Genomic DNA, 121,896 nt, shown 5'->3' on the forward strand with positions numbered 1-121,896 from the left:
GTGACTTTCCCCTTCAGTTTAGACGCGCTGAGATCTGACTCTGGCTCCCAAGTCCCTGACACCCTGTCCTGTATGCACAGCCCTCACTCGGAGGACGCAGCTCTTGGCCTCAAGTGAATGCCATGAATGGCTTGTCCTGGACACGGGCTATGGTCCTCGCAGCTCAGCTCCCATGGGAGTCAGGCAGTGGAACCTGATGTCTGCTGAGGCCTCCAGCACATCAGCTTCCAAGAAGAGGAAAGCCCCTATTCCCATCCCTCCCCACCTCACCCTCCTGCTCCCATTAGTCTTATTGACGTGAACGTGACAGCTTTAACTGCTATCCTAATAAGTATAAAACTGTGAACTGTGGCTTCCAAAAGCTATTATAAAAGCCTGACAGGCCAAGGGTGTGCTTTCTACCATCAGTATCTCTGAAATACATCCTGCATCCGCAGTGACAACCTTGGGTGGTGATGACTTTGAGCAGCCACCTCCCCACTCTCTTGGGTCCCTGCTAAGGGAAGGGTTGGTTTGTCTTTTGCAGGTCTGATTCTGGTCCAGCCGAGTCCAATTTACTTTGTCCCGATAGCCCATCCCAGAGCTCTCAGGCACCACACTGAAAACACGGCAGTTGTCCCTGGATGGCTCCCAGGCCATGAAGACTAAAAAGCCAGAAGTCACGGCAGCAAGGTGCCTCTCCCTCTCGCTTGTTCTCGTCTGTTCATCTGCAGATTCAGTACAAGGACACGGTAGATCTTTCTCCTGAAACGTGTGTGTGTTTACACAGACACAATAGCATTATTCACCCCAGAGGATTTAGAGTAAATACCTAGTGCCCCAAAGAGCAAGAGGAAGGGCTGCAGGGGTGACTCTGCCTAAATCCTGGTGTAGAAATACAGTAAAGTTTCTCATCCAACTTCTTTGCTGTTTGGTCAAAACACACCTGAACATGCAACATAAGGCTTTTGCAAATCCCACAAAAAGACCTCGGTGGGCTGGTATGGCCGCTTGAACCAGATGCATGCCCTGCCACCGTGGTTGTGGAGCAGAAGGAGGATGCAAGGAACCCAGTTAGGAGTCTTGAACTCCTGCTAGCTAGGTTCATTGCGGTTTGGGTGACTGATTTGGGTGTTGGTTTGGATCTTGGTTTGTTAATTATTGAAGGAGCATTCATGTGGTGGTTTTTTTGGAGATGGATACAATTTGATTTTCAGATTTAGGGTTCTTCTCCGTCCCGGGCTGAAAAAAAAAATTATTAGCATAACAAGAAGCTTTCAGTGAAAATCTCATCCTATAACTCAGCTTTGTGTACAGTTTCTAATATTTACTGGGATCCTTTCATATTTTAACTTTATTATTAGAGGTGATTTACAGTGTTGTGCCAGATTCTACCGTAGAGCAAAGTGAGTCAGTCACACATGTGTACACATTCTGTGGGATCCTTTCCAACCTAATCTTTTAGCATGTGGAAGCACACTTGGGGCGGAGTGTTTAAGCAATGTTTATGCACCGTAGGTGGCAGCGACTAAAGCCTGCACGGAAAAGAAAGCTCTCATCAGGGCTATTTCCCCAAGACCTGGTTGGGAGGCACGAGTGAGCCATAAGGTCAGGAGGCCAGGTGATGGGGAGGAATGTGAAACAGGGTGGAGATGGCGCCAGCCCGTGGGCAGACGCGTCTGACCACCTGCAGAGAATGAGCAATTGAAGGAGCCTCACAGGAGCCAGCAGGGACTCCAGGCACAAAATCCTCACACACACCAAGATGGGGGTGTGGGGAATGGCTAGGGGTAGCGGGCCATCAGCCCACTTCACAGATGGAAACCGAGGCTTGAGGGGCCCTGGGCTGAGCTGTGCCCTGCAGGGGCAGATGGTGATTCAAATCCAAGCCTGCCTGACTCCAGGGTCTGTGGCTCTTTAAATTTGGTACAAATAACACACAGCCAGGCCTGCCGCTTGAGGAATGTTCACATGAGTGTCCGCCCCTAAAACCGCCACCCAGACTGAGGCAGGAGGGTCCTCAGAGCCTCAGAAGCTGGCCACACCCTTCCCAGAGGTGGTGGCCCTTCTGACCTGGTCACCGCAGTGCATGTCCCCAGCAGACCCTCCCGAAGTGTGTGTGGGCCACTCGGGTTCACTGCCAGGCAGTGTCCTGCTCTGTTCTGCTGTCGAAGGACACGGGGTCGTGTCAAGAGATTGGTCTTATAAACAAGACTAGAAACACACCCCAGGGACACACACAGTTTCCGGGGAGTATATCACGGGTGGTGTCGCGGGCCAGGGCTCCGTGGGCTCAGCGACAGGACCTGTCAGATGCTCCCCAAAGTGCCTGCCGTTTACGCTCTCACCAGGATTGTGTGGGGGTTGTGCTTACTCCACAGCCGACACTTCGGCTTGTCAGCCTTTCCAGATTCTGGCTGGACCCTGGATGTGTCTGCAGGGCCACTCAAACCTTCCACCCGCTGAAAAATAGAATTTTAGCCTTGGCATGTTGATGCGTAGAGGTCTTCACATCCTCGGTGTCGGCAGCATTTCCCTGCGTCTGTGGCCTCTCACTTTCTGAGTGGCGTCGTTCAGTGAACAAAGCTTTTTCATTTTAACAAAATCGCACCAGATCAATCTTTTGTTTGTTAGGATTTTCTGTGTCCTAGTCAGGAAATCCTGTTCTTTCCCCTTGAAGCCCATTCTGCACAGTCCAGGTTGAGGTCTAGAACCATCTGGGGCTGCGCTCAGTCCACTTTGGCAATGACCAAAGTGAAGGGAAAAGGGACACAAGGATGGCTGAGGGCTTCCATTGCCTCCAACCTCATCCCCTGGGCCTGAGGCCAGCTTTCAGGTCAGCCCCTTGTCTGCCCCCTGGGGAGTGACCTGAGAGCCCAGCTTAGGAAGCGGCCAACTCACCAGGGACATGGGTGACCCCACCGCTGCCACCCACAGCAGAGCGGCCACAGGAGACCTGCAATGCCAGCTGGGAAGGGGCCCAAGCACAGCCTGGGGGTGCCAGCCCAAGGCCTCAGCCCTCCTTCCACAGCTTTGGCCAGGCCCAGCCAGGCATTCACAGGGCAGGGGTGCTGGCTCAGGTGAGGACGCGCCCTGCACACCTGCCTGTGGGAGGAGAGGTGGCGCCTGGGCTTTAGCCGAGACATGAAGGCCGCCGGGAGCCCCAGATGCCATGGGCAGGGGCCACTGGCTTGGGTCCCTTCCTCTACCTCTTCTCAGACAGCAGGCTGCCTAGGGTGGGGGCCAGCCCCCAGGAGGCATAGCTGGACATAGGCAGACTCCACACGGATCCGTTTTGCTATGTTTTCATCCTAACTTTGATTTTCCTTCTGGTTTTAAAAGTAATATGATCCATTGGAGATAGTTTGGAAAATGCAGTTTAAAAATGAACACTTTCAAGGGCAGCCGAGCTCTGCTGTGACACTGAGTCGCTCCTGGTCTCTGGCCACAACAAAGGGGACCTCCAGGTGCCTCCAGAGGAGTGAGCCAGGCCGCCCTGGGGTCAGCAGACCTGGGCAAAGCTGGTGTCCAGCTGCGGGAGGCAATCAGGCCAGTGCAGATGGAGCCCCCACGTGAGTTTGGCCAGGCTGCTTGCAAACTGCAGGTCACAGCCCATCAGCTGGTTGTGCAGTCGGTTTTGTGGCTCCTAAAGCGCTGAGAGATGCCCAATAGCATCCATTTATACCTTTGTAACACAGACTGATTTCTCTCAGGGAGCCACTCACCGCAGTGAGGCTGGTCTCTCTCCTGCCTGTACCACGTGCTCTGCTGTGATGCAAGGGCCACTTACTATGGCAGGACTGGGTCTTGGTTAAAAAGGGTTGGGAAGCCCTGGCTTACAGGGGAGTGTTCAGAGGCTGCCTGTGTCAGGCTGTCAGGTGAGCCTTCGTAGGAGGAGGGATGGGCGGATGGAATGAGCAGAAAGCAAAGGCTTTTGTGAGATGAGGGCAGCTGGAACGCGGGAGGTGCTACAGGACCTGTTCAGACCCCAGACTAAGCCCTCTCCTCCTCAGGGGTCCGCCCCCTGCCCCAACAGGACCCAGCCGTTATCTTGCCTAAGCACCATCTGCCACCTTCCCGGAGGGACTTTTGCATTGGAGATCAGAGGGTCAGCCGGAAGCCTTGGCTGTGCTCTCTGGCCCTTGAAAGTGATGTGAAGGTCAGCAGGGACTCTTCTTAGCTTTTCTGTGGAACTAAATTTGCATCCGCAGCTGTCGGATGGCCCCACCCTTAGCTCATCCTGTGTGCTTTCCATCCCCACACTCATGATGTTACAGCAGCCGCGGGGACCTTGCCATGCAGGACTCTGTCCAGGTGTCTGTGTGCCCCTGGCCACCCAGGAGGATGTGCGGCAGGTCCCTGCTAGGGTACTGTGTGGGTATCAGACTCTGGGGCAGTTTGTGCCCTTGGTGGGGCCTCAGGCCTGGGTGTGATCAAGCCTAGGGCCCTGCCTCCCACTCGAATGCTCTGCTGTGTCTGCACTGGTCTTGGGAGGCTGGGGTGACCAGCGCATCAGGGCTGCCCATGATGCTGATGGGGTCTGTGAGAACCCAGCCAGCCCCTCACCCGGGGATGGAGAGAAGAAACGTCTTCAGTTGGTTAGGTGCAATCACTTCTTGGAGTCTTATCTGAAAATAGATCCTCAATTTCACAGCTAATTAGGAACCTCCTGCTAAACACCATTAAGCATCTCGGCGCCCCACACCCAGGAGCTCTGGGCTGCTCTGTTTAGTTGTCTCACGGGCTCCATCTCAAGCGGCCTGGATGTCTGGTTCCCAGCAGTGAGAAATGGCGGCCCCTGGGCCTCGGGGACCGCCCACAGATGGGTGCTGCAGTGCTGGGAATTGAACCTGTCTCTCCCCGCCCCTCCCAGGGAGCGTCTCCAGTGTTCAGCCTGGCCTGGAGTCTGCCCTGCGTTGCAGGGCTCCTGGCTGGGTGGGAGACAGAGAGCAGGAGGCAGGAGGGGGAGTGCAGCGGGCAGGCAACGTCTGGACAGAGTGATCTGTTGACAGTCAGAGGTGGAAAACAGCAACTGGGATAGGATGGGGAGAGGTGTTGCCCTGGGCTCAGAGGGGCTGGCGCTCCCTTCAACTACAATGAGGAGACAGCAGGCAGGCGGAAGGGAAAGACGGGGCGGGAGCCCCTGTGCCCATGCGTAGCCCCCAGCCCACCTCCTCCAGACCTGTAGACACCGGCCCCCCTCATTGCACTGTCCCCAGCAAACCTTGCTGAGCTGTGTACCTGGGGCCAGAAGGGAACCAAGACCAGTGACTCCACCCTTTCGGTTTCACTGCAAGCCCAGGGCACCTGGCTCCACAGAGCAAGAGGCCCCTACAGGACCTGGGACTCTGGGGGGAGGGTTCCCCTGGGGAGAGCGGCCGCCCTGACCCACCTCCTTGTGATCCGGTCCCTCCCCAGATGCCCTCCTTCCAGAGCCTGAGGGCATACACAGCCAGAGCAGCGTCAAGCCTAGGCAGGTGGGCTGGGGTAGAGTTGGGGAGGGAGGACAAGGAAGACAGACAGAGAGCTGGGCCTGGCTCTTGTCCTGCCGCTATTTTGACAAGGAAAATCAAGTACTCCAAGTTTAGAGCTGGGCTTCCACGTGGTTATGAATGTGTGTTTGGCAACTTAGTGGAAAGACATATTTATACGATGTGTTAGGCTGACAACACTGTTCAATACTTGGGCGTAGGATGTGTGGGCCCTTGCAAAGCTGGGGGCGGGGGCACTTCTCTGCCCAACCGTCCCAACCACCAGCTACGAGCCAGGGTCAGCAGCCAAGGAAATACTAGGCTGCTACCACCCAATGTGGGAACAGGCTGCACGGTCACCTGGGTGGGAAGAGGCGAGGCATCCCTGTCTAGGGCCTCAGGGTGGCAGAACGGCCGGTGAAGACGGCTGTGAGTCAATGAGTGAGCTGGTGCCCATCTGCGAGGCTGTCTTGCCCAGGGTTCTGGAACACTCCAGAGGGGAGGGCCCAGCCAGCCCAGCTGGCATGCACCTGGTCTCCAAACCACCCTGCCCTCTGATAGCGCTCTGCCCACCGAGTATCTCTGCCCCATGAGGTGCCTTGTCCTGGTGCCTGCTGTCCACCCCCATGGCTGACACTGGAGTTAGGCTGCCTTGCAGCTATGCCCGAAGCCAGGACCCACTGCTGATTCTCTGTCTCTCCCACAGCCCTACTGCCCTGCCAGATGCCAAGCAGGTGCTCAAGAAGAATTTGCTGACTGACTAGCTCTTTAAGCCCCTGGTTCTTCAGAGAAGCAAAGAAGAGGCAACACACAAACCAGGGCTGAGAGGAGCATGGAGGGAGCCACATGGCTCAGATGTCGGTTAGGGAACATCGCCTACAGAGAACTGTTAGAGAAGCAATTGGGGGCCTAAGCCCGGTGATCAGAGGGGCCTGGAGAAACAGCTTCCTTGGTGAAGGCTCTGGGAAGTCACTTGGGGTGACAAACGGGCTTGAAGAAGGAAGCAGTTCCCGTCAGCTGGCAGCACATGGAACCCACCAGGCAGGTGTCTGATGACAACAGAGTTCACGCTGACTGGCTTTATTGGGAGGGAAACCCTGGCAGGTCAGTGTCCAGGGAATTCAGTGCTGCTGGGGCCAATATGGCTGAAACAAGGGCCAGTACAGAAGGGACTGTGGGACAAGGATGAGCAGATGCCAGCAGGAGGGGGACGGAGGGGCTGCTGATTGGCACAGGGGACATGGGCCGGTGGAGGAGTGCGAGGTGGGAGGGAAGGATGTGCAGGGCAGCTGGAGCGCCTACCAGGGCAGCAGGCTCTGCCCATGGGAGGAGAGATCCACAGAGCTCAGACTAGCAATGGGGTGGGGCTGGGGTGCAAGGCTCAGTTAGAGCCAGACTGGGCTGGAAATAGGGAGGCAACAGGGGTCTTATGAGGCTTTCTCCCAAAATGAGGATTGGAATCCTTGAGAGGCAGGGGAGAAGGAGGCTGGGATGAGCAGAGATGATAGAAGTGCTGGGTAGAGAAGAGGGGACTCTCCTGTTGGGTCTGTACTGCAGCACCTCATGGAGCAGGGCCAGGCTTGGGGGGTCTGGAAGCTGGTGGTCTGGACTCATGACACAGGTGTTTGGGGTGAGGACCACAAGACTCCCCCTTGAACCTGGACTCCCCCTGACTCACTGGTCACTCAGCCATGGCTCCCTGAAGGGGCCTCGCCATGGTCTGTACCTGGAGCTCCTGCTGCTGCCCAGGCTTCCCTGAATCCACAGGGATGTGCCTGGGAGCCCTCAGCCTGACCGCAGCCTAAGCACCCTGCCTGGCGGAACTGCGAGCCAGAGGCAGGGCTCTGCCTTTGTTGAGCGAGCAGCCCCGATACATTGCACGTGCCTTTTCAGAAGGCCTCGCTGTGGGGTGGCTGGCCCACTAACATGGCTGGGCAGCCTCTGAGGTCCCTCTCCCTGATGTTCACAGCCCCCCGCCCCCCCTCCCCGCAGTGGTCTGGGCTCAGTAACTTCCTGAAGGACTAGGACACATCAAAGTGGCAAATGTCCCTGCAGAGACTAAGTGGGACAAGGCATAGCACTGTCTCGGGGCGTCCTCTCTTGCTCTCCAGCTTGAGGGAAGCTGGTGGCCTCCTGGGGAGACATAGATGGCAAGAAGCCAAGGTCTCCTTTCAACAGCAGCAGGGACATGAGCCTGCAAGAGGAGGCCTACTGGATTGAGCCTTGAGCACACCCCACCTGCAGTCCGTGAGGACCCAAGAGCCAGGTGGCCCTTATCTCCAGAACCAGGGAGATTAAGCTGATAAAGCAAGAAGACCATTCCTTGGTGACAGTCAGCTAACCAACACGTTAAGGACCTTGCTCTGGTCCCCCTCCTGTTCCACACCCGCCATGGGTTCACATTCCTCAAGAACCACCTTCCAAAGCCTGTCCTGTGCTCTGCTTTGGAGGAGGAACCCAGGCTATGATCCCTAGCAGTCAGAGAAGGAAGCATTTTTTGGCTTTTGCTTTTGTCTACTTACTAAGAAGGACAATGGTTACACTTTCAAAAAGGGTTTTAAATAAGATCTAAAAGAAAAAAAGACTCTCCAGTCAATTACAAATAGCCAGAAAATCCAGTTAAACAACATCCATTTGATTCAGGGTTATGTTCTATTTCCTATGCACTTTCAGATTCTCTGGATGATTTTAGCCAACATCTCGGGGAGCTCCATTTCCATGTGAAACAGAGTCTCTAGGTTATTAAAAGTGCCTCTGTGAAGAAGTGCAGGAGACATGGCTTTTCTATCAAGGAAGAAACGACAGCAGCACAACCTGACTCTGACTGTCCAAGCTAGGAAGTCAGGCTGCAGAGAGAAGGGAATGAATGCCGAGGTCAGTCAAGGGTGAGAGGGAGAGCCTGTCAGCCCCACAGGCAGCAGGAAGAGCTGTGGCGTCCAGCCCTGACCAGGCAGAGAAAAGGCAGGTCTGGTTCCAGTAGTCACTCGACAGAGCCTTCAGGATCTGGCGTCTCTGAGCATCCTGCTCCAGGTGTCCTCTTGGCTTCGGGAGCCAGGCAACCCCTTTTCATGGCTGGCTGCCGGCGGTCACCACTCATGGGCACCCAGATTGTTGGGAATTATCCTTTACAGGCGTGGAGGATGCCTGGTCAGCTCCGCCTGCGGGACTTCCCAGGCCCCATCTCAGGCCCGCAGGGAGCTGGCCAGTCAGCATCCCTCAGCACTTCTCCCCACCCTCCCCCCACCCCCAATTAGTGCTGCCTCGGGGTGAGGAGGCCTCACCCTGGAAGCCTCAGAGCTGCCCTGGCCAGGGAGATCCCGAGCCAGGCCCTGTTGGTCGGAAACCCACTTCTGCCTGCAGATCCACCTCGTGGCTCCCCAAGGCCACTCCCTGAGCCAGGCGGGGAGGTTCTTCAAGGAGGCAGCACACCCTCCCCCAGCACACACCCGAGACTGGGCTGGGCCAGATCTCAGGCCAACAGGAGCCTCCCAGTCCAGGCCTCTGGGCCTCTGCCCACTTCTCTCTCCAGCCACCAGGCCTCCCAAGCCTCGGACCAAGTGGAAACAATGCAGCTCTTTTGGCAGCAAAAAAGAAGGGGAAAAGGGGGAGGAGGGGGGAGGGCGAGCAGACATCATTTGCCCCTGGGTGGCGGGGCTCCAATGTGGAAGCCCCCGTCTGATCCCATCTCCTGGCAACTTCAAAAGAACTGTCAATTCAGGAGCTGGGAATAAATCAAGAAATGGCTCTGTGTTTGCAGGAACAGCAAGTGTTCTGAAACGTGCTTTCCACCCGCCACTTAGCATTTAGGAAGATAAACAAGGTGTGGTTTAAACAGCAGTTTTAATACTCCTGGGTCCCTCAAAGTATTTCACAGAGGATTCAGTTAGATGCCCTGGGGCAGTAACTTTTCAGAGAGGGGTGGGCTTGGTCCAGGGACTGCCTCGGCCTTCTGAAGTTAACCCGTCGCCTTCCAAAGGGCCATGAAGGTGAAATGTCCACCTGGCCGGGCAGGGACTCGCAGTTAAACGGGACCCTGCACTGCCTTTGGACTTGGGTAGCCCCTTGGTTTTCAAGCCAAACTGTCAGACACATGAAACTACTGAGCAAACGTGGGGAAGCGGCCTTGCTCTGCTTTTGGCTGCCGCTGCCATGCTCACGGCCTGTTTTCCACTCCAAGCGTGGAGGCCACAGTGCCAGACACTCAAGTACGGGGAGGGATTGTAACCCGGAGAGTCATCCACTTCAACCCACACATTAAAGTGAAACTGGAATTTCCCAGGGTCCTCAAAGGCAAAGTAAGCTCTCTCGGATGCCATCGTTTTCAAGGAGGTGAGGACGGTAGGATGTTCAACCCTGAGGCTTGAAATCCCACCATCAGCATCTTCCAGCCCTTAGCGAAAGGCAGAAAGGCAGAGGCCTCACCTCATGTGTCTTAACGTGATTGACTGGCAGTGGTTCCTAGAGCGCCAGGTTCACGATTGTCTGGGCTCAGTGGGAAAGGATGCTGGGATCAATTAGTGATGTCTGCCGTGGGTACAGAGGAGAAGGGGGTAGGCAGCATGCGGTGGAAACCCAGCTGTTCTTGGGAGCAGCAGGCCTTGGGAAGCTGCCAGCCACTGTGCTCCACACTGTCTGAATGGTTTGACAGAGTGAGGACAGCACTGGGAGGCCACAGGGCACCCGAAGGAACAGAAGGGACAGGAGGAGGCTGGGGCTATAAGCCCTAAGTGTGTTCTTGTTTTCGCCGGAGACTTGCCACAGGGTTCAGGGTGTCAACCCTCACTTGAAACAGGCATGAAACTTTACCGCAGTTAACAGGAAAACGTGGTCACGCGGCACAGGCCACGCCCCCCGGAGGAAGGGGCTGGAGCAGGGCCTCTCTCCCAACCCTGCTTTCTTCCAAATCAGTCACGGCAGCTTTTCACAGCCGCCATCCCCTTACTAGCTTGTTCATCCATGCACTCATTCAGCGATCAAAAACGGAGGACTGTCTGAACAGACACAGGGCCCTTACCGCGGAAGCCAAAGTCAAGGCAGTCAGCACCTGTGTGCTTCTGCGTCTCCGTGGGAAGATGGGTCGGGCCAGGTCGGCTTGGAAGAAGAGGGTTTCCCAGGGCTGGACAGGGTGATTCAGTGGGTCAGTGGGCGGTGCCCATGCCCCTGAGTCACGGAGCCGACGCCCCACGTGGCGCTAGTCTCAGCCGCTAAAGGTGGCTCCCGAAATGTGACTGTTGAAACTCGGCCCCAACAAATGCCGGAGGGAGGCCCAGCACTTCCTTGGCCTGATGTTAAAGTCACGAGACAAAAGTCTAAAGGGCCTTTGGCAAAATTACGGTGAATTTCCATGCCTCTTGCTCCCTCCACTCCCCAGGTGTTGCTGTTAATCCCGTGAAAGCAGCTCCTCCGCCAGCCCTGGGGAAGCAGGGCCCCTGCGCCCCGCACGGCCCCCCTTGCTCACCGCTCTCCCCCCTCTGGTGACAGACACAGCGCCGCCTGCCTGGACCCACGCACGCGCAGAGGGCTTCCAGATGCAACGCCCAGTCCAGCTCCTCCGAGCTGGCGCCAGAGAAGCCCTTTCTCCTGGTTGAGTCTCAGCGCCTCCTCAACACCTCGTGGTCTGCCACGGGGTGTGCTGGGGGCTCTGCGGGGGAGCGGCGGTACCCCACGGGGACTGACCAGGGAAACATGGTTACCTGCTATTGATCAGCTTTTCCTGTGGAGTCAGTTTGGGGTCTTTGCGGCCTCAGCCGTGGGGCTCAAGCAGCAGAAGCGGAAGCCACCCTCTGCAGACCTATCCTTCCCACGGTCAGCGAGCCCTCGGGCGGGACTTCTCCCTGGGTGGCCGGTCAGGCAGGCTTCTGGACTCTTTTGTGGCTGACATGTCTCTGGACGAGGGCAGGCAGACCTGCATGGGGCCTGGTGACCACAGACCACACCTTCCAGGGCGCAGCGCAAGAGGATTCATAACAAAAGCAAGAGGGAGCGTTCAGCTGTTGTGCTGAGCCCCAGGCAATGGGGGCCAGGTTGGCTTCTAACCCTAGAGCAAGAGCGTCCAGCTGAGTGACCAGAAGTTTCAAGGATGTCCCTGTACTTTCTAGCCCGGAAGAGCCAGTGCTCAAACACGGAACCCCCATCCCCCTCTAAACACCAGGCGCTTGCAGTGACCCTTGGGTGGGCTCAGGCCCCAGGCTGGCTGGGTGGACCTGCCTCAGGCAGCCAGCAGGGCCCAGCCCTCCTCCTGGAATTTGCAAGATAATCCTGTGCTGCAGTCCACTTTCTCTGGTAAAATGAGGATTTTAAAGGAAGACCACGAGGTAGAACATGCTTCTGTTCCATCACCTGCTGCATAAGCGGGAAGGGTTTTCTTTTGCTCCACAGGTGCAGAGTCTTGTTACCAAAGAAAGGGTCAGTCTCTTCTGTCTGGGTGCCGAGAAGGAGGGAAGGTTAGAGAGGGGCCGAGGCTGAAGCTGGTAGAACCTTGACCCAGTGAGGCTTGGGCAGAGGAGGGCCGGTGTGGAGGGAGTGAGAGGACCCAAGCAGGACACCAGCTGGCCGGTCTGACCGACTGGATGTCAGGTGAGCAAAGCCACCGGCCACCCCTAGACCTCCATCAAGGGGCGGAGGGTCACCTCCCCAGAAGCACTCGTTCAGGCCCTGCCCTGGGGCCCCGGAGGCACCCTTCTCTGTGAACAGGACTCGCTCAGAGGAGGTCATGCTGCACAGCGTGGCCCTGTGACCACAGAGACAAAGATGGAGGAGCCCTAAGACTTCAGGTGGCTACCAAACACCGGCAGAGGCCTGGACAAGAGTGTCCCACACTGCTCAGGAGGAGCAGGTCTGCCCCACCTCCACCCCCACCCACCCACACTGGGCCTGTAGACTGAACATCAGAGTTGTCTGAGCTGTGCAGGGTGGGGACTTGGAGATTGCTGGCGACCCCAGGAGACCAGCAGTCCCTCTTCCTGCCTTTTCACCACCCTTCAAAGCTCTGTCAGGCACCTGGGTGTGGGGCACGGTGTGCCCATGTAGTTTACAACCATGCTCATTGCAGCCATTTTGCCAGAGTTACTGGGCGGTTCCCTGCAGGAGGCGCTGCAAGGAACAAGCTGGTGAGAATGGGCAAAGTGGCACCAAAAAGAGGAGAACTGAGCCCTCAGCTTGCACCTGAAGATCCGGTCAGAGGGCAGAGGACCCAGGACGGAGAGAGCATTTTGATGCTTGGCTTAGAGGCACCAACTGTTTTAAGGCCCCCTGGGTGTGGGTGAGGCTGTGTTGGCCGGCAGAGAGGAAGCCTAAAGGGTATGACTTCTAAATACAGACAGAAACACTTGTCACATTGCAGCATGCTGTGTGGCCCATTGCATGACCCGTCGCTAGGTGTCTGCAACTTTGAAGCTTTTGGAGGCCAGCAAATGGAGGAAGAGGAATGGCGAGTGGGATCCATGCAGTGGGTGTGCAGCCCTCCCTGGCAGCCTGGGTCTATCCACTGCTGCTGAGGCTCATGAGGGTGGGGCCTTCGCGTCTTCTCTGTAATATCATGTCCAGCCCCAGCCAGTCAGTGCTCAGATCGTGCTCAGGACTCATCTGGAGTGGGAGCGGGACGTGGGGTACGCTGACTTGGTCTGCGCAGCCACTGCCTTGGGTCCTTCCAACTTCCTTGAGCAACCTTCAGGGCCTCCTCCAGGTGTTCCAGGGGCCATCCGCCAGCATGGCCATGAGGAAAAGGGATGCGTGGTCCCAGTCTGAGCAAAACCAGACTATTCTGGAGCCCAGAGAGGTCTTGGCAAACACAACTGCTTCTCAGGAGGACGCGGCCTGAGATGAAACTTCCTTGACCCAGGAGATTACCTGGAGAGGCTGACTGCTGTCCACCCCCGGGCACGTCCTGGTGTTCAAACCCCACGTCCTCTCTCACCTCTCCACCAGAGCGGCCCCTCACTGTCAGCAGCCCCCTGGCTACTCTCAAGTCCAAGCTTCTTCCTAGACCTTCCCCAGCAGATTTGTGCCCAAGCACAGGTTTGATTTTTTATTTGTTTGTTTTGTTTGTCTTTTTGTTTTTCAGGGCTGCACTGGTGGCATACGGAGGTTCCCAGGCTAGGGGTCCAATCAGGACTATAGCCGCCAGCCTACACCACAGCCACAGCAACTCGGGACTCAAGCCGCGTCTGCGACCTACACCACAGCGCATGGCAATGCCAGATCCTTAACCCACTGAGCGAGGCCAGGGATCGAACCTGTGTCCTCATGGATGCTAGCCGGGTTCATTAACCACTGAGCCACCGGAACTCCCCAAGCACAGTTCTTAACCTGCCGGTGCCTGCAGGTGGTGCTGCAGTTCTCCCGGAGAGCAGACCCCGCCCCCTCATTAAAAAAACACTGCCTGGAATTTCATCACAAGCCCTTCAAAACATCATCCAGAAATTTTTGGTTAATGGAATAATCAGGAAATAAATCATCTGGTTAATGAGTTTCCTGGCCAATGGGGTTTGAAAACTCTTTTGTTGGAGATTTCCTCAAATGTGTTGCTAACCACGGCCCCAGTGCTCACCTCCATACTGTCTCGGACCCTCCAATCCCATCAAACCTGGGGACAGAGGCGGCTGTTCACAGCTCTGGGGTAGGACACGTTGTTGTCATTCTTTGGGACAGCCTGGCATGGGTGGTGCTGGTTCTGTGGACTGCTTCCACCTCTGTGGACCATGGCGAATGTAACCCAGCTCAGCCCCGTGAGGATGTCCCTCGGAAGGTGTGGATTCCACCTGGCGTTCATGGCGGTGGCTGCAGGACGAGGCTCAGCCTGGCTTTGCTCCTCTGCAGAAATGGTGTTGATGCAGTGCTAACCCAAACCTCTCGAGGCTGGCCTCGCGGGCTGGGCAGGAGGGCAGTTCTGCCTGCCTACCCTCTTCCCTGCTCTGGGGGTGATAGCCCCAGAACAGACCCAGGCTGGGAGACCCCGGGGGTCCCGGCTCTGAGGGGAAGCAAGCAGGGCCCCCCGCCCCAGGACCTGCTCTGAGTGCATCTCACCACAGCAGGGCAGGTTCAGACACCTGCAGACAGAGCCTCTGGGTCCAGTATAACAACACAGAAAACTAGGAAACAGCCTAAGTGCCCATGGCTGTGACTCAGGGTCAAAGCTCAAGTGCTACGAATATGGGACTCTGATTCACTCAGTTCCCTTCTCAACCCCAGCACATGTGTCCCCGTCATAACAGCACCCGTGTCCCCATCACAATAGCACATGCGTCCTACACGTGCAGCTTGACAAATCACACAATACGAGCACACCCTCCCCTGATGCCTCTCCCTCTCGGGCTGCCATCCAGATGCCTGGCGGCAAAGAGGCTCCAGGCCAGGGTGGCTGGGTCAGCAGGACACACAGGTGTTGCCTCCATCTTCTGCTTTGCTCTGGCTCCAGGAGTAGTTAGGAAATCCCTGTGAGGGGAAAACCAGACCGTCCATCACCAGCATCTAGAGTTGGGGCGTCAGGGGAACGGCCTGGCTGAGGGGGCCCGATGACAGGAGCGTGGCCATGGGACATAGGGGCAGGAGGCCTGGCCGGCTGCCCCAGCCAGGATGCACATCTGCCAGGAAATTGCAACCAACAGAAACGTGGATCCAGGCAGGATGGGGGTGAGGGGGCAGCAGGCGGGGTCCCTGACCCCAGCAAAGGGGGATTGCTGAAACGGGTGGTGATGCACAGGGGGGTGGGGCAGAGAGAACTCTAGGGATTCCTGTGGCCAGGCAGCCTGTTGGATGTGGATGGGGAGGGCGGCTTCCTGAGACAACCAAAGCCTGACCTTCACCCTAGGCTGTCCTGGGTGCTTCCATCCTGGCTCAGCTCTCACTGGCCACCTGGGTGATGTGCAGTCCCCCTGAGTTTACTGTCTGTGCCTCAGGTAGGGCCCAGATTAATTTAACTAGTGAAGGTGTCAGGGCAGAACTGAGCTCCAAGGAGAGCTTCTCTTAGGGCCCACCCGGCCCAACCTGTGCACCAAGGCCTTGCTGGGCCATCACAGACTCTGCTATAACATGATGAGAAAACATTAGCATCAGCCCTGTGGTGCACTGTAAGTGAAGGAATGTGTGCAAAACATGTCAACTCAGTGGGAAGGGACAGATGGACATATGGGTGTGTGTGTGGGTGGATGGATGGATGGATGGACGGACAGATGGATGGATGAGTGGATGATGGATGAGGGATTGATGGATGATGGATGAATGAATGGATGGATAGATGGATGGACAGATGGATGAGATGATGGGTGGGAGGGTAGATGGCTAATGGATAGATGGATGAATGCATGCCTGTATGATGGATGGATGATGGATGGACAGATGGATGATGGATAGATGGATGGATGGACAGACAGATGGATGAGATGATGGATGGATGGGTGAATGGATGTCAGGTTCTCTCTCCTCAAAGCACCAGCACAGTGGGAAAGCCCTCTTGCTTCACAAGTTAAGAGATAACTTGCCTGGTGTCTCAGTAACTTCACCTATAGTTGGGGGTTTGATTTGCTTTGTCTCCCTCACAGGATGTCTTTGAGGATCAAATGACGTAGAGCACATCCAAAAAATACTTTGACTATATCCAGTCTCCTTGGATAGACCATGATGGAAAACAATATAAAAAAAAAAAAACATAACTGAGTCACTTTGCTGTACAGTCACTTTGCTGTGCCAAAAACTGGCACAACATTGTCAATCAACTATTCTTTAATAAAAAGAAAATTTTAAAAAGAAAAACTCTTTGGAGTTCCCATCATGGCTCAGTGGTTAACAAACCCAACTAGTATCCATAAGGACATGGGTTCAATCTCCTTATCCTTGCTCAGTTAAGGATCTGGCGTTGCCATGAGCTGTAATGTAGGTCACAGACGCGGCTCAGATCTGATGTCGCTGTGGCTGTGGCGTAAGCTGGTGGCAGTAGCTCTGATTCGACCCCTAGCCTGGGAACTTTCACATGCCACAGGTGCAGCCCTAAAAAGACAGAAGACAAAAAGAAAGAAAGAAAGAAAGAAAGAAAGAAAGAAAGAAAGAAAGAAAGAAAGAAAGAAAGAAAGAAAGAAAGAAAGAAAGAAAGAAAACTCTTTGAAAACTAGTGGAACCATGAACATGAGCCACTACTCTTATTATGTAGATTAAGTGGAGTGAGTAGAAATTAGAAGTTTGGAGTAGAGGGTACAGATTTAAAAATTTTACTTTATTCCTTTCAAGTATATGTACTTTCAGGAACTAATTGCTAATAGTACATTTTCAAGTCAAAGTCCTGCTGGGCCTACTACAATGAATAGGAAAAAATCTCATAATTAGTAGCCTTATTTGCATGCAAACAACGAATTTTCCTAAAGACCTTAAAGCTGCTAGCACTCTTAAGTGATTAAATTGCTCAGCCAACCCCTTTCTCACCAGAAAGTCTAAAAGTGAACTTGATCCAGCCAAATATCATTAATGTCTGATTGTCCCAAATTCCAAATTAAGGTAGGAGCCTGCACTAGGGCACTTTCCAGGTATAGCCCATGAAAACACAAAAGGGAGCAGTACCCATGAAATTTGGCCACCCCCTTTCTCCGGGTGTAAAAGTAGCCACGCCGACACCCAGCATTAGCCCTGGGTCCCGTGGTTTCAGGTGGGAGTGGTGAGGCTGGCCCTGTAAGGTCGCATGACCTGCGAGAGTTTCTGAGCCACCCTGGATATGGGCCATTATGCAGGAAGGAGCCAGGGGACAGGACCGGAGCTCCGCCCAGGCTGCCTGTCCCAGGCACAGTGGGTGCCAGGGCCGTGTGGAGCGTCAGCCACCTGGACACAGACTTGGTCTTCTCTGCTGCTTTTTGAGACACCAGGAAAACCTCTCTTCGCAGGATTCCTTTGTTCTTCCTCCAGGTAAAACGCATATTTGGCAGCTAAAGCTGTTTTTCAGCCTCTGTTTGACGCTTTCCCTTCCGATTAAAATTAAATGGGGCCCCCAGGCACACCTGGTGATCGTGAGCCATGCTCTTGGCTGGGCTGGCAGTTTTCTGTGAATAGCGTTATTGTTACCTGACATAAAATGCGGGGAAAATGGAAGAATGACTGCCTCTCTGACTAAAATTTGGCCTACCAAAGAAGCTTTGAAAAATCAAGCATCAGAACGTCTGCTTTCAGCCAAGATGGACTAACAGGGACCAGGTTTACCCTCCCACGAAAAACGTAAAAAGTGGAAAAAACATATGAAACATGTGTTAGACATTAGACAGCAGGCAGTGAAGCCTGTGGCGGCCCCAGCCTGCGGTCTGGGAAGGATTCCGGCCGTGGTGCGGTGAGGTGGACCAGGGCAGGGCCTGGCAGGGCCCAGGGCCTGGAGTTCAGAGCTAAAAGTTGCTCTGGCCCTACCTGCCCAGCTTGAAAACTTGGAAGACCCCCAAAGGGGCAAAACGTCCCAGGTGACCTCAGTGCACCCAGAGCCAAGCTGAAGCATTTCTAAGCAGGGAAAGCACACGTGGCACCCAGCAAGGGAGAGGTCACAGTATCTGACCTCTGATGGTGCAAAAAGCAGGACATAAGATCCAAAAAGAGATGAAAACTCAACCAGGGAAAATCAAGTGAAAGTTAAACCAATGATAGAATTAGCAAACAAGGGGATTAAACGTTATTAGAATTATCTTCCACATGTTCAACAAGTCAGAAGAAAGAGTGAATGTGGAAAATATTTTTAAAATACCCAAACCAAGCTTCCAGCATTAAAGGCTACAGTGTCAGAATGGAAGGCACACTGGATTAACAGCAGATTAGATGCTGCAGAAGAAGACATAGCACTGGAAACTATGTAAAATTAAATAGAGAAAAAGTCAGAAAAAGTGAGCATTCATTAATTCAGGGGGCAAACCTCACACAACTTCGCATGTGAGAAGGGGCAGAAACGTTGGAGGAGATCATGGTTAAATTGCTCACGTTTGCTGAAAACTATAAACCCTAAAAAATAAATAAATAAATAAATAAATAACTATAAACCCACAGATCCATGAAGCTCAACAAACCCTAGGCACACTCAACATGAAGAAAACTATACCAAATTACATAATCAACTTGCCTAAAACTAGTGACAAAGAGAACAATCTTGGAAAGGAGAGAAGAAACACGCATTATATATGAAAAAGCCAAGGTAAGAAAGACAGCAGGATTCTTATCAAAAGCAATGAAAACCAGAAGACAGTGAAACCACATCTTTAAAGAACCTCAAGAAAAAATAAATTTAAACATGAACTGAGAATTCAGTAGCCAGAAAAAAAATCTCTCCGGAATAAAGTGTAATCCAGCATATCTACACCTAAAGAAGAAAAAACATGTGATCCTATCAATTCATGGAAAATAGCATTTGAGAAATTCTAACACCTGTACCTAATAAAAACTCTCAGCAGAGCAGGAACAGAGAGGAACTTCCTCAGCTTGATAAAGAACATCCATGAAACCCTACTGCTCACACACCTAATGGGAAATTGAATACTTTACCCCTAAAATTGGAACACAACAAGAATGCCTGTTCTCATCACCCATATTCAACTCAGTAATGAAGTTCTCACTAGTGCAATAAAGCAAGAAAAAGAAATAAAAGCCATACATACTGGAACGGGAGAAATAAAAAAAAGTCCCTATTTACAGAGGACATGATTATCTACATAGGAAGTCCCAAGGAATTGACGACAAACTCTAGAACTAATAAATAAATTCAGCAAGGTCACAGAACAAAAGCCAACACACAAAAATGGATTACATGTCCATATACTAACTATATACCATATAGTTCTATATACTAACACATGGACATTTAGATTTAAAAGACGCAATACGATTTATAATTGAAGCCAAGAAAATTAAAAACTAAGGTAAACCTTAGAAAGTACAGTATATATGTGCTAAAAATTAAAAAAAGGCAGATAAAAAATTTTCAAGATTTTAATAAGAATAAAAAGAATTAAAAAGACCTATAAAACAAACTGTGGTTGTGGATTAGAAGATTCAACATGGTAAACACATAACATTCTTCCCAAAGTGGTCTATAGAGTCAATCCGATTCCTATCAACCACCCCAGCAAGCCTTCCTGTAAACATCAGTGTGGAACGGATCATAAGGGTGAACACAGAAATAGACCCACACTGATCTGTTCAAAACACAAGGGTGCCTTTCAGCGAATGGTGTTGGAGAACCTGGACATGCATGGGAGGAAAAAAAAAACCTAGATCCGTTTCACACCTTGTACAAAAAAGCTAACTACAAATGGACTTAAATGTAAAACACCAGCTATCAAATTTTAAGGAAAAAGGAAGGAACTCTTAAGGATCTATGGTTAGGTATGAAGTTGTTAGCTTGATCCCCAAAAACAAACCATAAAAGGAAAGATCCACAAATTGGACCTCATCAAAATTAAAGGTTTTTTTTCACCTAAAGATCCTGTTAAGGGGCTGAAAAGACAAGCTATAGTTGTGAGAAAATATTGCAAACCACACATCTGACAAAGGACTCCATCTAGAATATATAAAGAACTATTGAAACTGACAATAAAAAAAAGAGGAAAAACAATACTGCTGGAAAATGGGAAGAAGGCATAAGACATTTCACTAGAGAGGATGCACAGACACAACAACGAAGTTCATGAGACGTGTTCAACATCATTAGCCATCAGGGGAATGTAAATTCAAGCCATAAGAAAATATCATTGCATATCTATCCAAATGGCTAAGATTCAAAAACAATCATTCATACATTGCTAGTCAGAATGTAAAATGATAGAAACTCAGGAAAATGTTGTATAGTTTTTAAAAAACTAAGCATGCACTTACTATGTGATCCAGCCCTTGCCCTTTTGAGCCTTTATTCCAGAAAAGTGAAAACTTGTATTCACTTAAGCCCAAAATGATATTTATGTTTTTAGCAGTTTCATTCACAGTGGAAAAAATCTAGGGTGAAAAAAACCCCAAAAGTCTCTCAGTGGGTAACTGGTTAAACAAAGTGTGGTTTATCCATACCATGGAATACTACTCTGCAGTGAAAAGGAACAAACTATTGACAGAGTAGCAACCTGGTGACTCCAGGGAAACAGACTGAATGAAAAAAGCCCATCTCAAAAGATTACACACAACACTGTAAATCAACTGTACTTTAATTTTAAAAAAGCAAGAAAATCACAGATTGTGTGATTCCATTTTTAAGGAATAAAAACATGGTAACAGATGATGAAATGGTAGACCTGAAGAACAAATTAGTGGTTGCAGGGGGTATGGATGGGGGCCAGGAAAGGGTGTGGTCATGTCTGCAGAGGGGCAGCACGAGGTAAAGCTGGGGTGGAATAGTTTTGTCTCATTTTCAGTGACCGTCACATGAATCCACGCAAGAGAAAACACTGCCCAGAACTACACACAGGCACGCACACCCACAAATATGTGTATGTAAAACTCGTAAAATTGGAATAAATTCTCTAAATTGGACCAATGTCAATTTCCTATTCTGGGGGGAAATGAGTTAAAGTTTCAATGGGACCCTCCCTAAACATTTTTTGGCAACTTCTTGTGAATCTGTAATTATTTTAAAACAAAAAGTTTTAAAAACTGACAAAATAAAGGCTTTTTCACACAAACAAAAGCTGAAACAGCTCACTACCAGATACGCACTGTAACAGATGCCAAAGGAAGTCCTGCAGGAGGAAATGCCGATCCGTGACGAGTCACAGCCAGCGCATTATGCAGGGAAATGGGAAGCAACTCTAATTTTTTTTTTTTTATTATTTGAATCTCTTAAAAGATAATCCACTCTTTAAAGCAGAATAACCACCATGGATTGTGGAGTTTGTGGCATGCATAGGAGGGAGGTGTTTGAACACATCACACGAGGGCTGGGAGCAGAGAGGTGGGAGCACAAGGTGTTGAGGGTCTCACCTGACCTACAAGGTGGTTTCTTATCACTTGAGGAAGCATTGACATCAAAGATGTCACACGATGTCACAAGATGTCACCTTATAAAACCTAAAAAACCGCTAAAGTGATACCACGAACACTGCAGCCAGTAAGTCAACAAGGAAGGAAAGTGGGGGTAATAACAAATACTCAACCCAAAAGGAGATGAGAGGGGACAAGGGGAGTAGGAGGTTTGAACAGAAAATAAATAACAAGGTGCTCGAAAGTAAGACCACCCCATAGGCCCACAAGGACCCACTTTATATATTGTCATAAAAGGGCAAACTTTAAACAGTGAACAAAAGTATAAATGTTAATACTAATCAGATCAGGTAGGTTTGGGAGCAAAACTATTACCAGGGATCACGAGGGTACGTTCATATATGGATCGACAATTCTCAATGACGTAAACACACCTAATTAAAGAGCACTAAAATATTTGCAGCAAAAACGGATGGCACTGAAAGGACAAGTAAATCACGCCACGATTAGAGTCAGAGATGTCAAGGCTTTTCTTAGGAGCTGATCTAACAAGGAGACCATAAATGAGGAAGGATCTAGAAGCCTGAACATTAATTGGAATGACCTAATTGGAATCTATAGAAGGCTCCTCCGCCCAGCAGCCCAGAACACACATTTTACCAGAGACTCAGCAACCTTCCCCAGATAGCTCACATTCTGGGCCATAAAGCAGTGATTATAACGAATATGAAAACTAAACTCCTATGAGGGATGTTTTCTGAGTGAGAACTGGGTGGAGGTGGTCTTCCGGACCCAGCCCGAGAATTCAGGGAGAGCCATGTCCACTGCATTGAGTCTCCTGAGGTGGTCACGGAGTCCACAGCCCAGGGACGGTGAGTTCTGAGAAGAGAAGGGTCCAGAAGGGTTGGCTTGGTCCCTCTGGGCCCCCAACACCTCCACGGCCTCCTAGCTGCTTAGAACACCTGGCTTTGCCTTAAGTCATTGACCAGCTGTTGTCGTTGTTGTCTTACTAGGGGCCTCCGGCCCAGGCATTCTCGGGAGTACTGCTGGCTCGGTTGTCCCCTTCCTGTGAGGTGTCCCTGATGTGCACCCCAAGTCCAGCCCCCTCCCAGCACCCCCGGCTCTCCATGGCCCCCCACCTCCAAGGACCACAGCGCCTCCACTTGGTTCCTTGCCTGCGAGGAGGCCTTGCCTTGGGACACACCAGCCTCTGGATCCAAGGAAAACACTGACCAGCTTAAAATTGCTTTGCCTCCTTAAACAGATTGACCCCGAGTTATTTTACAGGGACTGCCCTGCGCACGTGCCTGGCAGGGACTGGCTGTGGAGTCCCTGGAGCTCTTCATGGTGGACCCTTCAGGAGGAAAATCGGTGCCAGCTGCTCAAGGAGCGTCTGTGGATGGATCCAAGACCCACCAAGCAGCTCCCGAGTTTGACGTACCCCAAATCCTGGAAAATCCACCCAAATCCTAGGTGGGGACACAGATGTGAGCCCTGCCTCTGTCTCCTTGCGGTCGTAAAGCCAGTGAAGCCTTTTGGCCTGAGCCCTTGCTGGCTGACCCCCAGAACATCCCGGCATAAAGGTAGCAAGTCTGTGGCCCATCGCTGACCCCACCATACAGAGGAATCATAATGACCTCACTTTCTCCCCAGGAGGGGACCCTCGGCCCCAGGGCATGGGGGTGGGGGAGGCTGGGGAGGGGATCCAGCCTCCCTGTGCCCAAGCATGGACGGCAAGGGGCTCGGCTGGACACTGTGGCTTTGTGGGTCTCAGGTAGGGGCAGTCCTGCTTCCTTCCTCCTGCAGAGGCTCCGAGTCACCTAGACCCCAGGAAAGCCTGTTCCCCAGAGCCTGCGGGCTTCACACCAGGCAGCCCGCTCCCTCCATCCCAAGGGCATTCACTCCAAATGGTGGATGCCGTCTGGCCCCCGAGGAAGGGCTCTAATGTTGAATCTGGGGCCCCCAGTTCTCCTGACACAGGCAGTCCAGCATCTGGGCTGCACAGGTGAGCAGGAAGCAACAGCCACAGCCCAGGGACATTCCAGCCACAGGCACTACACAATTCAACTTGCACCCTCAGAGTGGTGGTGGGGACGGCAGGCAGGTGGGGTGTCTCGGCCCAGGTCAGACTCCAGGACTGGACAGGACAGGATAGGCCATGAGTGACTACACAGGTGGCTGGGGACAGGGGCTTGCCTCACCCTAACGCCTTCCTTCCGGATGTGACATAAACTTCCCCCAAAGAGATCCTCATTAGGATTTTTCCTCCTCCTTTTCAGCATAAAGAGGACCAAAGGCCCCAGGTTATTAAGCTTGTTACCATGAGCCACAGAAAGAACTGCCGTGCGGAGGCTCCGTGCAGAGGCTGCGGTGTTGGAAAAACTGCAGTCACAGCAGGGCGGCCTCATGGAAGATCAGACAATTGGTGGCAGTCCTGTCTTTGCAAGGGCTCCGAGGCGGGATCCCACTGTCTGCAAGGCGGTTGTGGGAAGGCCAACAGCGGCCGCCTTATTTAAGAGACCTTACTTCTCGCAGCATCAGAGTATCTGAGAGGCTCTTTGCTATTTTGACTTGTACATGCGAAGTAAAAGACACGACGTAAAGTCTAGCGGAATCGGGGCTCTGGGCAGCCCCTGAAAGATGCAGCCTCACAGGCTGAGCACCCCCTCCACTTCCTGGCAGGAACCCAGGGCAAGTTGATTCCACCCAAGAAGTTGGGGGCGAGCATGGGCGAGAGCTGCTTTATGCTTTGGCACAAATGAACGTTGAGTCATCTGACGGCTAACTTAATTTTTTTGGCATAAAGAATAATAAATGTGATGTGCTTCACATATGTGATTCCAAATTAAGTTAGTGATCCAGAGACTGTCTTAGGGATGTATAATCTAAAAATTGAGCGAGGGAAAGCAGTTTTTCAAAAATTAAAACACACAATTACCATATTACTCAGGAATTCCACTCCGAGGCATGCACTCCAAGAATTGAAAACAAGGACTGAAACAAAAATTTACACACGGATGTTCACAGCAGCATTATTCATACAGTAGGAAAAGGCAGAAACAGCCCGGATGTCCATCCACCGATGAAGTGTGGTCCAGCCACACATGGGACTATACGTGTCCATATGTAACGAAGTTCTGATAAATGCTATGATGTGGATGAACCTTGGTATCACTGTGTCTGGCAAAAGAGGCCACACTGTGTGACTGTATTTCCGTGGTGCATCCAGAACACAAATCCACAGACACACAAATGCACAGCGGTCCCCAGGGGCTGGGAGAGGGGGGCGTGACTGCTGGTGGACACAGGGTCTCCTTTTGGGGTGATGAAAACGCTCTGCCACCAGATAGAGGTGGTGGTACGACAGGCATGTACAAAATGTCTATGAGTTTTATGCTTTAAAACAATTCATCTTAAATGAATTTTACCTTAATTAAAAAAACAAAACTAAGTGGAGCAAGGACTTCTCCCACACCTGGCCCTTCTTTCTCAGCTCCAACCCACTCCTGCCTGCCTTTTCCCCTCCAGACACATCAACTGAGAAACAGTTTATTTACTGCACACGGAACATATTTCTGAAGAAATGTGGAATTTGGTTGTGCAGAGACCCTCCGTCTGATACCGCTGGCTGGGACACAGCACCGGGGACGCCATAGGACTGGCAGAAGCAGCTGGTTATACGGTTCCTCCCTGAAGCAGGTGGGGGGCTGTTTGTGGGACAGTGGCGCGGGGGTGGGGGGCGGCTGTGGGAAAGTGTCCAACCAGCGGGGGACCCTAACTGCTCGGATCAGGGGATACCCCTCAGACGGCAATGATGGGTGCTCACACGTGGAGGAGAAATGTGATGTTTATCACACTTTCCTGCACACCCAAGCTCAGACTGGGAGGGGCTGGACCCTGCCCACCAGGAGGGGGAGTGAGGTGGGGTCAGCAGGACCACCCCCCACCCAGAGGCCCCTCGCTGGTCTCACATCACTGACTCTGGGGCCACCCTGTCCAGGTGCCTGCAGGGTGGTGGTCATGGAGGACAGCACAGTGCCAGAGGAGAGGGGACGTTGCCCTTGGCTTCCCAGGATGCAGTCTTAGTTCTGGTCTGTGTGCCTGAGGACAAAACATGTTACCTCCTGGCTGGATGTAAGCTGGCAGGCGCAGTTTCCTTATTATTCAAAATCAACACGGAATAAACGAAAACTAAGTAAACGGTCTTCACAGAAGCCCAGCCTCCTTTGCAGAAACCATCATTTTATAAATTTTTATTTTTATTTCTGGAATACAAAATTCTGTTGTTGGGAAGGGTGGGTTATAAAAACTCACTTTGACACCAACAGCATCCAGTAGGTTCTTCAGTGAGGTGGAGGGGAGCTCTGAGCGTCTCGGCACCTTGTGGCTCTGGGATGCCCATTGGGGCCCAGCTTTCTGGGCCTGCAATCAGTTCCCCCTGGGGACTTGAGAGGTACCCAGCGCTGATGGTCAGCTGAGGCCCCCTCTGCATGTCACCGCCAGACCCTCCTCGTATTTAAGCCCCGTGCACGTCCCTGTTGGGCACAGAGACTGGGTGGGACGCACGCTTGCTAACGACATTGATCAGATCTCTCTAGTCCTTTACCTCCATCCGTCAACCTTCTAGCCAAAGAAACAGGCCTTCTTGTGTTTTAAAAGTCCCGAAAACAAAATATTGCTTCCACAACTCAGAACACTCCGTACTGGAGAGGCCCCAGGTGTCAGTGGATTTATGAATATAGATAACCTTCCACCCAAGCTTGAAGCCAAAGACGGGGCAGGGGCTGGGGGAGCTTTAGGAAACAGAAAGAGATGGCCAAAGCCAGAGGCCACGTGCCTGGCCCTGTACCATGGCGGATGGCTGCGTGGGAGCATGGGATCCTTGTCCTGGTGATTTCTCGGAGCAGACACTCTGGCATGAGTGGAAGTTCTCCCCGGCTGAGGGGGAAAGAGGCTCCAGTGGCAGAGGCACCTCACGCCAGCGCAACCCCCTCACAGACAATGGTAGTAAAGGACGGACAGCAGAAAAGGTGCTTAAGAACAAGGATGGGTTTCCATACATGGAATGAATCACTCTCAGGCTAAGATGGTCCAGCAAAAAAATATTGCTTTATTGGACCTATTTCTAACTACAGAGATAGCTGACACAGGAGCAAACGTGTCCCTTCCATGACAGTCTACCAAGAAATGTCTCATGCAAGTCCTACAGAGCTAAACGCGGGCAGGTCTACGCACACGAAGCCATGGATCCTCGGCTCTTCACAGTAATGTGCAAATGGTTCAATATGGCTTTCAGATGTTCGCCTCTGTGACTTACAAAGTAAGACATGATTGGACAGAAGGACATTTAAGTGATTCTTTCTGTGGGAGAGCTCTCGAGTGAGGGGAACTGCTTGTCACTTCGTCGGAGGGTGTGATTCCCCCGTGCTCCATGAGGGGGCGTGAGTTCCTAAGGCACAGTTACTAGGTTAACCGTGTTCGTCACACCATGCTTTTTGGTTACGTGAGACAACGGGTCACTGCTGGCAATCATGTAATAAGCTGTTAAGTGTACGGAATGCAGCAGAAAGCTTACACTAACCTACGTATTAACAGTAACTAGTCTGGAAACACACTACAGTCGCTGCATATGAAAATGCTGTTTTTGGTAATCGTTTTCTTACATGAAGCGAGGTTATAAGGCTTCTGTGAAATAACCATCTTACAGCTGAACAAATATATTACACTCCTTCTGTAATGCTATTTACAGTTTCTTTCCAATTTTGCCATTTGGTAACAGACGGTACTGTGAACGCACCTCTCCTGGCTTCTAAAGTGCTTGGTTAACTGCAGGAGGCGACGAAACGCAGATGCGGGGGAGGAGGGGGCGGGGCTCCCCCACGGGAATGGCTAGGAAGCCAGGTTTGGGGCCATGGGTGCTCTTTCCAAAATGGACACTGGTTATTGCTAATGCGGACACCCTTGCTGGGCGAAGGCTGTATATCACCACCTCTGTTATTGTTCATACATAAATATATGCCTATATATGTACACACATGCAAATGCAAAATCTACCCTGACGCGGAGAGATTTCTTTTTTTGTCCAGTAACCTGTCTTGTGCTATTCAACTTACTTGTGCTGTGTTTGAAGCCAGATTAAAAACAAAATCTTAACATGCTACAATGAACAGCCCTATGGTTTGCGTACCACGGGGACGGGGAGAGAAGGTTATAAAAGAGCTGAGATGACACTTGGGAGCAGTTCTGAAATGCACTGAATAAGGCAACGGGATCGTATGATGCTACTGCCCAGGAAAGGTTGAAGACAGGAGGAAACGAGCACTGGGCTTCCTCCAGATGCTCTGCCCCCCAGGATTCCCTTAATTTGTACAAAGAATCAAGCCTCTTGGCCAAGCGTCTTTAGCTTCTGCTCCTACAAATACTTTCCTGGTAGCAAATTCACTGCTCCACTCTGCGACACCCTGATGGTGTGGTCGGGGTAATTAAGGCACTTCCAGCATGAAATTCAGGGGTGCCGGAAGGGTGAGGCCTGGGACCAGGCTGCCTCGGCAGTGGGGTGGCTTGAGGGGAGCCTCACGCGGGCTGTCCCGCACTCACCCCAGCCACCCACTTTCTTCTCCTTCTTGAGACACTTTCCCTCAGGAGGTGGAGCATCCCTTCCTGCCCGGAGTCACTTCTCTGTACACATGACGTCAGCCTGCAGTGGGCAGTTCTGAGAGGTACCAGGTGCCCGTGTGAGTTCAGGGTGTTTACTCAGAAGTTGTTGCCATAACGTCCATGCCGCGGAGCTTCTGAGAGTCCCACGTTGCCAACTATGAGTGGATATTGGTGCTGGAGAGGTCGTTTCGTATTATTTCGTTTACTGCAAGAAAACAAAGATGGGCATTAGAGGAACAGCACTCTGCATGCAAGGTCATGTCTATAACCCGAGATTCCATCATTAGGTTCAGCCTGCGCAAAGGTGTCCCCGCTGCTGCCCGCCAGCATCCTCACGGCGCCCTGAACTGGTAGGACACATGGGGCTGGTGACCCTGACCACAGAGCTGCTCTGGGCCAGAAACACTGTCAGCATCGGCCTCAGGTCTGATGAGGAGTCAGGCTCAAAAGTGCGGGCACCCTGAGCGTCTCCAGGCCTCGCACACGGCCCAGGCCACCAGAGCCCCGAAAAACCCTGCCCCTGGCCTCGGAGTCAGACAGGCCAGGTCTAGAGAGAGGATGGCAACACCAGGGCCCGAGCCTCCGTTTCAGGTTCTTCCTTCACTTATGTCCCGTGTCCCTGTGCACTATCAGTGTGTGATTTTTGGCAGCTGGAGAGGAAATGAGCGAACTGGCAGAGACCCCGGGGAGGGAGCTGCACGACCCCCCGCCCTCCGCCTACCGAGCGGCACCACAGAGGAGAAGTGTCACGGGAGGCTGTCACCACCGCCTGCCTTGCTAACGGGACTCGGAGGTGGGGGCTGGCGCTGGCGTCATGGAACTGCCCGGGTTTCCCTCTGCCGCCCAGATAAAGGCTGGCCTGTCCGAGGGCGCTTCCTGGAGCACTTGGCCGGGCGTGCTCCCACCCCACTCCCTTCCCTGAACTCCCTTCCAACATCCCCACCTAGTTTGCAGAATAACAATAACAAAACCAGTGGGGGAACCAGGAACTGTGTCCTGGGAACTGATAACAGAACTCACTGGCACCACTTCACAGCCGCTAACCCGCACAGTGGACCCCAGCCCTGGCTCCTCCCGCGGGGCTGTGCTGGGGCCACTGTCACCAAGGGCCGCCTGTGTGGCTGGCTCTCAGCACCACTACCATCTGCACTTGGGGTGGCGCCGGGCTGCCTGCCGGGGGGGAGGGAGGGCTGTGGGTGCTGCGGACCCCATACAGCCACCTGACACATAGCCACATGTTCTCTGAAGGCCCTGGGCTCAACCTGGCCGCCACCTCTTTGGGGTTTGGTCTGGGTAAGGAGAGGGTTGACCCGCTGTCAGAATATCTCTGTACCAGGGAAGGCGTGTGGAACGTGCTGGGAAGACATGGGCGTTCGTACAGAGACCCACGACTGTGGGGACGGCCCAGCACACTTACTCACTCCACCCCTGACATTGCACAGGACGCTTTCGTGGTCCTCAACCCCTCTGGTCCCAAAGGAACCCAAGGCCATAGGCCCAGCAGGTCTGCCTAAGCTGCTTTCAGATTAAACAACAGGTTTGGGGCCACACAGGGGCCAGCGTTCCTCCCACTGGGCGGCAGGCACTATTGGGAGGGTGGACTCGGAGCCCAGCTGCAAGCATCCAGGTGCAAAAAAGCAGCCATCAGCCTCAAAGCAGAGATTTCATGATGGGGACAGGTGTAAACAGGATCCATGTGAAGGAGAGGGACAGATCTTCAATCAATGACACAGAAATGGGGGAGCCCTTCATTCTGTTATGAGACAATTGAGGTCCTAGAAATCTGGTTCTAGTAATACCAGAAATGCTGGAAAAGGGGTCAGAGAGGAACAATGATGGACAGAAGGGGGAGGTGTGAGGGTAACAATGATGAAGAGAAGGAGGAGGTCGCAGGGTAATGATGATGGGGAGAAGGGGGCGGGCAGAGGGTGACACTGATGGAGAGAAAGTCTCTTGGAGTAAGAAGCAGTAGGCAGAGGAGCTGAGAAGCTGTAGTTACTCAGGGCCTTCAGACCACAGGAGAAGAACATCTGCTCTTCAAGATGAAAGGGGAAGAGCATCAGCAGGGGCTTCCCCTTGCTGCCCACCCGCACCTGAACTCTGGAGAGGTGTGGAGGTGGGCAGCCCTGAGTCACTCAGCGAGTCCCGGGCCCCTAGGGATCCAGGCCTGGCTCCTCAGGGAGGCGCCCGACCCTCTCTCCTTGGCACTGAGGGTCAGAGACCTCGGGAGAGGGGAGGGGGCTCCCGCCTGGCACATCAACCCAGCCACCCAAACCTGGACTGTCAGGTGGGGTCCATGCCTGTCCCTCTGGGGCTCAGGCTCCCAAACCAGCACGGCGCACTCCTTCCTCTGCCTGGGGCTTCCTGAGTCTGGGCCCCGGAGGCCAGGCAGCCGCTGATGGAGGCCTGTCCACAGCCCCGACTTCAGGCCTCAGGCTCAGTCTGGGCAGGGGCCCTACAGGGGGCGATGTGACAGACCCCCTTCCCTGAGGGCTGGGCAGCCAGGAAGGGTGGGCTGGGCAGCCTCGGCTCAGGCTGGGAACGGAAGCCTTGCGCCCCCGCCCCGCTCTCTTCCCGGCCTCGACTTCCTATCTTTCCTCCGTGAGGTCATGGGTCCGAGGCCTCGTCCGCCCCGCCCTCTGGGCCCTGGGCTGGTGGTTCGGGGGTGGCTTTTCTTTCTTTGATCCGGTTGTGCCGATGACACCTACGTTTCCCACAGTGTCTTCTCTCGACTGATAATTTCCATCTTCTTATTCAGCTTTTCCACCGACATGGAGGGTTTTTCTCTACAGAAGTATTTTGAACTGCAGGTAACATGTGACACTCAGAGGTGGCCGGGGACCTGAAAGCGGAACCTTTGCTTTGCTTACTGTCAGATGTCCCTGTGACAGGATGTGGTGAGCTGTTATACCACAATTCGATTTAATAAGAAAGGTTTTTTCCCTTATATTTAACTTTTCTCTAAAATGCTCCTAAGGTGGAAACTTTTTTTTTTTTTTTCTAGAACTCATGTGGCAGTTTGAATTGTTGTTTTAATCTGGGATATACACCCAGGATGTGTGTGTGTGTGTGTGTGTGTGTGTGTGTATCTGGATTTGAGTGAAAAGGACGTTAGCATTTTTTAAAATACAAAACCCAGCATGTACAGGCGCAGCTTTTCACCTGTACCTGCATTCCACTTGTCAGTTTTAACTCTATCCTTCCTGACACTCCATAAAGATGCCTCTGCTGTTAATAATGAGCACACAAGCCCACCAGCAAGGTGAGATGTCTCTTGCAAAGGAAAATATTTGCACTTTCACATATGGGTTTCTTCCTTGCCCACGACTTCACAAAGAGCTGACAGCAAGCCCTGGGCTGTCGTGAGACGCCCATAGCCCATCTCCAAGGCTGCACTCATGTGTCTTGCATGACCACACCGAGCACAGGGCAAACCTAAAAGGAACTGTGGTTCTGAATAGTTTTGGTATGGTTCTCCCCTCTCCATGCCTAGCTTTTCTGAATGCAACTAAGGATCTCAAATCAAATCTTAGGGAATGAGCAAACTACTTCTTTACCTAACCCGTGTGCAGCCTTCACTGTTCACTTCTAAGCACCTGCACGTATGTTATTCTTGATCCTGGCAATGACCCTACAAGAAAGTAAAGGCAGTGGCATGAAGGGGGCCCACTGCCCTTGCACCACAGGTCATGACTTGGCAACCTGAGCGGGGACTGCCCCACTCCCAACCTGGACACACTGTGGTCCTGTGAGTGTCCAGATGGCCCCCTCGTGGTCCCCCCTCCATAGGGCAGCCTGAACTAATCCTTCTTAACACTTCCTAGGAAAGCCAGCAGCAGCCTGGTTGTGGAGGTGGATGGACACTGGGGCGCTATGGTCCCAGTAGCCCAGCCAGGTGGACCTGGGTCCTTAGGTCCCCTGAGTCCTCTGTTCCCAGCCTCACCTGCTCCCCTACAGTCTCCGAGGCCAGGGGAGGCCAAGGGCACAGGTATGACTTTCCTTTTCTGTGGATGCTTCTCCTACAACAAAACAAACCAACATACCCACCCACCGCCACACATACAAACACAGTGTTCTCTTTGAGCTAAAAAGATCTTTTTTTTTTTTTTCAGTCATTTCTCCTGTACTAGCTTTTATGTGCTTTAGAAATTTTTTTTTAAAGGAGGAGATCCAGGGTCTGTGGGCCCCCACTCCTAGTGGACTGTGAAGATAGTGTCCCCCGCGCTATGGGCTGAATACCAGGGGGACCCGCTGGCCGCCATCTCAGAAGGCCCCCCCTCCCCGCCGTGGTCCAGCAGAGGCCATTAACTTGTCTCACAAGCAGGGCTGGGGGCTGTCACAGTTGCTTCTCTCTTGGGGAAGCACCATCCCCGCTCGGCCTCCTTCTAGGACTTGACCTCTGAGGGGCCCCAGGGTTCCTCCTGCCTATGGGGGCCTCCTACCCACCCCCAGCCCAGGACGGCCGCTTACCACCAGTGTCACGGCCTTTCCGCCCGAGACTTTATCACTGGCTGTCCCACTTCCTACTCTCAATGGAGAAGCGATACAGATGCTTCTGTGTTTGACTAAATAACAGGGGCTTTGAGGGTGGCAATAATAACATCAGAGGAAAAGAGGGGCCACAAAGGAAAACCCAGGGTCCTGGCATGAGCAGGTCCCTGAGACCCCAGGAAATACAGGACCATCCGTGATCAGAATCCAAATACAAAACCCTGAGGAAAGCAGCCATCAGGAGTGAAGCCGGGAAGAGAACGCGGGTGGCTCTGCTTTTAAAGGCGGCCTGACCCGTTTGCCAGGGCAGCGCCTGGGCCACTCGACTTGGCCTCCCATAGCCGTGAGCGACCTTGAAGCCTAAGGATCCTGCAATTTTCCAGTTTTCCCGAGACCAAAACTATCCCGAGTCCACGCTGCATCGGTGGCACACACGACATCAGTGGGGGGACTGGGGGCAGCCTGCAACCTTCCTATAAGTAAACACAAATGCAAGGCCAGGAAGGTGCAGCTGGAGAAAGTGCTGGATGAAGGCAGCCTCTTCCCATTCTGCCTCCGGCCTGGGCTTGCTTTGTACCTGCCTGGGGCCTGAAGGTCACGGCTGTGAAAACAGGAGGTGGGACTCGCCCTGTCTGCTCTGTGATTCGGGGAGAAGTCCCCCCAGACAGCTGTGTGCTAGGGGAGGACGGCAGCATCACCCCCAGCTCCCCGGGAGAGGGCAGGCAATGCACCGGTCCTCACACAGTGGGGCCGGCTCCTGGGGTCTGTTCCCACGCGGCAGGACAGCTGCTGAGACTGCTCCGTGGGTGGGGGGCATCGTACTGCCTTCATTAAGGGGAAGAGAAGCACTCGAGCACTTTCTGGCGAACTTTCCGTTTACTGACTGTCGGAAAAAGAGAAACCGGCCGGGGGTGCGAGTGAGATGGTCCAGGTCTGGAGCTGACGCAAAGTCTGGGCTCAACCACAAGGCACAAAATGGGACGAGGACGGGGCCACCTCTACTCTCTGTTTCCATATTTCCGACAAAGCGTGTGGACCCCTTTGTTATCAGAAGTAGAATCTGTGTGGGTTTTTCAGGCTAATGCAAATACCAGCCGTGTCCCTTCCTTTGCCACAGAGAATCGGCAGCAGCTGTGACTGGGAAAAACAACGGGAATAGTCTCTGTATGGCCCAATGCCGGGACCTGTGGTGGGCTCTGCCCCCTCTGCTGGGGGGGATTCCGCCAGTGTCGAGGCCCTGAACACCCAGCCTGGGGAAAGGAAGGACCCGAAGTGTGGGATTTTCTGGCTGGTTCTCAGATATGTTGGCTTCTCGGGGCCGTCTCTGGGCTTGGAGGAGGAACCTAGTTCCGATGTTAACTCAGCCACACTGTTTAATCGGTACTGTTAAAAAAGCTTAATTAACTCCGATAAGGTCCATACTTTGCAAATACTTTTGCATCAGTGAAAAACCAACCGTATTTGTTGACACAGCTTATCAAATTGCCCTAATTCCATAGGTTACCCACTTAACGACATATGACACACTTTAAAGTCCCCCCATTTTTTTCCAATAAGGAGACTAACTGTACTATGAGTTTTCAAAATTAACATTTATCTGCTGCGACTTGGCAACTAGCCAGCCCAGTGGGGCTACTGTCATTTTCTCCGTTCTTGGTTTTACAACGTGCTACGACATTGCTTTTCATGAAGAGACCTATTTGTTTAAAGCCATCATTGTCCTCTCGACAAAACCAATGTAGGAGACAAAGAGAGTCTTGATGAGTCCACCGTGGGGTCCCCACAGAATCCTGTTCCCACCCCAGTTCCAACACAGCACTTCATGTTGCATCACACCCCTCGGCTCTTCCATCAAGCCCATGACCAGATGAAGCACTGCACATAAATAAATACGTGGCACAAAGGCCACTGTTACTTGTTCACTCCGTTTTTCTTTGAGGGACAGAAAAATGCACGTCCTTACAGAGGACGAGTCATCAGAAACAGGTTTCTTTTTAAGGGAAAGCCCAAATAGCTCTGTGAAGAGCAAAACAAAACAGGAAGGGCTTTCTTTCCCACTCCTATAACTAAAAAATAATTTAAAAAAATATCTGTTAATTTTCCTGGAAAACTCACCTTTCACTAAAGTTAGTATTGTAAACTAAGAGGATAATAATTTAGGCAGACAGAAACGAACCAGAAATATCTCAGGCCAAATCTGTTCTTATAGAACCAACTTCTAGGAAGTCTCCAGATTATATTTGCTCTGCTAAACCTGTGAATCTAATGATTTCAGGATAAGGAAGCCCTCTGATGGTGGCTGCAAGTCACTCCTGTGACTTTCCTTGCGGGGAAAGGACCAGCCCAGGGCTCCGCAGATGTTCGTGGGTGCAAAAGGAATTGCTGGGGGTCTTGTTAAGATACTCAGGGGGGCCTGGGTGGGGCCTGAGAATCTGCATCCCAGCAGCTCCTGTGACACGTCGGTCCATGGCAGCACGAGGCCTGGGCAGTGGATGTGAGATCCCCGTTTTCTGCTGGACCCCTGCACTTTGGCTCAGCTCTCATTTAAGATATTTCAGTGGATGTGAGCTGGGCCACAGAGCTGAGACCAGGGCACAGGAGGAGGGGTGCAGCTCCCAGGGGACGTCTGCTCAGGTGCAGGTGCTGCGGCAAAGAGAAGTGGGGGCTCTTGTGTGGCTCTTAACTTCTGGAGAAGACGCCACCTCTTGAGTTGTGAGTCACTCCTCTCCAGGTACCGTGGCTTCCACACGGGAGGCACTGCATCTGTGAGACTCTGGGCTAGAAAGAGCGATGTTGCCATGAGGGCTTCGGGACCACTGTGATTCTGAAAATGCAGAGCTGCAACATCGCTGAAGTGCTTTTTTACTTTCCTGGGGTTTTTTTCAGAGATGCTTTGTGAAGCAGTGGAAAATAAGACAGTTTCTCAAGTTTCATTAAAAAGTAAGTTCTCGTGTTACCTCGGGCATCCTGGACCTATTTCAGCCTTCACTTATTTTTATCTTTTAATCATAATAAGCCACTGCCACCAGGCCTGCTATTTTTGGAAGGAGAGGATGGGACAGCAGAGGGCTGGATGACAACAAGTCAGGTTTTAATAAAACATGACCCTCCCAGCTGGATGTGGGGCTGGTGACGATGGACACTGTTGTTACGCGGGGTTGCCAGCCATTAAAACAGAATAATTGTCCTACCTCGGTGGCTGCTTCCTTATTTAGCCTGAAAACTCCCAATAATGCGAACTCTCCGGGTGGAAACTCCACGTCCGTGGGGAACAGGCCAGCCACGTGCCTGGGAGGGTCCCCGGCCAGGCCCGCGCCTCCCGCTGATGTGTGCGGGCGTGTGCTTTCCACATTACCTGGCCCATTATCTCATCTGCGCCCAACTCCTTCCCGTTACTCACTGGGCTCATTAAACCACCAACAAGCATTTTTCCAGGGCCTGCTTTGTGCCGCCAGAAAACACCCCCCACCCACCCCGCTATGAAATTCCTATTCACACAATGGTCGGAATTGGAAAAATAGAAAGTGTCAAAGCCCCCTTTATTAAAAAATAAAGGTGTGGAAGGCATGCTCTTCTGTCACTCTGCCATGGGAACACACACTCCTTCCCTGGCTGCTGGCATGTTGACGTCAGGGCGCTGAAGTCCCAAGACACCAACCAAGTGGCTGTTCCTTCTTTGGTGGCCACATTGGGGACAGGGAAGCCACACATCACTGCTCCCAGTGTGGGGCATTCGGGCCACCTGGACGGGACCCTTGACTCTGCCACCAGGTGCCAGTTTGGGTCAGAGACACTGCTCATTGAGGAAGCAGAGGAGACGCTGGGGTCGTGGCAAGTGAAGCTGCACCTCGAGGTTAAGCATGACTTGGAACTAAACCCTGGGCTGGCCAGAGCAGTAGCAGTCGTTTTGTTAGGTATGATCTTGTAGGAAACGGCTGTCGAAAAGGACGAATGTGTCTGAGGGATACAGGGTGAAGGTGTGGGTCTGGGCCTGCATTTAAACTTCCTTCTTGGCAACAACACTAAGGGCAGATGCAGTGACCCTGCTATGTCTTGGCCGCTGGGCCGGCCAGGAATCAGGGTGAGGGGACAGGGGCCTGTGTGTATTCACTCTACCTGAATACATCTGGAACTTTCACAGTTCAACACCAACACCACGAGCAGGGAGAAGCTGGTGGCCAGCTCCCCGGCACCCACTGACCCATGGCAAGGTGGACACAGGGGCTCTGCACTCTGCCTGGCCCTCCCCTTAGTCTCATGCCCACTGCCCAGGCCTCATGCCCCCGTGGACCACTGTGACACCTGAGCTGCCGGTTCTCAGGCCCCACCCAGGCAGGCCTCCTGAGCATCTTAACAAGACCTCAAGGATTTGATTCACACCCACGAATGTCTGTGGGGTCCTGAGACCTTCTCCTGGGGCTCACACAGCAGCCAGGCAACTTTGCCTCTCATAGCTGGTTCGCATCTCGCCAACCCACGTGGCGAGATGCAGACCCTGGACACCATAGCCACCACTCCTGCCCGTTCCCCTACTTCCAGGCCACAAGCCCAGGACCAGCACTGCTGCCAGCCTTAAACCACTGTCTCAGGCCCACCCCACGGCCCCACAGCCCCATGGTCAGTGTCTCCAGGGTGGAAACCTGAAGAATCAGCGTCTGTGCTGAGAGTCGGTGTGCCTCCCCCCTGCCCCTGAGGGTGTCCAGAGCACCCCTTACGCACGCAGAGCCCCAGAAAGGCCACCCATGCACCTGAGGTCTTAAGTGCTCATGTCTGCTCCCCTCCCCGCTGAACAGAGCCCACCTGAGGGCAAAACTGTACCTCTGAGGGTTGACAAAACTGACCCATAGCAGAACCATAAAGATCTGAACCAAAAAATCATGCAAGGCATGAAGAAAAAAGGGTGCAAGTTACTCTTAAAACTCCTAATTTGGAAAATAATCTGAAGGAGGGGGAGTCAGAAAATTTGGGCAAATGAAAGAGGACAGGACATATTGACCCTGGAGTAGGAAAAAAGCAAAACCAAGATTGAATTGTTGTATTGATTATCCAATTATTAATCTCTATAGAAGCTATTCCAACATTGCACATAATGAGTAATTCATCAAAGTATATTAGGTGCCATGCAAGTTGCCTTCAGTACAAAGGGCCATTAGGTTTCTTGTAATTGTACAATACTGGAGCCCTCCTTAGCTCTAAATCAAATCAACAGGACCGGCTTGTGCACACGCTAATTGACTTTGTGTAATAACAGTTTGCCCTGGTGACTGCCCACATGAACAGCCTTGCCGAATCACCCTGGGCCCCAAGACCGCCTCAGCCAGAGCAGTGCAGCAGCCCTTTCCAGCAACACCTGAAAGAACAGGCCAGGGAGCCGCTGTGTGTCCCACACATGGAAAGGATGCTTGGGGCTGTGGACCAGGGACCATGGCAGGGCCGGGAAGGGTCTCCCAGGCTGGACGGACATGGGACCTGGGGTTGGGAAAGTGTCGTCTGACAGAGGCTCGCCCCGCCCAATTACGCTGCACTTCCCACGAGAAACCGAGATGCCAGATGGCCTCTAAGACGCAGCTCCCGTCTGCTCCTTGGAGCCGACGCCGTGTCTAAGTCTCTCCAGGCCAGAAGCAGGCGCGCTGAGACTCGCCGGCCTCTGTAATTCACTCATCAGGCAGTGTTTGGAGCACTGCTTTGTCATCTTGAATTGTCGTTTAAGTTCTGAACATTGTGTGGGTGTTTAGCCTGCTCTCCGCACTCCCCCCTGCCCTGCAGACTTCCCAGGGGTCAGGGGTCCTGACAGCCCTACAAAGCCTCATTGAGCAAGGGACGTGCCAACACATCCTCTTTGAAAGTGGGTTGGTCCCTTCCAGGAGTTTCACCAAGACTTGGCGTCTGAGCAGGTTCTCCCCTGCGGGCCTCTGACCACTGGCTGCCAGCAGCAGTGAAGCCACTCCTGCAGTAATTTGCACATTGTCTTCTGCCTGTTGAATTTCTTCCTCCAGAGGATCAGAACTATCCTTTTGGAAATTCACCATCATCCCTTCTCTGTTTATCTGGATTTGATTTCTGAAGAAGCCTTGACATATGTCCTCAAAAAGAGACAGCATGGGGAAAGCAAGCTGCGTAGGGTACGTGTCCACGGTGGTTCACCCAGGCTGAGAACCGCACCCATCGCAGTGGCACCGTGGGTGCGTTCTACACCCCAGCTCTGTGGGAGCTCCGTGTGGGATTCGGACCGAGCCTGAGGATCAGTTGGGGCCCATTTCCATCATAGGAGTGACGAAGACCCCAGAAGGAGTGACAGATGGGGAAGTGGGGTCAGGGCGCAGCACCTTCCCGGCTGACCACTGTCCGTCTTCTCCAAGAGCTGCCAGACAAGCTTCCTGCACAAGAGCACAATTCGACATTTTCTCAAAACATTCTGAGTTTAGCAAGCCCTGGTCAAGTGGAGATCACTGACAAAACCAAAGTGATCAAAACTGCTTAAAAGAATCCCACCAGTGTCTGTAAACATCCCTGGTGGGCAAGGCTGCAACTGATGGGGCAGGAGTGAGTATTTCTAAATCCACAGTGACCTCTGACTACCTGGCGAGGCATAGGGCTCCACGAAGGCAAGTCCTCCAGAAGCCTGCATTTCTGTCCCCTTCTCACCTTCTCGCCTCAGAGCCCACTGCCCAGCTACTCCCCACTGTGTCCTGTGTCCCTGGTGGGGCAGGTCAGGGCCACGCCAGCGCCCGCCCACCCCAGGTGGTCTGGGTGACTCCAAAGACTTAGCAGTGGCATCCAGAGTACTGTGGCCAATTTCTGGTGCACGGTGGATAGCAGCACGTTTGCATGTCAGAGGTTGTGACCCCGCAGCCAACCTGGCCTTGAGAGCAGAGAGAAACAGGAAGCGGCAGGTGGGGGAAGGCTGCCGAGGTCAAAGCTCATCTCCAGCGAGCCCGCGGGGCTGTCCAATCTGTCCATCACCAAGTTTCCATCCACATGTTTCCCTGCCACACTTCAGTTCTGCATCATCACCGCGGGAAGCTGCACGCAGGATGGAAAGCTGGCATTCATGCCAGTGGAAACCCATTTCCATCTCAGCGAGTGAAAGAGATTGTGAAACACTGTAGTTCGAGAGGAGTCGGGCGCTGACCGGGCTGGAGGCGGGCCTGGACAGCTCTCCCCACAAGTGGACGTGTGCTTTCGGCACTGCTTTTAATCCAGCATAAACACCTAATTAACGCAAGACTTTGACAAACATTATTTGAGCCCTTTTCTTAAATTAAAATGCATTAACAAAACGCCTGCACACCGCCCCCCATCCCCCAGCACGTGCTGGGGCCGCAGCCGCCCTTGCTGACGCCAGAGCAAACACTCAGGTGACGGGCTGGCCCGGCGCTGCCACCTCACCCCACCCGTCCACCACCTCTTTTTCTCCAGCCATCTGCCAAGAGGAAATAACTCTGCTGCCCTAGAGGTCTGGGAATCCCAGAAAACAACCTTAAATCCACAGAAATAATTGAAGTTCGCTTCTACTGAGCTGCTCGGTTCCATTCTGATTTTTATTACAATGTCAACAAGAGTTTAATTTGTTTTAAAGTTTAGGTTCTTAAATCTGAGTGATATACGGTAGTTTACAGCCTGCTGGCAACAGCTACTGTGGAAAAAAAATGGAAAGTGCATATAAAGGCGACTCTAAGTTTGACATTGTGAAAGCAAGGAGCTGCGCCAAAAGCAGCAAACGGCACAGCTTTCCCCACCCGGGACGGCGGCCCCCACACGTGACCACCCGTCTGTTCCCCACCCCCCCTTGACCAATCTTGTCTGGGGACAGTAATTAAGAGGAAATGTCCTAAAATGTAATTTCTCTTGCTAAACATTTGCTGATGCTAGCCAAGTCACTCCTAAGAGCCGATTCCAGAGCAAACCCCTGAGAGAGAGGGAGGGACAGCGCCGGTGCCCACAGGCTGGACTTCTCGCTGGCCAGGCTCGGCTCTGCAAGCAGGTTGACCTGGCAGACTCGGGAGTGAGAGAGGATGTGTCTGCACAGAACAGCTCCACCTCAAGCCCCTTCTGATGCTAGATGCTGGCCTCTGAGGCCCGCCCTGGGTTTTCCAGCCTGGCCTTGCCACAGCCCGACTCAAAACTCTGCTGAAACCATCTGCAGACACACAGGAGCACACTGCAAGCCAGCCCACTCAGGGCCGGGAAGGATAGAGGAAGCCAGCGAATAGGGCTGTCCCTGAGATCTAAGGGGCCTGCCCGCAGGCTGTCCCGTCCGGGCAGGGCGGCAAAGGAGCTGTCGGGCCTCAGCCCTCACAGCCAAGCCTCACAGCGATGCCCTCCCTGCCCCCACGTCTGGGCGGCCAGACAGTGCCTCTGCTGCACCCCCTCCCCTGCAATGGCTGGGACTGGAGCCAGAGCCTGGGGAAGCACAGAGGGTCCTGGCTGCTGCGGGGGCTCCGGGTCTCCCAGGCATGCTTCCTGCCATATCTGGGTTACAGCAGCTGCCGGGGCCTGATAGGCCAGCCAGGCCAGCCGGGGAAGCCTGCACCCTGGGCCAGAGGGCGGCTAGGCGCTGATAAGGCCCACCCCCAGGCCGGCTGATGACTGCATTCTGCCTGTCTGCCCTGCTCTGGAACAAAAGAAAAGCAGCCACTGGGTTCTGGGAATGATAACTGTGTCCTCAGGGAGGGACGGACCACCGTGGCCTATTGTCCCAAGAACCAGGCTTTGATTAGCTGGGGCCCCCCAGGTCTGATAAGGGCGGATGTTTTAGAAGGGGATCGACTTTCTTGGAAGTGTCTACATTATAATCTGGAAGGAAGAACTCTGGGACAAAATTCAGACTGAAAAAGGTAAAGGGCTCAGAATTTTGTTTTGAACCCACACTGGCCTTGGTTGGAAAACATACGGGTGCTGGTCCTATGAGTAACCTGTGTTTTAGAGAGAATCCTTAATTTAGCTAAACGGTAAGTAATGGAGAAACACACGTTTCTATTCCCTGAGAGAAATTCTGTTATCAGCACTGTGTTCGTGTCATATAAAAATAAAACCCAAAGCTCCTGGAAAAGGGCTGTGCGTGCTCTGCATACACAGGAAACACGCATGACACACTCAAGCCTTTGCTTCAAAAGCACATTTCTCCTTTGGCGCTGACTGTTTTAACAAAACCGTGCTCAACACCAGTGAGGCCACACGAGAGATGAGACCTAGGAACATCCCCAGGCCAGGCCACCTGCACCCTCTGGAGAGCTGCGTTTCTGGACAGCTTCATATAAATTTTGTGTCTGGCCTTTTTTTTTTTTTTCCCCTAGTTGTCTCTGCATCATATGGAAACTCCCAGGCAGGGGACTGAATCTGAGCTGCAGCTGTGACCACACCAGATCTTTAACCTGCTGCACCACAGCAGGAACTCCCTGAGTCTGGCTTTTTGACTCAGCACAGTTTTCAAGGTTCATCCATGTCCTGCCATGAATCAGTACTTCTTCCTCCTTATGGCTGAAAAATAAACACTCCACTGTATGGATATATCACACTTTACCTTGAGATTGTTGAATATTATAAATAATGATGTTAAGAACATTTATGGAAGTTCCCGTTGTGGCTCAGCGGTAACAAACCCGACTAGTATCCATAAGAATGTGGGTTCAATCCCTGGCCTTGCCCAGTGAGTTAAGGATCCAGCATTGCCATGAGCTTCAGTGTAGGTCATAGACATGGCTTGGATCCTGCATTGCTTTTTCTGGTCTTTTTTTTACTGCACATATTCTTTATTTTCTTAGTGGTCCCTCTAGAGATTACAATGTTTAATACATGTCTAATGTAAAACATCTATTTCAGATTAATACTTATTTCTAAATCATATATAGAAACTTTGTTCTGATATAGTTTCCTTCCCTAACCCTTCCTTTGTGCTATCATTGTCACTTGAATGACATTTTTACATAAGTCCATCAGCACAGTTTTGTTATTATTGTTTCACATATTTTCTTTTTTTTTTTGTCTTTTGTCTTTTTTGTTGTTGTTGTTGCTATTTCTTGGGCCGCTCCCGCAGCATATGGAGGTTCCCAGGCTAGGGGTTGAATTGGAGCTGTAGCCACCAGCCTACGCCAGAGCCACAGCAACGAGGGATCTGAGCCACGTCTGCAACCTACACCACAGCTCACGGCAACGCCGGATCGTTAACCCACCGAGCAAGGGCAGGGACCAAACCCGCAACCTCATGGTTCCTAGTCGGATTCGTTAACCACTGCGCCACGACGGGAACCCCGACATATTTTTCTTTTAAATAAGTTAGGGATAGAAAAAAATTGTAAAAATGCTTATGCTTTTTAAAACTTATTTATGTAATTTCTTTTACCAGTGCTTTTTATTTCATGTGGACCTGAGTTGCTATCAGCCTAAAGAACTCCCTTTTGGTATCGCTTAGAGGTCAGGTCTTCTGGCAACAATGCCCTGCATCTTTTCTTATTTCTCTTTCATTTTTAAGGCTAGTCTGGCTAGATATAGACTTCTTGGTCAGCAATCTTTTTCTTTGAGCACTTCCAATATGCTATCCCCACTACCTTCTGGCTTCCATGATTGTTATTGAGAAGTCAGCTGTTCATCTTAAAATTATTGACAATTCCATACACCTTGTTTTTCTCTTGCTACTTTTAGAACTGCCTAACTTTTGACAGTTTGGCTATGATGTGAGAATCTGAATTTATTCTCCTTGGAACTGGTCTGGAATGTGCAGAATGTTTTCATCAAATTTGAGACGATTTTGACCATTACATCTTTGAATACTTTTTCTGCCCCTTTCTCTGCTCCTTCTGGATTCCCATTATGCACATATTTGTATACTTTATGGTGTCACTCTTGTTCATTCTTCTTTAATCTTTTTCTTTCTATTCCTCAGACTGGATAAACTATGGACTTTTCTTCAAGTCTGTTGATTCTTCTTCTCTGTCAGCTCCAAAATGTTATTGATATTCTCCAGTTGGTAAGACATAGTTGTCCTACTTTTATTCTTTAGGCACAGTTTCTTTAGGTTCCTTGAGCATTTCTATGGCAGTTGATTTACTTTGCTACTAAGTCTAACACCTGGGCCCTCAGGGGGACATTGTTCTCTACCTGTGGGTTGTTTTATCCCTGGCATATAGGACATACTATCATGTTTCCTAATTGTAGGGCTGAAAACTGAATGTCATAGATGATATATGGTAGCAACAGAGGAATCAGCTCCCCTTTCATTTCCCCCACCCAGGGTTGTTGACAGTGCCAGTTCTTTTCGCCCTAGTTGCATCTTATTTGATTAGTGACTCTGTATCTCTGCTGTGTGTGGCTGCTAAGTTCTCTGTTCCCCTTTTTAAAAAGTCTTGTTTCTTATTTTTAAACCTGGCTTCCTAGGGGTCATCCTCAAGTTAGTATCATTTAATAGTCAGTCAAATATCAGTCAGGTTTCCAAAATAATTCAAAAAGATACATGCACCCCTATGTTCACAGCAGCACTAGCCAAGACATGGAAACAACCTACATGTCCATTGACAGATGAATGGATAAAGAAAATGTGGTACATATATGCAATGGAATATTACTCAGCCATTAAAAAATTGAAATAACACCACGTGCAGCAACATAGACGCAAGTAGAGAGTCTCATACTAAGTGAAATAAATCAGAAAGACAAATACCATATGATATCAATTATATGTGGAATCTAAAGTATGGCACAGATAAACCTATCTACAGAACAGAAACAGACTCCCAGACATGGAGAACAGACTTGTCGTTGCCAAGGGGGAAGAGTAGGGAGGAGGATGGACAGGGATTTTGGGGTTAGTAGATACAAACTATTACATTTAGAATGGATAAGCAATGAGGTCCTACTGTATAGCACAGAGAACTATATCCAATCTCCTGGGATAGACCATGATGGAAAAGAATATTAAAAAAGAATATATATATATTCACTTAATGACTGAATCACTTTGCTGTACAGCAGAAATTGGCACAACATTGTACATTAACCATACTTTAAAAAAAGGTATTGGGTTTCTTTAAATGCCCAGAGCCATCAGGCACCTTTTGTTGAGGGGGTCTGTGTGCGAAGGCCCACCTTCAATTTGCCCGCGGTCCAGAGTCAGCTTAGGTCTCACTCCTGTTCCTACAGTGCCTTGAAGTAAAGGAGTCAGAAGTGAACGGCTGGGCCCTCTCCGTGCCTAGGGCTTCCTGAGTGTGAGCACACCCATGTGCACGCGTGCAGTCTTCCAGACCCCCAGGATCATGTCGGGGCTTTGCAAACTCCCTGTGGTCACCTAGTTTGGCCAGGCTCTTTGTCCCTGTTGTGATCACAGCCACGGGGGAGGGGGGGTTCCAGATGACAACTGCTATTTTTCATCCTACCCTGGATGTGGCTTTCCCAGGAGCGTCTAACACTAACCCTAACCCCTAACTCTAACCCAAAGGACTGACTATGCTTTGGGGGTAGGGTTTTCCAACAAAGCCCCGAAGAGGCTGGTCTCCTCCACTGTCTGTGAAGCCACTGCCTCCTCATGGCTATGTCCCATGGAGCTGGGGGAGGGACAGGGCTAGTCCCAAGTTATAATACCACAGAGCCCACTTTTCTGCAGTCAAATGCTCTACTGCTGAGCTATACCCCCAGAAGCAGGCACCCGCTTTTCTTAATAAGGTCCAGTTTCTCTTGAATAAATGCTTTTCAGTTTCTTCTGCCTCTGGTTAATTTTCAGATTCTGCAATAATTGATGTGAAAGTGCTGTCAGTATTTTTATTGCTTTTTGGGGAGTGCTGACTCACCATGTTTCTCTGCCTGTCTCCAGTCCACCTTGAGCTACTGAAAGTGCCTCATGTAGGAGTTCCCCAGTGACTAGCAGTTAAAGGATCCAGTGTTGTCACTGCAGTGGCTTAGGTTTGATCCCTGGCCCAAGAATTTCTGTATGCTGTGGGCACAGCCAAAAAAAAAAAGGGCCTCGGTTAATAACCAGAGATTCTCTGATGAAGAAAAAACACACCACCCTTCTCTCGCTTGCAACTCACACTTGCTCACACTAGACTTCTGCACAAGAATCTTTGCTCTCTGCACTTCTAGTGGGTAGAAAAGTTCAACAATCCAGCTAAGCCTTGGTAGAACAAAAAGACTGTGTTGAAATCAGAGCTGGCAGAGCTGGTGTCTGTGATTCTGTCACTCACCAGCTGTGAGTCTGAGCAAATAGAACAACATTCCTCTCTAAGCTTCAGCCTCCTTCTTTGTAAGGTGGGGTCACATTGGCAGTTTTGCCCACCCACAGGATTGCTGTAATGCTGAATATGCAGAGACTGTATGCAAAAGTCACTCGGGCCATACAGCAGACTATGATTGCTGTTTGGGTTTTCTGTTTGCTGGTAATGATGTGTCACGTCAAAAAGGGACCACTTTTTCAGCTCTGATGGGAAGACATGACTCCAATACCAATCATCCATGCTCTCCGCTGCTGGACTTGACGGACAACCATGAGCCGGTCACTCTCTTTTCCTTGGGTGTCCACACAAAGAAGATACTTTTGTGCAGGAAGAGCGCTTAGAAGAGCCACAGCACTGGCTGTCCCCTTGCACGCCAGGTGGGGCCTGGCTTGACTTACAGGGTCCTGGCCCTTTTGGGAAACACAGTCATCCAACACATGTAGACAGAGCCCTGCACTGCCCTGGCCACCACTCTCCCCTAAGAGATGCCCAGTCGATGGTCTGTCAGCTCTGGGCTTTTGAATGTGGCTCTTAGGCTTCTGAAAACCCTTCTTTCTGGCTTCCTGTTCTGGGGACAGAGCATAGCAGTGTGCAATTTGCTGGCTCATAGATCTGAAAGGATCTGTCAAGTGCCCTTGTTCTTAAGTGAAGAGGCACTTTGAATGCACAGCATCAGAGAAAGAAAATGCAGAGACCAGGCCAATGCTGTACAGTTTGGTCTGAAACAGCGATGGGGCTGAGTAATGTGCCTCCGGGAAGGCACATACCCCCCGCAGGAGGACACAGAGGGTGTTCGCACAGGCCTGACATGCGCACACAGCGCCACCTGACTATCCACAGACTCACCCTCAACATGAGGGTGCAAGCACCCCAAAAGCTCATGCTGCAGCACGCACCCACATCTGAACAACCAGTTCCCTCCTTGGTTCTCGGCCGCCGCCTGCTCGGCACTAAGTAGACGTTAGTGGCGGGACCTGTTCCAGCTCTTCCCTCTGTTTTCCCCAACGCCACCTGTTCTCTCCCTCAAATCAATATCAGAAAACTCCATTTAAAGAAGGAAATGAGCTAAGACTGGGATTAAGGGAGAAGGTTAATATTAGCTGAAAGCAAACCACCAAATTCCCAAGTGCAGAGAAAATAACTGGACTGCAGAAACCCTGATGAGAAGTTCAGAGCACCTGATGCTCATAGTCATGTCTACATGCGGCAACTGGGAGGTGCCCAGGGCCCAGACACCTAAGCTGCAGTGTCACATGAGCTGCAGGAGGATGGTGCTCAGACGTCACGGCCCAGAGAGCTGCGTCCCGGGGGGCCAAGTGCAGCGCCCTATTTATAGAGGCCCTTACTCAGCGGACATCTCAGTGCTGCTGCTGGTCCACCTCTTCCTTCACACAGGGGCGGGTCCTAACGAAAGCACACACCCTCCAGGATAGCAGAAAGGCAGTGCCTGTTGCTCCCCCGGCAGCCTAAGGCTGGTCACCAGATCCTGCCCGTTACTGGCTGACACATGGGTTCATCTAGACCAGGACTAAGATACTCGAGCCAAAGTCTGCATATTGGTTTGAGCCACTTGGAGGCACAACATCCCTGGACACTGGGCTCCGTGTCTAGGCGGACAGATGCTGGCGTCTTGGGAGGTGCACGCGGGACGGCCCTCAGGAGTTGTGTGCATGGCTACATGCCCCCTCCCCTCAGCTGTGCAGCAGCCGCGTCCCCAGCACTAAGCCCAGCGCACTCGGGCGCTCTGACTCTTTCCATCACCACTAGGAACGGGGGAGGCCTCAGCCCTGGGCCTGGGGCCAGGTTAGTAAAACTTTCCATGAGGAAAGCTCCTGTTCTCGCCCAGAGCAGCCCCGGCTCAGGAAAGGAAGGGAGACTGTGGGGGACTCACTGCCAGACTCAGCAGACGCGATCCTGGCTGCCTAGGCCCACCTGCTTGTTGTTTTAATGACATCTAGACTTCTGGAAACCTGAGAGCTTAGGGGGCGGGGGGGGGGCACTGAAAGGGCTGATTGTGGTAGGGGCCGCGGGCAGGGGCGAGGGGACCAGAGTAGAGGGACAGGGGCAGGGGCAGACATCTCGGGAGTGATTCCTTTGGTTGCAAAGCTCAAAGGGAGGGTCTCCGTTTCAGCCAAACAGGGCCCCCTTTACATAAATCCTGGAATAAACTCTGAGAGCTTCAGAGGCATTTACAGTGTGCTCTCAGCAAACGTATATGAGCCGGAGCGTGTCCCATGGCCACAAGCCACTGTGTGCATGTGCGTGCACTGCCCACATTTACATGGAAGTCAAGGACAGCTTGTCACCAGGAGGGGTGCTGCCCTGCTAGTGTGCAGGGCAGGTCAGAAAGCACGCGGGGAAGTGGCTCACAGCATAGCTTTTATGACACGTTGAATCTAAACTTGAAATAAGTGAGGACCATAAAGCTAAGTTTAAAAGAAAGGTACTCCGTGGCACTGCCACGATCAAGATGTCTTAAGCTTTATGAATACTGTTGAACCAAAGAATAAGTTATAATTATAATTTTAATTTATAATTATAATAAAGTACAATTTATTATTAAATAAGTGATAATTGAAATTTATTTATGGGCTAAATATCTTTGAAAAACACCTGAGAGTAGAAACAGCTGAGGAACAAAGAAATCCTCTGAATGAGGAGGGACTCATGTTGAGGCAAGTCCTGGGGCACCTGGATTGTTCCCTGGAGCTTGGGGGCGTGGTCACTGACACCTGAACAGAGGACCGTTTAGAGCACCGGCCACCACGGCAGCTCTCTGTGGCCCAGGCTCTTGGGCACTGGACAACATCCTGCCACTGCCTGTTTCATCCTATGTGCCTGGAAACAAAAACCCAAACGAAAAGCCTGTTCTAACTGCACACACCACCCCCCCAACTCCTCCAGGCCAGCACCATTTAGCACCGTTAGCATCGCAGACACGCCTGAAGCCCCCAGTAGCAGCTTCGAAGGGCTGTTCCCTGGAAGCAAGTAGAGAAGACCCGACACAGAAAATAAGGGCCAGACTTAACCACAGCCCAGGCTCCAGTGACCAGCTTGCTGGTTGCAGGTGAAGCATGGAGGGACAGTACCAACTTCTCACTGCTCACCAGAGTGAGAAGCAGCGGAGTGAGAATCGCAGTGCTGGGCAGGGTGCTCCTTTGCTCACGGGCAAAGCCTAGATACCCCTCAGCAGTGTGTGGTAAGGGGCCTGCTTCCCATCTAGCCCGCTCCCCGCCCCTGCACCCTTGGTCCAGGGTCTCTAGTCCAGCCCACCCCAGCTTCTTGCTTTTCCCTGGGTGCAAGTGATAAGTGTTTGCTTTTTAATGTCAAGGCTGCCGGAAATCAATGGCGTCGAGCTTTCTACCTCAGGTTTTCCTTCTGGTTTCTACTTCCTCTCATACACACCTTCCTGAGTGGGGCTGCAAATTCATAACCCAGGCCCACAGGGAAAGACAGGCCTTGGGTGAGTTCGAGACCCTTCCCTGCGGCCACGCTGCCGACGCTCCACAGAGGCTGGCTTGCCATCAGCCACGACGCACTCACGGGGCCGGCGATTCTGAAGTGTGCTCCTTCCACCCCCCCCCCCCATTCTCTTTTGAGAGACCTGGTGAAACTACACAAAATGTATACTAGAGCGAAATTCCTTCAAGCTCAGTTTAATTACGCATAAGCAGGGTGGGGGTGAGGGGAGGGGGATGGAACTGGGTGGAGAGAGCGAACTCCTGAGGGTTGAGGAAGAGCCGCTCTGAGGAGACCCCCGAGGTCCACAGCAAGTCAGGCAGAGCGGCAGAGGGGACGGCCAGACCCCCGTCCAGGCCCAGACCAGCCCCACACCCCACACACGCAGACAGGCGTTCTCCGAGCTGTCCTCTGCCCTGAACCAACAGGAGTTCTGACCTTGGCCCTCCCGACAAATTAATTCTCAAACACCCCAACCACACAGAACATTAAACGGCAGGGCTGGACCAGGATCAGATGATGCCAACTCAAGTCATCCACGATTTCAAACACCCTGCAAGACCCATGCCTTCCCCACAACACCTGCATACCCCTCCTACCATTCCTGTAAGAATGCACCCCAAGACTCCCTCAGAACTCAGGCCAGGGGCCCTGGGGGCAGGTCCCTGTGCTCACAATATGGACCTTTATTCTGTGTTACAGTCTCTCGGGGACTAGTGAGGGGCTGGCCCCCCGCAATCACAGCCCCTGGTTCTGAGCAAGTGAGATGAGCCCAAGACCCTGCCCTGAGATCCTTCCATGAGCCCCTAACGCTCGGCTGACAGTGCTGTTTACTATCTTATGAGGACAGAGGTGCTTTCTCTGGGCTCCCCTGCAAGATTGCTAGAGTCGGGCCCCTTCTACATTCCAGATGCCATGGACCTGTGCATCTTCAGCTGCTTAGACAAAGCAATGAGCATTCGGTCTGCTTTCCTGACAGGACAGACGCCTGGACCTGGTTCCTGATGGGGGGGCGGACACCTGGACCCAGCTCCTGACAGGGAACAGATGCCTGGAGCCAGGAGGTAAGCCCCACGGCCAGTTTTCAGCAGGTGCCATCCGGGCAGTTGGTCCAGCAGCCCTTGGGCCTGAGAGCCTTGTGTACGGATGCCTGGGCTGGTGTAGGGCTGCCTCCCTCACCTTAGGGTCTCCGCTCTAGGAAAGGTCATTCAGGGGGGCGCTGGGGGTCTTCGCCTGAAGCTTCACCCCCAGCTCTAGCAGGACTGACCGAGTGGAGACGGATCAGAGCAGCGCTTACTCTCTGCCGCTCACGACTTCACACTGGTGGGTTTTAACCGAGGGCGAGTTGGGCAGCAATGAAATATCATGTACGCGGGTATGTGCATGGAAATACACGCATATTCTTATAAATGCATTTAGGACTTTCCGGACCAGCCTCTGGCACGGCTGCCTTAACCATGACCCCAATCCTGATTGAATAAATGAACGCCGCTTTGATAAACCGGAAAGCTGTGTTTGCAGCTGGCCGGGGACTGGGGACCCTTGGTAGAAACAAGGGCCCACAGATCCAGCCCAGGACAGAGGCCAAGAGAACCATCTCCTAGGGGGTCCACGCTGGGCTGACTTTCAGAACCGCTGCACAAAGGGCCCCAGGACCACACATGTGACCTGAAAACAGTGGTGACGTGGATGCAGTGGCGGGAAGCTGGGTGTTTCCGCCAGAGTCGGACAGACTGCCCCAGGTGGTATGGAATAGGAAGTGACACAGTTAGCCCTGTGCCCTGGGGTAGACTGCCCAGGTGCCTGATGGATGGCTGTCTGACGCAGTACCAGTGGGAGCCACATTGGCGGTGTGGCAAGGGGGCCCATCGGTGGTGCCAGAGTGCGGCAGGGCCAGGCCACCAGGCTGAGCAATCTCACCTTGCTATCATGGCTGCCCCCAGATCAAGGAGCCTCAAGCTGGAGTGCTGACTCAGCACTGACCTCCTGGCTAAGACCCAAGGGGCCCAGAGACTCGCCGTGGCCTTGGCACCCCGCGTTCCCCTCATCTTCCAGGCCAGCACCTTCTCAAGGGCAGAACCAGCATTTGCCGACCCCTGGGTGCCCTCCCACCACACACTGGGAGAGTTTGAGCACACAAGGCTGGGTCTGACCATGCAAGGGGCCAGGGCAGTGGGATGGGGCCAGAGGGTGTCACCCGAGGGCTATTGGACAGGCAGGGCTAGACAGGACAGACGTGTGCCCTCTGACCTCTGTCTGCCTCCACCCCACAGGGCCATGCAGGGCTTCTGAGACAAGCAGAGGGTGTGTCACTGTTCAACCCTGGGTACAGGGCCTCCTTAGCTGGACAAGAGGACCGAAGGCAGATCCACTCAGTCTGCAGGTGCTAAGGGATAGGGGCCTGGCCTCCTTTTGTCCTGACAGCCACCCTGGTCCTAAGGTGGGCTGGGGGGTCTGGTCAGGAGAACCTGATTCTAGCAGAAACATCCTCAAGGTGCTGAGGGCAGTTGGGGGCCTGAAGCATGGCTCATGGGGGAGGAACTGCTGGGCTCTGGGCAGTGCCCTGGGAGGCTGCCCTTCGAGCACACCCTGGAGAGGTTGCCCAGTTTAGGGGTGCATGTTTATGAACAAGAATACTGGGAAGCCTGTAGCCTCGAGTCAGGAGCCAGTGGGAGAGCCATTTGCTGGGGCCTCGTTTCCACCCAAGCAGATGGGGTCTGTGAACCCCCGCAGTCACGAGGTGACAGTGGAGAGGGAGGCAGCCCTTGCACTAGGCTGGGGGCTAGCGCCCATATTCAGAGCCTGTGGCTAGGATTCCACCGCCACAACTGCTCACATGCTCCCCAGCCAGCCTTCATCTGCACCTCAAGTGGGACGAGGGTACTGACAGCAAGAGGGGGGCCCTGGTACCTGCTGCCCATCAGACACAGTGGCCCCACAAGTGACCTCTCCCCAAAGCATCCTTGGAACACAAGGGCCACCAGAGAGTTTGTGAAACACAAACATGGGGAAAATGTGACATTTACTGAGATGCTGTCAGGAGGAAATCACCTACGACACATGCTTGCAATTTTAGGGAAAGTGAAGGAGGCTCAGCTGCCTGAGCCATGGAGGCTGGGAGGCTGAGGTGGTGTTTCCAGGGAGTCAGGCACCCCATGCCTGGGGAAGCCACTGCAGTGGTGTGACTGGAGAGGCTGGAGGCCAAGGGCTGTCCTGCACCCAGGTCCCTGGGCACCAGCTCCATGGCACTGGTTTGTACCCGAGTCCAAGAAACAACCCACACCTAGAGAAACAGGCTGTGCCGCAACAGGAGGCTAAGCCCACGGGAGCACTGATTCAGCTCTTAATAAGCTGGTCATGGGGCCCATGGCTCTTTGTCCCAAAGGAAAGAGAATAAGCCTCTCATAGAGGTGTCCCTGCCTGTCACTCTGCATGGAGATGACCCTGGCCATCACTCTATGTGGAGGTGTCCCCAGCTATCACTCTATGTGGAGATGTCCCTGGCTGTCACTCTAGGGAGTTGTCCCCAGCTATCACTTACAGGGAGGACTCAGGTGTTCTCCCCACTCAGCCTGGCCCCTTGTTCTATGTCACCTTAAACATCATTGCAGGGAGGGGACCGGGGCTGTATGGGGCTGGGGGTAGGATCTGAGTCCCAGCCAGGGTGCCACCCGGTCCTCACTGTCTGCCCCTGAGCTCCAGCAAGACCACCACCTGCTTAGGTGTTGCACAGGATGCGAGGGTGACACGCTCTCACTTTCAGGTAACTGCCACATAAAATCTGTTCCCTCAGCTAAAGAAGCCTTTCAGATGCTAAGACACAGGACAGCCAGTGCTGAGGCCATGTCCAGGGTGGCCCCTCTCCTAACAGGACATCTGTCTGGCGCGAGGCCATACCTGTATGGCAACCGTCCACACACCTGGGCATCCTGGGTTTTCCATGGTGTCAGCATGGGGACAATGCTCCCTGAGGGTCCCCACGCCGAATGGACAGGTAGGCCATGCATCACACTGGCTGGTGGCTGACACTGCCGGCCACTGGGTGCCACCAACAGCAGCAGGTGCTTTCCACACGTGGGGTGCTGGGCACACTCCTGGCCACACGAAGCACCGGCCCGTGGGCACTTACCGTCATCCAGGTCCAGCTGGTCCAGCTCCCGCGGCTCTCTCTTGACCGTTATGGGAATGGGGGCCAGACTATGATCACTGTCCTCACGCACCTCGGGCGGTGGGGGCCGGGCGGCTGGCTCACTTCTCAGAACCTTCGAAGATTGGTGCTGCTGGTGGCCCATCCCGGGGGCGTGTGTTGGGCTGCAGGGCTGCGGACAGGTTGGCTCGTGGGTACCAGGCGGTAGTGCAGTGGAGGGGCTGTGGGGACAGAGTGCTGGCTGGCGCCCCAGGGAGCAGCCGCTGCTAGGCTGTGGACTCACCTGTGGCTGCAGCAGGGCGGGGGGTGGTGGCTGGGGGGCGCTGGGATGTGGGCCCCCAGGTCTCGGTGCCTCCTGGCCTCCAAGGACCCCTCCGGCTGGCCGCTGAAGTCCAAGGTGGCCCGGGCCGGCCATGCCTTTGCTGTAGGGGGCACAGGAGAGGTCGTGGAGCTTCGGGCTGGCGCTGGGTGGCGGAGACATCATGGCGCTTCTCTGTGGACAGGGTGGAAAGCCGGCCACAAGGCAGGAGCTGGGATCGGGTGGCAGGGCGAGTGGCGGGCCGTAGCAAGGCTTCGTGAGCGGGTTCAGGCCCTGGCTCACTGGTCCACAGGTGAGGGCAGGCTCGTAGTCATCGCTGGGCTCCGTTTTTATGACTGGAGCTGCGGGAGGAAAACAGTCAGATAAACAGGGGCTGCAGATGGACGCAAGGGGTGAGCCTGCTGCTTTGATACCCTCAGAGGCCCCTTGTGTCTCCCGCCTGGTGCTCCCACCCAATTAAAAAGAAGGCGTGAGTCATCGGCTCCAGAAAGCTGCAGCTGGTTCTGATACTGAGAGCACTATTTTCCTTGGACTCGCCCCCAGCTCTAATGTGCTGTAAAAACCCACTTGCAAACTGCAGGAGAAGCCTTGGACCCAAGGGCCCGTGGATTTGTAGTAATCAAAGCGAAAATGTTCCCTTGGACGCTCTACTGCATTTCTGCTGCTACCGACTCCCTATCTGATAAACGTCTGCACATTTAAGGAGCGCGAACACAGTGCGATGGCGGTGAGCAGGCACAGCAGTCCAGCAGGACAGATAAGCAGCCATCTGTGGAGGAGGGAAGCCCTCAGCCACCAGACAGGGAAAACACTTTTACATGAGCAAAAATGCCATTCCTCCTTCCTGCTTTGTTTCCACTGGAAACAGCACAACCCCGAGATCCGCTCTGGGCACGTTCGGAAGCTCCTGAAATGCTTTCAGAACGCTCTCCTGTCTGCCCTCGCTAGGGAGTGAGGTGCAGAGAGCCTGGCTGGGGGCGGGTGAGGGGATGGGGTCCCTTTTGACTCTCCTCCAGGCATGTCAGGATGAAGAGGAGCAGGTGCGCCTTGCGGTCTCTATAGGGCCCCAGGCTCCATGTCGACTACGTACCCTTCCTGCCCTCGCCGATGCCCTATGTGTTCTCGCTGGGTCTGCCTCCCACGCCCACTCACACGACACACCTTGGTGGTCAAATTCTGAGAGTGATAACGAGAGCACATCTAAGTTCACGACAGCGGTGCTGCTGTGAGGGACAGGGTGGGTGATGAGCTGCCCTCGGACCCTCCTGCCCACGTTTCCTCCTCTCTGTGGGTGTGTGCTGTGGACTCCTGGTGGCAGGGCTGCCATGTGGAGGGAACGCCCCTCCTCAAGCCCAGCCTGTGGGCCTTCATGTGGCCGTGGTCTCCCTCTTAGATAAATAAAGATTCTTTCAAAAGCTGCTTTGCTTTAACAAAGGTCTCATGCTGGCAAGGAGGCACATCTGTTCCCTGTTAGGGCCGGGGATGACTGCAGACAACCCACGTGGGCCCTCCTGAAGCACGCCTGCAGGCCCTGGGCCGCACGGCAGCTGGTGGTGGGGACCCAGGGACCCTCCAACTGATGCAAGAGCACGAAACCTGCTAGAACCTCCAGGTCCTGAGCTTTCAGCCTGCAGGGATTCCCAGAAGAACTGCTTTCTTTACTTCTGGGTTGTCCCTGTTCCCAATCAGTCCTCCCGCTGCTGACGTGTCCTCCTTGCTCTGAGCAGGGAGGCACCAGGATTCCCAGGCGCCATGGATGGCTGGAAGGTAGGAAGGGAAGCAGCCCTGCCTTTCGCAGACAGAGCCCCTGTCTGTCACCTGCTGAGGCTCAGCTCTGCCGCAACGTCACTGGGGCCTGCACTGGAGGACATACGCCACCTCATGGCCCAGAGCCCAGGTGTCCCCTTGTTCTTGGACAGGACGAGTCCAGCCGGGCTGGGGCCAGGCACACCTATGGAGAGTGCACAGGGTATCCTCACACCAGCTGTCCCGTGGGGGGGCAGGTTCCATCAGCTGGGCTGACTCCCCAGAGCCCCATGAACAGTCGAGGAGGTGTGTGTGCCTGGCCTGGCTGCCCTGGTGCCCACACCACATTGTGGTCCTCACCAAGGAAGGGATTTTTTCTCGAGAGCACCGCTGGCCAGGGCTCTGCCTGAGAGCTCGGGTTCTAGTGGGACTGCATTCTGGGGGAATACCAATGGCCGCAGGCAGGACACCGACACGAGCCAGGGGTCCTCAGGGTGGCATTTGATTTCTGCATGGATCACTTGTCAGGGCAACACCCATGGGCCAGGTTCCCGGCACAGCCACATGAGTTCCTGGAGGCACGTGCCTACCAGGGCAGGTGTCTGGAAGAGGCCCGCCTTCCTCCTGTGTGGGGTGTGGGGACCCCCATCCGAATGGGTCCTGTCGCAGTGACTGCAGGCCCCAGGGGAGGAGCATGCACTCAGCACAGGGAGCATGGCCAGTCTGAGCCCCCAGCAGAGAGCTTGTGCAGAAGCACTTGTGGCTCATCTGGTGGCCCCTGTGAAATTAGGGCACTCCCTCTGCGATCTGTACACCTGAGACCAGCAGTTCCTGCATCCTAGCCTGGGAGCCACCTGCACCAAGCCCACCTCCGGGAGAGGGTCCCGCCAGGCCCAAGTTCTGTGTGTAGCCCCCACATGGCCCCCAACCACAGACAGTGGCGGAGAAAATGGGCCCAGGCAGCCATGACTGAGATGGTGCCCTCGTGTGTAACAGAAAATGCGCAAAGCCCAGTGTCTGAAGGCAGCCATCGTCTTTGATGCTGAAGCTCCGTGAGCAAGACAGCCTCTCCCAGAAGCAGCCCTGCTCTCTGGGGCAGAAAGCCTGGGCCTCCAGGACGCAGCTCCCATCAGAACCATCCACAGATGACAGTGGACAAGGCAGCACCTGGAAGACCCCACCTCTGAGAGGCAGGGCTTCCTGATGGGGCACAGATGCTGGTAACAACGGCCCCGACAAACCAACATTCCCTGGTGGAACGGAAGTCCTTCCCATTTGAAAGATGCTATGCAGAATCTGGTGTCCAGAACGGCAAAGGTTAAATTCTGAATTAGCGTGCTAACACTCAGAGTTCACGATCTTAAAGAAATGTATGTGTCTGGCAGATTAAATTAAAACCCTAGTGGGATTCTCTCCACTGCACTGGGTTTCCAGCACAAGGGCCAACTCGCCTCTTTCGTAAAGGGTCCCCTGAGCTCTGTAAAAACTCTTGCCCTGTCTGCTCTGCCGACTTTAGAGGTGCAGCCGCAAGCACAGCTGCCGGGAAATGCCAGCGGGCGTGATTTACCTGCCACGCGGGGCCAGAGCGAGCGGCCCAGGCCAGGCTCAGCGGCCCCGGGAGGCTAGCAGAGTGGAGGCGCAAGCGGGGGAGGCCGGCCACTTCAGCGCCTGTCATTTGCAACCGGTTTAAAGCCACCCGGTGATACTGGCATTAACTCCCACGTCGCCCTGGGGTTCCTTCTGGGAAAGGTCTCGGCAAAACTGTCTTGCGGGACCTCTGTGGGCCTGACCCAGCCAATGTCTCGAGGGGAGGGTCACCTTTCCCAGAGTTCCTGCCAAAATGGGGCAGGAGTCACGGCAGACCGGACTCTACCCTCCCAGCCTCGGGGTACTGTGCCGGCAGAATGACCTCTGGGTGACCTGCCCAGCTGGGCCTCCTCAGCCCAGACATCCTCCCTATCTTTGCAACCCCTGCCCCCATCCCCTGCCCCCACGCGGTGGGCCTGATCCTCGCTTCCGAAGTTGTCTGCACAAGGCCACCTCGACAGGCTCCCTTGGGGAGAGAACTTGTGTGCGCTTCACCCAGATGATACCCACCCTATGTGCCAAGGGGCTCTGCTCAACCAGGGACAGAGGTGGATGGACCCCAGCGACTCTGCACCAGGCAGGGCAGTTCCAGGATGGGCCCTGACCCAGGCAGAGGGTGTGGACCCGAGAGCAGACCTGGGCCCTGGGATTGCGCCGGGAGAGAGACCCACACAGGAAATGGGGAGCCGGGGTCCCCCATAATCGGAAGGGTGAGGCCCAGTGGTGCAGCCACAAGTGTCATCTGGGCCGGGCCTCCAACCCTGGGAAGGCAGCTGGAAGATGTTGGGACTAAGCCCTGGAGCATCAGCACTTCGTGAACCCAACCACTTTATTCACCTCACACAACTGGCACACCGAGCCGCTCTGTGTCCCCAGAGTGCAGCGTCTTACAGACCAGTACTAGCACCGCATCCAGACACAGACAGAGGAGAAATAAAGAGGCGATGGACACAGAAAAGCAGGCCCACCCGAAGCCTCAGCGAGAGAGCAGATGTCCTCCTGAACAAGCGGCAAGTCTCCTGCGCACACAGGTAGACGCGGCCACACCTGGGGCGAGGGGGTGTCCACAGCCCTCAGGTGGGAACAGAGTCGGAGCCCCGCAGGCACCCACTGGGCGAGGCCCTGAGAACCATCTGCGACTGCCACAGCCTGCATTCCTGAAGTGACCCCTACCTAAGAGACGGAAAGTGGAGAAGTCAGAGCAGTAGCTGCGGGTCCCCTCTTCCCACTCAGAGGCCTGGGGTTGGCGCAGGGCAAAGTGGAGCCCAGGGCACTGCTGAGGATGAACCAATCCCCAAGTGCGGGGCTTGAAGCCCTGCCCCCAGTGTGACTGGAGATGGGCCACGAGGAGAGGACTCGGGCTCAGGGAGGTCGGCGGGGCCCTGACACCAGGAAGCTAAGGGTTTAAGAGGGGGAGGTCCTGGGGGACGCAGTGAGGAGAGGGTGACGGGAGCAGGAGGAGGAGGCTGCCCCCAGCCTGGCGCTGCCAGCACCTGACCTGCCTCCTGCTTCGAGACTTGGGTGTGGCGTCTGGGCACCCACCTTGGGCACCCCTGCAGTGACATCTGGGGATATCATGAGCGCTGAGCCCACTGGATGGCAGGGCCTCGCTTACAGCCTCAACCGTTCTAGCTCTGGGTATGTCCTGTGCAGAAGAGGATCATTCTGACTTCTGTTTGACGTGACACTCAAGCCGCAGACATAAACACCAGCAGCGACAACCTTAGGGCATGTGCTCAACAACGAGACGGGAAGCGTGGTGACCTCAGCCACCTGAACCACTCTGTCCATGGCCAGAGCCGAGAGGGCACAGGTGGGGTGGCTGGCTCAGTGGATGAGGGGCCTCACAGAGCCATAAATTGCGTGATGGGACAGGGGTGGCATTTCTTCCATGGGGGAAAAGTTCTGTCTTCCCCATGCAGCGTCAGCCTTCAGGTGTCCAGGTGCCGAGGCTCTGGGCTCCAGGAGGGGACATCCAGCTGTAACAGCACAGGCTCTGCTGAGACCTCAGCTCCGTTGTGACGGCAACACTGACCCAGCCTGACAACATGGCATGGGCGCATTACAGCAGGGCCCCACTGCAGCCCTAAGGGGAGGGGCTGGCAGCCTTTGTAGAAGTGTCCGGTGGACCAGAGGCAAAGTGGCAGAGGGTTCTCAGGTGGTGAAGTGATGGGCCGGCTCCAATGTAGGCACTCATGGGAGTGAGGGAGGTGGTCTCACCATCTGTGGTGCCAGCCGGCTGGTACGGATGCCCTATGCGGGGATGTGACTCTCCCAGCTCAGGCTAGTAGCCGAGCACAGGCAGAACAGATTACGCAGGCCCACGAACGCTTCGCTATGGTTTCACCCAATTCACCCAAACTGCACCTGAAGAGTATACGACTTGCCCTCATGTGCTTTGTGTCCAAGCAGCTGTGCGTCCAGGGCTGTGACTTGCTGGGAGGCCACGGAGCCTTGCAGTGTGACCACCAGCTGAGCAAGCCCTGGGCCCAGGGTACCCAGGGAGAGGGGAGTCAAGAGACTGTGCCCAGACTGCTCAGGGGTCCAGCCTCACCCCTGACTCATTGTGCCATTGTTTTGGGGGCTGCCGTGGTTTCTGAGAGGGAGGCCTGGGGTGTGGAAAGGGCACCGCGTTCTTGCTCTTTGCCACCAGCTCAGACCCATGACTCGCTCCCTTTCTCATCTCTGTTCCAACCTTCTCCCTGCAGATCCAAGGTTGGGTCGGGGGATCCCAGGTGGGTGTCGTCGTGTGGCACCAGGTGGGCCGTTAGAGGGGAGGGCGTTTCCACTGCCCCTGCCCCCCCCGGCCCCATGCCTGGGGCTCTCCCACCCCTAAGTCTGGACACCTGACGCAAGATGGGTGAGTGCAGACCAGACATGCTGTGAGGAGCTGGACCATGGAGGCCGGTTGTTCCTTCACCCTCACCTTATTGATCTTGATCTAGTTGTACAAGGTACAGGCAACTGCAAAAAGGGAACGACAACAGGTGGATCTAACAGACGCTCACAGGTATCCTTCTGGGGGGTGCAGGACACACATGGGGAGCTGTGGGACCAGGTGAGGCTCGGGCCCGGGGCCCAGGTGTAGACACTGGCTCGTCTGAATCTTCCCCTGCTCCTCCCCAGCTCCTGCCACAGCACGGAGGTGAGAAAACGCATCCGCGTGTGGCCTGCGTGGGTGGAAAGACACGGGACAGCACAGACGACAATGTTCTCGGAAGCTATGGCTTCAGCAGGCTCTGAACGAGGATGTGTGGAGGTGCCTCATGCTGAGCACACACGCATACACACTCACCACACACACGTGCACATTCACCATACATGTGATCCCTTGAGCATACATGCACACACTTCTGTGCACACATGCAGCACGCTCGCATGGGCACATGCACAGCACATGCACGCACATACTCGTGGGCGCAAAGGCACACTTCTCAAGAATAGAGGTGCTGCTCCCTGTAGTTAAGGCCACAGCACTGCTGCTGCCCCACGTGGGGGGCTGGGAAGTGGGGCTCCCCCATTTTCAAAAAGCAGAATGAAAGGGGTGTCCTGGACACACAGGAGGGTCTGCACAGGACCTGCCTCCACGTTACTCTCAGCCACTCTGCGTTGTTGTGGTTTGTCTGGGGTCAGTGGCTGACTTTGTAGGGCCTTGTCTTTTATCCAAGAGATGGGCACGTGGGCAGCCAGGCAGTGTGTGGGCCGAGGGCTGCGGGCAGGTGCAGAGTGAGGAGCTTCCTAGTGGCCGTCAAGCATGGATGTTGCCAGAGGGAAGGTAATGACACTGGAATTAAATTGCAACTCAAAGAACTTGGGACTAAGCAAGCCAGCTGCTCAATGAAAGAGGTAAACCCGCTTTGGAGATGAGGCTGCTGGGCTGACATGGGCTCTGTACACCGACGCCAGCCACCTGGCTAAGCTAAGCTGGATCCAGCATGTGGGCGGACACATGTCCCCAGGGCTTCCTTGGCCGATCCTGGCCAGGCTCCAGGACCCTCACAGCCGACAGCTACGGGTGGGCAGGGGCCCAGGTGCCAACAAAAGCTCTGCTGGGAATAGTTCACCGCATCTCAGGAGCAGAGACAGACCTGTTGGCCACACCTTGTTTCCTCACTTTAAGAACACACTGGCTTTGCTACATGAATCTGGAGGTAGAAGTGGGTATGTGCCCTCCCACCCCTGCCTTGCTTGTCCACAGGGCACTGGGCAGCATTAGGAACATGAGCCTGGGGACACAGCTGGAGTGACGGCCATCCTCCTCCAAACCCGGGAGCCGCTCCCACAGCTCAGGCTGCCAGCTGTCTAACCGCAGCTGCTGTGCTGGAAGTCTTGGAATGCAACTGTTCAGGCGGCGTCCCTGTTGTGACAGCTCGTCATTGCCACTGGAGAGATGGGACGTTCTTCCTTCAGATTGCGTTAGCAGGTTAAACCAAGAGAGTGACAAGCGAGAACCACAGGAAAACTTTCCTGGGCTGCACATGGCTGTTTGCAGCTCTGCTGGAATCGCCCCAAATGTCTTGATGGTTTGCCCCTTGGTGGCTGGTGGGGGGTGGGGTGGTGGGGGAAGGAACTTCCAGTCTGCCATGCTGCTCACTCAGGGGTCCTACATGCAACCGGAAACTCCCCCCTCAAACACGGGCCCCGGAGTGGGAAAGGAACTGAGTTGTCCCAGACCCCGTGCAGACCAGCAGCCACGACTTTGGCCACGAGAGCCCAGAAGCTCCTGTGCAGGACTTTATTCTAGGCTGAACAATCAACATTTAACTTGAAACATTGGAGGCAGGGGAAGGTGACAATGGAGCTGAGACAAGATGTGGGAAGGCAACCAAGGAGGGGCCCTTCCCACCCGCCCTGAAGCCACACCACCTGCTCAGACCAGCGAAGATGAAGAACCAAAGCCGAAGAGGCGGTAAAGACGGCGAGAAAAAACACCAAACCTAAAACTGGAAACTCAAGTTCCGGTTTTTCATTCACTCATTTATTTTTTAAGCTACATGAGGACAGCTCCCATGGAGGAACGGGGTCAGGACCACTGGGGCCCCATCTCAGGAGCTCAGAGTCCAATGGGCGCGGCCACCTGGGAGGGTGGTGTGGACGCCTCAGCCTGGGGGCTACGCAAACTTCTCCTGGTGGGAGAGCTGGGCCACTACACTGGACTGCATGGAGACGGGCGACAGGGTATGCGGTGGAGCTGGGAGAGGAGTCGGGGGTCATCCAGAGCACAGGGGGTGAGCAGACCCTTGGGGGACGGCTGTGGGGAGGGGGACAGCGGCCCTTGGAGAGTCCCACCCACGACCTCGGTGATGTGTCTGGGGGCTCTGGTCCCCCCACCTGAAAGGTGGGCACGGCTCCAGCACCGGCCCTTCTCCCCCTGACGCTGGGGGTCAGTGTGAGTGTGAGGAAAGACTGGAGCAGGAACTGCAGAAAACCAGGTTAGAGCCACTTTCTAAACTGCGTCAGGAAGCGTGTTTTTCTCTATAAGCCCCGGGTCTTTAAAACATTCAATTTTCAGTCCACCGTGCTTGCATTTTAATTAGGACATGATCATTACATGTTCAAATAAAGCCTGATTATTTCCTTTTGTATGGTACACAGCCCTTTCTGAAGAAAGGGGAGAGTTCTCGAGGTGCATGGTACAGATCACGCAAGTCGAGGAGGAGCCTCGGAGCAGGAGGGCGAGGACTCCTGCCAATGGGCTGCGGCCATGGGCCCGGCTGCAGTTCTGTCCATGTACGTGCTCACGCCATGGTGACTTTACAACAAAACCACATTATTCAAAACCTAGAGTTATGGTTAGAGTGCACCCGAAAAACAGTTAATTCTAACTGTCTGATACCTTTGTGGGTTTTCTGGGGCTTTCTATCACCTAGTCTGCTGTTAACAGAGAAAACAAGCCTTTGAAAATAACTTGATTTTACAAAGGTAAGAACCTGGCTGCTCTTGCAATTAGTTCTTAGTGTAGGACTTGCCTCAGAGATTATGTGAATCTCTTCAGTTTTACAACAAAAGCTACAGGGTAACCAGACTGTTGGCGCAGCTGCGCTCACACACAACACAACTAACTCAGGACGTGGCCCTGTCCCGACACGTCCCCTGCCTGCCCGGAGGAGGTGATAGGGACCCACGGGCGCCAGGCAGCAGATCTGAGCACACCTACCAGTTCCCGGTGAAGCAACAAACACTGGTGTTTTCCTTAAGAAACACCTACAAAGCTGAAGGGCAAAGAGGCCTTTCTGAGGACAAGAAGCCCCTCTTAGCGTAAGCGGACCGTCTCTATGTGGTGCTTTTTGTCCCACAAAGGGGTTTGGGAGCGAAAGCCTGCCAGTCAAGAGGAGACATAATTACTCAATGAAGAGCATCTTGCCGGGCGTGAGCTTGAGTACAGAAATCGTTCATGTTAGTTAATGACACATCAGCCACCAGCCTTCAGGCTTAACAGCAAGGGTTTATTTCTAAAGGCACCTGCAAAATAATTATAAGTATTTGTTTCTCCACTTAAAACACCTGCAGAGTCCAAGTTCACACCAAGGCCACCTCAGCTGCTGGGCCCAGAGGGCTGCACCTTCCCTCCCCGGCCACTGCACAGCTGCAGACAGCCAGCAAATGGTCAGGGTCATCCCCAAGTGCAGCCCCCACCCCAACAGGGATAAAGGAAAATACACCGAAGCTTCCCTTTGGGGGAAGGAACAGATGATCTTGCCAACAGGACGGTAACAGCTGAAGCGCAGAGCACGACCGCATTGCTTTACAGCGACAGCGTCTTTTAAGAAAAGCACCCCACGGGTCCGTTTGCGGCGCTTAAGGTTAGAAAGAGAGCGTTACCGTTGGCAGGCAGGTAGGTGAAGTGCTGGTACTGGCTCCTCTTTCTCTTCCCGTTGCACACGTAGAAGTTGACCTGGACGGGGCTGGTGATTCTCTGGTTGCGGAAAGGCGGGATCTCGACCACCAAGGAATTCTAGTGCGAAAGTGGCAGACAGAAGGGAGACTGTGAGAGTCACACACAGAGCCCCCTGCACGAGCATGGGGCCCTCCAGCAGTGGGGGACACTCAGCAGGCATGCCTCGCCTGACCAGCAGCTGGCGGGGAGGAAGGCCTCTGACTCCGCACATCCAGAGCCGGGGGGAGCTGGGTGCTGCATGCAGGGAGGAGGTGGAGCCTCTCCAAAGATGCCCCCAACCCAGTCTGGGAGAGAGGCCGGTGATGAGTGGATGGGCTCCCAGGCAGGGGTCTCCACAAGACCCCATACCTTCTCCCCCAAACCAGATCACGACCTTTAGGAGGCTGACAAACTCCACAGTCACCGACCTGCAGGCCACTGGAAACAAAGACTGGGGGGAAGTGCTTTCTGGGGACAGGGGCTGTGTCACAGCCCCTCGAACTGAAGAGGACAGGGGAGCCGGGCCCAGTGGACTTGGGAGGAGTAGACTTTCAGGCCCCGGTCAAACAGCACAGGTCATGGAAGTTGCTGCCACCCTTTCATTTTTTTTTTTTTTTAATCTTTTTAAGGTCACACCTGTGGCACGTGGAGGGTCCCAGGCTAGGGGTCGAATCAGAGCTGTAGCCGCCGGCCTATGACACAGCTCACGGCAACACTGGATCCTTAACCCACTTAGCGAGGCCAGGGATCAAACCTGCGTCCTCATGGATGCTAGTCAGATTCGTTTCCGCTGAGCCGCAATGGGAACTTCACCCTTCTATGTTTTAAATTAAAAGTCAGCAACAATTTCACAGAACTGTGCCCTTTCATGTACAGATATAAGAACAAGTTGCCGTAGGAGAAGGAGACAGGCTGAGATGCCTGGGTGAGGGCCCAGGACAGCCCAGGGCCAGTCCTCATGGCCTAGCTCTGAAGTCAGAAGCAGAGAGGTGGGCTTTATGGGGGGGCAGGGGGCAGATTTCACATCTAAAAGTTTTCGTCAATGTTTTCTGTCAGATGATTTCAGTGAACAACTAGGGAAAATGTGTAAGGAAATCCATGGCATCACTTTTCCTGTTAATTAGCTTGTTACCTAGTTTAACAGTAAAATCGACCAAACTCTGTTCATAATAAAGTCCTAAGAATGTTAGAGCAGGAAACCAAGGGGAAATTCTGCAAAGGGAAAAGCCTGCTGCTGGCACCGGGAGGGCAGGGCCAGGGCAGCAGACCTGGCTGCGGCCCCCAGCTCCACCGTTGTTTAATAACTCCACTTAGAAAAAGCCACGGCACACAGTTCATCTGCCTGAGCAAAGTCACCCCAAGGAGATGACGCCAGCAGGGCACAGATGGGTGACCTGAGGGTGAGAGTGCGCCCAGCCAGACCCCCTGGTGCTGCATCTCTGCAGAGTCTGCACCCCAGCAACGCGGCCGTGTTCAGGAGCCGGGCTTGGGGTCAGACGGTCTGGGTTTCTGCCCTGCTTGACACTCTGCATCTAGGTTTCACCATTTGCACAGGGAAGAGGAAGACACTGCCGCAGGGCTTGTTTCCTGAGGCTTCAACTACGTGGAGAGAGACAGCCGGGTAACGCTGGTGCTGGCACACAGCAGGTGCTCAACAAAGTCGGGACTCGTGAGTCCACAGTGAAAGGAGCCTAATCTCAGAAGAAAGTAGGAGAAGAGACAGAAAGGAGCAGGTCCTGCTTAGCTGAGACCAGGAATGGAGGTGGGACGCAGCACGGGCAATAGGAGCAGCAGCACGGAGGGAGCTGCGAGGTGCCCAGCGGGGTGGGCAGCGTGCCCAGCAGGGAGGTACATCTGGCAGGGTTGTGTTTTGATGGGGGCACAGATGTATATGCTTCAATTCTCTAAACAAATTATGAAATTATGTGACAAAGTACTAGCTCGTGAGGGCACAAGTACTTAAATACACAGGGAGGGTGGTGGCAGGAAAGTGCAGTGACTGGCAAATCTGTCACTTTAGGAAAAGAGCAAGGATTACAAATGGCCCTCAATACACCCACGTGACTTGCTTGAAGAAAATCCATTGTCTAAACTGCTCATAAAGTATATAAACATACAGCACAATCCCAGCTCGTTTTAAAAACATACACAACATAATGTATGCATATGTGTGTTTATGCATATGTAGATACGCACATGCACCCACAACAGAAAAAGAATGGGAGGAAATATGCCCAAACGTTAGTGGTGGTAACATCTAAGTGGTGAAATTACACTACTGGTTTTCTTTTTTATAATTTGTTTTACCTTCCAAATTTTCACAATGCATGTGGCATTCCTTTATCATTGCAAAAGTATATACAAAAGTAAGCTTCACTTAAGAGATAAGAAAGACGTAATTGTAAACTTAAAGTACATCATTCATCACATTATGTTTCTTTTTGAATGTGCAACTATTAACCATTAAGCTTTCTTTAAAACGTACACTATTCAAAGTTAAAATGAAAACTCAATGACAGAAAATCTGAACATGCAAACCCGGCACAATTATTTTGATGCCTAAAGATGAAGTTTCTGCAGGCTTCTCCTTCCTGCCTAGGAAGAAGAGGTGGGCGGCTGCTCAGGGCTGGGGGGGGAGCAGAGGCCCCACATTTTGGGGTGACCAGTACAGAAGGGACAGTGGAGGATGGGCAGTGGTGGTGGCCGGTGTCTGTCATGCAAACCCAAGGGCTGGCTCTCTGGTTAACGGCCTGCTGGGCCAGCAGTCCCTGCATGGAAGCAGAGCTGCTGGACCCTGGAGGAGACCCAAACATGAGGTTAGAGGCCTGGACATGCCTGGAGGGCAGGGATTTCTCCGACACCTCTTCCTCCGACACACTTGGAAAGGCTTCCAGCTAACGGATCAGCTCTTGGAAAAGGACACCTAGGTCACAGGTAAAAGATGCTCCTTTCTGAGGAGCCACCTGTGCAGAGGGTGGGCCGGCCCAGGCCCCTTCCCAACACCTATCCCTCCAGCCCAGGCAGAGATCACCTGGATGGTTCCAGCAAGGCCCACAGCCCAGGGTTCCCTATTCACACGAGTGGCCTGAGAAAGAACTAAGTGCGTGAACATCCCAGGAGAGGAGCCATCAGCGGTCACGGCATGCACTACAGAGCCTGGAAAAGCTATGAGTTCCTTCAAAACCTCACTTGCGAGCTGTGGTGCACGATGTTACTGAGCTCCTACTGCCTTCCTGAGGCTACGGAGGACCACACCCACGGTGGCGTCGATCCAGCCTGTCAAGAATCTCCTTCAACGCCATCAGTCTCAATACCCCAGTCACAAGACAGAGACTGTCAGAGTGGATGAAAAGCAAGACGGAACCCACTTAAAAGACAAAGACGTGGGCAGAAAGCATGAGGCGGACAAAAGTGCGCTGTGTTAATAATTGGGAGAAAGTGGGAGCCGCTACACCCTCTCAGACAAGCACTACCTCCTGAAAACTGCTGTCTCTTGGGCAGCGCTGTGTGTGAGCAAGCAGGCCCGGGAGGCCGAGTATAAGGATGGGCATGAGCAGGCCCCGAGCTGCCAAAGCGGGGCGCGTGCAGCTCGGCGGGTGCCCCGGCTACCGGGAAATGGAATAAGCGGGTCCTGGCCAGTGGTGAGGACGTGCCTGGACAGGGTACTGCGCTCCAATGCTCAGAGCAGCAGGCTGCGTGGGGCCCTGGTGACACTGACAGCTGGGGACAGCAGGCCCCGGGCAGACGAGGGCAGCCTGTGGTTCCAAGAGCAACTTTTTTCAGCAAGTGTTTCGTGGCCATTTCTGCTCCTCACTCTCCTACTCTGGTGTTTGTATTAGTGGTTCATTTTCACAAACGGAGAGCCTCATGCCTCAGGCCAGGACCCCTTCAAGTGGAGAGCCCCGCCACAACCCCCACAGCCACATGTCCACCCTCTGCCCCGCGGCCACACGTCCGGCCCTCACTCACCGGCTTGCACAGGTCTCCGTCGGTTTTCGCCTCCATTTCCCAGATGTGGTGGCCATCTGCAAGAAAGGGGTTCGAGAAGTCCGTTACTCTGTCCTGACTGGTGCCACACCAAGACTGAGTCTGGACACAGGCAGACAGGCCTCAGGACAGGAGCCCTCTGCAGAGAGGGCCCAGACCTGCCCAGTGGCCCTGCCATCAACTGGCACAAGTGGGATGCCTGCTGTGCTTAACTGGCTGGAGAGCAGATGCCAGACCCCTGGAGGAGAAGCTCAAAGCCCAGCCAGGAGCCAGACACCTGGCGGGGCACGTGGCAGTGAGCACCCCAACTCTTAGCCCCAGAAGGGTGTCCCCACACGCAGGTCTCCAAGGGGTCGCAGCTGAGGAGGAACACAAACAGCCCCAGGAAGAAGGGGCCGTCTTGGGACGTGGACCCAGGTTTGAGGGCAGCCTGCAGTGCACACACTGAGAGGCTGGGCCGTACCTATGTGTGTTGGAGACGAGTTATTCTAACAGGGAGGACCTGGGAGCCCTGGGTCCTGCCCCTGCTTGGGGAACTGCTGGGTGAATGGAAAAGCCCCCTCTGTGACCACTCCTCGCCACGTCAAGTACAGAAATGCACAACACAAGGTATTTTTAAACTTCCCCCGTGGCCGTCTGCATGTTTGAAAAAATGAAAAGGCTGTAGTGCCTGTGAAAGAAAGGGTTTATTGTCCCCAGCCAGGCCCTCGTGGGAGGCAAGGCCTGGAACCCCCTCACTGCTCTCACTGGGAGTGATGAGAGCTGGGTTCTTGGTGTAGAGAAGCCCCTCTGGCAGACGCGCTGATTGCAGACTGGATTTGAAGTTATTCTGAATTAATAGATGTCAGTTCCCTACAAAGGCCTCCTTCCTCTGCATCTCTGTAAAGTAGGCTCCCCACACAAACCATCACAGCTAGATGTGCTTAGCTTTAGCTTATTCTCTGTTTTCAGAGAAGAAACGTCTGTATGTTACAAACCCTAAGTTATAAATAAGTTAGACAAAATCTCCTTTTTCTCCCTCACAGCACTGGCCGCCAGGGGCAAGGGTGGAGCAGAGAGGAAATGTGAGTCACAGGGAGGGGGAATGTGCCAGGACCACACCAGCCTCTTGGGCCGGCGAGGGCCCCGCACACGTTCTCCACCAGATGGACCCACTCAGTGATGCAACCCGGCCCAGGGCATCCACATGCATCTCTCCTTCAGGAAAACAACAGGAAGCGCAAAGGACACCCCCTGCCCTCCAAGGCAGTGAGAGTTCTGCAAAGCAGCGAACTTTCCGAGCCCTGGGAGCTCAGGACTTGTGTGCACGAAGCACCCTGACTCAAGCTGCAGGTGGGTCCTGGTGCCCGTGCAACATGCACGCCATTGGACGCTGGCACCTGTGCCGCATGGCTGGGACCCGCCTGGGACTCACTGCCAGGCCACACCTGTCCCCACTTGTCGGAGGAAATCAAATTTACTCCTCCTGCAACCACGTCTCCCACGTCCTTGGTACCTTTTAAAAACAATAGATTTTCTTACGACAGAGCCATCACTGTCCCTCTCACCCCAAACAGCCTTAGTGTTAAAACCTAAACTGTTGGTGCAAAACCCAGCAGCTGTCTTGTCTCTGCCTGTTGATGGAGGAAACAGGCCTTCCTGTCAGAAGGGAAGGGGTGCGCAAGTGCTGGAGGGAAGACAGGCCCATGAGGGGCCAGGGTCCCCTGGCATCACCCAGTTTCCACTGCACCGCCCTCTGCCCTCCAGGAGAGGCCAGAGACCAGACCGGTCCCCTGGCAACAGAAGCCAAGGGAAAGGCAGGCATGAAGTGGGTAGTGGGGCGTATGGGCCAAGGGCATACACCTCAGGAAGGGATCTTTGCCTCTGGGTCTGTGGGACACCAGCCCCTGTTGTAGCATCTCCTGGGGGCTGGACAGTCATGCGGCCCCACTGTGTGCAGCACATACATCTATGAGTGCCCGGGCTCAGCTTCTTGCACAGGCTCACAGCCCATTGCAATGCCGAGATGCAAATAAACACAGAGCAAAGGGCCCTGGCCCTGATGGTGGTGGCGGGGGCGGGGGGGGGGGGGGTCCTGACTCATTTCCAGAGGTCTTTGTTCTGTGGTTGATTCACTGCCAGGGGCAGGCCTTGGGGGGGTCTCAAATCAGGTGCAGTCTCTTGAAGGCCAGTGTCCACTTAGGAACGCACAGGTGGCCCCGTTCAGTGCAGCTGGGATAACCATGGAGGGCAGCTGATACCACCGCCCCATCATCCAAAGGGGTTCCAGCTTCACAGCACCAGCAGTGCCTGCTGACTGCCGACTCCTGGCCTCAGACGGAGGCCATTTGGCCTGGGTCTCTTCATCCTCATCGCTGTGCGCAATTCAGCCTCTAGCAGGAGAGGAAGCCGTGGGCCCTGAATGGGCCCTTGTGTTCCAGCCTTATCAGGCGCTCGCCGGGCTTCTCAGAAGGAAATTGTGCACAAGCCCAGAAGTAAAAATATTCCAAATCATCAGGGAATTCCCTGCCGTGTGAGTCATCGGAAAGGCTTCCCCACCACACCCACCAGGAGGCTTCCACAGCCGGGCCTGCGGGTGGGGCTGGGCCCAGCAGGGTCCCGCCGAGGGAGGCCCAGGGTCCTCCCGAGACTCACTGGTTTCCAGCCCTCGCAGGGCAGGGGTGGAGGCACCAGAGCCTGCAGGCCGTCTTCCCAGGAAAAGAAAGCAACTACACCGCACCAGCTGCACTGGTCCAACAGCGGCCCTGCCAAGGGCCAGAACTGAACCAACCAGGGCCTCCTACAGGAAAGACCCTACGTTCAGGGGCCAGATGCCCGTTCTCTGGGTCCCAGGTCACTCAGGTGCTTGGCCACAGTGCTTAGCCGCAGGTGTGGGGCTGCACCCCCTTCCCAGATGCCTAGGAGCCTACAGGCTAGACATCAAGACCCAGCACAGCTGGCGTGGACACAGGTACCACCATGGCATGGGGCTGCCTGGGAAGACGCATGTGGGGTGGGCAGGTAGCGCTGGCTGAGGTGCAGTGTGGAGGCGGGGTCGCAGCCTGTCAGGGGGTTGGGCCTGGGAGGCACCTCTCGGTTGCCTCCTCCATCCTCATGACCCACACCCCACACTCTGGCCCTCAGGGCCCCTGGGACCAGCAGAAGTGGCTCAGAGCAGAGGGTGCACCCACCATGGCCCCTCGGGGTCAAGGTGCAGCCTCCAAGGCCCTGCACCCCTGCACGGTGCCCAGAGGAGGTACAGGCATGTGCTCACAGCAGCCACACGCAGGAGCCACTGCACCATCATGTGTGACTGGCCAGGGCATGGGGACCAGCTTGCAGTAGAGGGACAAGCCAGCACAGCCCACAGAAGGGCAAAGATGGGGATCCCACTGCGGCGGCGGCACAGGCAAGTTGGGGTCTGGCTGTACTGGGTTTGCAGCTGAGATCTTGTGTTGGGTTTGGGGCTGGGGTCTGGCCGATTTGGGTTTGGGGCCTTAGTAAGGGGTTTGAAGAGGTTTGACAGGGAAGTGGTTTAGTCTTGCGGTGGCTGGTCACCCTGACCTTGCTGTACCTTCACGTTTACACCGTGGGGCTCTATTCCCGAGTCTGGGTGGGCGGGGGGCCTGAGCCCGGAGTGTGGTGGGGGCTCCCTTCCAGTCTGGGCCTGGAGAAGGCCTGGTACCCATGAAGGACACCCATCACCTTGACCAGGAGGCCTTAGGGGGCAGGGGTCTGCATACAGGGAGACCACCGCCCAACCCCAGCTGACTCCTCAGCTCAGGCAGTAACCATGGTGTCCAGCCACGCGTAATTGCCAGCAAACAAAGTGCTGTTTGGTGAAGCCCCAGTTCTGGTGAGGTTTATCGTGCAGCAAAAGAAGCCAAAGCAGGAGTCACAATTTCTAAGAACTGCACAGAACGGAGAGGGACGGCAAAATGGAGCATCAAGAGCTTGGTAATGTTTATGGCAACAAAAGCTCTGAAACCTCCTTCTCTCCTGTCTCCAGAAAAGTGAGTTCGTCTCCACATGGGTGCTTTCTCTGTGTTTTCATGTATATGTCGGGCTGTTTAAAACACTCACACACGTGTGAAAGTGTGTCCGTCAGACACAGATCTGAAGAGACCCCGGCTCATTAGCAGGAGACAGGGCAGGGGCAGCATTTCACTTCCTGCATGTGGCCTCTGCCATGGCGTCCTGCTGCTGACCAGAGACCATGTCAGTGTGAGCATGTCCTGGTCTCCATGCACAGACGTGCACTGTCAGAAATGTCATGTGACGGGGAAGCCACAAGTCGACCTTGAAGGAAGGGCTGGCTCAACATTGGGGCCTCTTGCTGGAGACAGCAAAAGACCTGAGAAAAACCACAGGGCAGTTCCAGAAAGTTCCTTCACTTATGAGGAGATCTCCAACTCGCCACGCACTGGAGGGCAACGCTCCCAGCTGCTGCCGTCCAGCTCCTCCTGCAACGGCCGGACAGCCTTTCTGCCGAGGGCCAGGGCATCCAGTGGCTCTGGAAATGAGAATCTCACCAGCCCCATTGCCACCAAGAGCAGGCAGCCGCCTTGGAACCGAGAGGACAATGCTGCTTTTCATCTAAACTGACTTCAGTGGCTTCTCCAAAAATCAACCAGGGGAAGCCAATTGACAGAACCCTCGTCAAGAAGCATTGGTGGTATGAGCGTGGCCAAGAATCAACGCGAAGAAAGAAAAAAATGTATGGAATCCACTCCCTCCTCTGGGAAACGCATGGCCAGCACGTATGTGTGCACAAGTGTGCTAACAGCCTTGTTTAAAAGCAAACGTGAAGTCACTGGGACGCACAGCTGTGATGTTTGCGTCCCACTTGTCACAAGGCACTGCTTGTTACCTAGACGTGGGAGCACCACACGGGGCAAGACTCGGAGTGGCCGCAGGAGGGAATGGGCTGAGGACAGGCCCTGCCGAGACAGCGCATGACAGCGGCACTCAGCCTGCAGTGAGGATGAGAGTCAGACATCCATGAACCAGCTCCCACCTGCAGGCAGGTGGCTGACCTCCCTGTGAAGACCCCTTGGCCAGGCAGTGGGAAGCCACCCGACGAAGGAGCCCTGTGGGTGCCCACAAGCTGAGCATCCAGTCCTGGCACCAGAGGACAGGGACCCTTCCCCTTCAGACCAGGCACAGGCACGGAGTGGCTGGGGGCCTGGGGGCATGGCCACTGACAGGTCATGGCACCAAGGTCAAGATCAAGGTCAAGGCTACTAGTTGAGGAAACAGCACAGGATGACCCAGACATCTGCTTGGTGAGACAGGGAGGGGAACTGGCTGTTCTGTCACAGACGTCTCAGTGGTCCTCAGTGAGGAGGCTCAGAGCAGGGCCGGCCGCCCTCCACCGGTGTGGACACACATTTAAAGCACAAAAGGTTAAATCATTTCAAAATTCACCTCCTCCACAGAGGAGCGTTCCCTTAACACCCACTTGGTCCTGTTTTCTCCACCATCTAAAGCATAGTTTCCAATCACGTGCATGATTGTATAGGCAGGACAAGTTAAATGTCAAAGACTTTTAAGCCCATTTTGATTGAAATACTTGTTTCCGCAAACTATACAAAATCAAGACCCCATTATGGAGGCTGAGTGCCTCCAGTTTTCGGTGATCAGCATGCATCCTGTGCTGCCCTTCTCGAGGGGGCTTCTGGCTGGGAAAAGGGCAGGTGACAAACAGGCCTCCAGACCAGCCCCTGCAGGCACCCCACCCCCACCCCCGCCTCCTGGGTGGGTAGCAACATCCTCTCCAGGAGAGATGGCACCCCGCAGGCCTCGGGCCACACCCCAGCCAGCTCCCCGCAAGGAACCAGCTCCAAAAACAAACCCCAGAGCCTGACAGAGAAGAAAGGCCACACACTCTGCCTTGTCACCCATGTGGCACAGCGAGGCATCCACTGGCAGGAGGGAGCCACCCCACCCCTGCATCTATCCTGCAGCACAGCACAAAGGTTCGGTGGGTGTCCTGGTTCCTCAGAGACCAGAGGACAGGGACCCTTCTGCTTCAGACCAGGCACATGCACAGAGTGGCTGGGGGCCTGGGGGCATGGCCACCGACAGAATAAGAGGGTCTGCCTGGGCACCGATGAGGATGAGGGCTGAAGCGGGCTGGGGTGTGGAAAGGGCGTCCCTGCGGCTACTGTGTCCACCCTGCACCTGGACACCTGCCTCTAATAGTCTGTGGTTCTGAGACACGAGAATCGCGACCACCCGGGGAGGCTGGGCAGCAGGATCCCAAGACGGGCACTCACGGCAGACGGAGCTTGGTCACCCACACCTGCAGCCTCTCGCAGCCCTGGTGCCCTGTGGGTGGCCCCAAGGACTAAGCACAGCACCCATGGCCTGCACCCACATCCCACCAGGGTCCAAACAGCAAATTTGATGTGGTTTTTTTTTTTTAAATACCTGGTGCTTTCTCCACGAAAACGACCTTGGAGTCCTGCAGGAAGTTGTGGCCAGTCAGGACCATCCTCTTCCCGCCCAGGACTGGGCAACTGGCTGCGCTCTGCTTCTCCACGAGGGGCAGCTCCTGGGCTGAGCGCTGGGCTGTAGGGACAGGAACATGAGCGTGAGACCCCCAGCCCCTCAGCTGCTCAACCACCTGGGCGGCTGGTGCATCAGAAACCTGCACTTTCTAAAAGCTCCTGGGTGAGCATGTGGCCCATTTCTCGCACACAGGACAGAAGTGCACATGCCACCCGTGCCTTCACAATGTCATTCCAGGTTAGAGCAACACGTGAAGGGAAGTCACGCTTCTGACTCATCCACGTAGAGAAAGCTAGTCTCTCAGTGACCCCGCACGTGTGAGCCTCTGTGTGGGTGAACATGCTCTGTGGGGGTGAAGATCTGTGCAAAGGGCCTGGGGAAGCTACAGGGAGTCCTGCTGGTGACCGGGCACCTGGCACATGCTATGTGAAGCCAGAGCCCACGGAGTTTGGCGGGGGAGGGCAACTAGGACACCCCGGGGGCTGGGCCAGGGTCTCTGGAGGCTGGCATGAAGGTACAAGAGAATTGGGACTCATGGCCCATCTGCAGCTGGATCTGGCTCGGGAGCTGGGGGTGGGGACACAGGCAGAGGACACGGATGAAGGAGGCAGCAGAAATCTCCATGGTGGATGATGAGGTCGGCTTTCCTGCAGGCTGGCTATGTTCCAGGGATCCTCACAGGTCACCCCATGACCAGGGGACCCAGAGTGAGGGTCCCCCCATCTCGCAGGTAGAAAGGTGGAGCTGCCTACGCAGCCCCCATGGCCTGGGGATGGGCGTCTGGAGCCTAGACGTGAGGGTCCAGAGCAGGAAGGAGGGACCGGTGAGGCAGAGAAGGGCTGTGGGGAGGAAAGGCTGACACCGAGGTCTGAAGGACGTGTGGGTCAGAGGCAAAGGAGCCAAAGCAGGATGTGCCACCCAGAGAGGTGGGCGGGGGAGTTTTCAGAGATGCCCACGCCTGAGGTGGGGCCTCTAAGATGAGAGAAGGACAAGGGGCGGCTGGAAGAGCCCTAGATGGACAGTGACCAGTGGACAGCCCGCTGACTCAGGTGCCCAAGACAGGTAAGGAGGGCCACAGGGAAGCAAGGGCTGCTGCAGGGGGCTTGGGGTCCACCTGCAGCTGCACCAGTCGCCTAATCCACTAACAAATAAGCAAAGTCGTGGCAAGAGGGAGCTGCCCCCAGGCCTTGGCCAGTCGAGTGCCTGGGGGAGAGTAGCGGTCAGGCCCGAGGCAGAAGCATCAAATCACCAGACCTGTCCATGCACAGAGAGAGCAGTGAAAACCGGGCCTCCAGAGACAGGAGCCAAGTTAGGTGCAGCCTTGTAAACTTAGGCCCGTTCCACCCAAAGGAGCTTAACGCCAACATGCCATTTTCTCAAGTGTCCTGAAACATGAGGGGATTAACTCAAATGGATCAATGCAAGTACGTAGGTGTTCAGGACAAACTTTCTTTCCTTTTTATTCCCTCCTGCAGGTGCCAGGAGTCAGAAGCAGACCCTGCACCAATGCACAGAGCTGGGGGCTTGTCCTGGTGAAGGACGGGTATTTCTGCGAAGTATGTGTTTAGTGGGACAGGCACAGTTCACAAGGCTGCACACAGGAAAAGCAAAGGTGTGACTAGAAAAGAAAATGCCAAGGGTTGCCTGGGAGACTGGTGGGAGAGGGTGGTACTCACAGCACTCGATGGGGTTGGAGGCCACCTGCAGTGACAGTGTCCGGCCGTTGGGCTGCGGGATGTGGACGCGGAAGACCAGCCTCACTCTGGTGTTCTTCCGCCCAATGTCCGTCTCCCCTTTGCGAAGCTCAATGTCAGAGTTTCGGAGCTTCAGGATCCCAGCACAGTCAATGCTGCCGAAAATAAGCATAATGCTTTTCCTTGGTCCCCACGGCCGAACCCCTGCCACCCAGACAAGTGCTCACTGAAGGCTCTGTGGCACCAGCCAAAGGCAGGATCAGCCCGACATCCACCCATCAAGTGAGGGGGCGAAGCAGCAGCAGCCAAGCCAGCCTGGACGGCACGCGCCCTGGTCTCAGGCAGGTCTGGCGGAAGCCACCCGCACACTCAGGGTCCTCGCAGCCCCTGTCCCTTCACTGCTCTGGGCACATGTGGTCGTACTGGAGCAGGACGCAGAGCTGAAGGACTTGGACAGCAAGACCGGCCAGGGCTCCAGGTGGCACCCAGAAACCCCATCACTTAGGATTCTGGAAGGTTCCCCTTCATTCAGGATCCTGGGGTTTCTAGGGCATCATATGACTTCATTTAAGTTACTAAATTATACTTCATTTAAGTTACTAAGTTAAACTACTGTTTAACACCAGATTCTAGCAGAACCATCAGGTGTGAATCACTGGATGAAAACCAGCCCTTCCATCAGAAGCTAAAGAACTGAGGTGGCACTGATGCCTGAGTGCCTGCAGATCGGGACCACACTCCAGTGCAGGCCCAGCAAGTCTTGCTCTGGAGGCCAGCAGGGGAGGAGGGGCGGGAGAGGGGGCGCAGGACGGGGCCTGCCCTCCTGGAAAGCACTCTGGTGGAGCAAATGCAGTCACTGAGGTCACAGCTGCCGCTGCTGAAGGAAGCGGCAGGTTCTCTCAAACCATCTGCCGACATCCTGGTTCTTGGTAAACTCTGATTACAGCTCTTGAAGCAAACGCAAGAGTTTAGGATGAAGTCCCCCAAAACCATGAAAAGACAACACACAGAGAAAGCGTCCCTTTTGTTTTGGATGTAGAGGATTTGAGTTACAAATAACATATGAAAACCCCACACACAGCCCTACACAATGAGGCCCTGCGTCCTTACTGCCCAGACCCTCTCCTTCACCCATGACAGCCAGCTACCTGGGCTCCTCCCTGCCCCACGGACACCCTGAACTCATACCTTCCTCAGGGCCTTTGCAAGGGCTGCCTCCTTGCACACTCAGCCCTCAGCTACAGCACCCGCCCCATGGTGACACTCCCACTGCTGTGACCCCAAGCCCCCACCCACTCCTGCGTGAATGATCCACACGCTGCGTTTAGGAGCTGGCCCCACTCCCCAGAAGCTCCCAGGGGAAGGTAAGTCCTGTAGGACAACCCTGCTCCCTTTCTCTGCTGCATTCACAGCTCAGGATGACACCCGAGGCACATCAGAGTTAGTTAATAAAGCCACCAGCACAGGCTCTGCTTGGGTGTGGCAAGGTGGGTCTGCAGATTGTGAATCAATCCACCTGTAAAGCAAGGGGTCGGATCCGACCCTCATGTCCAGGGGGTCATGTCAGCAACGGCAGAAACCCTCTCAGTGAAAGTACTACCCAGACATACTGTTCTCTTCAGTGTTTCAATGTCTTCACTTTAACCATTCCTCTAATTTTTACAGTGCATTCAGAAATAAATGGGTGTCAGAGTTCCCATTCTGGCACAGAGGTAACAAATCTGACTGGTATCCATGAGGATGCAGGTTTGATCCCTGCTCCGGGTTAAGGATCTGGCATTGCCATGTGCAGTGGTGTAGGTCACAGACTTGGCTCAGATCTGGTGTGGCTGTGGCTGTGGCGCAGACCAGCAGCTACAGCTCGGATTCGACCCCTAGCCTGGGAACTTCCATATGCCGTGGGTGAAGACCTAAAAAGACCAAAAAAAAAAAAATTAAATTAAAAAGATAAAGAAATGGGTGCCAGGTACGCATGGAGGAGGCACTGACAGCTGTGAGCTGAGATACTTATTTTAAGCAGCTGAAACCCTAGAAAGAGACAAATCTGTTGCCATAAGTATTTGTAGCTTATTCAGGTGTTAAGCCAAGGGCACCCAGGGCCCCTGAGCTGTGGAAACATGGAGAGACGCAGGCGTTCAAGGACCACCACCCCCCCCTTAGGAACCCCCCAGCCCCCAAGCCCTGAGGCCACACGGCCGGTGGCTTACATTGCGCGCATGTTATTTTCTGGCAGAAGCGGGATTTCCAGGACCTTGGTGTTGGAGAGGACGGCCTCATGGCTGGTGGTGGACACGGTCTTCCCGGTGATCCGGTGCACTTGGTAGAAGGCGTGCGGCCTCAGTAGCCGGTCGTCTGCCGTCCCGATGAACAACTGCAGGGTGAGCGGCTCGCTCTCCACGTAGCCGTGCAGCTGTGGAGAGAGAAGCCCAGCCCCTGAGCCCGCATGGACCTGGACTGACGGCACTTTCTAGCAGAGTTTGGTTCAGGAGGGAAAAGGCATGGCCTGACACCTGGGGACGAGGAGCAAGCCTCATGCCCCAAAGTCCTGGTGCCTCTGCTTGGAACACGCATGCACGTGCAGTGCACACTCGCACACGCACACATGCCAGTGCTCAGCCAGGACCGCCACTCCCAGCACCCAGGATAAGACAGTGACCTGCATCTCCCCCCCAAGCCAGCTTCTCTTGCCGCTGCCCCTCTCTCCGACTCCCTTTGCTCCCTTGCATGCGACACAAGCAGCTGGTGAGGAGGACACTCACTCCAGGGCCTCCTCTATACAAGCCCTCTCCTGATGAATTCAGTCAGATACACGCCGAGAGGGCTCCACCTCCTTCTCTGCCCTGGCGCAGGCTTCCCTGGTGCCTGTCCACATGCCCCTGGACCTGCTGCGTGAAGCTCCCAGGTCGTGGCCATCTGCCACCAGCGTCAAACCCAACAGAGGCTGTGCATGGCTGTGCCCATCGTGCATGTTCTGTATACGGCACGAAATCCAATGAGGCTTGGGCCCCAGACACAGAAGCCTTTTGGGTTCTGGCTGCCTTCAGGGCAGACACTGAGGCTGGAGGTCGGGAGCGGCCAGCGACCTGCTGCCCCCTCTCCTCACCTCCCTTTGTGCCCCCAGCCACCACTCTACCAGTGAGACCTTCTTAGAGCCACACTGCAGTCGCCTTTTCCATCCAGATTACGGCAGACTATGCTCAACAGGCAGATCCAAGTCTCCAGGGCAGGATGCAGCTCAGGGGGAGGCTCAGGCCCATCTCCCACAGGACCTGGTGACCCCCAACAGGACCACCTGCTTGAGGCCTGACCAAGCAGAAGGGCCCAGTCAGCTCAGTTGTGCTGCTCCTGCCGGGACTAATTCTAGCAGCTTTGATGACAGGTAGCAAGTGGGGCCCAGGCAGTTTGGTAACGGTCACCAAGGACACTGCCCAACTGGTCCCTGCGAACCAGAGCAAGGCCACCTGCAGACCCAGACCTCCAATGCCCCTCAGGATTCTGGGGGTGGGGAGCCCTGCCCAGCACCACAGACAAGTAGAAGCCACCAAAAGTCACTGGTAGATGCCACCAAAGAAGTGCCCTACAGGGGGCCCTTCCCCGCCCCTACCCCTGTCATGAGTCCTGGCCCCACCCCACCATCTAGCCCCTGCCTCCACCCAGGGGAAGGTGCCCTGAGGGCCACATCACAGCACCCCCTGGATCACCAGGAACTTACAGGCAACTCTGGCCCCAGAACAGGGTGGGGGCGAAGCGCTCTGCGAGGGCAACCCACTGAGGCCTGTGGGAATGGGGCACGATGATACTTTCCCGGCACAGACCGCGGCCTTGGTGTCGAGTTTGAGGGACATGGAAGCACCACGGTTTTCATCAGCTCCTGTGGGCCCCATGTGGCACCTAGCTGGCGCTAACACAGCTGAAGAGAAAAGCCTGCCCTGCTCACTCCCAGGGCACCAACCTATGACCCTTGGTCACTACCCCTCGGCCACAGGCCACAGCAGCAGGAATCCAGGGCTGCTGCCTCTGAGCTAAAAAGGCTGCTTGCGGGACTGGGTGGGACGTTCAAACATCGTGGATGCTCGTGGCCCTGTGCCCAGCCTCCCCTGGACATGCATGGAGGAGGAACGGTCCTCTATCTGCTGGACAGTGACCGAGGGCGGACCTCGGCAGGTCTGGGAGGAGGGAGCTGGTCCTAAAGGACCATTTCACTGGGAGTCTCTGTAGCCAGGGGTCCTGAGTTCCCATCCCCCACCTGCATCTAACACCTGAGACTTCCTATGCCATCAACAGGACCGCTCTCAACCCAACATTGATCCTGTAAATGCTACAATGTCTCCTTTGAGACTGAAAATGGGGACCTAACCTACGAATGTATTAACACCGAGAAGCAAGCGCCTGCTGCTTCAAGTGTGGTTCTAATCAGCCGCAAACTGTTCATCAAATCCGCGCTGACAAAAGACTCAGCTACTGAGATGACTTCACTTAATTAAGAAGTGAAGTCACTTTAAAATTTTGAGTACTCAGAAAAGAATCCCAAACAATGACAGATCGTTCACAAGAGATTCACACGCACTCAGCGTGGGGAGCGCCAGGGCCTGCCCGCCACCCACTTAGGACGGATGTGCTTGGGCGTCAGTCCGCTGATGGGGCCGAGGGCCAGGCCAGACTGGGAATCTGTGGCAGCGCCTCATTAAGGCCCTGGAGAGTCAGTGGCTCTTTCAATCTGGCCCCGTCTCCTGGCTGACAAAGTCTGTACGATGTCACACTCATGAACACAGGACAGTATACCACAGAGCCCAGGACCAACACAGCCGGACTGCAGCGCTGTAGTGAATCTCCAGCAGCTCTGCGATGCCCACACGAGCTTGTCCTGGATGGCAGTGTCTGCAGATGCCTGCGGGAAGCATCCTGTGGCACCGATGAATTTTAACAGCTGGATCCACCACAGGCTGTGGAGCGGCTACCGGGGGTTCCGAACCTCACCTGTGAGGCTATGGGGACACGGAGAAGCTCCACACAGGATGGTGTGCACAGGCTGTCTACACACACCCACACACGCAGCACGTGCAGACACGCACACACACCAGATCACTCTGGAATGTCCTACCTGGACAGGAAGATTTGATTTCCTGGCTTGCAGCAGGATTGTCCTGCATTAGGTTCCCCCCCGCCCCTTTTTTTTTTAATCGTTTTCTGTTCATGACACGGCCCAAGCATCCATGGCCGTGATCTTCAAAGTGGCCTTTTCCTACTGAAATAAATGCGCTTTCGTCCTGATCCACAGCTATCTGGCAGGCGTGCATTAGAGGTGTGTCTGACGGGCGTGCACACAGGGGACTGGAGCTCGTCTGAGGCCTGCCACCGAACCCTGAGCATGGGTAGCAGAGAGCTCACAGCAGCACCAAGTCTAACGAGAGACCCTCGCTCTCTGCTTGCTGTTCTCCTGGCCCGTCAAGTCTATGAGGCCACCACAGGGCCTCTCCCACCCCCAAGGCACAGAGCCAGCTCCTGACACTCACTTCACGGTGGGTCCTACTGATAGGGCTTAATGCTGCAGAAACAAAATGCCTCTCCTGTTTGAACTGAAAAGCTTGTTTCTGTGAGCACAAGTGTCTACACAAACAGCATTCAGTTAGGTGGGAAAACACTGCCCCTCTTCCTGGCTGCAGAGCGTGAGTCCAGTCTTTGCCCAATTTAACCAACTTCCTAAGGAACCTGTCCCTGACGCAGGACGCAGCACACATTTTTCTAACAGGAAATGTAAAAATAAACCAGAGACTGATGAAGAAACAAGTTTTGCCTTTCAGGATTCCCTTCTGTGACACTGAATGCAGGGATATGTAAATAGGCCTTTGACCAAGACCTCCTGTGGCTACAGTGAGTCCCTGGTGTCAGGAGGCAGCCCCAGGGCCATAAGCGGCCGCTGGGGGCGGGAGACTTGAAAATGACAATTTAAAATCCCACAGGACTCACACTGGGGCACTGCTCTGACGGCAGGTAAGAGGCAGTGGGTTGTGGGTATAACTCTGCCCTTTTAAAAACATGCCATTTCAGTGAAAATAGGCATAGTTAAGGTTTAACCTGGGAGGTAAACATCTATTATTTAAAATGTGAAGTTCATTTTAAGAAAAGCCATTTAAATACTTTACACGTTCCACTGCATCGGTTTCTGCCTCTGGCACGTTATAGTTATCTGTCAAAATAATATTTATAAAATTACCTGTCATAACAATGAACTCTCTTTGCTTCAGCCTAAACTAAACAAAATGTATTATTCCGTTCTCAAGGTGTAAGAGCCAACGAGTTTTCTACACATAAAGATGTTTGTTTTTAGCTCCTATGCTTACCTCAGCACTTATAGGGCAACATGACAGGTGATGGGAATGATTGAGGCCAAACTTACTCGACGCTGAAATCCCAGCCACGCAGGCGCACATACCGTGGAAAGAGCATCGCACAAACGAAGGACCAGTTAGTTAATTGAGGGGAAAGACTGTCAACTGAGGTGTGAGCTGGTCCAAACGCACACCTAGCAAGCAAGGCAATCCTCATACGTGCCGCAGCAAGCAATGTAAAGGGAAATTAGGCCTTTAACCCAGAGGTAAAATCTGCATCTTTACACAATACCCAAAAGAACTACGCAGGAAGGAAAAATCCAGTTCACGAGCTAGTTTTACAGTTTTCAACCCAGATTTTCCCAACACCAGATTTAAGAGACTGCACTGTGAGCTTCGTCTGTTATACTGGCAGCCTCTAAGTCCTCACTGCAAACATCCACGGGGGCACTGCCCCCACGGCCCAGGAGGGAGGCTCTCAACACCAGGACAGACCACGCCGGACACTATGCTTCTGACCCTCCTTCCTCCAGTCAGCCTTGATGGGCTCAACTATAAAAACCGCATGACGGAAGGGGGAAGTGGCTGATCCCCAGGGTATGGGGGTGGACGAAGGTAGCCATGCCTGGCCCTTGGCATTTGCCACCAGTGGACATAGGAGGGCCGAGGGCCCTGCAGACCTTACACAGGCTCCTGCTTGGCACCTGGTCACTGCCTGCCAGATGCCCACATGTCCACACAACAGTTGTCAGCCTGCTGTCAGGCCAGCCTCTACCTTGACACCTACTGCTGCCGCCGAGGGGAAGGCCACCATTTGGCCTGGCCCATAGCAGGGATGAGCTGGCCACCTCTGCTGACATGGAGCAAATGGCTCTGCCCACAGGACTGAGCCCAGCATCTTCCTGAGACAGAGAGGGGGATTGGATACGCGCTCTGAGAGACCCGCCACCTGACCATGGAGTGTGCAGGCGGGGTGTCCATGCCAGGCGGGGTCAGCGCTCAAGGAGCAGTGACACAGCAGCAAGTTTGGAAGCTAGCACCTCTCCAGCCCAGAGCCCCCTCAAAGGTGGAGTGTCAGGAGGACCCGGACACTGGGTTCCCACCTGGGTCTGTCCACCTGTGACCTGGATGCAGGTGCTGGGCCCACAGCTCAGGCCAGTGTGGCCTCTGCTGCCCTCGTCCTTTCTGCCCACAGGAGCAAGACTGTTCAGTGGCCCCACCTCCCCCACGTACCCGTGCTGGGCAGTGCTCCAGGGAGGCCACACCCAAAGGACCCTCTGGGGATAGGCGGCTGCAAACTGGGGACGAGGGTCTGAGGGAACATAGACTGGGGGCTGCCTGCAGGAGGGAGGCCCAGCCTTGAAGCAAACAGAGCAGGGATTTCCCACCAGATCCAACCCCAACCTGGCCCTGGGCATCTGTGACTCAGCCTCCCGTGGGCATGATGCCAGGGAGACCACGGAGCCCTGGTCAGAGCGGAGGGCTGCCAGGGACACGGGGTTCCCTGTTTGGTCATTTTCATCACAGACAGTTACTTCTCACCATCTTCTCCAGTTACATGGTCCAGCACCAACCTCTACCCCACCTGTGCCAAATGAGAGTCTTCTGACAGCTGAGACGGAATAGGGGTGAGGCTAACATGGGTCTGTACTGACTGCCTGGGAAGTGGCTCTGCCTGCAAAGGACCTGCCAGAAAACCACCTGGAATGATACAGAAGGCACGGCAGGACTAGGGACAAGCATCAGAGGGTCTGTGCCCAAGGTGACTTTTTATTCTAGAATTTCTGCTGCCTGGATCACAGAAACCGAAGCTTTCGAATTAGATTTCTGGAGACTGACGATGCCCTTCGTTGCTTTGAAAGGGTTTCCACTGCTGAGCCGCTCACCTGACTCTGAGAGAATGCGTTGGCTGCAAGGAAACCAAACCACACCGTCCTCAGTTTTGCTGGACAGAGAAGCTCTAAGACAAGTGTTTAGAAGTCAATGTTACGAACCTGAGATAACGTGACTTTGCGTGTGTCAGCAGAGAGCAGCAACTGCACTAAACACCATTCCTGAGACCACACGCACATGGGCACCTCTTTGCTTGGCTTCAAGCCCCTCACTTGTCCCAGGTTCTGTGCCCTGCACTTCTATGGATCCCATCTGTGTCACGGGAACCCCAGAAAAGGCAGCCTGACAGTGACTGTTCCCTCAGTGCAGGGGCGTCCACAGAAGAACCGACTGCCCAGGTCCGTGTAAGCAGCCAGGAAGGAGGTGGCCGCCTGCCTGGAGGCTGCTAAAGAGGAGCAGCAGGTGCCCACTGCCCGTAGACCTCTGAAAGGTTAATGTGCCCGCGGGCAGGGTGGCAGCGTTTGGCGGCAGGGTGGCCAGGGTCTGGTTTGGGGTCAGACCTGCGTTTTAATTCCCACAGAGGTAGTGACCATTCCCAGGGCAGAGCGGGTGGTCTGCCACTGAGCTGCCCACTGGGCCTCAGTAGGTTGGCCCTCAAATCATAATTTCTTCCAGAAGCATCTAACCTTGGCTTCCAGGTCAATGATCCTGTTTCAGGAGTGGAAAGAGATGCCTACTTAGGACAAATCAAGTACAAAAAACATGGAGCTGGGCTCTGGGTAAAACAAAACATGCTGTGGAACCAGATAAAAGGAAGAGCTGCTATTCGTCCACGGTGTTATGACACCCCCAGGAAGCCTGTTTCTTGAAATACTGATGCTCTGTAACCCCATTCTGCACTACACGAAGTGAAAAGTGATGATAACAGCTGAGCTGGCTGGCTTTATTGATCTGAAAGAAATGACTGTTTCCTGGTGTCAGCTCTCCAGTGTCTTATGTGATAGGAGAATGTCTGTCCTTGTCTATGGAGGCAGACTTGAGCCTAAAGGCCAACCCCAGAGGCCCCTGCACCACGCAGAGCATGGCCTGGGCCGGACCCTCCCCTGGGCCACGGTGGTCCTCATGTCCCCCCGCGGGTCGCCTGGCCAAACGGGGCTGACACTGGCCACTCATAACTGACCAGAACACAAATTACAAACCTAAACTGCTGTTCAGGAACTGACAAGACCTCCACTGCGTTTCCTGTTTCAGCAGCCTATGAATTATTCACGCAGGCCTGGCCTCCCGACTGACGGCAGATGCTATCCGGCCAGTTATTTCAGTAACTAGGTAAACAGAGCTTAATCCTTTGACCCCTGGGTCAGAGACCACTGACGTCCCCCAGGTTGTCCTCCAGCCCCTGTGGGGCGGCCAGAGCTGGGGACCTTCCTGGAGAGCTGTCTGGAGGATCACCCGCCAGGAGCTCATGTGAGCTCTCCTCAGGGGCACTGCAGAGGGCAGGGACGAGGGATGACCCGGGCCACACAAGGGCCCAAGAGGGTGACAGTGAGACGGGCACAGCGAGAAAGCAATCAGGAAACTGGAGCAAACGGGGCCAGGTGGCCTCCCTGAGCTTTGGTTCTCTGACGAGGAAGGCAGTGCCCGGAGCCCAGCAACCCTCAGGGACGAAACCCGGGTTTATCAGTGAAAATACTGCAGAAGTAATTCCACGTGTGCCCACAATTCCCTCTGCTTCCCCCCAGGGTGGGTGGGGGACCTCTCTCCTTGCCCCCAAACCCAGGATAGAGAGAGGGAACTGGCTAAGCCTGCCGTCCACACGCAGCGCACGGCAGTGGGCATGCAGACACAGTGCAGTGTGAGTGTGGTGGGGTGTGAGGCAGGATGGAAGGGGCCCCCTGGGCTTCCCCAGAACACCCACCTCTCACACAAGTAGGGAGGCCTCAGCACCCAGAAACCCTTATCCGCAAGCAGACCCACGCTCACAGGGGCAGAGGCGGGCCTGGGGCCCTGCGGTCATCCTGCGGGACAGGTGGTGTGAGCCTCAGGAGGAACAGGAGGACCTCAGCGCAGCCGCTGATGGCTCCCCGTCGATTTGTTCCCCCACACCATGCAAGGGCACAGACAGGCAGAGAAAGCACTGGGCTCCTGCCTCTTAACCCAGCGAGCCTGCGGATTTACACAGACACACAGTGCAGCGATGGCAGGAAGTCTAGTGCGGGAGAGAGGGGCCCTGGGCCGTGGGGAGCCGGGACATCCTGCCCTGTCCCTGGATAGAAACCCACCTCCAGGAGAGAGCGCTGCGTGTCTAAGTCCTTTGTCAACAGAGAAAAAGGCAGGCTGTTTAGGTTCAGGGAAACCCACACTCCTCTCCTGGCTGCTCCCATCAAAACTAAGTCAACAGAGGCCAGTGTGGACCCCTGGCCCTTGGGCTCATTGCAGCCACAGGGACACAGTCAGAACCTGCAGGACAGTCCCACCAGGACTCTGCAGAGCCGCGGAAAGAGCACTTGGTGGTGCATGGGGTCTGAAACGCCCACAGCACCAGCCCCTGTATGACACTGGGCAAGGCACGTACATCTGTGTCCCCAAATGAAAACGGGCCGAGACCATGCGAACACAGAAGTCTTTTCCTACGCTAAAATTTCAGTCTTATTCTGCCCAGAAAGAAGGGAATGTGCTTTGCTGAGTCTCTGGACTCAGTAAGGGGCCTTGTAGGACAGTCCCCCACTGCATCTTGGTTGCTGGAGAAACGCATTGAGCCACGCTAGGCGCTGCCGGGGGCCTTCATCCTGTAAGGATGCAGCCTCTGACTTTGAGGCAAACCCTGGGGACACAGAAGCAAGTCGACGAGCAGGCTGTCCCGCGAGGGCAGTGGAAGCTCCTTGGTCCAGCCACACTCCACATAACAGCAGCCCTGAACAGGACGGCCTGGGTGCCCTCTGCCAACTGGCCACAGACCAACCAGCCAGTGGGAGCGACTGTTCCCCCCTCCCCACCCCGCGTGGCTCAGCCTGGGGCAGGGGCCTCTGAGGCTGCGGGGGAGGGGCCACTGCCACGGAGGATGTGCTGAAATAACTCAGAATAACACTTTGTGGTCACTGGGCTTTCGCGGCAACTGAGAGTTTTCTGTTTTCATTTGTTTTATAATTATGTGCAAATTCTATTTTTATCCAATTTGTGGTCCACTAACCGAAAAAGAAAACAAACCCCAAAAGCCCCTTTTTAACTGCTTACCTCACACTTGCACATAGATTCACTTTTCCGCACAGAGATCAGAAAACTCTCCATTACTAATTTCTCTCGTGGGACAGAAGCTGATGGGGTGACGTTTCTGTTGGGCCTGGTTTCTTCCTGCTTTCAGTTTATGGTGGGGGGAAGGGTGTCCATCCTGTTTAAACCCAGAACCAGCCTCTCTCCTTCTGCCACCATTTAACTTGAAATAATATTCATGAAATAACATTCAAGGATTTATTCTTAAAATATTTTAAGTGCTCTTTCTAGTGTCGTAATGTCACCAAAGCAGCTCAACTCTGTATCATCTAAACTGACAGGCTCACACCGCCCAGTGCTCAAAACACTTGGACGGAAGAGGTGGACACACGAGCCGTGACCTGCAGGGTGGGCTCAGGATGTCCGGCAGACGGTGGGCCCGAGCTCCAGCCCACAGCCCCTTGGGGATGGTTCCCAGTCAGAGCAGCAGCCCTGGGCTCTGCACATACACAGAAGTGTTCCAAGTGGCATGTGACCCCTGCACCAGCACCCCTGACCGGCATAATTCACAAGAAATGGGGGCGTTCAGCCATTATTTCTCTGCTGCTTTATTTTCATTGCTCCTTACTTAACAGCCGATTTCCTCACCTGTGTAATGTCTTTTCCATTCAGCAACAAGGCCCTTTCATTCAGTGAAAACCTAGCGGGAAGGGACTTAAATGCAGTTCAGCTAAGTGCAGGCATTATCCGCCCGCTCTCCCTGAAGTGGCAAGCGGCGCTGTGCGCTGATGAGGCGCCTTCTGCATCGCCACAGTCAAGCAGCTGACCAAGTGGGTATTAATTGGCATGAGCACAAGGCCACAAAACCACCCAGCGTCACCCTGCAAACACCCTGTCCCTGATTGTCGCGTTGGCAGACGGCCATTTGTCTCTGTGCCCTCCTGCCCTCACAAGCGTTATTTTTATTTATCTAAATGGAATAAAATGCAAACACAAGGTGCCCTGCTGCCTCGCCTTCCGCTTGCACCACCCTCTAAATAACAGGCTTGGAGCCCAGGTTATTGGGGGTGGGGGGCAGGGACCAGGGAGAAATTCTCTATTAACACACACAGCCCAGAGGTCTCATGGCCCTCGGGACCATCACAGGCCACATCCCAGGGTCAGGCAGGATGAGGTGATTGTGACCCAATGCTGGGCCCGCAGGACAGCCAGCCCGGGAGGTCTCATTTACTTCCTGGGTAGGACAGGGTGACAAGCTCTGGGGGGCAGGCACAGCCTGGACAGCAGCTGTGAACACGCTGAAGCCCCAGGGGGCTGCAAGGCAGGACAGTGGAATGCAGGACCCTCGCCTGCACCGTGCTTCAGTGGTCAGGGGTCTCTCTGCCTCAGGACACCTTCCCCACCCGCCAACCCCTACAACACTGCCAGGTGGGTCCCAGCTCTGGACCCAGTGGGGCAGGTGGCCCAGAGAACTGCATCTCTCGAGAGTGCCCGGAGAGGTTACCACTGCAGGCCAGGGGCCACACCTTGGGAACCATGGCCTCAAAGGGTCCAAGACTCCAGAGAGAAAAGAACAGGGTCCCTCAAATCATCCTCTGAAAACACTGGAGGCAGCACCGCTGATGGACTTTGCTTTGGACAAAGCTTAACATGGCCGAGTAGCGCTGCACACTCTTGCTGTTCATCCCTCTCTGGGAGCCAGGGGGCCGGGCACGGTCGGGGCAGAGGAGGCTGTGGGCTCCAGTCCCCGCAGGGCTAGAGAGGCCCAGCCACCCCAACATATACCTTGTACCCTCCTCCTTGGAGCCCTGGCCAACCGCTGAGCTGAATGACCTAAGCCCTCGCTGTCCCCTCCCCAGGACAGGAGCAGGGCGTATGCATCACGGAGCACACGGTGTGGCCCCTGGAATGTCTGCGGCTGGAGCGGAGGATGAGGTACCAGACAGCTGGATGAGAAGTTGAGGGCACGACTGTCAACAGCAAAGCTGACCTCCCATCTTCTCAGCAGAAGCTTCTCTCTTCAGTTCTGATAAACTTTAACATTTATTTTTTCAGATTTATCACAGAAATGGTCCTCTAACATACCTTTATTTCAAGGCCGTATATTTTAAAATTTTTCTATTCCAGGACACCTTAACATAAAGCAACACCATGGTCAAATCTACTAAGCCATAGGGACAGTAGCCTCCCCCCGCCCGCTGCCCACTGGCTGCCATCCGGACAGCAAGGTGGCCCCTCAAGGTGGCCCAGGGCATCTCCTTAGCTTCTCTTCTCCCTCTTCCCGTCTTTTCTGAGTCTAACACATCTGCTCGGGGACACATGGGGACAAAGGGAGTGTCCGTGTGGACAAAGCAATGGCCAGGCTGTACTGGGGTCACCCCAGGGGCCCAGCCTCCAGCCCCGACAGCATCCAGGGGAGCCCTCCTACAGCCTCCAGGATGCATGGGTCACCCCGGCCATCTGCAGGGTGTCTCCTGCTCCCCCAGAGCAGCTCCACTGAAGAGGAATCATGTCCACTTGGCCTCAGACCCAAGAACTCCCCCTGGTCTGTAAGTCACAGAGACATGCACCTTTTTGCTGCCTGACATGTCCTGAGCAGAAAACTAGGACCTAAGTGCATGTGAAAAGTTTAGCCAAACAGGTTAGGAGGGGGATTTTCTTTTTTTTTGGAAAGACAGAAAATGAAAGGCGCTGTCGGCTGCTGCTGCATGGACCAAACCAGCACCAGCAGCTGCCCCTGCATCTCGGACACGCCTGGGACTCAGAGCAAATGGTACCTGCACGCTGGGGTGTCCTCCGGCCGATGCCTTCACAGCCCCGCGGCTCCCCTCCGTCTCGTAATGAGCTCTGTGGTGGGACTTGGGCTGCACCTCGATCCTCAGCTCGTAGGGTCCTGAGTGTGACGGCAGCTGCCAGTCCAGGGCAGGGAGAGACGGGCTGTAATGGGACACAAGGAGCGTTAGCCTCAAGCCCAGGGCTTTCCACAGAGCACAGCCCCGCCTGGTAATCCTGGGGCGGTGATGAGCAGGGCACACTTCACTGGCCTGGGCTTGAAATCCCCATCAATAAAGGTAACGTACTGACACGTGGTTTAAAGTCTTCGCAAAGCCAGTGGCTACTTGACCATGATGTCTGCCCAGAGCCTTGTCAGGTCTTCACGACAAGGTTCTCAAATAAGATAGAAACACTTCCCACACGCAACCTTAGAATATTTTTCTTCTTTCAAGACAGGCCTATAAATTATTTAACCTCCCCAATAAGAGAGGTTCCAGAATTAAAGATCTTTCTAAAATCACAGCAGAATCAACGTGGCATAGGAACTGGGTGCCAGTCTAGTGGGGAGGCAGGACCTAACTGTCAGGCATGGCGCAGCCCCTAAGTCCCACCATTTGTGCAGGACAAATCGACTACCACCCACCCAGGGTGCCAATGAGCTGCAGCCGGAGATCAGCAAATCAAGGGGCTGGCCGTGGGTGATTTGTGAGTAGTTTGCTGCCTCGAAGCTGGTGAGGGAGGCAGGGAGTGAGCAGCCTGAGCCACGCCCGGCCTAGGGCCATGGGGGCTCAGATTCCTTATGGCACCCAGAGCCTCCTTGTCCAGGTAAGGAAACTGGGGCAGGTCTGCATGACTCCAGAGGCCCCGCTCTCCCTACAGAACCAGCTCCAGGCCCTGCCCTTTAGAAAGAGAAAAGATTGACCCCAAAAGCCGTAGTCTGTACCTGGCAGCCACCACATTCCCACGGGGCTTGGGGCTGGTCCATCCTCAGCTCTCCTGCAACAGAGCCTGTTGGAGGGCTGGGGGTTGGGGGGTGCAGGGTCTTGGTCCCAAAGCTGAAGGTCCCCTCCCAGCCCCTCTCGGATGCAGGACCTGATGAACAGAGTTGCTGCTCGTCAGACCTGAGAGGCATCCGGGACCCCAAGTGTGCAGGGCCCAGCCGGGAGGGTACAGGGTCGGGGCAGTGTGAGGATACCCCCAGAGGTGGACAGGAGTCCCTGGCCTCACCCTCCACACTCCATCTAGGCCCCAGCTACCCTGTCACTCACTCTGCCTGCTGCTGACACATTTCAGTTTCCACACATGGAGCAGTTCTGGAGGCTGCTTTAGGACAGGTGGCTGAGAAGGGCAGGTGTGGCTGAAGTAGAGGCTCAGACACAGGGATGGGGGCTTGTGGGGTCCAACCTGTAAGGAGACCCCCACTGCTTCCCCAAAATGTCCAAGCTGCTCACCTCAGCTCAGACTACAAACCAGTGACTATTTTTAAAACAAAAAAACAATGGATAAAATAAAATTTACATTTTTTAAAATAAAAATATATGTTTAAAAATAAAAAGTCCAGGATTCAGCTTGGAGTGATCAAATCTGTAATTTCTAAAAACACAAAATGTCCACAACACACCTTGAAAGGACTTGTGGCTCCTGGAGTAACAGGAGGGTAGCGTGAGGGCGTTTACTCCTGAGCAAGCCCACCTGCCACACTCCGCTCAAGAGCACTCACCTGGCGGTGCTGAGTGCCTGGGAGGCTAGACACCCCACATCCCGCCATCAAGTCCTAAGGGGCCTGGACGCCACCTGGCCAACCTGCCCAGTGGCCCGAGCACTCAACCCCAGCCTGGCACGTCAGGTGCCAACGGTGTGGATGCGGCCAGAAAAGTGACACTGCATATATGATGAGACAGGCCTGAGTGTCTAACGCTGGAGGCCAGGGAGACCAGCGCCTGCGATGGGCAGCGGGGGCAGCTGGGGAGGGTTCCCCAGCCCAGGGCCCACTCTGCTGGGCTCTAAAGCTGCTGTCAGCGTGGGAGGCCCCTCCTCTAGACCATCTATGGATTCCAGAAGCCACTGTCACTTGAAAATCCTCTGTTCAACAGCCAGTCAAAACCCAGGTTTCTCAGGAGGCAAGAGGACAAGACGGGGCTCTCCGTGGCTGTTTACATTTGGTTCCATTTCACCCAGATGCCCCTGGTTCTCACTAGACACAGCCTTGGGAAACGCTAGAGAACGTGACCAGTAAGAATGGGACAAATACGTGTGTGTGCTGAGGCCGCAGGGCTCCCTGCACAGACAAGGGACATGCGGGCATGGGCTGCCAGGTGGCCTCCGGGTGCCGCCAACAGCAATGGAGTGGTTTCCTGATGGAGGAAGCGCCACGATGCGTGCAGCAGTTTCCTGGGCTGTGGCGGTCAGAGGCATTTCCTGGACATGGTGATCAGCGTCACTCATTCGGGTAACACCGCCAGAACTGGGGCCGGTGAGCCAAGGCTGGGAGCACGAGGTCAGCCCTCGGGTAAGTAACAGCCTCAGAGGGCTGTTCCTGGTCCCCCAGACCACTGCCCAGATCCAAACATACCCTCCTGGAGGGGAACACACACCCACCCCCTTTGGATTATCCAAAATATGCTTCTCTGTTACCTTATATCTACTGCTGACCTAAGTACAGACCGTCCCTCGCTAAAATAGAAAAGAAACAGAAATCAAGCAAAAAGTTAGGTTCATCTGACTTCCAGGAAATTAAAAAGAGAAAGGGTGAGAGATGAAAGAGAAGGGGGAAGGGCAGGCACGCCAGAGCCCCCTGCACGCGAGGACGCAAGGACAGACCACGGATACAAGCTGCTCTCGCAATGCCGCGTGTACAGCTTCAAGTCGGAACAGATCACACAATAAATACTGGAGTAGAGACAATTAAAATTATCGTTTGGGGTTGGAAATGTTCAGCATGAATTGGGCAGCACCACAAAAAATGTAAACGCGTGTCTGATTCAGAGCAAAGACCTAAGACTGGAAGGAATGTTCCAGGACGCAGCCGCTTCTGCTATGAGGACAGTGGCCTCAGGGCTGTGCTGTTCCAACCCTCCTGTCCTCAGGTCAGGACCGACCCACACAGGAGCCGGACAGTGACAACAACCAGAAGTTTCTCTCAGCCTTGGCCTGGCTGCTGGGCTCTGCCTGCTAAAGATAATGGAGACCTTCAAACTCACCTCCAACTTGATTTTGTTTAAAAGTCGCACTCAGTGCAACCGAGAAAAAAGGTAGTTAAATTCATATCTAAGCTCCAGTTGATCTGTACAAACAGCAGGGGCTCTATTACACTAACTACACACACACCTCAGTCATCCACACACATTATCTGCACTACGGGGCATACGTCTTCAGGAATTTTTACACAAAAGGGATACAGCTTAACAAAGTAAAATATATAATGTGGTACCCTGGCTTTTGTTAAAGATCTCACTTTGAACATTGTAGCATATTGGCAACATCTGGCATATTTTTGCTCTCAGCATCCCATCCTGTCCCATGATGGCTGATCAGTGCTCTGTGGGTTTTCCCCAATCCATGGCCACTATCAATACCAGAGATGTGAGTGAGCAGGTCTGAGACCCTGGTGGCCTTTCTGGTCATTTCCTTGGCACAGACTTGCAGCCTCTGTCAAAGAGCTCAAACAGCCCAGGCTCCCAATGCCTCCCCAAAGTCAGGCCCCCGCACAGCCTTGCCAACACCCCCACCTAAGGGTCTCTAGGCTGCATCTTCCTGTAACTCTGGAACAAGCCCCAATTACACAGTAACAAACAACTCAAATAAACACTGAGCCCCCAGTGGTACCATCTCTGAAAGTCTCCAGGCCTCTCCGGGTCCTGCAACCTCCTGCACGTATTCGACTAAGACAACGTGGGACCCCAGGCCCCTGATCCCAACCAAGAGCCTACTCTTTCAGGGTCTCCAAAGGCCACTTGGGGTGATGGTCACTGTCCCTGATATCGTCAGTTGCGGCAGAGGGCATTCGCTCTGTTCCCTGGGCCTGCCTGTTACAATCTACCTGCAAAGGGAAAGCTGCTGGTTTCATAAATAGCGGGGCGTGGGTCTTGTACACCTCACATGAAGGGATGACTCATTAATCACGATCAGATCAGCATGTGCTCGAGGACTACAACGCCGTCCTGGGCACAGGGCTGCCTAGGGCAGCCTTGGTCTGCAGAGCCCAGAATCTGCAGGCAGCAGGTCAAGATTCAATGACCAAGAAACAGGGTGCTGGGCTGGCGGAGACTGAAGACCCTGGTCCAGACAGGACCTTGGTGGCTGATGGAAAATCATGCGTTTTCCTGAATCCCTAAGAGGTTCTCACTTGTGAAATGGGGGTGATGAAAACACCACAGCAAGACCAGGACATGACCCGCCCTCCAGGCCTCACTCCTCTCGGGACCATGGACGCAACACATGTGGAGTACAGGTCAGCTCCAGGCGTGACAGGGGCCATCACAGAACTGGTCAGCGTGGGGGATGCTGGCTTAATGGGATATGGTTCTCTCTGCAACTACCTGTGAAGCTGGGATTCTTGCAAATAGAAGGTTTTTTAACTGCAACATGAGGACCCAAGGATGTTCCCAGGGCTCCTGACTGAACAGGAGGCCAGGAAGCCACGTCACACGGCCCAGATGCCCACATGGAGCATGGCTGGTGCCGTCAGTGCCAACAGCCTGCTGCTTCTATCCCTCATGTTGCTACTGTCACCCAACCTGGGCTCAGAGGGTGGGCGCAATGAAGAGTGAAGCCAGGCCTTTTTTAACCTTAGCTCACAGCCTGGGGACCACCCGCGCCCTGGGATCCAAAAACTCCGCTTCTCCCCACCTGGTGCGGATGACTACAAGGTGTGCCTCTTCCAGTTGGCCACCGGGATGCCCTCCCGGTGCTTCACCTTCGTGTCCATTGGTCACACAAAGGATTTCACACACAGCCCCCTCCCTTCAGCAGACGTGGCGCCAGAGAGGGCCTGTCAGACAGCGGCTCTGTCTTTGGCACCACCCAACACCTTCCAACAGGACGCCAAGCCTGAGCTGGCACCAGGAGCACCACCAACCCGCCAGCCTCCCAGCCCAGAGCACAGCTGGCCGTGGAAGAGGCAGGGACCAGGGCCCTTCACAGTGATTCAAACCTGAGGTCGCAGTTGTGCTCATCCCAGAAGGTCTCACTTCGGTCTGGACCCCTCCATGGGCTCCAAGGCACCAGTGGGGCAGGGCTCGGCCAGACCTGCTCACCCCAGGACTCCCCAAACCACTGCATCTGCCACCACCAGCACCAGACACCAGCCTCCCAGGAAGCACACTCACTGCCAGGCCAAGCTCAGACCCAGAGCCCAGCAGGGCCCTGATTCCACACCAGCTCAAGACAATGGGAAAACCAGAGACAGAGGATGTGCCTGGTGACCCAGCCTAGGACCCACTGAGCTGCCTTACAGCTGAGCACAGGGAACAGTGATCCATGCACCGGGCCAGACCGCGAGCACGGACCCTAACCCGACAGCCTGGGAGAAAAGGCGGGTCAGGGAATCTGAACACCTGCCTGGGATATTAAGAAATTATTTTAAATCAATTGTTGGTATCTAGTGTGGTGTCTAGATACCATCATGATAGGTTTCTAAAAATGAGCCCCTATCTTTGAAAGATACAGACTGAGTATCAGTGGATAAGATTATCAGAGGTCTAGGATTTACTGCAAACTAACAGGGGCAGGAGCGGTGGGGGGACCACGAGTTACTCAGTTGAGTTAGGGGTGGACATGGGGGCCCATGACTCGTCTCTCGGCTTTTTTTCTGAAACACAGACTGAGAGACCGAATCCTAGAAAAGTGCACTGAAAAAAGTGCACAGTGATCTTTCAGGGCAGGGAGCTGTCAGGGACTCATTTTTCTCTTTGTTTATCCACATTAAAAAATATTTCACAGTGAAGGACATTAGTTGTGACCCCCAATCAACTTCTTCACCCTCTGTTCCCACCCTGGTGAGCTCAGGGACTTCTGTAAAGGGGCTTCACCCAAGCCCGAGGGCCCCTCTGGAACCCTCTCCCAGAAAGGCTGTGTTCATCCAACATCTGAAAACCAGCGCCCAGCACAGCCCACCACCCAGGTGGCCACGGACCAGAGTTTCAGAACAGCCCTCATCTGTGACACCTCCTTACACGGAGACCCCAGGGTGAGGGGGCTTCTGTTCAGAAGGTTTGGGTGGAGTCCCTTCGATGTTGAGCTTTCTGAGAGCTAAGCCCCAGGCGGACTTATCACCAAGGAGAAAACCATTGAAGGCTCTAGGGACTCCTGTTTCTAAAACAGCGGACCTTGGAGGGGGGACATCGCCACGTTTTCCCAGGGTCGGCGACCAGGGCCTCCTAACTGCAAGTTGCTTTTTTGGGGGTTTTTTTCCTCCTCTAATCTGAAGAAAGGTTATCAGCTCAGTCTCCCCTATGTCATTAAGCAGGTCTCTGGGCCCCAAAGGCTCCTGCGGGCGGAGGCTGGGCCGGACCACACACCGCGTCCACCCACGCTCCTCCCGTGCCCCCTGACACACTCTGGCAGGGCTCCGGTGAGAAAGTCCCTCCCACACGAGAGAGGTCGACCTTCCTGGAGGGCGGCCCTGGCCTTTGGGGAGGACAGGTGGGTGTGCCCCGGGGCGAAGCCGCATTTCTCTGCTGACGACCCCCAGGGGTGTGAAGGGCCGTGGGTGGCGTCCCTGCCCACCTGGTGTCAGCAACCCCATAATGGGGGGCCATCTGGCCTCCAGGTGTCCCCTCCCAGCTCTCGGGGATGAGCTGGACGCCTTGGAGTCAACATTTACTTCTGATGAGAGTCTGGAAGGAACGGCAGGGGACCAGCCTCCGCGGGACCCACATCTGAGAGTCTCGGGTGGCAGGAGCCACCTCCTCTGCACTGTCACTCCAGATGCCCAAGCAGGACTCAGGGACAGAAGCTGCTGTAGGGGTGGGACAGTGGCCTGGAGAAGGCACCCTGACCACACCCAGGGAAGAGAAATGTGCTTTGACGGAGACAGAGACGTTGGTGGGTGAACAGGGAACAAGGGACAGAACCAGGCTGTAAAATGCATGGAGGCAACGAGGCATCCGCTTTAGGAGAGACCCCTGCCTGCCTGCCACCCACCGTCCTGGGGTGTGTGTGGCAGGGGGGCTGTGCAGGCAGAGAGCCTGCAGACCCTCCAGGATGTCCCGTCCTAGCTACCCTGGAGGTAGACCCCTTCTTGCTGCCGCCTCAGCCCCAAATTTCCCTGACTTGTCTGCAACTTGTCCCTGTGCCCTAGGGACTCAGGGGGCACGGATGGGGTGGAGGGCCTGGTGCATGTTCAGTGGGGGGGGGGGGCACGGCCAGGCCTGGGAGGCTCGGCCAGGCCTGGGTCTGGTCAGGAATTCAATCCAAACTCGGTCAAAAACCTGGAACTTTCAGAATAAGAACAGCAAGACCATCATAGAGAGATTCCTTTTTTAATGACAGATTCAAGAATTTGATAAGAATTCACCACTTTCAGTGGCTCTACCACACAGGGTGTGGAGAGAACACCTGCCAAGGTGGCAGAGACCTCCTTCCTGCTCTGTGGGAACCCTGTCATCCTCAATCTGCACACCCCGCCCCCCGCAACAAGCCATTTTCACATCAGCCTCTCTGGCCCTGCATCTGGGATGCGGAGCCAAGCAGCCTCCAGGACCTCCGGGCAGACAGGCCCAGCCCCCCACCCAGAGCTGATAGCACCCAGGTGCCCCCACCCCCAGCTGCACAAGGGCAGCATCACAGAGGGTACCCTTCTGACACAGGCGGTCCTCTGTTCTCCAGGAAAGTGGGCCCTCCTCCTCCTAGGACCTCTCCTGAGAGAGGATCCCCAGCGTCCCCACAATTCACCATGAAGGCAACTCAGAAAGAGCTCCTGTCCAGAAACCCAGCTGAGATGGGAAAGAAATGACTTCGGAGGAACTTCTCAAACTGCTGGGGCTTCCCCTCCTGATCCAAGACTAGACAACTGCATCTGCACCCAGTCCCTGTCCCCGGGGACCAGAACTGTCTGGACAAATGTCTGAGGCATGTTACCCTCAGCGAGTAGAACAAAGGACCTGGGGAAAGGCCTATGCCTGTCAGATGCCCCTCAGATGGAGGGAAAGAGGGAGGAAGGGAGGGGTGGGTGGGTAGATGGATGGATGGACTGATGGATGAATGATAGAAAGATTGATGGATGGGTGGGCGGGTGGATGGATGGATGCTGGATAGAGACATGGATGGATGGGTGGACAGATGGATGGATGGATGTTGAATAGATGGATGGATGGGTACATGGATGGATGAATAATGGAAAGATGGATGAATGGACAGATGGATGGGTGGACAGATAGGTGGATGGATGCGTGGGTGGATGGGTGGATAGATGGATGGGTGGGTGGGTGGGTGGGTGGAGGAATGTTTACTAGGTGAAGACCCCTGTGGGTATAGAGCACTGATGGTCCCTCTGCGGCCCCAATGACCCTCTTGTTACAGAAAATGGATTTTAGCATGTTTTGACTGTGATTCTTGGCACCAAATGCCTTCTTCTTCTTTTTTTTTTTGTCTTTTTGTCTTTTTGTCTTTTCTAGGGCTGCACCCACGGCATATGGAGGTTCCCAGGCTAGGGGCCGAATCGGAGCTGTAGCCATCGGCCTACGCCAGAGCCACAGCAACGTAGGATCTGAACCGAGTCTGCAACCTACACCACAGCTCACGGCAATGCCGGATCCCTAACCCACTGAGCAAGGCCAGGGATCAAACCAGTCAGATTCATTAACCACTGAGCCACAATGGGAATTCCCCAAATGTCTTCTTAGATGCTGCCAGAGCCTGCTGCTAATCAGTCACCACAGAGATAGAGTTTTAGGAAGAGGACAATCAGACTATACCTGACAACACTTGCTTATAAAAACCAAGAAAGTCGGAATCTCCAAGTTAACGTAGGATGAGGCAGAAGTAAGCCTCGAAACCAACACCCCAGGTTGGCTTCTTCTACCCACAGAGCTGCCAGAATGTCAGGAGCAGCTCCCAGAGTTCAGCCTTAATCTGCTCAGTTTTAAAATGGGAACCACAGGAAAACCCAGACAGTCATTAAAAGGTAAAGACTCTGTTTCCAAATTCTAAGTTTAAACCAGACTTCAGTGGTTCAGGATGTGACAAACACAGGTGTTTTCAAATCAACTATAGGAATTTTGTGAACCAGCTGCACTGCTCCTTGTGGACTCAGAACCCTGGTGAGGGTCTCGCTGAAACCAAGCTCAGATTCTGACACCTGTGCCAAGCCCACCCTCAGCCAGGAGACCGCGGGCCCAACAGGCACAGCCAGCGGGCTCTGCCCCTCACCACTGTGGTCCCTGGACACCGCCCGAGAGTGACAGCAGCCACCACCCCCTTTCCTCCACAAGCTTCCCTGCCACCTGCTGCCTTGCCCCCTCCTCATAACATCAACGTGAAGTAAAATGGTGGGACCTCAGTGCCACCTACAGGTGCATGTCCCGCCCCTGCAATGTGCCCCTTGCAACAAGGCTCTCAAGGCTGCTGCTGGGTCCTCCTGGCCTCAGAGCCTGCAGTGACCCCTTGCGCCCCCAGCCCGGGGACTGGAGACCTCACAGCCTCTTGCTCTTTCACTCTGTGTCTAGGAAAGGCCAGGTGCCTTGGTTCCCCCTCCTGTAAAGCAGCACACCCCCAGGCTGCCTCCCACAGCAGAGTTCCGGGCCCAGGTCCCTGGGGAGGGACGCTGAGGCTTTAAGGCCACAGCGCGTGCCAACAGCCCTGCAGAGCTCTGGGCCTTGTCACGGTGTGGTTGCCCCACAGGAGGCCACGTTCACCTGCGGGGAACCATGGTCAGAAGAAAATCTGCATTTCCACAGGCAAGGGCCTTCTCAGTGGACCAGGCCACTGTGTCATCCTACCACCGAGGACAAACACTCAGCTCCAGGAAGCAGCCCACTTACACCTACGAGCAGCCTGTGCAAGGAAAGAACTGGACTGTCCACCTCAACAAGCCGATAAAAGCATGCAGCTAGAGAGACAAACGCACAACCGCTACCACAAAGAGCACGGGGAGCATGACGCAGAACCAACGCGCATGACAGTTTTGAGCTCAGGGTGTGGCAGGGCGGTGCTGGGTCGGGTGGGCGTGGCCGTGCCTGGTTGGGGGGCGGGGTGTGCCGGGTGGGCGCCCCCCCTCCTGTTGGGAGGGCGGGGCCGTGCCAGGTGGGCACTTGGAGCTCAGACCAAGCTGGATGGTAAGTCTCAGGGGAAAAACAACAGTGGAGTTGCTTATTTCACCAAAAACCAGCTCAATGCTGGTTTTCCAGCTTCTGGAAGATATATTTTTTTCTTTTTTGGCCTTTTGGCTGCAACTGCCACCTGTGGAAGTTTCAGAGCCAAGGGCTGAACCTGCGCCACAGCAGTGACAATGCTGGATCCTTAACCCACTGTCCCATCAGGGAACTCCAGGGTTTGCTTTTTAAACAAATGCTTCTAAAATATCTTCTAAGAGTTCTCTTGTAGCACAGCAGGTTAAGGATCCGGTGTTGTCACCACAGCGGCTCAGGTACGATACCCCGGGAACTTCTGCACGCCTAAGCCTCGGCCAAAAAAAAAGCAAACCCTATCATGACCTATAAATACACTTTTGCTCAAGAACCCAAGAAACAATTGGCAAATAAGGGCCCGTTAATTTTCACAGAAAGCCTAGTTTACATGTGGACAATCCCTGCCTCCCAATTAACTTCAACCCAAGCCAGGACCATTCCCTTGCTCCCAGCCGGCCCAGCCCAGGTTGCTGCAGGTGCATGTGGGTCCCTGACGCGCATGCCTCACACCCTCCTCAGAGGAAACGTCTCAGCAGAAATCACCTCTGTTTTGTCTGTGGTCACTGGTGTGTGTCGTCACTGGACTTCCGCACCCCCGCCCCCCCAGCTGGGAGATCTCAAGATTGGAGACCCAGTGAGACTCTGGGCCCTGGGACCAGATGCTTGAGCACAGCCCTGCCCCCACACGCACTTGGAGGGACAGGTGGGTGTGAACAGGACCAGCCCAAGGCGGACTAGCCTTGGAGCCATAACTCTTCTGGCATTTGGATCATCCTACGAGATCAGCCAACATTTCACATCTCTGTGGCTCAACTTAAAAATCTATGTGTAAAGCCACAAAGATTCAAATTATTTTATCCTCTCCAGGAACACAAAAGTACTTGAGTTCCTCTTTCTCCTTTTCATGCTAATAATAGAATTCGCAGAATAACATCAAAGAGAGAAACACAGGCCGAGAGCTCCTCACACGGCTCAGGGACAGGGCTGTAAAGGTGGGCAGAAGTCTCTCCCTCTGCCACAAACCCACACATCTTGGCTGGAACCACCTGGCTCAGCTTTCAAGCCGGAAGTCAGTACTCAGAGCATCTTTTCCAGGGTCAATGGTGAATCCTGGGGAACCAAAAAGTGCCTATTCTGCATGGAGTGAAGGGTTTGGGTCTGGACCATGTGCTCCTACAGCAAAGAGGGGCAACCAGCAAAAACACAGCCCCTGGGTCCTGCCCGCAAACAGCAGATTCACCTACAGAAGCCTCTCAGGGGTTGTAGCAAAAGTCAGCCCCCACCTCCCCCCAGGGGCAGGCCAGCTGCTACAAAAAGGTTCCAGGCTCCCCTGAACTCCCCCCCACCCCCCGCCCAGCCCCCACAGCAGGGCCCTGATTGGAGGAAAAACTTTTTGGGGCTTCTGGGAGCGGCTAATCAAAGGTGTGAGACCAGCTTTGCCCATTACCAGCAGGGTGGGACACGTGGCCTGATGCTGAGCCCAGGTCCCATAAGCGCTCAGGGAGCCGTGCAGAGACCTCCCCACAAACTGTCTTCTTTTTTAAAGCTCATTGTCAGTGGGCTTACTTTTGTGATCTTCAGAGGATGTCCCTTGCCAGGTCAAAAAAGGGGAAAATAACCCAGATGCAATGGGTCCTGTACCCCTAGCGTGCTGGCCCGATGGAAACCACGAGTACAGATGGGCTGGGCTGGGCCAGGGTTGGGATTGGGGCTGGGACTGTGCCAGGGTTGGGTTGGGGCTGAGCTAGGTTTGGGGTGGGGCTGAGCCAGGGCTGGACTGGGGCTGGGCCAGGGTTGAGCAGGGTTGGGGCTGGGGCTGGGCTAGGCTGGGCCAGGGCTGGGCTAGGGTTGGGGCCAGGGCCAGGCGGAAGCTGGGGCTGCCCAGTGGATTAGTGAGAAACTCTGGGGAGGTCATGCGGGCACATTGATTACCAGCCTACAGCTTTACTGAATCCTATTCCAAATCGGGATAAACTCAGAAATATTTGGAGAAGATTTTAAAATGCGATCACAGTCAGCAGTAGTGTTGTTAGATTTTTGGAAGCTAACACTTCTGTATGGCATAGAAATTATGGATATTACTTTAAATCAATTGTAGCCAAAAAACTCAAAGAAACGACGTCTGAAAAACACTGATTTGTCCGTGGAACCCCTCAGGGCTGAACCAAACAGGGTCCCAGTAAATCTGTTCATCATGCTGGTCCTGCCCCTTAGAAAGGCCACCTTTTTAAGTACTCAAATCTAAACATCAAAGTATCCTTTATAGGAATTTAACTCGACGAGTGTGCTGCTGCTGTTACAAAAGACTCACCTTAAAATGCCCTGCCTTTCCAAAAGCAGTTTCCCTTAAGTCCGCATGCCTCATGTCACTTTGCCTCTTTAGGGGAAATTTCTGTGATTACACGGGGCACAGACAGCTAAAGACATCAGACCTCAAAAGTTGAACCTTTCTACGAGCTTCTTCTAAAGAAAGAAGTTCACTGAACACACAGCAAGGAGCCTGGGTGAGCAACGGACACTTGAGGACGTTCCAGTCAACAACAGCCATTTAAACTCCAGCTCCTTGGGAACAAAATAAAGTCCTCTGAAAGCCACCATCTGGAAACAATCCAAAGAGAGCTGGGCTCGCCCACTGTCACCTTTCACCGCCAAGGCTGACAGCCGCTCGCCACCTACCATCGTTAGCGGAGTTAGTTCCACTCATCGGCAGAAAGTGAGGGGGAAAACCCTCTCCCTTCCAAAGAGACTCATGGCCTGGTTGACGTGGAAACAGCGAGCACTGAAAATCCAGATTCCTTATGGGGACTCCAGAGGGTCCCCTGCAATTTCTCTGCATTTCCCAAGCTTTAAGAACAGAAGTGCCATTCCATTAAGCTCTAACGTAAATCTAAATTCATCTAACTATGAACTTCTACCCAACACGTTGCTGGTTTCACGAACAACTTCTTCTGTGGCCAAGATTCAGCATCACTCTTCGAGCCAGGGGCTGTCAGAACGCTGAGCCCGGAGGGTGTGCCACACGCGCTGTACAGGTGGAAGACACCAGCGGGCACTAAGCCCACACCAGGTTCCCTGGGCGGATGTCCCTGCATGGCATGACAGAAGCACAAATGCCCAGAGGTGCTGCACGGGAGGGCAGAGGACCTGTCCTGCGAAATCCCCCAGCCCGGACCTGGCACTTCAGCTGCGTAGCCCAAGGTCGCATGGACACCCCTGTTCGGGCCCCCAACTTCCCCAGCACAATGGGACACTCGTGGCAGGAAGTGTGGTCACCATCCCCGCAGAGAGAGCAGCCTGACCTCCCTCTTCCACTGCAGCCTCTAGCTGCCCCCATCACCAGCTAAAGGGATCCCACAGAAACATATCTCAAGAGACCAGGAAACATTTTGATGTGGAATCAAAAGGTGGGAAAAGCTGACCACAAGCCCTGGAGGGATGGCCTCATGAGTTGTGTCTGTGTTTACCTGGGGGGCTGGGAGCACCACACTGCACTCCAGGCTCTGAGACAGGCTGTGAAATTGTCGCCAAGACACCCGTGCAAAGCCAGGGCTGCAGCCCCACTTCCAGGCCTGGTACATGCAGAGAACAACCTGCAGAAATACCTGTGAGCCTGCAGGCTCCCGCTGCCAAGGGGGTCTCGAGGGAAGAGGTCCTGGGGACTTGATAAAGCCACCTCATCTATCACTGGGTGTCACAGGCTGGAGTCCTAAACCCAGACCTCAGGAGGCCACCATGCTTGCATGTGGGGTTCTTACAGGGGCCATCAAGTTAAGGCAAGGCCACCAGCTGCCCTGGTCCAAGGACTGGTGCCCTTGCAAACAGAGGACACGTGGACACAGAGGCAGATGACGTGAAGAGACATGGGAAAGGGTGGCATCTACAGCCACACAGAGGCCTTGGGAGCACCAAACGCCAGCGCTGGATGGCGGACCCCAAGCCCCAGAAGTGTGAGGGATAAAGGTCTGCTGCCTAAGCTGTCCTGTCGGTGGTGTTTTGTCACAGCAGCTCCTGGAGACACAGGGTTTGCCTAAACTTGGGACTTCCTTACAGACCCTTATGCTAGAGTCACCTTCAGCCTCTAGTCACAACATCACACTGCCCTGGTGTGAGTTCATGAGGTCTCATCATGGTCCGTGAAAATGACAGTGTGGGAGTCTGTGTGCCTGAGAGGGTTTCCTCTCAAATGTTCTCTTATTTAAATAAAAGTGATAAAGAAAGTACAGCTTGTGTAAGTAAAGCAGTTCTTATGTTGTTAAATGCCTCCAAATGGACTTTTTAAAGGCACACATTTATGAATGAAATCCAGGTTCTAAGATGCATTTGTTTGGAGAGTCACTTTGACTTTAGCAGCTTTTGAAACTTTTATGTGGACACATCCTAAAGCCAGGCAAGAAAAATCACTGATAATTCTTGCTTTTTCTCTACTCTCGGCCCTTAAATATACCAGGAGAAAGGAAGCATTCAGTGCCAAACTGTCGTCTCTCATATTCATTCTTTGCCACAAACTCCCAAAAAGGTTTAGTCGTGTTCATTCAGCACCTAGAACTAAATTATCCACTTACAGCTCCGACCACATCATGCATTCTCATCCGGGGACAAAGAGGGTCTGAGCAGAATAACTTTACTGACCGTCATCCCTTTTGTTGCAGGGTGCGAGTGGGGAGACGGCGGCCCCACACCCGACTCCAGCCTCCAGAAGGGCCGCCAACACTAAGTGAACAGGAGAAACGGCATGAAGCCATGAGTACCCGACTCCATGGGCCAAGCAGGTGTGCCCGTCTCACGCTCCTTCCCGGGAGGCGGCCGCAGCCCACGGCCCAGTGCACACCTCCCGGGAAGGCCGGATAAAACCCTGGAGCAGAAAGCGCTCTGCCGGGGTCATTAGTGGCCCACCTGTTGGAAAAGCTGTTCAGTTAAAAATAAAAACCCTGGGCTGAGTAAGTGGACCCAATGGAGCACCAGCAGCCCCAGTGCCGTTAAAAAGAAAAATCAACAGCCTGAGACACGGGTCCGGACGCGCTGGTGCTCCCCGCCAGGCAGCCGGCAAGTCTCCTGGGAGGAGGCGGCTGTGTTGTTTCCAAACGCCAGCGGGGCTGGTGCGGGGAGCGGGCTGGCTGCTCCAGGGAATTGCAGAGCCAGGCCCCATCTGTACCAACGCAGTGACAGCAATTAGGTGCGAGAAGGGGGTGGGTACGTGGGGGAGGCAAGAACATAAACAGCAGCGGTCTCCTGGTTCTACAGAAAACAAAGCAGAAACTGCACATGTCTGTACACCCCTGCTAGGGGCTGGCTCCTGTCCCCAGAGTCCAGACCCCAGCACCTCAGAATGACTGCATCTGGGGAAGGGGCCTTTTAAAAAGAGGATCTGAGATGAGGTCCAGGTCAGGCCTCATGGGAGGTGGACAGAGGGGACACAGGCTGGGAAGGCAGAGCCAGGGTAGGGCTCCTAGGGACCCCAGGATGGGCAGCCAGGCCCTGGCCTCCAGGGAACTGGCCCACCCGGGACCGCTAACTAGCTCACCTGGCATAGGGCGTCGGGGACCGTGGCCTGGCCCACGGGTATGGGTGCTGCGGCACCGACAGGTACTGGTCGCAGAAGGCGCCCTTGCGGATGTGCTGGAAGGGCGGAAACTCCTCAGGTGGGAAGTCGGATGTGGGCGGCGTGGCCCCCAGGTCCTCGGCTGCCGGCTCCACCTTGAGCGCCAGTGAGGGTGAGTGGTCCAGGGCGGTCTTGCGGGCCTTGACGGGGACACCATCGCCCAGGTCCAGGCTACTGTCGGTGCTCAGGGCATTGATGGCAGCCACGATGGCAGAGCTCGTGTACTGCGTGGTGTTGCCCAGCCAAGTGTCGTCGGTGACGCTGACCCTCGGCGAGCTGTGCGGGGACGGCGTGGGCGAGGCGTGTGGGGAGCAGGACAGTTGCCGGCCGTTGAGACCGTACTTCCTCTTGTTGCAGGGGGACGAGGGCCTGGACGTGCGGGCCCCCAACCAGCTCTCCTCGGTGACACTGGTGCGGGGCGAGGTGGACGGTGAGTGCCGCGGGGACCCCAGCAGGCTGCAGGCCCCCAGGCCACGGGGAAAGCCCTCCTCAGGGTCCGTGGTCTTGGGGGACACGCAGGGAGACTGCCACGGGGACGTCTGCGGGGACGCGTACGGGTATGAGAAGCTGGACTCGTAGGACGAGGCCTCGGAGTTGCAGCTACGGGACGACAGGCTGCTGGCCGGGCTCAGGCATGAGGGGTCTCGGTAGGCCTCCAGGTTGGGAAGACTCAAGGTGGCCGTGGACGGGGAGCGTCTGGGGTTGGGAAGAACGTCTTCCACGGCCACGTCATGGAAGAACTGGCCGTTGTTGTGGTGCAGCCCCAGGTAGGATGTGATCTCAATGCGAGGGCTCTCCAGGGCGGGGGCCCCGTTGGGCCTGACACCACCGGAGGGGAGGAAGTAGCCCGAGGGCCCGCCGTCCATGGCGCCTGCGTACCCCGCAGGGTGACCCGCTGACCCAACAGCTGAGATCCCAGCAGCCGAGGCCTGCTGGTCGTGGCATGGAGCTGGCAGCGCGGGCGGTGCCGTGGGGAGGGGCAGAGCAGAACTGATGCCGGTGGTGGCATAACTGTAGCGTTCTGGAAGGAAAAAGGAGAAGGTGGATGAGGGGCTAGTCATGGAAAGTTCAGCCCTCAAACCTGGAGAGCCTGGATCAGTGCAGCCTGGCCCTCGACCCTGCAGCTCGTGCCATCTGGTGGAGGAGCAGCTGAGCATTGGCCTGGCCAACAGGGCCTCTGCACCACACAGCCTCACACTCAGACCTGCACCACTGCCCAACTGCCCTTCCCCCAAAGACTTACACCTCCGTCCCCTAACCTCCCTGCTCTTCACTCAAAACCTGCCTCGGAGTTCCCGTCATGGCTCAGTGGTTAACGAATCTGACTAGGAACCATGAGGTTGCGGGTTCGATCCCTGGCCTCACTCAGTGGGTTAAGGATCCGGCATTGCTGTGAGCTGTGGCATAGGTTGCAGACGCGGCTCGGATCCCGCATTGCTGTGGCTCTGGTGTAGGCCAGCAGCTATAGTTCCGATTAGACCCGTAGCCTGGGAACCTCCTTATGCTGCGAGTGCGGCCCTAAAAAAGACAAAAAAAAAAAGACCTGCCTTCCCAATCCAACGTATGGCCCCTACCCTGCGTGTCTTTCTCCTTAACACTCATCATGTCCACGTCATCTTTCACAAGGAGAAACTGAGTTCTGTGTGGGCAGGAACCTTTGCCTGCCTTGGTCTACTGGGGTTCACAGCTGACATGAAAGCCGAGCCCTGCACCCCACTTTGTTCACTGAATAGGTAGGTGGGTTTTGACCCTGGGACCTGGACACTTAAAAAGACATTTTAACAGACTGATCACCAGCTACAAAGAAAACATCTCAAAGACTGGATGAAAACATGGATTCTGGGGTCTCTCTCATGTAAATTCTAATTCTGGCTCATGACCTAAGAATCCTTCTTTAAAAAGAAACCAGGCAGGGAGTTCCCTGGTGGCCTAGTGGTTAGGACTTGGTGCCTTCACTGTTGCAGCCCAGGTTCAACCCCTGCCTGGTCTGGGAACTGAGATCCCACATCAAGCTGCTGCTCCCTGCAGCCGAAAAAAAAAAACAAAACCAAAAATGGATGATATTGATGCACAGCCATATTCAAATCATTACATATTAATTACAGCCTCAGTTAAATATTTTTTAAAAATCATTATTAGCATAATTAGTAATTTTTAACAGGAAAGCCAGACTACTTCCATTTCGGATTTGAGTAGACTCTATAACATGTTGGTAGCTCGTTACCGTATGCCTTGAGGTAAGTCTCCCAAGGCCTCTGAATAATGGAAGCTGCTCGTGGGAACCCTACACCCACCTCCTGGGTCAAGTGCACCGGCCTGGGGATATTTTACCCCAGGCCAGTGTGGCCCTTCCACTGTGCTGTGCTTCAGAAACTCGCCTGGATGGACCCCAGAAAATCAAGGGCCTCCAAGTGCAGGTTCAAACTCCTTCGTGTTTACTAACAGAAACGGTCCAGCTCCCCAATTCTGCAAATCTATTTCCACTGTTGCTTATTTCAGAAATGCCAATCTCCCTCTGGTCACCCAGTCTCTTACAAGCCTTGCTATCAGGAAGTTCCGGCGTTTACACTCTAAATCCGCCACCTCCCCATTAAAACCCTGTTTGTTAGTCCCCAAATGGGTGGCCCACAGAGAGCCCTCAGGCCCTGCCCTCACCCCACTGCTGCAGGTGGGCGGGCTTTTGGAGCAAAAGCATCAGTGCTCCAGATGCTCAGAATCGGTGCAGATCCTCAACAGCCCAGGGAGAGACTGAGCCATGACAGGGAAGAGAAAACTAGACTCCAGCTGAGGAAACCAACAGCTCAGGTGGTGGGCTCACGCGTCCCCATGCAAACCTGCCTCACCCCCAGACCGCACCCATGCACAGGAGAGCGAGGGGCAGCCTCTGCCTCCGCAGGCCAGACCCCAAGGTCAAGCCCAGCCTGCCTGGGGACCGAGGCGTCCTCCGCTACACCAACACCCTCACAGGCTCACTGACACTTTTAACACGAAAACCATAATCGAGCATTAAAAATCAGATTACAATCTTTGAAAAAAATCAAACAGGAAGTTTATAACCCTAGAAAGGGACTTCCAGAACAGACCTCAAGATTTCTCAAGGAGGTGGCTCGGGGAGAGCAGGCCAGGCAGCCTAGGCCCCAGGAGAGCCCCACCACCATGCAGTGACCCTTGGGACAGGTGTGGACACCCCTGCCTTCAGCACTTCCCTCATCCAGGCGAGCAGGCACTGGGCTGGCTCCAGAGGCCCTCATCCACAAAGCTGTGTGGACACAGAGGGTCGGGGCAGTGGGCGGATGGGGCCTCAGTGAGGGTCTGCCCACAAGACAGGACCCTCAGGGGCTGCACGGTGTCCACATGGAATCACCCTCCCCTCAGCCACTGTGGGACACGTCCTACGTAGTAGTACTTTGAGCAGGTACGCCTCTGTGGAACCAAGGCCTCCTGGCCTCAGCATCAGTGTTACATTGATGACATCACAGGCTTTTTCATGGCTGGCCCAACACTCTCCACCCCGTTCTAACCAGAACCGCTGTTTAAAACACAGAAAACAGGAGTTCCCATCATGGCTCAGTGGTTAACGAATCCGACTAGGAACCATGAGGTTGCAGGTTAAGGATCTGGCATTGCCATGAGCTATGGTGTAGATCACAGATGTGGCTCAGATCCTGAGTTGCTGTGGCTGTGGTGTAGGCCGGCAGCTATAGCTCCGATTAAACCCCTAGCCTGGGAACCTCCATATGCTGCGGGAGCGGCCCCAGAAAAGGCAAAAAGACAAAAACAAAAAAACAAACACAGAAAACAAAAAACAGGGATCCCAGCACCTGTGTGGCTTCAGGTAAGAAGTCAGGTACCAACCAGTGCAACCAGAGGCAGATTGCACTGGGGCATGTCCAGCATCAGCCTGTTGTTTAGATTTGAAGAGCACTGCAGGATTGCTAAGCCGTGTTACACGCATATGGGGTGGGAGCTCAGTGGTGACACTTTTTGACAAACAGCTTCGTCATGTGTGACTTGTCCCCACTCAGTGTAAATCAGAGACACTCGCCCACGTCTTCCCAGCATCCAGGCATCTGGGAACCTGTGCTTCTTCAGACAGTTTCTGCTAACGCGGGTGCCAGTGCCACAACGCAGGTGCCGGTGCCACCACACCCCTCTAGCATTCCTGCTACACCACAGTGAGCGTGGGGCTCCCCCCAGCCTCCCACCCCACACATAGGCACCACCTTCGCCAGCACCACAGTCACATGCGCACCCCTGGTCACCACAGGGACTCCCTGGCCCCTTCCCAGCCTGGATGCTGCTCTCTGGGACCCACTGACAAAGGCCCACAGTGCCTCGGATGAAGTGCCCAGGCTAGCAGCCATGTAGCATGAGCACCAGCGCCTCCTTCCACTCTGTCCACTAGGCGGCTGTGTCCAGGGAGCAGGGACCCCCAGAGGGAAGAGGCCCCAAGCCCCTGGGCGGAGTGACCATTTTCTAAGCCTGCACCCTCTCTCCCATGGCCACGTGTTTACAGCTCTTTTCCCAGTGCAAGGTGCAAAGATCATCCAGCATTTAAGAAGGAATGAATTTCATTACAAAGACAAGTCACCAGCTCCAGGCAAGATGCCCAGGCGTGAGGCTGGTGAGAAACACAGAAACTGTACCACAAAGCCCTGGCCAAGGTGTCTGTGGGCCCAATGGGCCCCCCAGGCCAACCCTCACCCAGCACCCGGAGGCTGGGGGAAACTTGGAGGGGGTTTAATGGTCAGATCCCCACACTTCCTGCCCAGCTAAGGAAAATGATACAAACCTGTAATTTATTTTAAGAGACAGAGCTGATCCCACAGCTAAGCTACCATCTGTTGGCCGGAAGGTAATTCCAGGAATTTTTAAAAAATCCTAGCAATTAGCAGAGAGTCTTGGGGCTCCTCTACCTGCCCTCAGGACTCAGTCACCTCCCTTGGAGGGGGGTGGGTGGGCGGTGGTCCAAGAGTGTCTGGCCCTGAGGAAGAGACTGGGAAGGGGGCAGCACAGGGCCTGCTGACCCCCAGAACATTCTAAGAGGAGCCTCTATTTAAACCAAAGTCTGTTGATAATCATGATTCCATGAGGAAAAGAAAAACATTAAGACTTTATTAAAACACAAAAAAAAGACCCACATAAGCAGGAGTTTTCCTTAATTATATAAATTACGCAGTAAAAGCCTCAAATGCCTGAACTTCATTGTGAACACTCAGCCAGAGTCTGACGATAAAGTTCCCCTTTTGGGACAAAAACACATGCAGGCAGGGGCCAAGCCCAGAGCCGGTCACACTAGGCCTTCTGCCTGGGGGACGCTCTCTCCCACCTCCCTCCCAGCTTCCATTCCAGTTGGTTTTATTTCCCACCTAAACCATATTCAAATCTGAATATTTAACAATTCAAAGGGATTACATTTACACGGAATGAAAATCTTTTCAGTAACTTTCTTAACCATCCTGAGATGTTCAGGCTGATTCCCGTCATGTCAGGAGCCACTAAAGACCTCAGCACCCATTATAGTCACTTTCTGCCTGGGCCTCGGGAGCCTGGCTGCCTGCCAAGGAGGTTCATTAGCTCACAGTGCAGGTGGGCACCCAGAGGGAGTCGGAGCTGTGTTCATACAGTGGAAAGCCGCGAAGGGGAAGCTCATCTCTAAGGACCACCCGCCTCCCTGCCCCCACCCACCCTGCGAGGCAGGTGCTGGCACAGAGCTGGACGGACCAGTGTGGGAGTGGGTGCCTGGTAGCCAAGAGACAAGGTGATCCGCCCCGTGCTAGTCAGGCGCCCACCGCACACTCAACCCTCAGCACATCCAACAAGCCAGAGTTGTCACAAGGATCTTCTCTTCTTCAGAAAAATAATTTACTCTAGAATCATACAATGGTACTATTTCTGAGCAGCAGCCTTCCACTAAGGCCAACTGCGACTCTGCACAATCTGACTGCTCAGAACACCCTCACCGACGGCGGGGACCCGCCACCCTTCCTGGGCAGCAAGCTCCTGCACTGCCACTCTGTACCCACGGACGCCTGTCCACGCACGTTTCCTAACAGGAATCGTTGTGCCCTGCCTACCCCTCCCATCTTCCCCGGGCTCTGAGAGGGAAACTCACAGCCACTTTTGTTTTTCATTTTAAGGAACATCCCCTTCAGCATTTGCTGGGGTTGAACCGCAGGACACAGAGCTAGAAATAGAACTGAAGAAGCCTGACGGCCAGGCCCAGCCTCCAAACGCCTGGCAGACCTCCCCGCAGGGCAACGGGCACGATGAGAGGGCGAGATTACAATTTCGCAGGTAGTGGAAACAAAACAAAACAAAACCAAGCAAAACCAAAGACACTCAACTCCAGGACCTTTCTGTTGGGAGCTGTTTACTGAGCGAGGGCGGGAGGTAGCCCGTGGGGAGTTGGGGGGGGCAGCCAGGCAGGCCTGTGGTGACAGACAGACACAGCTTTGAGGGCAATGGTCACCCAGCCTTCTGCCAGGGAGAAGATTTCCAAAGGCAAACAGAAAGGTCTCGTTGGGCAGCACACAAGCAGCCTGTCCTCACAAGGGCTTCCTGATGCCCGGCGCCCGCACCTCCTCTGGGCACAGGCCCCTACAGCCAGAATCTCAGTCTAGGTCACATTCATTCCCTGTTTTAAGGAATTAAAAACAGCCAGGCTGTCTGTTACTACCCGAGATCCTCCTCTGAAAAAACACAATCCAGAACTAGAGTGCCCTCTGCTACTGAACTACCACTGTGGGAGCATCTCTGAAACTTGGGGGCGAATGGGAGATGCGGGGCTGCTCGTGTTCAAGACACAGCCACTTGTCCTAAAGGCAAAGGTGATGCTTCCTCGCCTCCCCAGGGAGGCAGCCTGTGCGTGTGGGGCAGGACCTCGCCCACCACAGGCTCTCCTGACCATCACCACGGCCGCTGCTGGAAAAAAAAACTCCTCCAGATCTTCATTTTCTCCGAGGACATCTCCTTTCACTTGTGACCCAGGAAAGGCCACCCTGGACGGCAGTGAGGGACCTGTGTGGTGGAGGCCTGGGAGGTGGCCCACTGTGGGAGGAGACTCCAGGAGGCCCAGAGGCCGGGCCGGTTTCCTCCTGAGTTGCCACGGAGACAGTCCTGGCAGCCTGGGGCAGCCAAAATAACTTAGAAAACAGGAGCCTGGGGCGGGAAGCAGGGCCACGCCCGCCTCCCAGCTGACAGCAGAGCAGCTATTTCCTGAGTTTGGAGAGAAACTGCAGGCCTTGTAGGCTGCTCTCCAGAGGGGCCAGGCCAGGTGGAGACGGCAGGCATGGAGTAGGGCAGGTTATTCTAAAAATTCTCTTTTCTTTCTTCCAACAAATGGTGGCTGTCTATCTGCACCTGCTGAGCGCTCTGGAAATTAAGAATTCCAGGGCCCGGCTGCTCCCTTGAATGCTGGGGAGGAGCAAGAGGTGGCACAAGAGCAAGAAGTGGCACAAGGGACAGGGTGACAGTTGAGAGGATGCCACTTGCAGACTTAGAAAGACTCGTGACCCCAGTGGTCAGGGCTGGCTGTGTCCTTTTGACAAAGCACCCATTCTGGGTTCAGTATAATCGCTAAAGCTCTGTTACCTTGCTTCACAATCGATCTCAGAATTAGTCATTCATTCATTTATTTATATCCAACCTCATTCCAGAAAGAATGTGAAGCCATTTCTGCCACCTATTAAGAGCTAAAGAATTTAATATAACAATGTAATCATTAACTGAATAATTAATAACTACAATGTAATGTAATAATTAATAAGAACAAGAAGTACTTTATTCATAATTGCCAAAACTCAGAAGCAACCAAGATATCCTTTGGTAAGTGGATGGAAAAATAAGCCATGGTCCATCCAAACACGGGAATAGTTTAGCGCTGGAGCCATCAAGCCCTGAAAAGACACGGAGGAAACTTAAATGCAAGCCACCAAGTAGAAAAGGCCTGTCTGAAGAGGCTGTCTACTGTGTTATTCCAACTATAGGACATTCTGGAAAAAAAACAAAACTATGAACACAGAGAACAGACCAGTGGCATCAGGGGCTGCAGTGGGTGGTAAAAAGGACTTTTAGGGCAGTGAAAATTCTCCATAGGAGACTGTTAATGGTGGATACCATCACTATGCAGTTGTCCAAACCCACAGAACACAGAACGCACAGCACGCACAGCACGCAGAGTGACGCTCATGTAAGCTAGACTCTGGGAGATGATGAGGTGTCTGTGCAGGTCACTGACTGTAACAAATGTCCCACCTGGTGGGGATGCTGATAGTGGGGGAGCCTGTGCCTGTCGGGGGAGAGGCACATGGGCAATCTCTGTACCTCCCTCTCACTTCTGCCGCGAATCTACAACTTCTCTAAGGAAGTCTTAAGAAAAACCAAAAAAGAATTCGTGTCTCTCAAAAAAAAAGAAAAAAAAAGTTAAAATGAATGCTTTCTGTCAACTTCTTTCTAACACTACAACAAGGAGCTTCCCACCTCTCCCCAAGCTCCCTCCAGCTTCTGAGGCTTCCCGTTCCCCAAGCCTGGTGACTGCTGGGCCCCGGAGGCCTTCCCACAGGGGTAATGCCACTGTGATCCCTGGGAGCTTGGGTGGGGGCATAGAGTTGGCAAAGATGCTGAAAATGCACCTTGAGAAAGTCACTCAACTGGTGGTCAGATATCCAGGAGACACAGGGAGGCCTTCCCCCCGCCTGGTGTGTCCCAGGCACAGAACCAGGCTGGCTGGCCTTGCAGGGTGGCAGTGCCCTGGAGGATCCAGGACGGGGGCTGATTCCACACAACGAAGAGGTCAGGAGTCAGTCACACGTCCCCCTCGCGCCTCTCTCAAAGACATTTGCTGAATGGACTGAAAAGGGGGCTGGATACCAAGGGAGAAAGTCTTTTGGTGTAAACAAGTCCGGAAGCCAGGCCAGGATCTTCCACAGATAGCCAGCCCCGAGGAAGTGCAGAAGGCCTCCACTTCCGGCCCCCGATCTGTTCAGACAACTGCTTCTCTCTCCCACCCTCGCCACCATGGTTCCCACTGACCCAAAGGCCTGGAGACGCACAGCCAAGGAAGAGGAAAAGGAAGACACTGGGGGGGCACGGGTTCAGGCAGCCTTAGCCTGGTTGGAATATTTATTTTTTTATAAACAAGCAAGACATTACACTTTTAAAAGGAGGGCGGTGAATGATATGGAAAATATTATACAGTCACTGCAGAAACGGGCGCCTGCCGGTGCCAAGTGTGCTGGGCTCAGCTTCACCATTTCACCGCCACGTGGGGAGGGACAGAGAGAAGATCTTGAAGACGGAAACAGAAAGGAGGCCCACAAGGGACAGCAGAGACAGGTGTGGGGAGAGCCAGGCTGCAAGGAGGGGGCTCCCGGTCCCCTTCACTCACTCCGGGTGGCCGCAGGCCCAGACTGAGTCTTCCGGTGAAAGTGGGGGTGATTGCTCAATGGTTCTTTCTTTTTCAAAAGCCTGCACCCTGGGGGGCCGGAGGAGTCCTTTATCTGTTGTTTGTTTAGGGGAACTTTTATTTTTTGACAGAGAAGAGAAAATGAAAGAAAGAACAGTGTGGCACCCTTGGGGGTCCAAGGTCTCAGAGGCTAGCTCCACTGTACCATCTCTTGATAGAGAGAGGCTTTGCCCTGAGGACACGAAGAGCAAGAGGGGGAAGTCTTGGGGGCCTCATGGGCCAGACACACTCTATCCTTTGGCGCGAGCAACACCCCACCCTAAAGAGAAGGCCCCTCCTGCGGGAATGTGGTCAGGACCCCGCTCTAGTGCAGCCCTGTGTCTTCATACATGGCAGGGGGGGCTGACCCCAAGGGGGCCTCCCCCACCACTCCCACTCGCCCCTCAACCTGACCTGTTTTAATCCGGCGAAGGGCAGGGCGGTGGGGAGACTTTGGGCGCTGCCCCGACCCCGGGGCCGCGGACCTGGGTGCCGCGGAGGTGTGGGGACGGGAGAGGGGGTGTGCCCCGGGCAGAGGGGCAGGGGCCCGGCGCGCCTCCAGGCCGGCCCCTCCCCACCCGGAACCTACCCGCCCGACCCCCGCGCCCCCAGTCCCTGCGCCCCCGCCTCGTGCGGACCCACCTGCGGTGGCCCCGGCGGCGGCGGCGCCCTCGTCGCTCTGGTTAAACTCGAAGAGGAAATCAAAGTCGAACTCCTGGTCCTCCTCCAGCCCCGTCATGGTGGGTCGGGGTCGAGGGTCAGGAGGTCAGGGTCGGGGTCGGAGTCCGAGGTCAGGGGTCTAGGGTCGGGGTAGAGGGTTGGGATCCGAAACCTAGGGCAGGGGTCCCAGGTCAAGTTCAGGGTTGGATTCAGGGTCTGAAGTCTTGGCGGGGATCCGGTACCTGGTCCGGGTCCCGGGTCGGGCTCTGGGCTGGAGTCGGGTGAGCTCCGGAGTCTGGGCTCAGGGCGTGGTCGGGGTCCCGGGTTGGATCAGGTTGGGGTCTGGTATGGGGGTCGGGGTAGAGATCCCGTATTGGGGTCAGAGTTCCGGGCAGGGGTCCCGGGCCAGGATCCCAGGTTGGGGTCCGGGATGGGGTCGGGGTCCCCGGCCAGGACCCCGGCGTGGGGTCGGGGTCAGGATCTGGGTTGAGGTCCGGTCGGGGTCCAGAGTCCCCGGCCGCGGGCACCTGTGGTCGCGCCGCCCCGGGCTCGGCTGCGCCCTGCGCTCGGCCGCGCGTCCTCGGGTAACGTGACTCCCGCCCGCGCCCCTCCCCCCGGCCCTCCCCCGCCGCGCCCCTCCCCCCGCTGTTTCCGGGTTTACATAAACAAGCCGCTTGCCGGTCGCCGGCTTCCGAGTTTTAAATAAACTCTCCCCGCCAGCCCGAGCGCACGCCTCTCACTAGTGTCCCGGCTCTGGGCAAGCCCTCCCCACCCGCGCCCGGGTACCCCCAGGCGGCTCTTGGGGTCGGCAGCCCCACTGCGAGCGAGACCCTAGAGTGCGCCCCGCCCCCTGTGTCTGCGCTGGGGTGGGGGGGATAGACTTGCGCCGGAGGCGGGGGCGTGGGGGGGTAGGTACACGGAGTCTGGCCACTTCCGTCCGCCCCGGGGCCCGAGCGCCCCTGCGGCCCGAGCCGGGTGGGCAGGAGCTGGGGCATGACAGCCGGCGGTCGACAACCCCCCTCCCCGCCTCCGGCAGACTCGCCCCGCTGGGAGCTCTTTGTGAAGCGCGCTGCCTCGACCCCGGTCCGGGGGAGGCGGGCTCGCTTGCCTCACCCGCAAACAGGCGCAAAGATCAATACCTGCGTCCCAAAGAGCTGCTGACGCTGCCCCACTCCTACTGAAGGTGCCTAAAGGGGCCTCCTGCCGGCCAGGCCCCTTCTAGGAGCGGATCGGCCCGACTGGGCTGCTGCCTAGTCTGCAGCGCGCACGTCCTGCCGGAGCCCGGCAGCCTGGGCCCGGAGAGCAATTCCCTGGTAGCAGGGCTCGCTATCCAAGGAGCACTGGATTCCCCAACCAGCTGCAGAAGAGCAATGAACACAGAGAACACCGTTTTCCACCCACCACAGTTAAAGATGCCCAAAAGGGTCAGGAAAATGCGAGGCTCCTAAGGACCCACAACGCTGTCGGCCTTTACTTATGGAACCGGTGCTGCCGCTCACGCCTGGGCACGTGTACGCGCGGCCTTTTACTTGCAGTCTGGTGCCTAACTGGCAACCTCCTTTTTTGTAACGCGTTCTGTTTAGTCCTTCAACTTCCTGAAACACCGTACAAACGCCTGTGCGCACAGGTGGCCTGCCAGTCATCCGTGAGTGACTCCAAAGCTTTCACGACTTGAGCGAAAATAGGAAGAGCGGGTGGGGGGTAAACCCAAGGCCAGGGCAGAGAGCAGCTCTGCAGCAAAGAAGGTATACAAGCCAGGCCCGGCTGAGCACCAGCCCTATCCATCTTCTTTCTCCCAGCTGTTTGTTCTTACTTCCCCAGGGTCTTGGCACCCCAGGAAACCAGTATCTGGATAGCAAGAGAATGATGGCCAAGGCCCCTGTGTGAGACCGAGGATCATGCAAGTAGGGGAAGTGGAGCAGGAAAGGAGGAGGGCCACAGGAGTGTCCATTTTTGCAACTCTGCTGCTAATCAAAAGGTGTCCTCTGCTCTATCCTGCAGGCCCGCTGCCCCCCCACACACACACACCCAGGGTATTGCTTTTTCCAGAAGCAGATAACCTGTGAGCCACATGACCACCCCCCTAAAAAATTTTTTCCTCTTATGACCCTTTTCAAATGGCTGCTTTTCTCCAATGATAAAGTATAGTTCACTTTGGCCTGATTTAGTTTCTAATAATAGTTCTAACTTTGAGATGTATGTTGGAGGGCTGTTTTGTTTTAGTTTGCTTTTTTTGCTGACCTTCAGGCAAATGGAAGTTCTGTTTTCCGTTCAGAAGCCACAACATTTCATTTTCTCTCTCTCTCTTTTTTTTAAACTTTAGCCACCTTCTCACCTCCACCAAAAATTTACACACAAATAACAGCCCTTATCATCTCTTAGACTAAAACTTCTCGATCAGCTGTTGTGTCTGGAGAAAGTGGGTTTACCCTTCTGGGGGCACCTGTGCTCCCCACGGTCAGAATTTAGGGCTGCTTTATCCTAAGGCTGAGCTGGTCCCCACCTAGTTTCAGACCTGCAACCAAGGTAACCGGATAGGGTGGCCATTTTTTAACTGCTCCTCTTACCAGCATCCCCCAGTGCCTTTCATCTTGTAAATGGTTTGGAGCTATTTGCCAATTCAGCAGACACTCCCGTCTTGATGGAAATGTTTAGCTTGGCGCTTCCTCTCAGAGGCTGCGGGTGAGCATGGGGCACAGAGCTCCACCACTGGGTGTGATAGAGCAGCGGGGCCTCTTCTAATCTGGATTAGGAAACAACGCTATGAAGTTAAGTGGCGGGAGAACAGGGTAGGCTTTGTTCTGCTCTCGAGAGCCCCGGGCACTCTGTGTGGAGCAACCTCTGAATGGGTGGGTGGGTGTACCTAAAAGGCCTGCATTTCTCTGCATTCCCCACGCGGAAAAACAGGCACAGGGCCTTTAGAGACAACAGTGCCTAAAGAGCTTTAGCCAGATGCTCTTTAAACCGGACGGGTGTGATGGAGAATCACTGAGGTTCTCAGATGGGCAACTAAAGCCCATGCGGGCTGTGGAGAAGGACAGACCCATGCCCCTAGCCCTCAGCAGGGCAGGCGTGGACCTGTAGGAAGGGCTCTGCCTCTCACGCCCTGCGCCTGTCTATATAAAGGGTTAGATCATGCTTTCTGGTTGGCCTAGTTTTGTAGTCCTTATAAAATGCACCAATATTTGTTTAGTCAAGGGGTCTCATTGCCACTGGTGTGCTGTCTCTTAAGCAGAGGCACCTTCAAATGTATTTTCTTAGGAAACAAGACAAACAAACACCACCCCCATAGAGATCTTTTCCTCTTGTAAGAGAAAAAAAGATTTTTTAAATTGCAGACAGACCACCAACCGTTCAAGTTAAGAAATCTAAACTCTGAAAGACACACATTTTTTAAAAGCAGTGATAAGAAACTTTGAAATAAGCATCCAAAGATTTAATATCAAAACCTCAGCAATTTTTAAAACTTTCCTAACAGTATGAGCTCGTCCTGTAAACATTCCCTGATTATTTACATTTAAACATTTTCTAAATTGGGATGAAATGGTAAGAAACATAAAGCACATCTTCCTCCCGTGATACGAAATACGTGCAAATAACAAAAGACATCAGGGCACCGACCATACTGACCTTCTTATATTAAGTGTATGGTCTTGAGCTCATGTTTGCTAAAGATAAGGAAGTTCTCCAAGCTGGCAGTCTTTGAAAACTGCAGTGCTAATGCAACTGGAGCCATCATATTTAGTAGAATTGTGCAAAAGGCAGTAGCATTTAGTTTCTAGCACTCCCCAGAAGGAGGTCTGCCCTTATAAAATATAAGTACTCATTTCAAACTGGTAAGCTTGGCAGTTTTCTTAAAAATAATTTAAATAAAATACTCAGCGCTGATAAGCCATTTGGAAAGGTATCTCCCGGTTTCCACCATGCATTTGCCATCATAATCCCTAACTGGGATGCTAATCACCCCTTTCCCAGGTTGCTTTCAGGCACCTTCAGGAACATGGTAGGTGTTCCAAGCTGCTTTGGTCACGGAGGCTGCTTTTTCTAAAGGCAGGGAGGCCAGATGATCTCGAGCACACTGCCGGTAGCCACCTCACCATCATCAGGCTTCAGGGCAGACACTTATGCCATCTTTGTAACTATAAACAAGTAGTTTGAAACTTGGCAGTCCCTTCGCAAACTGTCCTGAAACATTTTCTACTGTTGGAAGGCTTAAGTCTCTAAGACTGCAAAATGCCTTGAATTACGGTCTGTGTCCGATGGCACCTTTGATCACTTTTATCTAGTCCTGTGGGTCGAGCCACTGGCGTGATGGCGCCACACAGAGCGGCTCCACAGCGGGAGGCGGTTCACGAGGCCGAGTTTTGGAGAGAATCTGCCACTGACTAAGTTCGTGGAGGGGCGCAGAACCCCCGCGCCTCATTGTGTGACTGGTCTTCGAAGCTCCAGGGCGGCCTTGACCCACTGGGGAAGAAAACAGACCCTCCTTCTTTCCTAAAGAACTCTCACTTCTCCCAAAATATCCTTCCTTTGTGGTTCTGACGACCTAACCTCGCCCCGTGCCCAAACCGCCCGCATTTGAACTGAGTTTCGACAGCCGGATCCGCCGCGAGGCTGCACCAGCGAAGGCCAAGTGCGCGCACTCAGCGCTAGAGAAGAGGAGACACCTATTGGCAAGAAAGCGCGCTCGAAATCAGGGCTGCTCCGGGGAAACACCAGGGGGACACCGCTTCCCAATCTGTGCAGCGCGCCCGCCGCGCGCCGGGCCGCCCGCGCCCCTCCCTGCGCGCAGACCCTGAACTGGTCTGCTCGCCACTCCCTGGGCCAGGACCCCGCCAGGCGCGGGCCGGACGGGCGCGGACGCTGCGGGCGCCGGGCGCCAGGCTGAGGGCGCGGGGCTGGGGTCCTGGAGGCCACTCCGGGGGGCTGCGACAGCGCCGGCTTACCTTCCTCCGCCGACTTCATGGTGCCGCCGGCGGGCGGCGAGGGCCCCAAAGTTTCTCCGCTCCCGCAGACTGCAGCCGGAGGGCCGAGTGGAAACTTGGAAGGGACTGGAAAACTGGTACTTGGCATCCACGCGGCGGCGGCGGCGGCGGAGAGCAGGAGGAGCAGGAGGAGGAGCGGGAGGAACGGGCGCCTAGCGCCGCCGCCCGGGGTCGGGTCTCCCGAGAAAGGCCCCCTCTCCCCCGGCGGACGCGCTCCCGCCCCGGCTCAGCCTCGCGCACCCCAGAGAAATGTTGTGAGGGGCGTGTGCGCGCGTTGCAGGGCCGGGCTGCGGCCCCGGGACCCCAGCAGGGTGGCGGGTGGCGGGGGCTCGGAGGTGTGCGCCCGCGCCCGGGTCCCCGCGCCCGGCCGCCCACCCCGGCGCGGTGACTGTGTCGACGAGTTCGGAGTCTCTAAGTCTCGCTCTGACGCAGGGCCGCGCTCTGCCTCCTGCCTTTTTAAAGCTGGAAAATACCTCCCCCGCCTCCCTGCCGGCCCGGCCGCTCCCGCGCCCCCTCCCTGCCGTGACATCACGCCCCCGCCCGCCCGAGCCGGCGCTGGGCCCGGGGGACTAGTCGCCGAGCGCCCGCCCCTCCCCGCGCTGGGCCGCCGCTCGCCCGGCCCGCAGGGCGCGAGGGGGGCTGAAGGGGCGCACGCGGGGTAGGCTGGGGAGCACCCCGCTCGCGGATCAGCCTG

The 121,896-nt window shown here is 54.5% G+C and overlaps 1 protein-coding gene across 7 annotated transcripts; it reads right to left on the minus strand.

The window, feature by feature from the left end:
* Positions 1-26,452: 26,452 nt before the first annotated feature.
* On the minus strand, positions 26,453-121,635 carry NFATC1 (nuclear factor of activated T cells 1). 7 transcript variants are annotated; one of them, XM_047766911.1, is made up of 11 exons: positions 121,164-121,634; positions 106,035-107,133; positions 90,170-90,329; positions 78,228-78,430; positions 76,003-76,175; positions 74,246-74,386; positions 67,817-67,872; positions 63,793-63,925; positions 53,602-53,978; positions 53,301-53,490; positions 26,453-38,887 (listed from the first exon to the last, which is right to left on the minus strand). In XM_047766911.1, the coding sequence occupies exons 1-11, from the start codon at positions 121,288-121,290 to the stop codon at positions 38,823-38,825; spliced, it is 2,724 nt and encodes a 907-aa protein (XP_047622867.1). In that variant the 5' UTR covers positions 121,291-121,634; the 3' UTR covers positions 26,453-38,822. The 7 variants fall into 7 exon arrangements, with proteins under 7 accessions (XP_047622867.1, XP_047622866.1, XP_047622862.1 ...); XM_047766910.1 differs by lacking the exon at positions 121,164-121,634 and adding exons at positions 116,200-116,356; positions 116,460-116,818 and having other exon boundaries at positions 53,301-53,978; XM_047766906.1 differs by having other exon boundaries at positions 53,301-53,978; positions 121,164-121,635.
* Positions 121,636-121,896: the final 261 nt, after the last annotated feature.

The sequence above is a fragment of the Phacochoerus africanus genome, chromosome 2 (genome assembly GCF_016906955.1).
Source record: "Phacochoerus africanus isolate WHEZ1 chromosome 2, ROS_Pafr_v1, whole genome shotgun sequence".
Taxonomy (NCBI): Eukaryota; Metazoa; Chordata; class Mammalia; order Artiodactyla; family Suidae; genus Phacochoerus; species Phacochoerus africanus.

What these genes read in the sequence shown, in the direction of transcription:
- NFATC1 (XM_047766906.1), bottom strand. Translation starts at nt 121,290, where the DNA reads ATGCCAAGTACCAGTTTTCCAGTCCCTTCCAAGTTTCCACTCGGCCCT. An exon ending in CATGAAGTCGGCGGAGGAAG is followed by an intron (nt 107,134 to 121,163) that starts GTAAGCCGGCGC and finishes TTTTCCTTCCAG; the next exon opens with AACGCTACAGTTATGCCACC. An exon ending in GAGGACACCCCAGCGTGCAG is followed by an intron (nt 78,431 to 90,169) that starts GTACCATTTGCT and finishes CTCTCTCCACAG; the next exon opens with CTGCACGGCTACGTGGAGAG.